At 49.0% G+C, this 142,116-nt stretch overlaps 3 protein-coding genes and 1 long non-coding RNA gene across 11 annotated transcripts; 2 read left to right on the top strand and 2 right to left on the bottom strand.

The window, feature by feature from the left end:
• Window positions 1-9,136: 9,136 nt before the first annotated feature.
• Window positions 9,137-47,784, bottom strand: UBE2V1 (ubiquitin conjugating enzyme E2 V1). 7 transcript variants are annotated; one of them, XM_033186716.1, is made up of 6 exons: window positions 44,981-45,017; window positions 39,249-39,306; window positions 36,819-36,933; window positions 25,825-25,973; window positions 11,892-12,017; window positions 9,137-10,686 (listed from the first exon to the last, which is right to left on the bottom strand). In XM_033186716.1, exons 3-6 carry the CDS (start codon window positions 36,835-36,837, stop codon window positions 10,540-10,542), a joined length of 441 nt encoding a protein of 146 aa, XP_033042607.1. In that variant the 5' UTR covers window positions 36,838-36,933; window positions 39,249-39,306; window positions 44,981-45,017; the 3' UTR covers window positions 9,137-10,539. The 7 variants fall into 7 exon arrangements, with proteins under 7 accessions (XP_033042607.1, XP_033042608.1, XP_033042610.1 ...); XM_033186717.1 differs by lacking the exon at window positions 44,981-45,017 and adding an exon at window positions 39,948-40,102; XM_033186719.1 differs by lacking the exons at window positions 36,819-36,933; window positions 39,249-39,306 and adding an exon at window positions 43,172-43,445 and having other exon boundaries at window positions 44,981-45,063.
• Window positions 47,785-51,579: 3,795 nt separating this feature from the next.
• Window positions 51,580-77,055, top strand: LOC117068912. The gene is made up of 2 exons (XR_004431291.1): window positions 51,580-51,643; window positions 76,962-77,055. It is a non-coding gene; the product is annotated as an uncharacterized LOC117068912 (long non-coding RNA).
• On the bottom strand, window positions 55,433-85,951 carry TMEM189 (transmembrane protein 189). Of its 2 annotated transcripts, XM_033186712.1 has the most exons (6): window positions 85,694-85,949; window positions 75,767-75,886; window positions 63,142-63,233; window positions 61,830-61,974; window positions 60,302-60,514; window positions 55,433-57,339 (listed from the first exon to the last, which is right to left on the bottom strand). In XM_033186712.1, the coding sequence occupies exons 1-6, from the start codon at window positions 85,812-85,814 to the stop codon at window positions 57,218-57,220; spliced, it is 813 nt and encodes a 270-aa protein (XP_033042603.1). In that variant the 5' UTR covers window positions 85,815-85,949; the 3' UTR covers window positions 55,433-57,217. The 2 variants fall into 2 exon arrangements, with proteins under 2 accessions (XP_033042603.1, XP_033042604.1); XM_033186713.1 differs by lacking the exon at window positions 75,767-75,886 and having other exon boundaries at window positions 85,694-85,951.
• A 30,950-nt stretch (window positions 85,952-116,901) lies between these two features.
• On the top strand, window positions 116,902-118,983 carry CEBPB (CCAAT enhancer binding protein beta). Its single transcript, XM_033186722.1, has one exon. It carries the CDS (start codon window positions 117,348-117,350, stop codon window positions 118,380-118,382), a length of 1,035 nt encoding a protein of 344 aa, XP_033042613.1. The 5' UTR covers window positions 116,902-117,347; the 3' UTR covers window positions 118,383-118,983.
• Window positions 118,984-142,116: the final 23,133 nt, after the last annotated feature.

Genomic DNA, 142,116 nt, shown 5'->3' on the forward strand with positions numbered 1-142,116 from the left:
TTCTGTCTCAAAAAACAAACAAACAAAAACACTGGGCAGAGGACTGGGGGCAGCTGCTTTGCATGACTCAGGGAGGGCCTCTCTCAGGAGGAGACACATGAGTGATAACAGAGGGGCTGGGAGGCAGCCACCTAGAGAGACGAGAGGAGCAGGAAGAGCATTCTGTGCTCAAGTGCAAAGGTCAAGGTAGGGTGAGGTTCCTGAGTTGAGCAGAATCCTCTGGCTGTGTGGCTGAGAGCCCAGGGCGGTGACAGTGACTTGGGGTTCGAAGGCAGCCGTATCCTGAGATCTGGCTTTGGACGCAGGAGTGTTCTAGGATGTAAGCCTGGAGAACCCACTTGCGGGCGCGAGGCTGGTGCTTTTCAAATCACTGCCCTGGGCTGGAGACAGCAGAAACGCACACCAAGCAGTGAAGATACGCTCTGGTCACCGGCAAGCTATGGGTGTGTCAGGCGGCCACCCTGCCAGCCTGCCAGCCTTCATTTTCAACACCTCTTCATCCACAAGACTCTGAAGGGCTGAGGCCACTTTCCTGCCTTTCGAGGGAGGAACTGAAAATGTCCCCAACTGACCACAGGGGAAGCTTCTGATCTGACTGCCCAAACTCACCCACCCACCTGTTCCACAAGCCACTTGGCAGCTGATGACGGTGGCTGCTGGTGGGCCAGTCCCACCAAGCCATGACAGAGACACTTGTTTATTCAATCAATGACAGTCTCAGACAGCGAGAACTCCTTTACATAAGGCAGTCTTACAGGTGAGTGAGAAAAAGTAACAAAGGCCAGGCACAGTGGCTCATGCCTGTAATACTAGCACTTTGGGTGACTGAGGCAGGAGGATCACTTGAGTCTAGGAGTTCAAGACCAGCCTGGGCAACGTAGTGAGACCCCCATCTTTACAAAAAATTAAAAAATTAGCTGAGTGTGGTGGCCCACACTTGCAATCCCAGCTACTTGGGAAGCTGAGGTGGGAGGATCACTTGAGCCAAGAAAGTCAAGGCCACAATGAACCGTGATCATGCACTCAGCCTGAGCAACAGAGCGAAACCTTGTCTCAAATTAAAAAAGAAAAGAAAAAATAACAAAGATGAGTGAATGACAGAGCTGGCTTTTCACCACAAGGAAGGACACGAAGCCTCGTCCTCATGAAAACCAGGCAGCACCATGTTCAGAGCAAAGACGAGCAGGCACGAATGTGTGCTCACACAGAAAGGGAGGGGACCAGGTGGGCCTGCAGTGTTGGTGGGAGAGAAAGGCCACCATTCTTTGTTGGGGACTTGAAAATGTCAAAATTTAAAACGCAGCCGGGCATGGTGGCTCATGTCTGTAATCCCAGTACTTTGGGAGGCCAAGGCAGGAGGATCAAGAGGTCAGGAGATCGAGACCATCTGGGTTAACACACTGAAACCCTGTCTCTACTAAAAATATAAAAAAATTAGCCTCCTGGCTAACACGGTGAAACCCCGTCTCTACTAAAAATTACAAAAAAAAAAAAAACTAGCCGGGCGAGGTGGCGGGCGCCTGTAGTCCCAGCTACTGGGGAGGCTGAGGCAGGAGAATGGCGGGAACCCGGGAGGCGGAGCTTGCAGTGAGCTGAGATCCGGCCACTGCACTCCAGCCTGGGCCACAGAGCGAGACTCCGTCTCAAAAAAAAAAAAAAAAACTAGCCGGGCGCGGTGGCGGGCGCCTGTAGTCCCAGCTACTCGGAGGCTGAGGCGGGAGAATGGCGGGAACCCGGGAGGCGGAGCTTGCAGTGAGCCGAGATCGCGCCACTGCACTCCAGCCTGGGCGACGCAGCGAGACTCCGTCTCAAAAAAAAAAAAAAAAAATTAGCCGGGTGTGGTGGCGGGGGCCTGTAGTCCCAGCTACTTGGGAGGCTGAGGCAGGAGAGGTGTGAACCCGGGAGGTGGAGCTTGTAGTGAGCTGAGATCGCGCCACTGCACTCCAGCCTGGGCGACAGTCTCAAAAAAAAAAAAAAAAAAAAATAGGCCTATATCTGGCTGGCTGTAGTGGCTCATTCCGGTAATCCCAGCACTTTGGGAGGCTGAGGCAGCTGGATCACCTGAGGTCAGGAGTTCAAGACTAGCCTGGCCAACATGGCGAAACCCTGTCTCTACTAAAAATACAAAAATTAGCTGGGCATGGTGGCAGGCACCTGTAATCCCAGCTACTCGGGAGGCTGAGGCAGGAGAATCGCTTGAACCTGGGAGCCGTAGGTTGCAGTGAGCCGGGATAGTGCTATTGCACTCCAGCCTGGGCGACCGAGTGAGACTCCGTCTCAAAAAATAAATAAATAAAATAAAATAAAATAATAAAATGTCTGTATCCTTGGATGAAGAAACCTGTTCCTAGAACTGTGTTCTACAGAGGTATGCAAATGCACACACATGCCCTGAGGCCAGCGGGCAGCAGAGCAGCGGAGACCACCTCAGGTCCAGCAGTCCAGGCCTGGCCACTGTAGTCGTGGCCCTTCGTGTGCTAGGTGTGTTGAGATTAACTAAGGAGCAGATCCCCAAGGCTGCTCTGCAGGGCGCTGGGAAGAATATCCCGGGGAGGAGTACAGTGGAGACCACATTCCCATTTGGTAAAAAAGTGGGGGAAAGTGCATGAGGGGAGGGGCAAGAATGCGGGGTGGTGCTGGCTGCACATGCATGCGCTCGTGTCCTGCCTGTGCCATCTCAGAGGCTCACACAGTGGTGCTTGCCTTGGGAGAACGGGGTCAGGGGTCAGAGGTGAGACTTCACCCTGCATTCTATTCCCTTTCTTTTTCTTTTCTTCCTTTTTTTTTTTGAGACAGAGTCTCACTGTCACCCAGGCTGGAGTGTGGTGGTGCAATCCCGGCTCACTGCAGCCTCCATCTCCCAGGTTCAAGCGATTCTCCTGCCTCAGCCTCTTGAGTAGCTGGAATTACAGGCATGTGTCACCACGCCCGGCTAATTTTTGTATTTTTAGTAGAGAGGGAGTTTCATCATGTTGGTCAGACTGGTCTCAAACTCCTGAACTCATGCGATCTGCCCACCTCAGCCTCCTAAAATGCTGGGATGACAGACATGAACTACTGAGCCCGGCCTCTTGTTTTTTCTTTCTTTCTTTTTTTTTCTTTAGATGGAATCTCACTCTGTCACCCAGGCTGGAGTGCAGTGGTGTCATCCCAGCTCACTGCACCCTCTGCCTCCCTGGTTCAGGCGATTCTTCTGCCTCAGCCTACCGAGTAGCTGGGATTACAGGCACGCACCACCACGCCCAGCTAATTTTTGCATTTTTTGTAGATGGGGTTTCACCATGTTGGCCAGTCTGGTCTCAAACTCCTGACCTCAAGTGATCCACCCGCCTTGGCCTCCCAAAGTGCTGGGATCACAGGCTTGAGCCACTTCGCCTGGCCATTCTATTCCTTTCTGCTGTTTGAAATCCCTTCTAGGATCATGTATTCTCTATTTAATAAAATAAAAATGGGCTCTTCAGCTCGGATTTCCCCCAATAGTGTAAGGGGCCGATTCATTTTGTCAGCAGGGTTTTGATGTGGTCTCTGGCCTTCACCGGCAGTGGCTCATTCCCTGTCACAACTGACAAACCCACTCCGCCTTCCCTTCCACCAACTCTAAAATGGACATCTTCACATTTCTGGAATTGGAATGTTTCTTACGGTTATAGTGTCTTACACTTATAATTTTCTTTTTTTTTTTTTTGAGATGGAGTCCCAAAGTGCTGGGATTACAGAGTGAGCCACCATGCCAAGCATTTTTTCTTGATCGTATATAAACTAATAGTGCATCTTGCAGCAGGTTCAGTTACTTGTGGGACTGGTTCCCATGGGTCTCCTAAAAACAGGTGCCGCCACCCAGGCTCAAGCATGTCCCTGGGCAGAGCTGCCAGAACCACAGACCTCCTAGAGGTTAAAGGAACATCACATTGACCTTCTTGGGAGGACCAGGGACAGCTGGTGACAGAGAGTCACATATAGTAGTCTCAACTGTGGCCTGTGCTGGGCACAGCTCATGGATGAGTTTATTTTGTTCTGCGTGGGATAGGAGAGGTTTTTGTTTTGTTTTGTTTTTTGAGACAGGGTCTCACTCAGTCGCCCAGGTTGGAGTGCAGTAGCATTATCATGACTCCCTGCAGCCTCGACCTCCTGGACTCAGGTGATCCTCCCTCCTCAGCCTCCCGAGTAGCTAGAACTACAGGCATGTGCCACCATGCCCGGCTAATTTTTAAATTTTTTGTAGAGACGGGGTTTCACCACATTGCCCAGCCTGATCTCAAACTTGTTGGCTGAATCGATCTGCCAGCCTTGGCCTCCGAAAGTGCTAAGATTATAGGCATGAGCCACTGCCCCGGCCAACTCTGTTAATTGACACATAAATGTGGGGAAACGTCATGTAAAAATCTGCCTTCACAGCTTCCTTGGAAAATCAGAAAAATCTGGCACTCAGCCCATGTGCCCAGTACTTAGTAATACCTTCACACTCACCTGTCCTCACTCAGCTGCATGACAACAGACACATGTCAGAACCACAAGGATGTGGCCAGTGTCGTCTTCTCACAGTGACAGGGCCACCAGCAGCAATGAGATGGCTCTAGCCTAAGGTCTCCTCTCTCCCAAGGTCACCTTGGCCCGTGTGTGACAGCTGACTGCATCTAGCAGGTGACCTTGCCCAGGTCTCACAAGGAAGTCTTTGAGGTTGATCTGTTATCATCTGGAGCTCAGAGCTCTGTACAATCCACCCACCCCAGCAGCTTGTTTCTTGCAAACTGGAAAGAATGAAGCTTTCGCAAGCTGCTTTTTTGTTTTGAGACAGAGTTTCACTCTTGTTGCCCAGACTGGAGTGCAATGGCGCGATCTCGGCTCACCACAACCTCCACCTCCCGGCTTCAAGATATTCTCCTGACTCAGCCTCCTGAGTAGCTGGGATTACAGGCATGTGCCACCACACCCAGCTAATTTTGTATTTTTAGTAGAGACGGGATTTCTCCATGTTGGTCAGGCTGGTCTCGAACTCCCGACCTCAGGTGATCTGCCTGCCTTGGCCTCCCAAAGTGCTGGGATTATAGGCGTGAGCCACCGCGCCCGGCCAAGCTGCCCCTTCTTAAAGGAATTTCCTCCTCTGCCAAGTAAGGAAGTCCCTAACGCTGTATCTTGAACTTTGTCATGAGGCTCCGTGATGAGGGAGTGACGTCAAGAAGGGATAGTCCAAGAGAGGGAATATGACTGTCCCTGGGCTCCCCAAGGTCCTCTGAGGGGAGGTGCAAGAGGCCAAGCAGGGCCGGGTGTGGTGGTTCAACACCTGTAATCCCAGAACTTTGGGAGGCTGAGGCGTGCAGATCACCTGAGGTTGGGAGTTCAAGACCAGCCTGATCAACATGGAGAAACCCCATCTCAACTAAAAATACAAAATTAGCCAGGCATGGTGGTGCATGCCTGTAATCCCAGCTACTCGGGAGGCTGAGGCAGGAGAATCACTTGAACCCAGGAGGCAGAGGTTGCAGTGAGCAGAGATCATGCCATTGTACTCCAGCATGGGCAACAAGATTGAGACTCCGTCTTAAAAAAAAAAAAAAGCCGGGCAGGGTGGAAAGGGGCACAGAGGTAGGGGCCGCTCCGTTTATGTGACTGCATCCACATCGTTATGCAACACCACAGCTAAAGGTGCAGTACAGCCAACAGTGCTTCCACCCGGAGGGCCAAGAACTTTCTCCAGTGGAGATGCAGCCCAAGGAACTGGCCTTTGCCCCAAGACCAGAGTCGGTCAGAGATCCGGGGCAGTGGGGCCCCATGGCTGGCTTGCTGTTGGTCAGCCAGAAGGGGTGCCTCCCCAACCTTTGTCAGATAATGACAGATGTCTCCCCACACCACAGGGTTCCACATAGTGAAAATTACCAGTGGACGCATCCCCTCTGGGACAGAAACCTGGCAGGGGCTGGAGACCAGAGGTGTGACCCAGGGAAACCACCTGGCAAAAGTAACATCTGGCTAGGCACGGTGGCTCATGGCACTTTGGGAGGCTGAGGTGGACAGGTCATCTGAGGTCAGGAGTTCAAGACCAGCCTGGCCAACATGGTGAAACCCTGTCTCTACTAAAAATACAAAAAATTAGTTTGGTGTGGTGGCGCACGCCTGTAGTTCCAGCTGCTAGGAAAGCTGAGGCAGAATTGCTTGAACCCGGGAGGCGGAGGTTGCAGTGAGCCAAGATCACTCCACTGCACTCCAACTTGGGCGATAAAGAGGATTCTGTCTTGGAAAAAAAAAAAAAAAAAAGGTGGCAACATCTGAACCTCAGACAAGCACTTCCTGTGTGCCCTCAATTTAGGCCTAAACTCTGTCCATAAACTTTGGACCATCTGTAAACCCACCACCAAGGAAGAGGAAATTACACAAACTTGGGACAATGCCCACAGATCACAGATCCAAACGGCTGTCTCAGACGGTTTTGAGTGTTGTTTCACAGGCCTTAAGTCCAGGTCCACCCAGCCCGCATCCCCTCTGGTATACAAACCTGGTAGGGGCTGGGACTGCAGGTGTGACCCAGGAAAGCCAGGTAAAGTGCACACTCTAGGATTTGAGACAGGATTTGTTTTCCTCCTGGGGGTCACTCAGCACAGAAGAGGCCAACTTTAGATTCCACGAATTTGTTCAGGGGTTTTCCAGCAGCATTTTATTTATTTTTCATTTATTTATTTTTGAGACGGAGTCTCACTGTCACCCAGGCTGGAGTGCAGTGGTGTAATCTCGGCTCACTGCAAGCTCCGCCTCCTGGGTTCATGCCATTCTCCTGCCTCAGCCTCCAGAGTAGCTGGGAGTGCCTGCCAACACGGCCGGCTAATTTTTTGTATTTTTAGTAGAGACGGGGTTTCACCATGTTAGCCAGGATAGTCTCGATCTCCTGACCTTGTGATCCGCCCGCCTCGGCCTCCCAAAGTGCTGGGATTACAGACGTGAGCCACTGTGCCTGGCCATTTTATTTTTTAAGAGACAGGGTTTCCCTCGTCGCCCAGGCTGGATGCAGTGGCACCATCACGACTCACTGCAGCCTCGACCTCTCAGATTCAAGTGATCCTCTCACCTCAGCCTCTCGACCAGCAGGGACTACAGGCGTGCACTACTACCCCAGCTAATTTTTTTTTTTTTGAGACAGAGTCTCGCTCTGTCGTCCAGGGTGGAGTGCAGTGGCGCAACCTCGGCTCACTGCAAGCTCTGCCTCCCGGGTTCAAGTCATTCTCCTGCCTCAGCCTCCCGAGTAGCTGGGACTACAGGCACCCGCCACCATGCCCGGCTAATCTTTTATACTGTTAGTAGAGACAGGTTTTCACCATGTGAGCCAAGATGGTCTCGATCTCTTAACCTCGTGATTCGTCCAACTTGGCCTCCCAGTGTGCTGGGATTACAGGCGTGAGCCACCGCACTCGCCTACACTGGCTAATTTTTTAACTTTTTATAGTGACAGGGGTCTCGCTATGTTGCTCAGGCTGGTCTCAAACTCCTGGGCTCAAGTGATCCTCCCACCTTGGCCTCCCAGTGTTAGGATTACAGGTGTGGGCCACCATGTCTAGCCCGAAATAATTTTGAAACCGCTCCTCTCCTCCCTTGGGAGGGCTGACTGAGGATGAAGAACCCATGGTTTTTTCCTGGCCCAATGTATGTACTTTCAGAACTGAAGGGCACCAGTCGGTGCAGAGGACTCCAAAGACCATCCACAGAAATCTGGGCAGGGCTTTCTGGAGGGTGGCCTGTTGGGAAGAACCTGGCCCTTTCCTAACAGCCAGCTCTTCTCACACCTGAGCTGGCCCCAACAGCCAGAGGGAACAGCCTGCTCCTGCCACAGGGCACCCAGGTCGTACCTGTGTGTAGTTGGGACTACAGCAGGAAGTTCAAGCTCTGGGTAAAAACTAGACACGTTCCCACTGCATATGCAGTAGATGGTAGACACATCATTAATCATCAGATCAAAAAAACTTTTTTAAACATCAGAGAAATACACGTGACAATCCTAAGATTTTTTTTTCTCTGAACAGACTACTAAGTCCGGCCAATAATTCGCTTCTAGTGGAGTCTTAATAGCTCAAGACCTATGAGGCTACTTAAACCAAAGGGAGAACCCTTTTTTAAACTACCATCTTGGGCTGGGCACGGTGGCTCATGCCTTTAATTCCAGCACTTTGGGAAGCCAAGGTGGGTGGATCACCTGAGGTCAGGAGTTCCAAACCAGCCTGGCAACCATGGTGACACCTCATCTCTACTAAAAATACAAAAAAATTACCTGGGTGTGGTGGCAGGCACCTCTAATCTCAGCTATTCGGGAGGCTAAAGCAGAAGAATCGCTTGAACCTGGGAGGCAGAGGTTGCAGTGAGCTATCATGCCATTGTACTCCAGTCTGGGCAACAAGAGCAAAACTCTGTCTCAACAAACAAACAAACAAACAAACAAACAAAAAAAGAAGCCTACCATCTTTAGGACAGGGGTTGGCAAACTATGATCCACGGGCCAAATCTAGCCCACTGCCTGATTCTGTATGGCTTCTAGCATGAAGAATATTTTTACAGATGAACATTTGCAAGAGGCTTGATGACAGGGAACACGAATGAATCCCAATTAAACAACATGTTATCTCCTAAAAGAACTCCAATCCTCATGTTAGTGGGCCAATAACATTATAAATAAACAGAACTCTACTTTGAATTTCACCAATTACAAATTTGGGAAATCTGTTTTCTCTCAGAATATAAGTACTCACACAATGTCCTCAGATTTTGCCTCTTGGCCTGCAAAGCCTATCTATTTACTAATTTAGGCCTTTTTAGAAAAAGTTTGCCGACCCCTGCTTTAGGATGTCAACAGAACCCCAAAGCATCTAAAACATTAAATTCTGTCCCTAATATGCCAAGAGGAAGAAGAGTACAGCCTGTTAAATATTAACGCACACTTTTTTTTTTATTATATTAAAATCAGGCAATGGTCTGACAATAAAAAGGCTGCTTATGGAATACTGTTACGTTAAACTTCACTTACAGGATGTTAAATCCTTAGAACTAAGGTTTTCCCCCCGGAAAAAGATTAATGGAAACATCAATTGCTTTTCAGACTTGATAGTTGTTGCTTCAAAAGGTGGTTTTACACAAATACTAAATTAAAAAAAAAAAAAACTTTAGTACACAATGAATTGCTTTTATTTCGGTATGCATCCATATTTCAGCATTTAGTGGTCCTGAACAGCAAGTGGAAAGACGCAGCAATTTGCTAGGAGGTCAAGCCCACCAATTTCGGGGATCTGCTGTGCACACCGGGTTCTTTCTTAATCCCTGCTGAGGATCTTGGGAAGCAGCAGCAGCACCAAAACCAAGGCATGCACCGGATTCAAGGTTCTTTTTGTTCCAGTTGTCAGATTCCAAACTAGACCCCAATGGATGGCAAGGATGACCAAATGAAGGCCCTGTTTAAAACTTCTTCAATTTTTAAAAGCAAAACAATGATAGGAAAGTAAAGCAATTCAGAGGGATCATGTGTGCTTCCAAGTGTCTTCGTGTGGCCTTTCTCCAAGTCCAGCCACCGAGGACCCCGAGAGCTGGCAGGTCTGAGTCACCCTGGTCACTATTCTTCTCACCTTATCAACACCGGAGCTAAAAACAATGCACCAGCCGACGACAGCAGCGGGTGCACGGCTGAGGACCCAATACTCATTTCCCAGGCTGGTGGGCAGTGAGTGAGTATGGTTCCGAAACTAAACAAGGGAGGTCAGAGACTCCTTCCAAGCTTACCTGATGGCTTCTGGCCAAAGCAAGGAAGTGTCATGGAAGGTGTTGAGTGGTGACGGTGCAAAAAGGAACTTGAGGAGGAGGGAGAAAAAGCAGCACCCCTCGATAAAGGTGGGGGAGAGAAGATATGGGGAAAGCCCTGAATTCCTCACCGAAGGCCAATCTCAGAGGGGAGCGGAGGGGTTACAATCTATGCTTCGGCCAAGGGTGGGGGTGGAGGAGCATGGGAATAGGATGATGGCTTGGAAGGGGCATCATTTAAGACTTAAAGAAACCAGGGGTGCAGGCGAAGCACCCCACACACCTAGCAGTAGTCCCACAGGCTGCGACCTGAAACCTTCACATCTACTCTAACAAGCCCCCCAGGCTAGAGGGCTGTTGTTGCAGGGAGGGTGGGAGGCGGGAGGGTAAGGGGAGAAGGCAGAGACCCCAGGCCGTGTAATCAGCAGCAAGGTGATTGTGTGATGTGTCTTTTCACAGTTGAGTTAGATGTGCCCCACCAGTTATGATGGGAATCAATTTAAATAGACTTTCTTGATCCCAGAAGTTCAACTACGTGGACAGTGGTGACACTTGACAGGATGATTTGTTATAGCACAACTTATATATTTCAAATGGACAAAAAATTAGTATCATTTACAGTATCTTAAGATAAATTTCCTTTGAATGGGAGCTTCCTTTCCAGTACTTTGAGGTCTACAAGACGTATCTAGAAAATTTACTACTGTGGAAAATGAAGACTGCTTAAATTGAATGGGGGGGGGAAGGGGAAGGGCCTGTGGTTTTTCTTTTTGATTAATTGCTGTAACACTGTCCTTCGGGCGGCTGAGGGAGTTTCATATTTTCTTTAGACATCATTAGGCGCCGAAGCTCTTGCAGGACAACTTTGATGCTATATGAATTCTGCCATTTTGCTAGCACTGATATGGCTCTTGGGTCCACCTACAACAAGGCAAACAAAAGCAAATTACTCTCAGACTCTCAAACAAAACAGCTATATGCTAGGGCTAAGCTAAGATGCAAACTGGAGTAAGATGTAGTTTTCAAGTTGAACCTGCTGCTAATCCTAATACCTTACATGAGGAATACCTACCTGCTGGAGTCCGTCCCTCCAGTCAGCCTGCCTTTCCCTTTTGTGTCCTGAACGCTTACTATCTGGGATAAGGAAACGGTGGTACTGACACTTGGTGAGACTCAACCCAGCCCTACTTGACTCCAAAATGGCCGCAGCTGGGCTGGCTGCTGCCGTGCCCAGGGCCTGTCCTCTTCACTGCGCCCAGGTAGGGGGGACAGATGTGCATGCAGGGCAATACGGACAGCCAAGGCAAAGGGTGGCCAGGACCCATGCTCTAGTGACAAGGGTCTGCCACAGAGCCAGTGCCTCTCAGATTAGGGCAGCATTTCCCAAAATAAATTCCCCAAAGCATGGGCTGAGTTCTGGGCTCAGGACTTTAGGTGGAACTCAGATTCAGGATTAAACACCAAACACACTGTAACGAAGCTCATCTCTTTTCAATTTTCCAGTCTTCTGAGTATCTCAAAGATGAAGGCTTGGTGTGATGTTAATGTGTAGCATCCCTTCAACACTTGCAGGACAGCAGGCCTCAAAGGCTCAAAGCCTTTGGGTAAACGACACATGGAGTCAAGATTTATTAACATTGCTCTGTTTTTGTAATATTTACTGTCGCCATTATTGCCCAGTTATGACAACTGAGACAGGTTTTCCATTTATGGTAGTAAAAATAAAAAAGCAAGGCAATTAAAGGAAAAAAATATTACGTGCCAGTGGTTCACAAATAAGGCCCAGGGGGTAAAGGTGTAGCCCTGGGCAAGATCTTCTATGTCTGTGCCTCAGTTTCCTCATCTCTACCTCATCGGGATGGCGTGAAAGAGCTGAGGACTGAAAGAGCTCATATCTCAAAGAGACCAGTACAGAACTAGCCCAGGGTAAGTGCTATATGAGTGATCGCCAGATATAATTGGGAAATAGGCCCCACCCCAAATCTGTGCTCCTAGGCACAGTGATACAGTTTATCAACAAATAACCAAAGAACATACGGAATTGGACCCAGTCTAAAAGCTCCTGATGTTAAGTACAAAGCAACTGTCAACCCCAAGGAACAAGTGGTGCAGAAAAAACAACTTACCACTCCATTAGAACTATTTACTCCATTCATATTAATTTTTGTTACAAATCTTACAAAGGGGGGTGCTTCTGGGTATTTAGGTCCACATTCTATTTTAAGGCTGTATATTCGGTTTTCATAAATTGTCTGGAAAAAAAGGGTACAGAGATGTCACGCAATTACAACAAAGCATTCAAAAAGGTAGAGCCTGTGAAACCCCATTTATCCCTGACTGTAGAACTGGTACATCTGCTTCCAGCATGGAGTCTACTTGTTCTGTGGTAGGCCAGCAGTTCTAAACTAGCTCCTATACTAGTTTATATGACTTCCGGGCCTTAGGGGAATAAAAAGAAGCTGAAGCATTTAAGCTAGTACCAGTGAAGTTTTAAGTTAAGTCTAATCAGAGGGACCTGTTTTTATGTTAACTTCTCTACTTTGCAGTCCTTCTCTGGGGAATGGTAAGAGGCACTCTCTACTCTAGGAAGCCAAGTTAAATGTCCACTCACCAGGATCATCAGTCAATCAGTTAAATACCACTATGTGGTATTAAAGCGCAGAGCAGGCCACTGCTTTAGAGAACCTCAAAATTAAGACAAGATGCGGGAGGGGTGCAGACCCAGAGCTGCTTCCCCCTTCTCCATCACTCCGGGATTAGGCACTGGGTAAGGGATTTCAATGGGAGTGTTCCACCCCTCCCTGAAGTCTTTTTTTTTTTTTTTTTTTGGTAGTCTGACCTGAGAGATTACTGGCATTCAGTGGGTGAAGTGGCACAGGGAAAAACAGTTTTGTTTTTTTTTGAGACGGAGTTTTGCTCTTGTTGCCCAGGCTGGAGTGCAGTGGTGCAATCTCGGCTCACCACGATCTCTGCCTCCCGGGTTCAAGCGATTCTCCTGCCTCCTGAGTAGCTGGGATTACAGGCATGTGCCACCATGGCTGTATAATTTTGTACTTTTAGTAGAGATGGGGTTTCTCCATGTTGGTCAGGCTGGTCTCGAACTCCTGATCTCAGTTGATCCGCCCACCTCGGCCTCCCAAAGTGCTGGGATTACAGGCGTGAGCCACCGCACCCAGCCAAAAACAGTCTTTCTTAAAAGGCTGACTGTGCTTTTGTTAAGCAACACTGAAAAGTCCAACCCCCTATGTCAATAATCTCTTCATTGTACCGTCTAACCCATGAGCAGTGAGACGTGCACTGCTGCCCGACTGCTCGTTTGGCTTGGAGCACCCTGCCCGCACCTGAAATGCCTTGCAACCCTGAAGACCCAGCTCAAACACCACCTAGTCCCTATCTTTCTGTCCCATATGAAGTCACACTGCTATCACATGTGTCTGAAGACCACACTGAAGGGTGATGTCTTCCAGTTAAGAGTAGCCCCCTCAAAGGCAGGGGCTCCCCTCTGCGGGTTCCCCTCTCAGGCATCAGTGCCCTCTCCTCAGTAAAGGTGTCTTGTACCGCGCAAGTCAATTGCTCCGGTGTAAATAGCGGCATCTAGTGGTCTTTGGGGAGAATAAATCAGAGTATGTGATTTAAACCCTTAATTCAGAAGGCATTCATAATATACCCATGGAAACTTTTCTTGTCCACAGGGATCCCTAACTATAACCAAACCAAAACTGTGAATTTCCACCTACCCTCAACCTGCCCTCTTCTTCCTCAGTAAGTGACATCAGCATCTACCCAGTTAGCTAAAGCAAAGATCTAGCAGGCAACCCAATTCCCCTTTCCCTGACCCTCTACCTGCCAGAGGTCAGAAGGTCCCACTGTTCTACCTCTGAAAGAGACCCTGTATCCATCCACTTTCCTCCACCACCGTCACCTCTTCTGAACTCCCCCAAGTCTTTCTCTCTTGCTGCCGGCACAGCAGCCAGAAGATGGACATCTTAAAAACAGGAAGCTGTCTCTGCTGGCTTAACCCTCTGACGGCTCCTAGTGACCTGAAGAGGAGGCCAAAGTTCCCAGACTGACCTGGGCAGCCGTAACTTCCTCTTCTTTTACTCTTCTCCCTCCCCTGCCCACCATTCCTCTTCAAGCTTGCCAAGTGCTCTCTACCTTGGGGCTCTCACCCCAGCTGCTTCCCCTTGGAGGTCCTCCCAATCCCCTCAGGCCCTCCCAACCCAGGCTCAATTAGGCATCAGACACCCTCACTAAACAAGGAAAAAGGAGGGTGGGGGCCTTGACAGGGGCCCTCAACTGAATTGGTACTTAAATGTTTGTTGAATGAATGTTTATTATCACACTTTTATGTTATAAAATAACACCTCATTGCAATTAAGGTGTTCCTCAAAGAAAAAAAAAATCCCCCAGTACACAGAATAAGTAGGAAGCAAACAAAGGCATGACTCACATACAGATTTATGGAAAGTATGAGAGCTCCATCTTCAGAACCTATCATAGTCTCCATCAACAACTACATACTCAGTGTCGACTGAATGGATCCTGAAAGGAGCAAAATTATACTCCTTGGTTTTGTCACACAATTCAAGGATGAAATTCCTTACAGTTTAAGGAATCAAATTTCCCACCACTGATGTTCATCTGGTAATTTCACTGGAACACAGTAAAAAAAAAAAAAAAAGCCTCAAGTCAAGTGATCCCAGACACATACCTGAAGGATCATTTAAAAGCCCCAAGCTAAGGCTGAGGGACCATTTAAAAGCCCCAAGCTAAGGCTGGGCGCGGTGGCTCATGCCTGTAATCCCAACACTTTGGGAGGCCGGGGCAGGCGGATCACGAGGTCAGGAGATGGAGACCATCCTGGCTAACACGGTGAAACCCTATCTCTACTAAAAATACAAAAAAATTAGCCGGGTGTGGTGGTGGGCACCTGTAGTCCCAGCTACTCGGGAGGCTGAGGCAGGAAAATGGCGTGAACCCGGGAGGCGGAGCTTGCAGTGAGCCGAGATTGCACCTGGGCGACAGAGTGAGACTCCGTCTCAAAAAAAAAAAAAGAAAAGAAAAGAAAAAGAAAAAAAAGCCCCAAGCTAAGGCTGGGGGCAGTGGCTCATGACTGTAATCCCATCACTTTGGGGGGGCCGAGGAGGGTGGTCAGGAGTTCGAGACCCACCTGGCCAACATGACGAAACCCTGTCTCTACTAAAAATACAAAAATTAGCCAGGCATAGTGACAGGTGCCTGTAGTCCCAGCTACCCGGGAGGCTGAGACAGGCGAACTGCTTGAACCTGGGAGGTGGAAGCTGCAGTGAGCCGAGATTGCACCACTGCACTCCAGCTTGACTGACAGAGCAACACTGTGTCTTAAGAAAAAAAAAAAAGCACCAAGCTAGACTTTAATAGAAAACAGGGTTACAGGGTTTCTGTTTTTTTTTCTTTTATTTTGTTCATGAGTGCTCCAGGGACCTGCTAAAACCGTTTCAGCAAAGGAAATGTGCCTGAAGAATTGCTGGAACATTCTGTGTCTGCGAGAAATACTGCTCTTAAGATTCATTATTTGGGCCGGGCGCGGTGGCTCAAGCCTGTAATCCCAGCACTTTGGGAGGCCAAGACGGGCGGATCACGAGGTCAGGAGATCGAGACCATCCTGGCTAACACGGTGAAACCCCGTCTCTACTAAAAATACAAAAACTAGCCGGGCGAGGTGGCGGGCGCCTGTAGTCCCAGCTACTCGGGAGGCTGAGGCAGGAGAATGGCGTAAACCCAGGAGGCGGAGCTTGCAGTGAGCTGAGATCCGGCCACTGCACTCCAGTCCGGGCGACAGAGCGAGACTCCGTCTCAAAAAAAAAAAAAAAAAAAAAAAAAAAAAAGATTCATTATTTGATCATGAAACGAACACTTTCCACTTTGTTGATATGGCTCATGCTTTGTGGAGCCATTTGGCAGTGCTCACCAACATGTGAAATGAGCATGCTCAGACCAGCAGGCCCCTTCCTAGCAATTTCCTTCAGAGAGAGGCATACTTGTGCACAAAATGTGAAGCACTGTCTGCAATAGCAAAAATAACTACAATCTACATGTCCACTTGCAAGGGACTATATGAACATGGCATATTCATATAACCCGGAGACTTCGTAGCCTTCTCAAAGGCCGAGGGACACTCCTTGGGTACACACACACTCACATGAAAGACTGGCAAAACACGGTACCGGGTATTGACAGTACATTGTAGGATATGTATAACATATAGAAGCAGGCCTACACTTTCTTCCAATTCTGGGTATATTTGTGTGCACACAGGTTACTTCATCCATTAGGCACTACAGGTCCAGAGCCTGGAGATTACAAATTTTTCCTGGGTCAAATATATATATATGAGGTAACCCCAGTCTAATCATTAAAAAAAAATAAAAAGTCAAATTCCAACAGAGAGACAGTCTACAAAATATCTGACCAGTACTCCTCAAAACAGCCAAGGGCATCAAAAATAAGAAAAACTTGAGAAATGTCATTGTCACGAGGAGCCAGAAATATGACGACTAAGTGTAATGTGGTACAAAAAACAGACATAAGTAAAAACTTAAGAACACCTGAATAAAGTATGGACTTTAGTTAATAATAATGTATTAACACTGGTTTATTCGTTGTGACAAAGGTACCATACTAACATAAGATGCTGGCAACAAGGAAAAGGTAGTACAGGAAGTACCACCTTTGCAACTTTTCTATAAGCCTGTAAGTATTGGAAAATAAAATTTGTTTTAAAAATGTATGAGCTAGGCTAGGCACAGTGACTCATGCCTGTAATCTCAGCACTTTGGGAGGCCAAGACAGGAGAACTGCATGAGCCCAGGAGTTCGAGACCAGCCTGGGCAACAAAGTGAGCCCTCGTTTCTACAAAAAGTAAAAAAAATTAGCCAGGCGTGGTGGTGCGCCTGTGGTCTTGGCTACTTGGGAGGCTGAGGCAGGAGGATTACTTGAGCCCAGGAGGTGAAGGCTGCAGTGAGCTGTGATTGTGTCACTGCACTCCAGCCTTGGTGACAGAATGAGACCCTACCTAAAAAAAAAAAAAAAAAAAAAAAAAAAAAAAAAAAAAAAGACATATGAGAAAAGGAATAAGGTATTAATTACAAAAATATGCAAAGAAAATTACAAAATCTAAACATACAAAAAGGAAACATTAGGTCAACTAGTCACCTGCTATTCAATTTGAATCTTACATAGTTATATACAAATTATGTTTAATGTACAATGTGGGTACATGCTATGTTAGAATGCAAATCACTGTTACTGCTGGAGAGAAGAGTAGGGATATGGCAGTTAGGGATAAGTCAGGAAAAAAGACTCCACACTAGGTTTTATTACAGAATTTAATATAAGACATTGGTTAAACAGGCGTCAGTAGACTGGAAATGCTAAAAGGGAATCTAAGCTAACACAGATGTAATAAACGAAATGAAGCAGGATGCAAACTCTTAAGGGAGTGGGGACTAAGCTGGAGTTTACCAGGGTTGGAGGCTAAGGAAGAGGTCTGCAGAGCTGAACTCAGATCTCTGAAGAGGGGGTGCTGCCTGGCTGCTGCTAGAACCTCCAAGGAGGGGGCCTGGTGGGATGTGATGAGGCTGGTTTTGTGACTGTCCCCAAAAAGCTGGAGGCTGAAACCCACTGCTGATGCCAGGATGAAGGGCTGTTACTAGGGTGGTACAGACAGAACAAACAGGCAAACAAGATACAGCAAATCCCTTTTCCCTTCCCCATGCCTTTCAGGCTCTCTCTTGTGTCCCTGACTGGTGGAACCTTAAGAGGAAGCCAGCTGACAAAGGAAAAGGGTAGTGTGCAGAGTCCCAGCCCCAGCATCCAAAGTAAAGTGGAGAGAAGCGGGCTTGGAGCTTCCTAACCAGCACCAGCAGGCACCTCTCTGCACAGCAATGAGACACAATTATCCTTTGTACACTCTCCCTCTTCCCACCACTCATGGTATCCTTCTGAGTAAGCACAGGGCCCATCTCTAGGCAATATTAAGTTTTCACTTCTCTAGTTAGGTTGTAGAATATGTGGGTGGTACTCAGACTTAAGGACTGAATGGTCAAATTAACCACGTGATCCTAATACAAAATAAAAAGGAGGAGGCATTTGCCCCTTCGTATTTGCTTGCTGTCCCTTTAGGTATCACCCCAGTATGAGCCCCTCACCTTGGCAGCAAGAGCTGCTTTTGGGCTTCAGTGTCTTTTGCACTCCCCCAACCAGCCTTGCCCTTGCCCCGTGGGTGCCAGCAACAGCAGAGGGGGCACCTTTTTCCCAAGTGCCAGGTTCTGACAGCCCAAGCTTCCTCTCCTGGCCTCCCAACCCCAGGGGGTGGTTACTGTTTCTGCAGCGGTATCTGTGTTCTCACAGTGTGCCTTCTTTGATTTTTTAGTCCAACATAAATTTGATCAACTTCCTATATTAAATTATCTCTGTTGCCTAGTATTGGGTATAGATCCAAAGGAAATTAAATCAGTATCTCAAAGAGATTATCTGCACTTCCACGCTCATTGCAGCTATTCACAATAGCCAATATATGGAAACAACTTAAATGTCCTAGAGAAAATATGGCATATATCACACAATGAAATATTATTCAGCCATAAACAAGAAATCCTGCCAGTTGGAGAATCACTTGAATCCGGGAGGCGGAGGCTGCAGTGAGCCGAGATGGCGCCACTGCACTCCAGCCCAGGCGACAGTGCGAGACTTCGTCTCAAAAAAAAAAAAAAAAAAAACAAAAAGAAATCTTGCCAGTCCCGACAACATGGATGAGCCTGAAGGACATTACGCTAAGTGAAATAAGCCAGACACAGAAAGACAAAAACTGTATGATCTCAATTATATGTGGAATCTAAAAGTAGAACTCACAGAAGCAGAGAACAGAACAGTGGTTGACAGGGACCAGGGTGTAAGGGGAGATACTGGTCAAAGGGCACAGACTTTCAGTTATGAGTAAGTTCTGGGAATCTAATGTAAAGCATGGTGACTACAGGTAATAATACTGGATTGTTTACTTGAAATTTGGTAAAAGAGTACATCTTAAGTGTCCTTACCACAGACACAGACAGACACACAAGGTAGCTACGTGTGGTGATGGATGTGTTGATTAATTTGGTTGTGGTAATCATTACACAATGTATATCAAATCATCACATTGTATACCTTGGATATATATAGTTTTTATCAATTATACCTTAATAAAGCTGAGGAAAAAGTTACCTTGTATGATTTCTCTTTTCCTGACTGACACAGAGTTAAAGCGGGACTAAGTTAACTTCTTATTCTATATTCTGTATTGTTGAAAAAAAAAATTTTTTTTTTGAGACAAGAGTCTTGCTCTGTCACCCAGGTTGGAGTGCAGTGGTATGATCTTGGCCCACTGAAACCTCTGCCTCCTGGGTTCAAGCAATTCTCCCTCCTCAGCCTCCCAAGTAGCTGGGACTACAGGCGCACGCCACTATGCCTGGCTAAGTTTTATATTTTTAGTAGAGATGGGGTTTCAACACGTTGGCCAGGCTGGTCTCAACTCCTGACCTCAAGTGATTCACCTGCCTCGGCCTCCCAAAGCACTGGGATTACAGGTGTGAATCACCACGCCTGGGCTTTTGTTGTTAAAAATATTTACAAGAATATATTCATTAATTAGTCATATAACTGAAGGCCTTTTTTTTTTTTTTTTTTTTTTAGACGGAGTCTTGGTCTTGTCACCCAGGCTGGAATGCTGTGGTGCAATCTTGGCTCACTGCAACCTCCACCTCCTGGGTTCAAGTGATTCTCCTGCCTCAGCCTCCTGAGTCAGGCACCTGCCACCACACCCAGCTAATTTTTATACTTTTTTAGTAGAGACAGGGTTTCACCCTATTGGCCAGGCTGGTCTTGAACTCCTGACCTCAGGTGATCTGCCCACCTCGGCCTCCTCAAGTGCTGGAATTACAGGCGTGAGCCACCAGGCCCGGCCTCAAAGCTTTTAAAGAAGAGATCAGTCAATAAGCACTGATATAGAAAGATGTCCACCATCTATTAGGTGAAAAAAATTAAGTTGTAAAACATTATGCATAGGAAGATCTCATTTTTCTTAAAAAGATATATATTTACGTTTGCACACCCACAGCAAAAATGGGTAGAAACACACCACAAACCAACTTAAGTTTCACTCAATGGTGAGCGTAATGAATCCGAGAAAGATCACTTTCTTTTTACTTCCTACACCCCTGTAATTATGTTCAGTTCCTCTGAAGCATGGGCACCAGTACTTCAGGGTAAGTATGTGTATAAACACACATCCAGGCTCTAACCCACACATAAAACACGATTTTGGCCGGGTGTCGTGGCTCACGCCTGTAATCCCAGCACTTTGGGAGACCAAGGTGGGCAGATCACCTGAGGTCAGGAGTTTGAGATCAGCCTGGCCAACACGGCAAAAACCTGTCTCTACTAAAAACACAAAAATTAGCCAGGCGTGGTGGTGTGTGCCTGTAATCTCAGCTACTAGGGAGGGTGAGGCAGAAGAATCACTCGAACCTAGGAGGCAGAGGTTGCAGTGAGCCGAGATCACGCTACTGCACTCCAGTCTGGGCAACAGATCAAGGTTCCATCTCAAAAAAAAGAAAAGAAAAAAAAAAGAAAAAAAAGAAAAAACACTATTTTGGAGAACCCCAGAGGCACAATAGTGCTTCTCAACGAGGGCAATTTTTGCCCCTCTGCTGGGAAGGGGAAGGGAGGATCAAGCACTGTCTAGACACATTTATGGTTGTTGCAATGGAGATGGAGTACTGCTGGCATCTAGTCAGTAGAGGCCAGGGATGCTGCTAAACAGCCTACAATGCACACACCTAGCACCCCCATGACAAAGAAAAGAACCAGCCTGATATGCCGAGGCTGAGAAACCCTGCTCTATATAACTTGACTATTGTTAGTACTTCTGTGATCAAAGTAGAAATACTCCATGTCTAATGCTATGGACAGCCAGACATTTGCCAGAATTATGCAAGGAGTAGTTGGCTCAGAAGCTTTGTTTTTAGGCTTGCAGGATTTGCTTTTCTTTAAATAAAAACAAACAAACAAACAAAAAGGTGGGGGCACTATTCAAACAGCACACATATATGACTAAAACATTCAAAGAGTACAGAAAGGTATATGGTAAAAAGTAAGTTTCCTTTCCACTCCAGCCCTAGCCAGCCAGCTCCCTTCTGAAGAAGACAATCACTGTCAGCAGCTTCTTTTCCATTCCTCCAGAGGTATTCTAAGCACACAGAAGCAGTGTATGCATGAGCTCTTCCTCTGCCCCCATGGCCCCCAACTCCAACTGGCAGCATACTCTGTCTCCTGCTTTATAATTTACTTTTTCACAATATCATGGAGATCATTCCATTTACTTTTTCACAATATCATGGAGATCATTCCATTTCAGCACACATAAATCTGTCTCATTGTTCAACAGCTAAACAGGAAATAATATGGTGTACTCAAAGACGATGTTGTTTCCAATATTTTGCAACTACTGACAATGCTGCATGAAATAATTTTGTACACTGCCTTTGGGCAATACATTGAAGAGAAACTGGAAAGTAAATTCCTAGAAGAATTCCTGGAACATATGGTACAAACCTTTGAAATTTTGATGGAAAACATTCTTTTGAGTAAAACAAAAACAAAAATATAATAGGGAGATGAGTTACTCAAGTGCTCTATTTAGATGCTGTAATAATTATGTGGATATTCGAGTTATATAGCAAACAGCTCATGTGTTAATCATAAAAGACTGGTCACAGGAAGCATCTACATGCAGATAGTTCCTTTTATGACTTAGTTTCTAACCTTGGGGAACCAGGATAATAAAAACTAAAGGGGTCAAAAGTAACAAGTACTGGTGAGAATGTTGAGAAATGGGAACTCTCAGGCATTGCTAGTAGGAATGTAAAATGGGTAAAATGGCGCAGTCGCTTTGGGAAACAGTTTGGCATTTCCTCCAAATGTTAAACACAGTTACCATATGATCCAGCAATTCCACTCCTAGGTATACACCCAGGGGAATTCAAAATCTGTATCTCCGGCAGGGCACGGTGGCTCACGCCTATAATCCTAGCACTTTGGGAGGACGAGGTAGGTGGATCATGAGGTCAGGAGTTCAAGACCAGCCTGGCTAAGATGGCGAAACACCGTCTCTACTAAAAATACAAAATTAACTGGGCGTGGTGGCAGGCACCTGTAATCCCTGCTACTCGGGAGGCTGAGGCAGAGAATTGCTTGAACCCAGGAGGCAGAGGTTGCAGTGAGCTGAGACTGTGCCACTGCACTCCAACCTGGGAGACAGAAGGAGACTCCAACTCAAAAAATATATATATTCATATATATAAAATATATATCATATATATTATGTTATATATAACATGTTATATAATATAGTGTGCTATATATATGTTATGGATAAGATATATTATATATACCATGTATTATATTATATGTTTTTTATATAATACAGGCGTGGAGGATTTTTCTTTAAATAATATATAATTATATTATATACAATTATAATATACATTTATATTATATACAATTATATATTTAACATATTTACATATGTGTAATTAATATATATGTAATATAATTGTATATAATATACATATATTAGATGTTATATAATATATGTTATAAGTTATAAATATATTATTATAAATTATATATGTTATATAATTATATAATTATATTATATATGTTATATAATAATGTATAACATATATAATATATATCCATCTTCAAAGGAGGAAAAATTAGGCAGTCAAAAACAAAAACTATGTCCATAATTATAATGTTATAAATTATAAATATATTATTATAAATTATATATGTTATATAATTATATAATTATATTATATATGTTATATAATTATAATATATAACATATATAATATATATCCATCTTCAAAGGAGGAAAAATTAGGCAGTCAAAAACAAAAACTATGTCCATAATTATAATGTTATAAATTATAAATATATTATTATAAATTATAAATATATAATTATATGTTATATAATTATAATATATAACATATATAATATATATCCATCTTCAAAGGAAGAAAAATTAGCTAGCCAAAAACAAAAACTATGTCCATCCATTCCAGCAGGTGTAGATAAAAAAAAAAAAAGAAACTATATGTCCACTTACAAACCTCTAATATAAACGTTCCTAGCAGCATGATTTATAATAGCCAAAAGGTAGAAACAACCCAAATGTTCATCAACAAATGAACAAAATATGGCATATCTGTACAATGGAATATTATCCAGCCATAAGAAGAATAAAAGTATTGATAGATGCTACAGTATGCTTGAACCTTGAAAAAATTATGCTAAGTAAATGAAGCCAGTCACAAAAGGCCACATACTGTAGAATTCCATTTATAATAGATATTCAGAAAAGGCAAATTCATTGAGCTAGAAAGTAGACTGATGATTGTCAAAGATGGGAAATGGGGCATGTGGGAGGGAGAATGGGGGGTACCTACTGATGGGTATGGGGTTCCTTTTTGAGGTGATGAAAATGTTTTGAAATTATTGACGGATGCACAACTCTGAATATAAGACCACTGAACTGTACATTTAAAAGGGTGAATTCTATCCCAATAAAGCTGTTACTAAAAACAAATACATGAGGCCTGGCGTGGTGGCTCACACCTGTAATCCCAGCACTTTGGGAGGCCGAGGTGGACGGATCACAAGGTCAAGAGATCGAGACCATCCTGGCAAACATGGTGAAACCCCGTCTCTACTAAAAAGTACAAAAACTACCTGGGCGTGGTGGCGCTCGCCTGTAGTCCCAGCTACTCGGGAGGCTGAGGCAGAAGAATTGCTTGAAGCCGGGAGGTAGAGGTTGCAGTGAGCCGAGATTGCGCCACTGCACTCCAGCCTGGCAACAGAGCAAGACTCCGTCTCAAAAAAAAAAAAAAAAAAAAAAAAAAAAAAAAAAATATATATATATATATATATATGGAGGACACCTAGCATACCATAGCTACTCATTACAACTTCCAAAGCCTCTTTTGGAAAGAGATAAACTGAAATTCAGGGTAGCCCAAGCTGTTTCAGGTGGATAGAATATTTTCAGCAGAACTTACTGATTCATTGTTTTGTGTGTTTTTTTGAAAGTGTACAATTCAGTGGTATTTAGTGTATCGCAATGTTGTATACTGGTTCAAGTCTCAGTATTTTAGAACCTGTAAATCATTAAGTTGATTAGCAAATCTACTGAGTACCCCATTTCTAGGTATTCTGGGAAGTAAGGAGGGAAGCACAGTTCTCATCCTCAACAAATCAAAATCATTCTTAGGAAGAGAAGACATGCAGTGAAGAAGACGTCAGCATATGATGGACCTTCAGAGACAGTAAAGAAAATGATCTCCATGGAGAAACAGGATTTCTAGATTGGGTTTTCCCCAGTATTTAGCAGACACAGAACATTCTAGTTTTTATAGAAAAAAAGGATAAAGAAGGGAGTAAAAACAGATCGAATGTATATATTTTTAAAACTCCACAAAACTATAGGGTCACAAAATGACTTAAGAAGCAATATTAAGCCGGGCGCGGTGGCTCAAGCCTGTAATCCCAGCACTTTGGGAGGCCGAGACGGGCGGATCACGAGGTCAGGGGATCGAGACCATCCTGGCTAACACTGTGAAACCCCGTCTCTAATAAAAAATACAAAAAACTAGCCGGGCGAGGTGGCGGGCGCCTGTAGTCCCAGCTACTTGGGAGGCTGAGGCAGGAGAATGGCGGGAACCCGGGAGGCGGAGCTTGCAGTGAGCTGAGATCCGGCCACTGCACTCCAGCCTGGGCGACAGAGCGAGACTCTGTCTCAAAAAAAAAAAAAAAAAAAGAAGCAATATTAAATGGTAAAGCCAATCATTCACCATGAGTGTTGATGACCATCTGAGATGAGCATTAGTGTCCTAACACTTAATGAACAGTCACTTGTCCCTCTTCCAGCTGGGGCCACACCCTGCATGTCTTTCTGCTCCCACAGTGCTAGTGCAAAGTCCTGTACACAATCAAACGAATGAATGTCGTCATCATCCTTAAACACAAGCAGACACAGGACAGGTCTTGCTACATTCAGGCAGAAGCTCTCACTGCTTGTCTGAAGTGTGTGTCACAGTATGGAAATCGATTTCTTGACTCCTACATCAAGTTACTACTTGATCAGTATCTTCTATAATGGTAACAGATGAAAACTCAAAATGTAAACAAAAGGGAGACACCAGGGCACAGTGGTTAAGAGCACAGGCTCTGGAGTCAGATCTGATTTGGGGGTTACCAGCTATGTGACTTTGGGCAAGAGACTTGACTCCTCTGAGTCTGTCTCCTCATCTGTAAAATGGAATGCAATTGTACCTAACAACAGGGTTTTGTGAGAGTTAAGAGACATTTCCTGAGGGTTTACTATGTGTCCTCGAAAAATGGTTGGCTGGCATTATGAAGACTGGGAACTCTCACAAATCAGGAAGTTCTGAAAGAGGCTACTTTTCCCCATCCTCATTGTCTTGGTCTTCTTTGCAAAGGCCTCTGGGTCTGGCAGTGCCTGGAATAGACCAGGAGCTGACAGGCTGGCATTAGGATACAGGTACATGGCAGACCTGGGAGACAGTGAAGAAAAACAACAACTGGGAAGGCTTCCCAGAGTTCATTTGGAGACTAGCTTCAGGAATGCTGGCTATACCTAGGGCCTAGTTATTTGGTTAGTCCAGAGATTGTTTGGAATGACATCTGAGGGTGCAATGACCTCATACCGCACTGTCTACATTGTCATATAAATTCACACTATGAGTCTAAACAGGTTTTTGCTTACCATTTAGAGGGGTTAAACAGCATCAGAGGAGGTTCAAATATATAAACTGAAACTGGTCAAAAAATAATAGCCACATTTCAGAAAATATACCATTGGTGAGCTTTTTTTTCCGTGATAAGGCTAGGATTTTTCTAAAAGGAGGCACAGTGAATTTAAGACATTGACATTTATAGCCGTAGCTCGACGCTTACTCTTGGAGGCCCAATTATCATCCCTGTCCATCTTGTAAGTGTCATGTCTTCGTCATCTTCTAGACCCCAGCTAACTGTGCCATCTCCTACTCCTTTCTGGCCTTCTTCGAGTTCTTCCAACAGTCGGAAATTGCGAGGGACTTTTACTCCTAAAATAAATGGAAAGAAATTCAAGATACCAGCAACTCCAGGGGAACTTGTAAGCCTAGAGCTAGCTGCTCATTATCGCTCCCTGGGAATAAAGATGCTAACATGCAAAAAATCATGGGAAGTTATCACACCTCAAACTTGCCACTTATAAAGCTATCAGTATCAACCAGCACAACCAGAGGGAAGGGGCACATGGTTCTCTGACAGGTGAAGTGACTAGGGCTAGATAACCAAACTTAGATACCCCACCCCCACCCCTCGGACAAACCTTATAAGGGGCTTACATGTCTAAACGTTGATGAATTGGGGTTAACTAGTGTGAGATGAAAACCATCAATATCAAGTGCTAACAAAAGTACCTTGGAAGACAAGAGGCTGAGACTATGCTTATTTGTTGGCATGACTCTCAAACAACCTTTAGGAGGAATAGTTGCCATGGATATGGCAAATAAAAATGGTGTCCTCTTAATCAACTAAGAGTCAACTGAAGGCACCAAGGATAAAATGTTCTATTGTTTTTCAATATTAAATGATAGTTTCTCTTTTAACTTACAAAAAAGCTAAAAGGGAATAGCTGGCTCTCTAATTTTTTCCCAAAAATCCCAAAGCCTGGCAAGTAGCTCTTGAAAGCAACACATGAAAACATCTCACAGGTTCAAGACGCAGTACCGGGTTCAGGCTGAGACTTGAGCCATTTCTAGGTGTCTTCCAGAATAGAACATTGGCCAGACTCTCAAGAGACAAATAGGACTAACCATGTGACTGTGAAGAGAGGCTCACTTGAGAGACCCCAAATTGTGGGAGGTGTTGCCAGTATATGCATTTCCCAAAGTGTAGGACACATGCCATTAATTTAATTGGAATAAATATTTGAGCACCTATTATACATCAGGCACTTTTCTAAGCACTGAAGAACAAGCAGTGAAGAAAACAAAAATGCCTGCAGCTTACATTCTAGTAGCAGACATATAATGGACAAAAATCAATACGTTAATTATACAGTATGACAGATTCTGCTGTTCTGGAGCAGGGAGTAATAGGGGAGGGGCAATACTTTCAAATGGAGGGATCGAGGAAAAGTGTTATTGCAATCAGGTGTCATAACTAAAGACCTGAAGAAGGTGACAGGGCATGATTTATGGATAGCTGAGGGGAAAGTCTTTGAGAAAGAGCAAACAAGTGCAAAAGCCCTAAAATAGAGGCTTGCTTAAGGTGTCAAAGGACAGTAAGGAGGCCAATTTAGCTTAAACCAAGTGAGGGATGAGAGAGCAAGAGGAGATTAAGGATGCCAACTGTTACTGCGTGACATGATCTATCCCTCAGACTGCTGTGTGAGGACGAGAGTGAAGGGAGCAAGAGCAGAAACAGCTAGGGGGATACTGCAATAGTCCTAGCAAAAGGTAATACCAGCTTGGACCACGGTGATAGCAGGAAAGTAGTGAGGAGCGGCGTAATTCTAGGCATGTGAGAGGTCTGAGCTGTGGAGATTTGCTACCAGGTTGCCTGTGAGGTGTGAGACAAGAGTCAACTACAGCTCCTGGGTTTTTGGTCCAAGCAACTGAAGGACGGAGTTGTAGTGGTACGTTAGAGGACTTTAGGTGGTATGTGATTGAACAATTAGTTTTACAGTCATGTATTTATGTTTAAGAATAATTTATTTAGGGTAAGTAATATACTAACTTCCCATCCATAACAATGGTTAAAAGTTTCCTTTAAAATAAATGTTAAGCAAAAGAGTCAGTTGATTACAAAAAAATGTTAAATAATACTACATATGGTATTTGAAAGGAAACAGCAAAACCTACAAGCATACTTGAACTGCTTGTTTGGAAAACACTGGCATTTTCATCTGCACAGCAGCCAACTGGATTATTCAGCTACAAAGGACTAAGTCTTCTTTAGCAAACATAAAACTGAAAGACAGTGGTGACATTACAGGCAAAAAGTCAGACAACACAACTGTTGTTCAGAAAGGGTTCAATCTAAATCTTTAATGATCCTAATTAGGCTAGGGGGGAAAAGTCACTGCCTTACTACTGGTTAATTTATAAGCCTACACTAACAAAAATGAAGATCAAAAGAACACAAAATCATATTGATAGGAAGGCTAATGACTGAGACTTGTTCACAGATGGTGTTACGGCTGAACTGTGTTTTCCTCAAATTTACGTACTGAAGTCCTAACTCCCAGTACCTCAGAATGTGACAAAACCTGCTGACACCTTGATCCTGGGCTTCTGGTCTCCAGAGCTGTGAGAAATTGGTTGTTTAAGCCCCACCCAGTCTATGGGATTTTGTTATGACAGCACTAGCAAACCCATACAGATGAGAAGTGACATCTTGTTTTTTTTTTTTTTTTTTTGAGGCGGAGTCTCGCTCTGTCGCCCAGGCTGGAGTGCAGTGGCGCGATCTCGGCTCACTGCAAGCTCCGCCTCCTGGGTTCACACCATTCTCCTGCCTCAGCCTCCCGAGTAGCTGGGACCACAGGCGCCCGCCACCATGCCCAGCTAATTTTTTTCTATTTTTTAGTAGAGACGGGGTTTCACCATGACAGCCAGGATGGTCTCGATCTCCTGATTTCATGATTCGCCCGCCTCGGCCTCCCAAAGTGCTAGGATTACAGGCGTGAGCCACCATGCCCGGCCGATAAGTGACATCTTAAGAAGCTTTATAGAGTTGGTAAGGATACAGAACAAGATGTTAACAGTTATCTCTGAGTAAAAGAATTATGGATGATTCCCCCTACTTTCTCTATTTCCTGATTTTTTACAACAATCCCATGTTATTTGCATAACAAAAAACCAATTAGGAACCATTTCAATCGTATCCCACACAAGAACCTACTCAGGGCCTGTGCGCCTGTCATTCCTGCTGTCCAGAAGGCTCCTTCCCCTAGGAATCCTATTAAGCCAAGCTCCCTCAGCTTCTTTAGGGCTTTGGTTGTCCAGCACTTCATCTCAATAAGGATCAAGCGTTCTTCTCTGAGGAGGAATCTCACCTAACAGCATTCCTTAAGTGACTAACTTTTAGTGGACAATGTTTTTAATGTTACTAAAACTTAGTCAGCTTGGTATGGTGGCTCACACCTGCAATCCCAGCACTTTGAGAAGCCAAGACAGTCGTCTGAGGCCAGGAGTTCAAGACCAGCCTAGGCAACATGGAGAACTCTCATCTCTACAAAAAAATACAAAAATTGGCTGGGCATGGTGGTGCCCACCTGTAGTCCTAGTTACTCAGGAGACTGAGGTGGGAGGGTCACTTGAGCCAGGGAGTCTGAGGTTGCAGTGAGGTGAGAAATTGCGCCACTGCACTCCAGCCTGGGCAACAGAATGAGACCCTGTCTCAAAAACAAATAAAAAATAATAAACAAATACATTAGCTGGGTGTGGTGGTGCACACCTGTAGTCTCAGCTGCTTGGGAGACTGAGACAGGAGGACTGCTTGGGCCTGGGAGGTCAAGTCTGCAGTGAGCTATGATCATGCCACTGCACTCCAGCCTGGGCAACAGAGCAAGAACCTGTCTCTTTAAAAAAAAAAAAAAAAAAAAAGATGGGGCACAGTGGCTCACGCCTGTAATTCCAGCACTTTGGGAGGCCGAGGTGGGCAGATCACAAGCTCAGGAGTTCAAGACCAGTCTGGCCAGTATGGTGAAACTCTCTCTCTACTAAAAATACAAAAATTAGCCAGGCGTGGTGGTGTGCACCTATAGTCCCAGCTACTTGGGAGGTTGAGGCAGAAAAATCACTTGAACCCTGGAGGCGGAGGTTTCAGTGAGCTGAGATCACACCACTGGACTCCTGCCTGGGTGACACAGCAAGACTTCCATCTCCAAAAACAAACAAACAAACAAACAAACAAATAAATAAAAGTGTTAAAACTGCCAAATAAATGGCCAAGTATAACAGCTTCTATAGCTGAGCCTTTCATTACTGAATGGAAGCTATATTATACATGTGACCTCCATTTTGAGTTGCTCTTTTTGGCAAGACAAAAAACTGTGTTAGTTTCTTATGTCAGGTATTTAAATGTCAGCTGGACTATTTATAGTAGGACTATTCCTCTTGTAAATTTAAGCAAAGAACATCTCTATGGCTGAAAGGTTACCTTTTCACCTAACAATCAGATCTGATTAGGAAATCCTAACATTCAAATATCATAAGCTTGTTGCTATTAGTTTCAAAACAGTGAATTCAAGTTATATTTTTCTGATATTTAATTTTTACATGTGAAGTAGGGCAAAATATATTAGTAATTAACCCTATACTTCCAATAGACATTTCCATTGGATTAGATATTCGATTACTTATAAACAAGCGTGCAAAGCCCACATATACAACTGAACCAAAGAAACAGGTCAATTTATTTTAGGCTAGTATTTGGAACAGGAATTGAGATCCACGGAGGGAAAGGTCAGCTTTCTTTTGTTCCTGCATTATAGGACAATTTGATTCTGACTCAAGATGTAAAGCCAGCACCAGAAACAGTTTAATAAATGAAAAACTTTGGACAAAGCCAGCACCACTAGAAACAGTTTAATAAATGAAAAACTTTGGACTGGCCGATATCTATCTGTATTCCAACTAGGAGTTGTGATACACATATAAATATCAGAATAACTGCTATCTACTGAACAATTACAATACACATTTATTTCATTTGAACAACAGTTTTCAAACATTTTGCTTTCAAGAACGCTTTATACTCTCAAAAATCACTGAAGACCTCAAAGAACTTTTTTTTGTTTGTTTGTTTTGAAACAATGTCTCACTCTTGTCACCTAGGCTGGAGTGCAATGGCTTGATCTCGGCTCACTGCAACCTCCGCCTCCTGGGTTCAAGCGATTCTCCTGCCTCAGCCTCCCAAGTAGCTGGGATTACAGTTATGCACCACCACGCCCAGATAATTTTTGTATTTTTAGTAGAGACAAGGTTTCACCATGTTGGCCAGGCTGGTCTTGAACTCCTGACCTCAGTTGATCTGTCTGCCTTGGCCTCCCAAGTGCTGGGTTACAGGTGTGAGCCACCGCGCCTGGTGAAGACCTCAAAGAACCTTTATGTGGGTGACACCTATTTATATTTGCCAAATTAGAAATTAAAACTGAGAAATCTTAAAATTATTTATTAACTCATTTAAAAGTAATCACAACAAACCACTATATGTTAAGACAAATAATAAATTTTATTAAATAACTATGTTTTCCAAAGAACAAAAGAAAATTAGTGAGAAGATGGCACGGTTTTGCAAATAACCTTGACGTCTGGTTTAAAACAACAGAGCATATGAAGAACTGAGGTGAGGGGAGAACACATGTGCTATCTAAAGGGGACAGTTACTCCTTAACTCTGGCCAAATGTCTATGGGCCAGATTCTGCTCATGGACCATCTTGAGCTCAGAGAATATTTAAAACTCTTTCTTTTGTCAGAAGGGTAAGTGAAGACTGGAAAACATTGTGCTATCTGGCATTGGGCAGTTAAGAACTCTGTAAACCTTTATTCAACTAAATCTTGAAGAATTTAAGCCCACAAACTAGAAAGCTCCTAAAGTAGATTGTTAATTTTTAATTCATACTTTAAAGCCATAAACTTTAATTTTCACTCAAACATTGATTAAGAGCAAAGTTTGGGGAAGAGCTAGTAGAAATAATGAATTACAAAAATTTACAAAATATGGGGTGTTCATTTATTCTTTCTTGACATTTACACAGAAGTGGCAAGTTGCCACCAAGTTAGTTGGTATACTGAATTATACTGTGCTAAGAGCATAAAGCTCTTGGTGAGGAAGCATTCTGGGGCTCGTGATGTTTGACGTGTATAGAACTGGACTCACTCCACATTTATAAGCAAAAAAAAAAAACAAAAAACAAAAAACAAAACAAACAAACAAAAAAAACTACACATTTCAGAACCACAATGAAAAAAGTTTGCTAGGCTTTTTACCTGCTTGTCAAAATTTCCCTATACATAAATTATCAGTAACATATATGCACACACACCTTCTCTCAGTGTGATAATTATCCAACACTTATCCAGCACTTTGCTAGACAATCTAGGGGCTATAAACAAAATACAAAACTGGGGTCTCCCTAACGCAGTCTAAGGTGTCAGTGTAGAAACAAGATATACACAAAGGGCAATGAAATAAAACCATATCAGAACATATGAGAAACAGAACCTACCAGAGGACAGTGTTACTTAGCTTTTGAGGGGTCATAGACTTCTCTGAAATTTGACAAAAGACGAAGAGGTTGGAGCCATGTTACTACTGCACTTTACCTTAAGGGTAATAGCGGGGAGCTGCAAAAGGCTCGGAGTAGGGCAAGAGATAAGGCACATCCAAGTCTCCTAGGTAATGATCAGCTTTGGGGTATGCTACTGCTACTGTCTCAGGATATAGAGCCAGAAGTATTTGCCTAGAGCAAATACTGTGACCGAACATGTGGCATCAAACTTCTCACAGGCCTGCAGGATGGAAGGTAGAAGAGATGTAGAAGATAGGGTAATTAATTCAGCAGCTCCCATTCATTTGTATGACTGTGGTGGTAGTTCGAAAAACAAAACAACAAAACAACAACAACAACAAAAACTGGCCTGTATGCAGTACTTCAGATAAATACTTGTTGAAAATTTTTAAAATTAAGCAAAAAAGGACAAAAGGTCGGCAAACCTCATTTTCTAAAAAACAAACACAAAAGTGACCTTTTATGTGTCCTTGTATGCTCATTGTACTCTCACCAATGATCCTGGGGTGTCATGACCCAGAATCACTAACATAAGGATGCCTGGTCTACCACTCTGTTTTTAAAAGGCATGTCAGGGTAATGGATATATGACCTCCCACAAGTAAGAATTCGAATATATTTTAGAGAAAATTCCATAATCTCTTAGCGGAGGATTAAGAGCACAGACCTAGGATCAAGTTCTGTCTCCACAACTTTCTAGCAATCTAGCTTTGTGCCTGAGCAAGGTAAAGCAGGGATCACGGCACGCCTGCTCCACAGGTGGCAAGGGAGAATACATGAGGTAAGGTCTGGAAAGCACTTTGTATAATACCTGGCACACAGTAAGCTTGCTGCTGAATCATCTCCATCAGCAGACTGTATTATCCATGACAAAACAAAAACCAAAAACCCTCACTTGACCCTATATCCCCCTCCAGCTACCATCAATTTCTTTGTTCCTTAGTAGCAAAAAAACTGAAAAACAGCTGTCTAGACTCCTGGTCTAGAGTCTTCACCTTACCTGCACCTATTCTAATCATGCTATTCCACTAGTCACTCAGGGGCACCAAGGAGCACCCTCTAAATCCCACAGCCAAATCCCATGGTCAGTTCTCAGCTCCCACCCTATAACTGGAGTTTTGGGCAGCATCTAATCACTCCCTCTTTTTTTCTTGCTTCTCTGAGCGCCGCTTCTCTTCTCACTGGCTGCTCTGCCTCACCTCCCGGACCTCCAGACTCTGGCTGCCAGGCCTCAGGGCACAGTCCACCTTTGAGGTCTTCTGTCTGCTCCATTCTTCCAAGCAATTTTACCCAAACCAAGGCTTCGAGTAAGCTGACAACTCTCCAATTTATATTCCCAATTAACTGTCTCTTAGACATCTCCATTTAGATGCCTAATAGGCCTCTCACACTTAAAACACCTCCAAAACAGAATTCCCATGCACTGTCCCTCAAAAAACAAAAACTACCCACTCCTTAAGCTCAGTATATGGCATAAATATTGCTCTGGCCAAAAATCTTGGAGTCATGACAACAAGTCTTTCTCTTATATCCCATATCTAACCCATTTCCAAAGCTATCCAACACCTGGTTATTTTCACCATCTCCACTGCGATCACTGTCATCCATGCCATCTCGGCCTCCTAACTGGCTTCTTTATCCACCAGGCTATACTGACAGTCTATTCTCCATGACGATCCTCTTTTTTTTTTTTTTTTTTTTTTTTTGAGACGGAGTCTCGCTCTAGCCCGGGCTGGAGTGCAGTGGCCGGATCTCAGCTCACTGCAAGCTCCGCCTCCCGGGTCTACGCATTCTCCTGCCTCAGCCTCCCAAGTAGCTGGGACTACAGGCGCCCGCCACCTCGCCCGGCTAGTTTTTTGTATTTTTAGTAGAGACGGGGTTTCACCGTGTTAGCCGGGATGGTCTCGATCTCCTGACCTCGTGATTCGCCCGTCTCGGCCTCCCAAAGTGCTGGGATTACAGGCTTGAGCCACCGCGCCCGGCCTCTTTTTTTTTTTTTTGAGACGGAATTTCACTCTTGTTGCCCAGGCTGGAGTGCAATGGCACGATCTTGGCTCACCAAAACTTCCACCTCCCGGGTTCAAGTGACTCTCCTGCCTCAGCCTCCCGAGTACAAAGCGGGTTCTCCTGCCTCAGCCTCCCAAGTAGCTGGGATTACAGGTATGCACCACCACACCTGACTAATTTTGTATTTTTAGGAGAGACGGGGTTTCTCCATGTTGGTCAGGCTGGTCTTGAACTTCCAACCTCTCAGGTGATCCGCCCACCTCAGCCTCCTAAAGTGCTAGGATTATAGGCTTGCTTGAGCCACCGTGCTTGGCTGACGATCCTCTTAAAGGTAAAATAGGTGCCCTCGTTCTCCTACCGGAAGCCTACTCTTGGCCTTCCGTTGTACCTGCAATCCAGCCAAACTTGTCACCTGGCCAACAGAGCCCCACCTGCTTCGCCAATTTGTGCCACTCCACCTGGCTCCCCCATCCTCCTCCAGCCACATCAGTCCTTTTCTAAGTTTCTGAAGAGGCGTCCTTACTTCCTGCCTTTGCATTTGTGAGTCCTTCACCCTGGAATTCTCTGTGCCAGAGCTGGGAATGGCTGACTGGTTCCCTCGTCCTCATCCAAGGGTCTAACTGTCCATTCCCTTATCTTGCCTTATTTTTCTTCATAGTACTCACTGCCACTCGACATTCAGTGTCAAATATATTCATTTCCACTTTATTGGTTGTTTCTTGTCTGTCTCCCATCTGAACTTAAGCTCCATGAGAGTACAACTTCGTCTGTTTTGTTCACTGCTGAATCTCCAATGTCTCAGGGTGCTTTGCCCTCTAGAGTAAGCACCCAAATACTTATTGAAAGAATTAATGAATGACTAGGTATTAGCTAGGAACAGTATTTCAGAATGAACAATGCTCAATGTCACAAAATTCTAATGCTGGTTTATTCTTGAAAATACAAGAGAGAAACATTCACAGTATCATTATCTGGGAGTCTAACATGATAAGGATTATCAAAGGGGCTTAGTATGAATTTTAAAGCCCAAGAACAGTCATATATTAAGAGGCAGAGTCTCACTCTGTCACCCAGATTGGAGTACAGTGGTGTGATTTTGGCTCACTGCAACCTCAGTCTCCTGGGTTGAAGTGTTTCTTGCACCTCAGCCTCCCAAGTAGCTGGGATTACAGGCACCCACCACCACAGCCAGCTAACGTTTGCATTTTCAGTAGAGATGGGGTTTTACCATGTTGGCTAGACTGGTCTCGAACTCCTGGCCTCAGGTTATCCATCAGCCTCGGCCTCCCAAGGTGCTAGGATTACAGGCATCAGCCATCATGCCCGGCCTGAATATAATAATTTTAAAAGCTATAAAGCTTAATTAGAAACCAGATGGTCAGGAGAGGCCCTCTCAGAGCCCCCAGTCCCATACACCTTTACTGCCACACAGGCCTGTGTGGTACTTTTTCTTTACATTTTCTTTTCTTCCTTTTTTATTGTCTGACTCACTCTCTAAGTTTCTCAAGTCAGAGCTGTGACTCATTCAATGCCACCTCCCCAGAATCTGGTATGCTGTCTGGCATTTAATGATACTCAATATCAATAAATGTTTTTTGCTTGAAGAAATGGCAGTATCAGGCCAGGTGTGGTGGCTCACGCCTGTAATCCCAGCACTTTGGGAGGCCGAGACGGGCGGATCACAAGGTCAGGAGATCATCCTGGCCAACATGGTGAAACTCTGTCTCTACTAAAAATACAAAAATTAGCTGGGTGTGGTAGTGGGCGCCTGTAATCCCAGCTACTCGAGAGGCTGAGGCAGGAGAATTGCTTGAACCTGGGAGACGGAGGTTACAGTGAGCTGAGATCATGCCACTGCACTCCAGCCTGGCAACAGGGCGAGACTCTGCCTCAAAAACAAAAAAAAACAAAAACAAAACAAAAAAAAAAACAAAAAAAGAAATGGCAGTATTTCCTACTGTAAACTCTAACCTACTGGGTCCAAAATATTGGACAATGTTGCCATATAATTGACATTGGTTTTTTATTTTGAGAGAAGTAAAACTTGGTAACTATTTTTATTTTTATTTATTTTTACAGATGGAGTCTTGCTCTGTCACCCAGGTTGGAGTATAATGGCGTGATCTCAGCTCACTTCAACCTCCACCTTCCTGGTTCAAGTGATTCTCTTGCCTCAACCTCCCAAGTAGCTGGGATTATAGACACGCACCACCATGCCCAGCTAATTCTCATATGTTTAGTAGAGACGGGGTTTCACCATGTTGGCCAGGCTGGTCTCAAACTCCTGACCTCAAGTGATCCACCTGCCTCAGCCTCCCAAAGTGCTGGGATTACAGGCGTGATCCACCTTGCCCCGCCTAGTTTTATTTTTAATGAATGAGAATTTTAGGGAAACTTACATTTTTAAATGAGGGAAAACTGGTTTCTCACCCAAACCACACAAGTGAAAGAATTCTTCACTATAAAATGAACTTTGTTTCATAAAATGTATATGAAAGCAAGTTACTAATATTTCAAACCATTTAAAAACTGCATACAAATACATCAATATTTTCTACAAAACAAAAGAGCATTTAATTCCAAATGGCCTAACCATACCATAGGTACAGAACTTCATGGTCTACTCCAGGGACATAAGTCCAAATATTGTTGGAATTCAGAGATCCTGCAGACTTCAGGATGTATCAGTGACAAGTGAAAAGCTTATCCTATTCTAAATAGAGAGTTTAAATTAAAAATCATGGTACATTAAACAAAACATTTTAGTGAATATATTAAAAAATTAAACCTACATATGCCAAAGAACAGAAGCATAACAGATGAGAAAACCCAAGAATACTCTAACATATGTTTTGGTCCTCTAGCACTTTAATCAATTGAATCAACATAAATTTTAAGATTCCCAATATTTCTCTGTGAATCTGACACCAAAAAGGCAGCTGGAGAAACAGCATCAAGTGACTATATGGAAGATTAAAAAAATGGACTCTTATAGGCCAGATGCGGTGGCTCACACCTGTAATCTCAGCACTTTGAGAGGCCGAGGTGGGTGGATCACCTGAGGTCAGGAGTTTGAGACCAATCTGGCCAACATGGTGAAACCCCAGCTCTATTAAAAATACAAAAATTAGCCAGTTGTGGTGGCACATGCCTGTAATCCCAGCTATTTGGGAGACTGAGGCAAGAGAATTAATTGAACCCGGGAGGTGGAGGTTTCAGTGAGCTGAGATCATGCCACTGTACTCCAGCCTGGGCAACAGAGACTCGTCAAAAAAAAAAAAAAAAAAAGGACTCTTATAATCTTGCAAAACCAAGAGAACTACAGGCTCTATAATAGCTAGGAGGTACACTAGGAAAATCTATAGCTAATGATAAAGTATAATCAAATAGACTGTGACTATTAAAAAGTGAACTATGAAAATGTTAAGAAAACTTCACCAAGGTGCTAAAATATCATAGTAATCCAAGACTTTTTGAAGAAAATATTTGTTCCTATTATTTCAGAAGTATTCTTTCCAGAAGGCTTTTTCCTGGATCTGTGTCAGTATCAAAAGTCAGCCGGTTATTCTCTTAGCAAAATATAAACTTAAAAGTCAGCAGTTGCAGGATATTGCAAAGAAAATATGGCAACCAGGTTTAAAAAGCATGAATAGTTGATAGAGCTTTATACCATGTCACAGTAAAACATTTAATGTAGTAATCTGAAACACAGCAACATACTAAAATATTTGTGGCACAAAAAGGATTCTGAAGTTCTTTAAAACATCTTTTGGGAAAATCATGGCCACCAAGGAGCAGCTATCCCAGCATGTCAATCTTGGAAAACCCTGGCCTAGGTCTTGAATTAAAATGGTAGAACTGGCTGGGCGTGGTGGCTCACACCTGTAACCCCAACACTTTGGGAGGCCGAGGTGGGTGGATTACCTGAGGCCAGGAGTTGGAGAATAGCCTGACCAACATGAAGAAATCCTGTCTCTACTAAAAATACAAAATTATGCAGGTGTGCGGGCGCATGTCTGTAATCCCAACCACTCGGGAGGCTGAGGCAGGAAAATCGCTTGAACCTAGGAGGGAGAGGTTGCGGTGAGCCAAGATTGCACCATTGCGCTCCAGCCTGGGCAAGAAGAGCAAAACTCTGTCTCAAAACAAAAAAAAAAAAGTAGAACCTCAGAGGTTTTTCCTGAAAAGAAAGCTGCTAGATAAAAATGGTTTCGTTGCCCATTCAGGGAAGACAGTGAACTGAGCTAGGAATCTGATACTGCTCCCACTTCAGAAAATGAGGAGGTATAGAAGGTGATGCACTGGGATTCAACGTCCCTGAAAACTGGACATAAAGCCAAAATCAAGTAACTTTTATTTCTGAGCAACCGACCAAGTGTAGTCTGGCTGTCTAGTTAGCCTGCCCAGGAGATCTTTTTTTCTCCTTCTCTAGAGCAATGGTTCTCCAAGTTAGTCCTCAGACCTGCAGCCTGGACCTCATCTGCGAATTTGCTAGAAATGTACATTCTCAGGCCCCCAGCCCAGAATTCCTGAATCTGAAACTCCAAGCGTGGGCCTAAGAATTTGACAAGCCCTCCAGGTGACTCTGAGGTATACTAGTTTGGGACGCATTGCTCTAGGGGAATTCTAGGGGAAGAATTAGTAGCAATGTGTCATTCTTTACAGTCCAACGATGTGACAACAGCTGGTGACAGAATATAAAACCTTGTGCTCTTCTGCTGCTAGGGTCAGTGACCAAGGCCAAGCATCGGATTTTCTTTGACAAGGGGGGAAACAAGATGTGGGAAACGAGTCAGGACAACTGGAGAAGGGGAGGAGGACGGTTAATTCTATGATCAAGTACCTCTATAAATACCACCAAACAAGAATAAGAGGTTCAGTTTTTTGAAAGGCTGAATAGCCACTTTTGCTTCTGCCCTATCAGATACATTGTTTCTCCGCAAATTGTCAAATGTATCCATTTGGCTACATCAAAGAGATCCTGAATTAACTCACTGCAACATTCACAGATATTTACTGAGTACTTACTATTTGGTCCAGAACTGTGCTCGTGCTAGGGACACAGCAGATGGGACAGAATCTTGCCCTAGTGAAAAGGCATAGAAAATATGCAACAAAACAACACTTCAGGTAAGGTTAAGTGCTTTAGAGAAACAGAGCAAAACAAGAAGCTGTGACAATGACTAAAAAACTATACTGAATGGAGTGCTCAGGGATGGCCTTTCTGGGTAGCTGTAACCTGAAGAACAACAGTCAGACGCATGAAGATCTGGGGACACAGCAAGATCAGAGGTGTACATGATATCACATGAAGTCACGGCGGCAGGGCCTTGTGGGCCATGGAAAAGGGATGGGTTATTCAGTAATAAGAGCAGTGGGAAGGGCTTCCTGAAGGGGAGTGGCAGTTTCTGTTTTATGTCTGTGAAAGATCATTCTGTCTCCTGTATAGAAAGTGGAAAGGCCAAGATTGAAAGCAAGAGGCTTTTTCCATCTTCCAGGCAAGAGAAAGATGGTTCTGGTTAGACTAGGATGACAAGAGTGGAGACAGAAAGGAGGATTTGGCATTTAGTTTGGGGTTATACCTACTGGACTTGTGACAGGGTGGATGTGAAGATGAGGAAAGACTACAACTTGAGAGGCCATTGCTAGCTACCCACGAATAAGCTAAACAGCCAAGGCAGAAACAACAACAGACATGCCAATGGCTGAAGATGCTTGCAGGCCTACCTCAGAGAATAGGAAATGGGGGCTGGAAGAACGATCATCCTGGCCAAGAGCACGTGTCCTGAAGCAACACCGTCCCAGAGCACCCAGGCTCTGCATCTCAGGCTAGTCACTCCTCTCCTGGCCTGTTTCCTCACCTTCACAATCGATACAGCCCTTCACAATGGTCCGCTGTGACAAGTGAGATAATGTAGTTAATACAGTGTCTAGCAGTTAGTTAACCCTAGGAGTGCAACTTAAAAAGAAGTTTGATGGCTTGCATGTAAATAAGGATGAGGAACTATTTTGTACATGCCATGATGGGGCTCCAAGCCCAAGAGGTGTACGTTATTCAGTATAAAATATAAGCAACAGCTTCCTTAAAAAAGGACCTCACTCTCCTTGGATAGCACATAACCCAGAAGAGGACAAACAGTGGCCAGAGATGCTATAAAAAGAGTTCCTGAAATGGGTAGCAGCAGACATTTCTTACTAAAGCCCTTTCTCTCTCCAAGAGTAAACATTCCAAGACCTAGAAAGAACATATCCCTACATCCATGCCTTTTTCTTTTCCTTCCTAAGGTACTGGAGCAGGCTGGGGAGGTAACGGGAGATAAAAATGCCTGGGCTGTAGTCTGAGCATCACTAGTCTCCCTTGGCTTTTGGCTCCTCCCTCAGTAATGTGGATGGATACTGCCTCTGGCTGGTGACCAGGCTGTGGAGAGTTAGATGAGACAACAGCACAGGTGAGTCAAAGTCCATGGGACACTCTAAAGCACTATCAACAATATAACAGTAATAATATTCAAATATTTACTTTGCCAAATGTGCTGCTCTGAACTTCTTTGTGCCCCTTCAAAATTAAGCAGAGGATTCCTGACTTCGTATTTTGTATTCTACTTTTATCAAATTTCTGCAGAGCTACAATTTGGGGGGAGGTGGGAGGGACAGAGATATGAAGAGAAAAGAGAATGTGGTGGTGGAAATAGAGTGGTTTTAAGTTAATGTGAAGGAGGAAAATCATGATCATCAAAATTAACCTTGGTAATCTCTTAAGAAAATAATAGCTGGCGGCCCGGCGTGGTGGCTTATGCCTGTAATCCCAGCACTTTGGGAGGCTGAGGAGGGCAGATCATGAGGTCAGGAGTTCGAGACCAGCCTGACCAACATGGAGAAACCCCAACTCTACTAAAAATACAAAAATTAGCTGGGCGTGGTGGCATGTGCCTGTGATCCCAGCTACTCAGGAGGCTGAGGCAGGAGAATTGCTTTAACCTGGGAAGCTGAGGTTGCAGTGAGCCAAGATTGCACCACTGCACTCCAGCTAGGTGACAGGGCGAAACTCCACCACACACACACACACAAGCTTGCACTAGCCCAACAAAGCCAGTTTCCCCTCTATCACTGGGGCAGGCTACTATTTCTTTGGCTGAGCACAATATGAGGCTGTTCTTTGAATATAGGGCCCATGTCGTAAAAAAGGCACTTAATTACAATTGGCATAAGATGCTCACACAGTGAGACACACAGGAACTGAGAACAACTAAGGGACTGTGTGTTTTCATCCATTTCCAGCTCTCTCTGGGGAAGACCCTTGAATGGAAGGGAAGACTAATCTCTGCTGCCCACATGGTTAAGTTTTTTTTTGTTTTTTGTTTTTGAGACGGAGTCTCGCTCTGTTGCCCAGGCTGAAGTGCAGTGGCGCGATCTTGGCTCACTGCAAGCTCCGCCTCCCGGGTTCACGCCATTCTCCTGCCTCAGCCTCCTGAGTAGCTGGGACCACAGGCGCCCGCCACCACACTTGGCTAATTTTTTGTATTTTTAGTAGAGATGGGGTTTCACCGTGTTAGCCAGGATGGTCTCGATCTCCTGACCTTGTGATCCACCCGCCTCGGCCTCCCAAAGTGCTGGGATTACAGGCGTGAGCCACCGCGCCCAGCCTTATGGTTAAGTTTTTATAAGCTGAATGTGCATATGAGGCCACTCCGATGTATGCAAATTTAAAATCATGCCCCACCAAGGCTTACTACTCTGGCACTTACTTTCTGATTAAATGTCAGGGAAGCCCGTGGGCTGCTAAGTGAGAGGAAGGGCCTGGTAACCAAGGGTCACTATTTGATGTGCTGCAATCCTGGCCAAGGCAGGAGGAAGTCACCTGTCATAACATGGGGATTCTGAGGATCTGTGGTGGGCTTTTCACAGTTCCACCCTCTAAAACATATGTAGATATCACACATTGCAGAATCAAAGGAAGTGGGAAGGCGGTGTAACCAAATGCTGAAAGCAGTGACCATAAAAAACTAAGTTCAGCCCTTACAGGAACTCAAAGGCTTCACAGCTGTTTCCTGGCAACCAGAAGCACAGATTAATCAAGAGCCTCACTCTAAACCTGACTAAGGAAGGCCTCAGGGCCCTGACCACACCTGGAAGACTTCTCAGGGTTAGAAAGCAGAGAGGCCTGTACACTCATTTTAGTTTAACCCAAGTAAGGTCTGCTTAGCACCCTGCACTCTTTTCACTGCCTAGGGACTCTTAGCACCCTGCACTCTTTTCACTGCCTAGGGACGAAGGTCAGATCTTGCCATACTCCTCTTTTTAAGACTCTTATTTATTCATTCAACAAATATTTACTGAATGCCTACTTCATACCAGATACTTGTTGGATGGCCTCCCCTCACACCAAGTCAACTCCAAAGCCATGTCTCTTCAACTCATCTCTTTAACAAGCCTTGCTTGCACACTAAGGCCTTTTATCCTGTTCTTTCAACATGCCAAGCTCAGTCCCACCACAAGGCCTTTGCACTCACAGTCCACCCTCTCTCCTGCCTGTGACACTGTAGGGTTGGCTCTTTCCATTATTTCCCTCAGTTGAAATGTCACTTTCTCAGAGAAGCCTTCCCTGACCACCTCTCCAGACACTCTTTATCATATCACACAATTTCCTCCATAGCACTTACTGCTATCTGAAATTGTCTTATTTACCCCTTAACAGCCTTCTCTCCCTGACTCGAATGGAAGCTCCCAAAGGACACAGACTATGTCCGTTTTGTTTGCTATCCACAATGGGACATAATAGGCCGTCAGTAAATATCTGTTAAATAAACAGACAAAAAGAATTTTGGGAAGTCCATTTTAGGGCACCTCAAAGCCTGTTCTATGTTATCTAAACCATGCCAAATGCTCTTGTATTCCACTAGAGAGCAGCTGACATTTTATCTGATCACCATAGCCATTTACGAAGCACTCACTTTTTAACTGTCAGGGTCTCCAGAAGTTAGAATCGGGCAGCTGTTAACTCAGATTGTAGGTAGCCAACCCAGTGACTGCAAGCAGGGCTGAGCTGCAACAGCACCTTATTGCTGGCTACCGCCAGCACACTGGGCCCCTTGGTTCATTACGACCTGGTACGAGTGTTATTCTGGTGAGAAGTTTCCCCCAGCAGTCTGGCCTGACTCAGAATCTCTCTTCTGGGAGTGCCTGGGGCAGCGTCTTGGCAAACGAATTGACTCAGCACTGTTCCAGCTGAAACCAAAATCGAGTAAAAGGATTCATGGTCTCCGCTATGCTGCAAGAAGACCCCACTGTTTTAAATGCAAAAGGCAGCAGCTTCCGGTGGGTCACTTCAGTCAGATCCCCCATTTTCAATTTCTTTTATTGATGGTTGGTGGGAACCCCAACCATCAGACAAGTATGGCTCCTTGAGACGGCAGAGGAGCAACACTGTAAAGAATTTCCCTCACCCTGTTTCTCATGGATCACCAATTCCTTCCCAACACTGCCCCTGCTGTGGCCTTAAATACCCCAATGACTGCCGTACTCAGGTTGGTGTCCCTGCAGCCCCACAGTGGGGAACACTGTGGTCCTGTTTGCTTCCTCCATCAGAGGTAACCCATCTTCACCCCATCTGAGAGAACCTCTTTGGCCAACTTCACTGCCAGGCACCCAAGGGTGCAGCCTCACCCAAGAGTTTCCATTTTATCTATTCACCTCCCTACTCCCATCTGCCAGTGGGGAACTTCTAAGCTGAACCCACATATCTGTCCCAGTTATCAAAGGAGTGGATGAGAGTGAGTGTCTCCACAGAAGAGACACTTCTAGGATATACTTCCCTCACTCAATTCAAAAAGAGGAGACTTTTCTCGTTTACAAGAAACATCTCTAGAACCCGACCTTTTCCACTCACTCAGTTCAGGGGCTTCCCTCAGTTGAATCCCCACTCCCAAAGAGACATCCTCGGGGTTCCCAATTCACCTGTTCTTCCTCATTCAATATCAGAGGCTTCCACCAACTGCCCCAGTCGGACCTTGTCCCCTGAAACCGAAATTGGAGCAATCCATCTGTATCCTCGAATAGGAGACTGGTAATGATGGGGTCATTTCACTATCACTGCAATCAAGTCCCTCTGGCATCTGAATCCTTTCCCCCCTGCTCTCACTTACAATGCGGAGATTCCCTTAATTCTCCCCAAAAGCAGCCGCTCCAAGGCTCCTCCTTTCTAGTCAACACAGCTATTTCCTCGGCTAACCCCATCTCTAAAACTAACGCCGGAGCCGTCCCCTCAACCAATAGGGGATCCTCTCGAGTCACCCCCTCAGGATCCCGCTTCTTCCTTCCATCCAGCTTGAGGGGCTCCTCTGATGTCCCCTCCAGACCGACGGCCCCCCCTCAGCCGCACCCCTGGCACCCAGTATGGGACTTCCATTCGCTGTGGGGCGCCTCCTCCTCTAGGGAACCCCTTGATCGCCCCTTAAGAGTCGCCAGCCCCGGTCTCCTCAGGATTGCCTCGGAGCTCGCTCCTCGCCCACTCCGGCTACCCCAGGTAGCGCAGCGGGGCCCTCACGTCTCCCGGGGGAGCCTTAGGGCCTCGCCGCGCCGCCCACAGGCCCCTCAGCCCCCCGCCCGTGCTTCCGGCCACCGCCTGCCGGTGGCTGCCGCGGAGCCCACCGGATACAGGCGGCGCGGGGACCCTGGCCCCCCTGCAGGAGTCTTTGACAGTCCCCAGCCCCCGGCCCAAGCCCATGCCCCTTCGGCCGGCCGGGCCCGGCGCCCCCGCTCACCCGAGCCCGTGGTGGCTGCCATCTTGCGTCGCTGTTGCTTGAAGACCGGCCCCTTCTTCACCCCCCACCCGTACCCTGGCCCTGATGCGCAGGCGCGCGCGCACGCACAGTCGCCGCCGCTGACGCCCGCTCCGGAGACCTGCGCGACCCGTGGCCGGGGAGGCTCTTTTCCTTCCCTTTTAGAGAAAGGAAATATCTGCGTGCTCGAGGGCTCAGCAACCTGCAAGTCCCCCCACATCGGGTGCGAGGGAGGTTGTGACGTGCTTAGTGAGAAGGGCAGGGGTGACTAGGCTTGGGAAGGCGCGATTGTGAAAGAAAAAGAAAAGATAGCTTCAAACAAAAGCGCCGAATTCACTTGGGGCTTTTTCCTGTCTAGTTCCTATCTAGATCCTCACCACCTCTCCACAAGGTCAGAATTAATGTGAAAAATGCAGCCGAGAGAGATTAAACGATTTATCTAAACTCAGCTGTTAAGTGGCAGAGACAGACAGAATTTTAACCTCCAGGTTCAAATTTGAATTTGAATCGTCACCCTCCAGGTCAGATGATCTGGCTTCTAGGATTGATGCTCCCCGGCCAGAGAAGGCTTGAAGTGGATGCAGCTAAATGATTTGGGGGCAATAAGGTGGCAGGGAAAACATTTGCTAACCATCTGCCCAATTCATTCATTCATTCATTCGTTCATTCATTCATCCAACCGAACAAACATTAAGCACCTACTATGTACCAGACACTGTGCTAGGAGCTGGGGATGGATAGACATCTCTGAAGAAGCAAATCCCTGCTTTCAGGGGCTTACATTCTAGTCATAGACAGCAAGTAAATAAACAGGAAACTACAATTCTGATAGGCTAGAGATTAACCAAGAAAAGGGCAGTGGAGGATGGTCAGGAAGGGCCTCCTAAGGTGGTCGTATTTCAACAGAGACCCTAACAATGAGGAGGTAGAGGGAACAGCTTGTGCAAAGGCCCTCAGGAAATATTTTTGCAAATAAACCCAAGAAGTTACTCCTCCTATATTATAAATTGTCTGAGAAGCCCTTATATGGATGTAGACCCTGAAGCTGAGAGAGGTGAAGGGACTGGCTTAAGGTCACAGAGCAAAATACTGGCAGAAGGACCAGGACTCTAAACATAGAGGGGCAAGGAAGCTGGAAGCCCTCACCCAGCACATCCAATTCATCACCTTTGTCTGACAACAATGCCTACTCTGCATCTCTCCCGCTCCATTCACTTCTCCACTCAGGACAAGCTGCCTTTATCTCCTACTTGGAAGACCCCAGCAGCTTCCATTCTCTTCCCCCATGGTCCATTCTCTATATGAACCAACATCTGCTCAAAACACCCTCCAGCTAAAGCCTTCAGTGGCTCTCCATTCCCTCTGGATAAAATACAAACTCTACAAGTTGAGTGACCATAGATTATCACCTAATGAGGACGAGGACCTATTATAATCTCACCATGGCAAGTGGAAACCAGGGCTCTCCAGGGCAAACCAGGATGCCTGGACACCCTGTGTACAAGGCTTTGCACCCAGGGCTGGGACGAGGATGGGGCCATCAGATTTAACGGGGCTTTCACTCAGGTCCTGACTCTGCACTTGTACTGCCCTGCAGGTGAGTGACTCCTTAAAATCTGCACCCTAGGGCAGGGTGCAGTGGCTCATGCCTGTAATCCCAGCACTTTTGGAGGCAGAGGTGGGCGGATCACCTGAGGTCAGGAGATCCAGACCAGCCTGGTCAACATGATGAAACCTTGTCTCTACTAAAAATACAAAAATTAGCGGGGCGTGGTGGCAGGCGCCCATAATCCCAGCTACTCGGTAGGCTGAAGCAGGAGAATCGCTTGAACCAGGGAGGCAGAGGTTGCAGTGAGCCGAGATCGCGCCATTGCATTCCATCCTGGGCAACAGAGAGAGACTCTCTCAAAAAAAAAAAAAAAAAAAAAAAATCTGCACCCTAGGTCCCCCACTTGCCTCATCATAGCCTTGGCACAGCCTGCGCCTCTGAGAGTTTCTGTACCTCTGCAGCGACACTGGCCCTTTGCAAGCCCCCTGGAACGCAAGGCCTCTCTCCCACTTCAGGGGCTTTGCCTGTGCTGTCTCCACTCTTCAGTTCTCAGATCCAGCACCACCCCCTCAGGGAAGTCTTCCTCGATTCCTTCAACCACGTCAAATTCAGCTGTAATTAGCTCTCAAAGTGCCAGCACTAGCTACAGGTGAAGCAACTTGAGTTTTCGTGTATCACGTGATACAAGTTTGATTTGGGGAGCACAGAAAATACTTGCCCTGGACTTGGGGTCACTGTAAAGCATCAGTAGCAGGTGGAAGCATTTGGGTTCCTAAGGTGGACTCACTTTTGCAGTTAAATTTTCTAGGTTCAAGTCTTCCTTCATCACTTAGTGTGCTTTGTGACTTCAGGTAAGACGCTTGAACCTCTCCTGGTATCAGTTTCCCCTTCTATGAGGATAGCAGTATCAACCTCATAGGATTGCTGTGGAGATAAAATGCTTTCCTAAAACCCCTTGGCACAGGGAGGAGGAAGGGACACTAGAAGCGCTGATATTTACCAAGCCATTACATCCAGCTTTTAATCCTCACAACTCGATGCAGCAACTCCTGTGACTCCCCGTTTTAGAGATGAGAAAACTGAGACTCAGAGCTAACAGGTGGAGGATGAGGATTAAAACACAAGCCTTTTATCCATGATGCCCGTGAATGTCTACTCGCATGGATTCCTTGGCTCTTGTAGGAAACTTCTTGCAAGTAAAATTGACAATAATAATTACCGTGCAGAGCTCATCGCAGGAAGAGGTTAAGCGGGACAGCCCGGGGCATGCTGGTTATTGTAGGCTGGCGTTGGCGCGGTGCCTGGTGGGAGTTGTAGTACGTCCCGCGCACACCCTCCCTCGAAGAGGCGCTGCCCCATTCCTGGACGTCACAACCGGTCCCCAGAGCGGGATTCCTCCCGGGGCCTGCGCCTGGTCGCCGCTGTGCGCTTGAGCTGATAAACTCAGCTGATGGGGCTAAGAGTCTTGTTTTATTGGATTTTGGGGAAGATTAAAATGGTTAATAAAACTAGAGATTTTAGAAAAGCGCTTGGCACTAAGTGCAATATAAGTATTAGCTGCTATTATTACTTAATCCTCAATGACCCTTGCAAAGTAGCTGTTACCATTTCCATTTGTGAGATGAGAAAACTGAGGCTTAGAGGAGTTAGATGGCTTTTCCAAGGTCACACAACAAGGAAGGAGTAAAATCAGTTTTGGAATCCAGTTCTCTTTATCCTGTGTCACCTGCTGACTCTCCTGTGATGAGGGAGGTGGAGCCTGGGAGGTTTTGAGCAAAATGTAGGCAGGTTTGCCTTTCTGCAAAGTGCATCGTGCTGCCATGAGGAGACAGGGTGAGGACACCCAACTGGGCAGCAGCAATATTGGTGGCAGGGAACCCAGAGAGGTGTGTTGGGCACTGTTTACTGCCAGTCCAGTTGCCATGTCCCCACATGGCGGGGTGGGTGTTTGGAAACTTTGCCTCCCCTCATAAAAGCTGAAGAGAAGGTTGGGCGCCCTGGCTCATGCCTGTAATCCCAACACTTTGGGAGGCCGAGGCGGGCGGATCACCTGAGGTCAGGAGTTCGAGACCAGCCTGGCCAACGTGGCAAAACCCCGTCTCTACTGCAAATACAAAAATTAGCTGAGAGTGGTGGCTCATGCCTTTAATCCCAGCTACCTGGGAGGCTGAGGCACGAGAATCGCTTGAACCTGGGAGGCAGAGGTTGCAGTGAGCCAAGATCGCACCATTGCACTCCAGTCTGAGCGATAGAGTGAGACTCCATCTCAAACGAACAAAAAAGCTGAAGAAAAAGCCTATTTTTGTCCCCTTTCCTCCTTCCTACCATATGAGGTTGTAATGATTAGAACCAGAATCCTGCGTGATATCGCTGAGCTACTGAAGGAATCGCGGGGCTGCCCACCTGCAGACTTCTGAAGACGTGAGGTAATGTGCCTGTTGCTTAAGTTGTTCTTAAAGGTAGGTTTTTGTTACCTACCACCAAAAAGCATACCTAATCGATACAGGAAGCTGATGCAGTGGTTCAGTTGAGAGGCATATAGACCTGACTGTTCTGCAGTGTTCATTCATGAACTCTGTTCTCAAGTAAGAAAATACTAGGGCTGGTTTGGAATCTCTGGGATGTGAAAGGCATGAGTAGTTTGAAAAAGTATATTCGAAAGGTGGAAAATCAAAAATTATATAATGTTATCCACAACCTTCATATTTCCTATTTATAGTTAAGGAAAACCCCCAACCTCTTGCTATAGTTTTTATAACATAAGCTACAGAAAGTAAAGCTGACAAACTGTTGACAGGAAGGGCTGTGGACTTGCAGAAGACAGAGAGGATAATCCCTGGGAAGGGATGTGTAGTTAACAGGGTGTGTGATGAAGCCAGGCATGGTGGCTCACACCTGTAATCCTAGCACTTAGGGAGGCTGAGGCGGGTGGACCACCTGAGGTCAGGAATTCGAAACCAGCCTGGCCAACATGGTGAAACCCCGTCTCTACTGAAAATACAAAAATTAGCCGAGCGTGGTGGCTCATGCCTGTAATCCAGCTACTGGGGAGGCTGAGGCAGGAGAATCACTTGAACCTGGGAGGCAGAGGTTGCCGCAGCATTGCACTCCGGGCTGGGCAACAGAGCGAAACTCCATCTAAAACAAACAAACAAACAAACAAAAAAACCCCAACAGGATGTGTGATGCATTTGCTAGTGAAATTCTATGGCATATATGTGGAGTCATGGTTCCCTGAGATGTGTCTAGCCATAGCACTGAGACATCTTATTTAATGTCTGATGTAGTTTTGAAATATACAGTCAAAAAGAGGTGGGAGTGGGTGGGCAGGGATCCTTGGTGCACTTCATTAACTCACTCTATCAATGGACATCTCAGTTGTTTCCATTGGCTTCTTCTGATACAATTTTTATAATGTCTGAATTTTGTATTATATGTTACTTTTGTGGTCAGGGAAAAAGGAATGAAAACCAGGGGTCTGAGGCGGGGAGACAGGGGAATAAAAAGGATGTTTCCTTAATTTATAAACAGCCCTTGCAACTCATTAAGAAAAAATAACTCAAAGATGACAGTTATAGCAAATATTTATTGAGCATTTGCCATATTCCAGGAACATGGTATTTTGCATATAATAATGTATTTAATCTTCACACCTATCCTATAAGGTAGGTACCATTATTATCCCCATTTTGCAGACGAGGAAACTGAGACACAGAACGGTTAAGTAACTTGCCCAAAGTCACAAGCTTGTAAGTGGCAGAACTGGGATTGGAATCCTACACTCTTAACCACTACTACCCTGCCTTCCAAGAAAAATAAGAAAAGGGCATGAACAGATGAGGAAATGCAAATGCATTTTAAACTCACAGTAAGATGCCCAATCTCACACAACATATTGTATTTCAGTGATTTGAATATACACGTTTTTACTTTTTTTTTTTTTTGAGACAGAGTCTCACTGTGTCGCCCAGGCTGGAGTGCAGTCGCACGATCTCAGCTCACTGCAACCTCCACCTCTCGGGTTCAAGCAATTCTCCTGCCTCAGCCTCCCAAGTAGCTGGGACTACAGGTGCCTGCCACCACGCCCAGCTAATTATTATTATTATTATTATTATTGTATTTTTAGTAGAGATGTGTTTCGTTATGTTGGCCAGGCTGGTCTTGAATTCCTGATCTCGTGATCTGCCCGCCTTGGCCTCCCAAAGTGCTGGGATTATAGGCGTGAGCCATCACACCCAGCCACATTTTTACATGTGAACATCTCTGAAATCAGGATGCATCTTAGAATCAGTGACATCTTAGAATCAATGAAATACAGTAAGAGAAATGCAAATTAAAACCACCTATCAGATTGGCAAAGAACAAAACATTTGATAACATGCTGTGTTGGCAAGGGTGTGAGGAAACAGGGACTCTGAAAACTTGTGAACTTAAACTGGCATGGCCTCTGGAAGACAATTTGGTATGCACTATCAAAATTTAAAACACACTCATGGGTCAAGCCTGTAATCCCAGCACTTTGGGAGGTTGACGCACGAGGATTGCTAGAGCACAGGAGTTTGAGACCAGCCTAGGCAACAAAGCAAGACCCTCGTCACTAAAAATAATAAAAAAGATTAGCCCAGCATGGTGGCATCCACCTGTAATCCCAACTACTTGGGATGGGAGGCTGAGGGAAGATAGCTTGAGCCCAGGAGGCAGAGGCTGCAGTGAGCTGGGATTGCACCACTGCACTCTAGCCCAGGTAATAGAGCAAGACCTTGTCTCAAAAAAAAAAAAAAAAAAAAAAAGGCCAGTTGCAGTGGTTCATGCCTGTAATCCCAGTACTTTGGGAGGCCGAGGCGGGCAGATCATGAGGTCAGGAGATCAGGACCATCCTGGCTAACATGGCGAAACCCCGTCTCTACTAAAAAATACAAAAAATTAGCCGGGCGTGGTGGCGGGCGCCTGTAGTCCCAGCTACTTGGGAGGCTGAGGCAGGAGAATGGCGCGAACCCGGGAGGTGGAGCTTGCAGTGAGTCGAGATCGTGCCACTGCACTCCAGCCTAGGTGACAGAGCAAGACTCTGTCTCAGGAAAAAAAAAAAAAAAAAAAAAGTCAGATCCATTCCATCCTGAAGTTGGAACACTATACAGCTGTAAACAATAATAACATTTTGTGAGCACTTGATGATAACACTATCTCCAAAATATATTAAGTGAAAAAAGGCAAGGTGCAGAACTGTGTGCATAATATCCTACATATTGTGTGAAAAGGAGTGGGGCAGACATACCCCTCTGCCTACATAAGGCATTGCAAGTGTCTTGTCAAAGTGATGGCCTCTAGGGAGGGGAACTGAGTACCTGAGGGAACATGAATGGGGAGCAATTTACTCTTCATTCTAGACCAGAGAGAGGTTGGTAACTTTTCTCTGTAAAGGGCCAGATTGTAAATATTTTAGGCTGTGTGGACCATGTGGTCTCCGATGCAACTATTCAACTCTGCTGCTGCAGTGCAAAAGCAGCCTTGGACAATGTGTAAATGAGGGGCATGGCTGTGTGCCAATTCAGGTTTACAAACTGGAATTTGAATTTTCTGTGTTAGGAAATATTGTTCCCCCTCCCTCAGCCATTTAAAAAATGCTCATGGCTGACATAGTGGCTCACACCTGTAATCCCAGTGCTTCGGGAGGTTGAGGTGGGAGGATCACTTGAGGGCAGGAGTTTGAGACCACCCTGGGCAACATAGCAAGACCCCATCTCTTAAAAAAAAAAAAAATTAGCTGGATGTGGTGGTGTCCATCTGTAGTCCTAGCTACTCAGGAGGCTGAGGTGGGAGGATCTCTTGAGCCCAGGAGTTTAAGGTTACAGTGAACTGTGAATGTGCCACTGCATTCCAGCCTGGACAACAGAGCAAGACCCTGTCTCTAAAATACAAACAACCCACAAAAGCTTCTGAGCTATAGAAAAGCAAGTGGGCTGGATTTGGCCCACTGTCCAGGGTCAGCTGATCCATACTCTAGCCCCTTTTATATTATTTGATATGAGCCACTGCGCCTGGCATGATCTTATTCTTTACCTATGCAAGCATTACCTATTGCAAAAAAAAAAAAAAAAAGGGTATATACATACATATATGTGTATATATGGGTAGCTTGAAAATATTTTTGGTTGATCAAAAGGGGGGTTGGCTGGTCGCAGTGGTTCATGCCTGTAATCCCAGCACTTAGGAAGGCCGAGGTGGGCAGATCGCTTGAGCTCAGGAGTTCGAGACCAGTCTGGGCAACATGGTGAAACCCTGTCTCTACAAAAAATACAAAAAGAAACTAGCTGGGGGTGGTGGCACATGTCTGTCATCCCCACTATTCGAGAGGCTGAGGTGGGAGGATTGCTTGAGCCTGGGAGGTTGAGGCTGCAGTGAGTGCAGATCATGCCACTGTGCTCCAGCCTGGGTGACAGAGCGAGACCCCGTCTCAGGGAAAAAAAAAAGGGGGCGGTGACGGAGTTGAAGTTGGGGGCAGGTGCCCTAAGGTGTGTGCCCAAGCCGCCTCTAAAGAACAGTAAGCACAGAGGGCTATTCAAGTTCACTACAGCTCCCCTGGAGCTGGAAACCCATCTGTTAGCCCTGCATGCCACTACCCTGTGCCACCACCAGATAGCAGCACATGCCCACCTAAAACCAAGCCATCCTGCAGCAGCTGGGAGGAAGGCTGCAGGCATTTGGCCCATGCACCCATTTTGTTTTGCCCACAGTACGTTTTAAACACGGAGCCAGCATTTTTAAAGTTTAGATTTCTGGCTCCTGTTTAACCAACTGCTGTGAGTAGCAGCTGCCCTTTGGGCCTGATGTCTCCAGGTCATCCCAGTCCCCAGCGTCAGCGGCCCTTTTCTCAGGCATGCTGCATTGCCTCATAGTGGACACATTTCTCACCTGCCACCTGCCTTACCTCCCTCTCCACAATGGGAGCTTTAAAGCACAGGGGCTTTGGGTCAGACGCTGGCTCAAATCCTGATTCTGCCATCTACCAGCTCTGTGACCTTGGGCATATTACATGACCTCTGTGCCTCAGTTTCCCCATCTGCAAATGGTGCAAAGAGTACTCACTTCTCAGAGTGGCAGGGACTGCTTGACAGGACCGGTGCCAGAGCTCTCTGTACAGTCTGACGCAAAGTTAAGTGCTCAGTAATATTAAGTAGCAGTTTTCCCTGTCTGGCCCTCATAGGCACTTGTTTGCAAGTCCCTGATCTCACAAGTGGCCCCAACACTCTCAGACCCAATGCAGCACACCTTCTGGTTTTGAGAAGGACTTTTTTTCCAGCCCCCAGGATGCAGAAGTGAAATGGTCTGAGTCTGAGGCCTGCTCTACCCTTACTACCTGTGGGACCTTGGGGGAGTCACTTTACCTCTCTGGACTCAGGCTGAGGGGTTTTGTCGGCTCCAGGGGAACTGACATAGATTGGTGGGGCCTGGAAACCAACACCACAGTCACGAGGCTACTCCTCTGGCCTCTAAAAGAATTTAGCTGCCTGTCCCATCCACCATTGACTTCTTTTTGTAGCAGTGCCTTAGGAAGTGGTGAGCACAACCCTGCAAATCCAGATGGACATTTTTCAGCCCTGGGCAACCAAAGCGTTTCACCCCACTGGCCAACGTGATTGGTTCATGGGTGGGCACATGACCCAGTCCAGACCAATGAGAGCCTGCCTTGGGACTTCCACTGCAACTATTGGGAAAGCACTTTCAACTGAGATTGCTGAGCTGGTCTAGCAAGTCTCAACTCAGAAAAACAGAGCTTAGGGAGACTACGTTTTGATGAATCATGTGAGCCCCTGGGTCCTGCCAAACCTTAAGTAAGAACACCTGTGGACTTTTCCGTTTCATGAGCTGATACAATTATTTTAGCTGTTTGCTTTAATTTTCTGTCATTTATGAATTGTCGAATTCTAATACCCTTCCTTGTGTGGTGCCCTCAGGCACAGTCACAAAAGTCTAGTGGTGGGCAAAGGAAAATGGCATTATGGATCACATTTTAAAAAATAAATGTCATGGCTGGGCATGGTGGCTCATGCCTGTAATCCCAACACTTTGGGAGGCCAAGGTGGGTGGATCACCTAGGGTCAGGAGTTCAAGACCAGCCTGGCCAACATGCTGAAACCGCATCTCTACTAAAAACACAAAAATTAGCTGGGCGTGGTGGCGGGCGCCTGTAATCCCAGCTACTCAGAAATGTCATTGTCTGTGACTGCTCTGGAGTCCTTTAGGCATTTCCCTGTCCCCAACAGGCTTTCTTTTTTCTGGCTAATATTGCAGAAACTAGCTAGCCTAGACTAGCTATTGACTATGTCTGTAGTGTTCACTACAGAATCACAGTACCTAGTTCATAGGAGATGCCTTATAATTACTTATTCAACGAATAACAAGTTACTAATTTGTCTACAATGTCCTGACCAGGTGCAGTGGCTCATATCCCAGTACTTTGGAAGGCCAAGGTGGGAGGACCACTTGAGGCCAGGAGTTCAAGACCAACCTGGACAACATAGTGAGATCCCATTTCTTAAAAAAAAAAAAAATATATATATATACCTAAGCCAGGTGTGGTGGCACGTGCTAGTCCCAGCCACTCAGGAGGATCATTTGTGTCCAGGAGTTCAAGGTTGCAGTAAGCAATTATACCTCTGCACTGTAGCCTGGGTGACAGAGCATGACCCTGTCTCTAAAAAAATAGTAATAAATACAAATAAATAAAATGACCAGCAGCTCCCCACTCACCTTAGCCTATAAGTCTCTGTATAACAAAGTCCACGTTTTCCCAACCTTGTCTTCCATTTTTTCTTAGCTCATTCTAGTCCAGCCACAGTGGCTACCTCACCGTCTCTTAAAATCTCAAGCTTGTTTTTTGTTTTTTGTTTTTTTCTGAGCGAAGTCTCGCTCTTATCCCCCATGTTTGAGTGCAATGGCTCGATCTTGGCTCACTGCAACCTTCGCCTCCTGGGTTCAAGCGATTCTCCTGCCTCTGCCTCCCAAGTGGCTGGGATTAAGTCGTCTGCCACCATGCCTGGCTAATTTTTGTATATTTTAGTAGAGATGGGGTTTCACCACGTTGGCCAGGCTGGTCTCGAACCCCTGACCTCAGGTGATCCGCCCACCTCAGCCTCCCTGCTGGGATCACAGGTGTGAGCCATTGCGCCCGGCCCCAAGCTTGTTCTTGCCTCAGGGCCTGTGTACTTGCTGTCCCATAAAGAGGCCTCTTCCCTCACTTCTTTCCTGTCTGGCCTCCTCTCCTCCTCCAGGTCTCAGCTCAGAGGCTCTTCATGACCACTCTGCCAAAGCAGCACTGACCCTGCTTTTCCAACGTGGTTCTGTCCTGTTTGATTTTCTTCACAAACCACCACCTGAATTTCCATGTGCATTTATTTGTTTATTGACTCTTTCCCCAGGAGGTCAGCCCCACCAGGACAGGTCTTTGTTGGTTCTTTCACCGCTGTACCTGTGTACAAGAGAGAGCCTGGCACACACCAGGTACCAGTGAATATTTGCAGACGGAAGTCACAAACAGGGATCAGCCATCATTACTTTATCATCATGATCAATAAGAAAGACCACTGTCCTCACCCAATCCCCTCCAAAAGGCTTTGGAGCAGATGTCAACATTAATTCACTGTCTTAGGTGACAGGTCTCATCCTGAGGCCCGGGTTAGGGGGAGCTTGGAATGGAGTGTCGGGCCTCACGTCTCAGGCTCCTTGATAACCCCCCCACCCCACCCAGCCAGGAAACACCACGAGGCAGCCAAGGTTAAGTAGACTCTTGCTGCTTTGTTATAAATATATTATGTACATCCAAAACATGACATTAAAATATTACTCCGTGTTACAGAAAAGATATTAAGGCTTTCTATTATTTACATTAAACAAGCAAGCACCTTTAAAAAAAAAAAACAAAAACAGAAACAAAAAAGCCCTACTCTTCCTTCTCTGACGTACTCTGGCCAGAGGGGATACTGTGTCCTCTTCCAAATAACCAAGACCCTCTGCAGGGGCTGTGCCCTGTGAAGATATCCTGGTATTGGAAACATCAGCTCTGGCAGGGTGGGGGCAGCAGAGAAGTAGGGGTCTAGACGTGGGCAGGAGGTGCCAGCCTCTTCTGGCCGGCTACCCTCAGACCCCTGCTGAGCTTCGCCATCGTTGGGGGACAGGCTAGGCTGAAGGTGGTGGCTGGGGCTGTCCAGCCTTCCGGGGTCAGTATGCAGGGCCGTGGCAGAATAATGCTCCGCGACGCTTAGGTGTGCCTGGGGGCTCCCCAGACCACTGGGGCCAGACAAGGAGGGAAAGATAGAGGCAACTCAGTGGCCCCAACGCCAGCCACACTGAAGGGCTGCCCAGCAGGGCAGGGGCGGCAGGCGTGCAGGGAGTGGATAAGCCTCCTCTCTACCAAGGGAGGCTGGCAGAGTCAGGCTTATAGACAGAGCAGCTCAGGTGGCTGAGGAGGGGCCGAGGAAAAAAAACAAAAAAAGGAAATTAAAAATCAGTGGCTCAAGTATTCTGTCATGAGGGGTGGGCTGGGGGTACCCAGGCCCAGCCCAGGAGATGTCCTCTCCATCTGGAGGGGCCAGCTCAAAGAGGCTGGAATTTGGCAGATGGCTTCGGTTTGGGGGCTAGGGAAGGTTGGCAACCAGGTAGCAGGCTCAGAGAAGTTATTTGATCTTCTGGGCCCATTTCATGTCATCTGCCCGAGGCTTCTCGCCCGTCAGGCCCTGGATGAGGTCCTCCAGGCGTCGCCAGAAGCCTATCTTCTCCAGAGGGTAGTTGAGCCAGCCTGCAGTAGAAATGGCAGCGGGAGACTGAATGGGAGAGAGTCAAGGGGACATTGGGAGAGAGCTGACCTTCACTGGGCTGGAGGGGCCCAATGAGGAGTGAGTCAGTACAGGATAGGACACAGGGCCAGCCAAGGAAGTGGAAGTAGGGGCCTCCTAACAATGGGCCGGGGGCTACTCAGGCCTCCAACCCCCATATTCATCTGCTTTCTTACTATATACCAGGCACTTACTTATATTTGAGTACTTACTATATACCAGGCACTGTGGTGGCCTTATCACTCAGCTCAAATGCTACCTCTGCCAGGAATCCTTCCCTGAGCACCCACTCAAGCAGCACCCCAGGTTTCTCACATTACCCTTTCTTTTTTTATTTTGAGACAGAGTCTCACTCTGTCGCCAGGCTGGAATGCAGTGGCGTGATCTCAGCTCACTGCAACATCCACCTCCCAGGTTCAAGCAACTCTCCTGCCTCAGCTTCCCGAGTAGCTGGGACTACAGGCATGCACGACCACGCCCAGCTAATTTTTGTATTTTTAGTAGAGATGGGGGCTTCATCATGTTGGCCAGGATGGTCTCGATCTTTTGACCTGGTGATCCGCCCACCTCAGCCTCCCAAAGTGCTGGCATTACAGGCGTGAGCCACTGCACCCGGCTCTATTTCTTTTCTTTTTTTTTTTTTTTTTTTTTTTTTTGAAACGGAGTCTCGCTCTGTCGCCAGGCTGGAGTGCTGTGGCCGGATCTCAGCTCACTGCAAGCTCCGCCTCCCGGGTTCCCGCCATTCTCCTGCCTCAGCCTCCCGAGTAGCTGGGACTACAGGCGCCCGCCACCGCGCCCGGCTAGTTTTTTGTATTTTTTTAGTAGAGACGGGGTTTCACCGTATTAGCCAGGATGGTCTCGATCTCTTGACCTCGTGATCCGCCCGTCTCGGCCTCCAAAGTGCTGGGATTACAGGCTTGAGCCACCGCGCCCGGCCTTTCTTTTTTTTTTTTTTAAATACAGATGGGTCTTGTTTTATACAGGCTGGTCTTGAACTCCCGGGCTCAAGCAATCATCTCGCCTTGACTTCCGAAAGTGCTGGGATTACAGGCGTGAACCACCATGACAGGCCACCCTCTTTCATTTCTTTATAGCCTTTATGATAACCTGTAACCATCTTCGTTAATTCTCTATTTTCCTGTTCTGTGTTTGTTTACCCCCCAATCCCCAAATGGAACATCATCCCCAAAATGCAAAACACCATTCCTTTCACTGCTGATCCTCAGTGCTTAGAATACAGCCAGGCGCAGAGTAAGTGCTCTATAAATACTGCTCACAATCTTACAGCCTTCCAGCTCACCATGAGGTAGATACTAGTATCAGTCCCATTTTCCAAATGAGCACACTGAGGCTTAGAGAAGAGTTTCCCAGTTAGCAGGTGGCCAAACCAGGATTGGAACCCAGGCCTGCCTAAGTAGTTAATCCATCTCTTAAATAGCCTAAATTCTAATCCCTCCACCTGCCCTTCGAGGAGCACAAGTTGAGAACATGAAAAAGAATTTTTTTTTGTGGTTCTCAATTCTGTTTCCAGAAAGACTTCAAGAAAAATAGTAGCTATAATTTATCAAGTACCTACTACACACCAAACACTGCATTTGCCATTCCCACTATGGCCCTAAGAAGGTGATATATGAAGGAGGGGGCTGCAGTCCTCCTTTGTGAGGAGAAAAGCAGTCCCCAGGGAGGTTTATGAGTTTCCTAAAGGCCCAGTTTCCTAGAAGCTGGGAGTTAGGCCTGAGGTGGCCCGACCTGATACCTTGAAAGCAGCCCAGCTGGCCCCAGAGAAACCCCCCGTTCACCTCACCGCTTTCACACTGGCCGCTAACTGAACATGGCATGTGGGCCTGCTTTCCCTTCCTCCACTGCACCGGGCATGTTCCTGCTTCTGGCCTGCGTGCTTCCTGTTTCCTTTGCTCTAATCTGTGCCCATCTATCTGCAGGGCCCTCCCACACTTCTCTCCTCCCTCTTCCATTGCTCTGCCCCCAACTCCACTCCAGTCAGGAGCCTCTGCCATTCCGGAAACACACCAAGCAAGCACAGGCCAGCCTCAGGGCCTTTGCACCTACTGTTCCTGCTGCCTAGGGTGCCTCCCACAGAGGTCTGCACAGCTTTGTCCCTCAGCTCCTCAGGGTCTTTGTTCAAGTGTCACCTTCCCTGACCACCCCATTTAAGAGGTAAAGTCCCCCAATTCCTTCTCCCAGCCCCTGCTTTATTTTCCTTCATAGCAGTTAGCACCATTAGCTGCATTACATATTTTATTAATTCGTTCCAGCTCCCTCACTAGATGGTGAGTGCCACAAGGGCAAGGATCTGTGCTTTTTTTTTTTTTCGAGACAGTCTCGCTCTGTCACCCAGACTGAAGTGCAGTGGTGTGATTTCAGCTTACTGCAACCTCTGCCACCCAGGTTCAAGCAATTATCTTGCCTCAGCCTCCTGACTAGCTGGGAGTACAGGTGCCTTTTTGTTTTGTATTTTTAGTAGAGACAGGGTTTCACCATGTTGGCCAGGCTGGTCTCCAACTCCTGAGCTCAAGTGATCCACCCGCCTTGGCCTCCCAAAGTGCTGGGATTACAGGTGTGAGCCACTGCACCCGGCTGATTCATGCTATTTTGTTTGCTGCAGGAGCCTAAGCCCAGAGCACTGTGGCATGTGGTAGGTACTTAATAAATACGGGATGATGAGTGGCTGGAATCACAACGCCATGAAGTCGGGGGACAGGGCTTTGTCTGTCTTATTTACTGTGTCCTCAGCACCTAGAATAGTGCCTGGCACACAGCAGGTGCTCAATAAATGCACGATCTGAGAAACTGTTCCAGAGGGCAAGGACTGTGTGACCTCCCGCTGTGATCTCTGCCCCTCTGACCCTGAAGATGGTGCAGTGGTTGGGGTGGGGAAAGCCCATTCCACGCCACTGGTGGCCGCACCTGTGGTGATGCAGAAGTAGGTCTCGTGGGGTGAGACGTGGTGGATGCGATGGTGTTTACGTGGCAGGATGACATGCCAGTCCTGCAGGAGAGTGACCCAGCGTGGCAGCCCAAAGTATGTGTGTGACCACTTGTGGATCTGGTTGGTGAAAGTGCCGAAGATGATCAGGCAGAAGACGAAGCACTCCCAGGGGTATAGCTGCTCCAGGGCTTCTGCAGGTTGGGGAGAGGGGGGCTGGCACAGCTGTCACTCGGGATGGGGAACCCACCCCAACAGGCCCTTACCACCTGCCCCTGGGCGGCTCCTGCGCTGGGCAAGCACCCAGGATTCTCTCCCACCCCCTGCAGGGTCACAGGAGAGCTCAGGTGCAGCCCTGGGCTTCAGACTTTCCTCCTGCTCAGGAAGCAGGCATAATGGCGTAATAGGACAATGGCGTAAGCACGGCAATGGCTAGGAATGTGGACTGCAGTCAGCTGGAGCTGGGTTCCGACCCCTGCCGACATTTCTTGGTGGTATGAGCTAGGGTCGGTGACTCCACCTCTTAGAGGCTTAGTTTCCCCATCAGGAAAATGGGAATGATGACTTCACCCAGGTTCCCTAGAGCGGAGCCTGAAACAGGTTCTTGTATATGTGATTTATCAAGGGAGCCTCCAGGAAAAAACCTCAAAGGGAAGGAGGGAAGCAATATATGGCAGGGGAAGAGCAGCGCGAAGATGGGGTGGGCATCCTATCTCAGCCTGTTCCTGCAAGGAACTCTGAGGCTCTTTAGAATTAGACCCACTCAGAGGCAAAAGGACTGCTTCGGAGGCATTTTAGTCACTGGCTCCAGCCTTATCCCAAGGGGAGAGGTGGCACCTCCCCTCCATCCCTGGAGAAGCTGGGAGCTGTCAGCAGCCACCTCTCACAGAAGCAGGGGATGGGTGCACCCCCAGGGAAGGGGATGGGCAGGGTGCCACAGCACCCACTACATGGCACTACACATCCTCAGCACCTCTACCCATGGGAGGCTGCCTGAAGAACCAATGGGTGTTAAGGTGCCGGAAAAGGACCAGGCCCCACTCTACCTCCATCTGACAGATAAGGCAACTGAGGCTCAGAGTGGTGAAATCACTTACTTTGGGATAAGTCTCTCTAAAAATAGGCAGGCCCTGTTTTCACAGCCTAGACGTTTTCCACTAGGCCACAGTAGTAAAACCCCAGAAGCCCTGCCAGGCAGGTAACACAAATGAATATGGGGACGTTGGTAAACTAGAAAGACGCGTCCTGTTAAAGGCAGTGGCTGCAGCTCAGCTCCCACCCAGTGAGGCCAGGTGGGAACATGGACCCAGAGGGGCCAGAGCAGATTGTGCAAGAGAAGCTGGAAACCCCAATCTTTATGTCAGCTTTCCTGATTTTACATGAAGACAACGAATGAAAACTCTTTTAAAACACCGTAAGGAGCCAAACACATAAGCCCCAGAAGGCTCCTGGGGGTGGGCCTCTGCCCCCAAGACCCCCTCCTAGCCCACCACTAGTTGGGCGTCTCACCAGGGCTGTGGGTGCGGAATTTGTAGGCCATGTTTAGCAGCGGCAGCAGTGTCACCAGGCAGTTGTCCCCATTGGTTTCGATGAAGTCGTGCCGTGTGATAGCTGTCGGGTCAATGTGGTGCTCCCGGAAGGGTCGGATGAAAGCCTGGAGTTGAGGGGGACACAGCTCCAGCAGTCAGCCTAAGGTGGTTAGCTGCTCTCCACGGCCCCCTAAACCCACTCACCTTGGGCTCACCTCCCACCTTTGCTCCTAAGTTCCCTCCACCCAGGATGCCTGAACATTCCCGCCCCACCCACTGCTGGACACAGACCCCATCCAGCCTTTGGGGAGATGAGCCGAAATGACCCTGGAGGGACTCTGGGTTGGCATTGTTTGCCTCTGGGTCTCAGTCTCCCTACCTGTGCTGTGAGGGGGCTTGGAGACAACCTCTGCCTTTACTCCTCAACCCAAGGCAGTTGAGGAGGTCCCTCCAAGTAACAGGTGGGACCCTCCGGACACCTTGCACCTCCTGGGGTAACAGCCTCCCCTCCTTAGTCCAAGCTCTTCAGACAGGGCTGACCCCGCCCCCTGGCTGAGAAAGAACATGTGACCAGGCCCGGCCAATCACAGCATCTCCTCCCTCTGGCCAGTGACTGCCTGATGGCCCAGCAGGTGACCCAATCTGGGCCAATGGGAGTGAGCCATGGGACTTCAGTTGTCAGAAACTACGGGAAGGAGAAATGCTGTTGTTCTCCCGGGAGGACAATTCTCTTTTCCTGGAAGCTGGAAGGATGGGTCTCTGGGCGGTGAGAAACCACACACACTGGCCACCTCATGAGGGTAAAGTAGAGACAGAGATGGAGGAAGACAGAGCCTGAAGACTGTGGTCTCTTTGTCCTACTGGATGCAGCCATACCTTAATTTGGCCCTAACCCTGAAATCTTCAGTTACATGAATCAGTACTCTTGTTTGCCTAAGCCAGTTTAGATTTTCTGTCAAAACCAAAAAAGTGTGACTAATACAGGATAAAATGAAGTTAAAACAGCAAGGAGCAGCAGGGGAGACAACGGAAAAGCAAGACACCCCCAAATTCAGGGGTTCTGGTGAGGCAGGCACATATCTAAAATCTTGGACCATTGCAAGCCTGACGCTTTTGCTTCCAAAATCCCAAGGACTCCTGTTCTAGTCTTGCAGGACAGGGGTAAGGGACAGGCTGGAATGATGGTTCCCATCTTTCAGATAGGGAAATAGTCTCAGAGAAGAAAGAAGACTCACCCAAGGCCATACAGCCCAACCTCCTTCTTGAGGACATGGTTAGGTCAACATACTCACCTTCCCCACAATGGGCAGCTCCACGGAGCCCCATGTGTCAGCACCCCAGTGTACCAGGCCAGACAAGAAGTCAGCAATGAGAGCCCCTGCAACTGTGGACAAGAAGAGGGTGAGGACATCCCTGCACCCCCCCAATCAGAATCACTCGTTCATTGACTCACTTGCCTGCTCATTCGTTTGTTAGGAGGGGAAGGTGTCCCTTCTTCTCTAGTTGGGATGTTTTCTTCCCTGAACATGGAACCTCAGGCGTAACACTCCTGCCTGTCACTTGCTGTGCCCCAGGGGAGATGCCAAGACTCATGTGCCTGGAGAGTCTGGAGAGCATAAACTGGGCATGCCAAGATCAGTCCAACCTTTCCCTATTAGGAGCTGGCTGTGCCCTTCTCTCTGCCCCACATAGGGAAGCCTGCTCTGCACCAGTGCTGCCTGGAACTGGAGCAATGTCCTTCTGGGTTTGGTGTTAGAAAGAAAGTACCTTGGCCAGGTGCGGTGCCTTACACTTGTAATCCCAGCGCTTTGAGAGGCTGAGGCAGGCAGATCACTTGAGGTCAGGAGTTTGACACTAGCCTGACCAATATAGTGAAAATCCGTCTCTACTAAAATTACAAAAATTAGCCAGGCGTGCTGGCATGCGCCGGTAGTCCCAGCTACTCGGGAGGCTGAGGCAGTTGAATCACTTGAACCTGGGAGGCGGAAGTTGCAGTGAGCTGAGATCACCACTGTACTCCAGCCTGGGCGACAGAGTGAGATCCCGTCTCAAAAAAAAAGAAAGAATGTACCTTACCTGCAGATAGAAGCCTCGCTGCTCCACCCCCACCCCTCCAGCTTTTATCAGCAATAAACATGATTATTTGGTCTCCAGCAGCCTTTTCCTTGTTTCTGTTCTCAATCTGTTCGGAACTTGAGTAGGGTGCCCTCAAGAGACTCCAACACCATTCACTCACTTGAGGGTTCAGTAGATATGGACTCAAATTCCAGTTCTGGCACTCACTAGCTGTGACGTTGCATATGTTATTTAGCCTCTCTGTGCCCAGCTTCCTCTTGTAAAATGGGAATGACGTGACTGGGCGCGGTGGCTCACTCCTGTAATCCCAGCACTTTGGGAGGCCGAGGCAGGCAGATCACCTGAGGTCAGGAGTTCGAGACTAGCCTGGCCAACATGGGGAAACCCCGTCTCTACCAAAAATACAAAAATTAGCCAGGTGTGGTGGCACACGCCTATAATCCCAGCTACTCAGGAGGATGAAGCAGGAGAATTGCTTGAGCAGGAGATGGAGGTTGCAGTGAGTCAAGATTGTGCCACTGCACTCCTTCCTGGCCAACAGAGTGAGACTCTGTCTTGAAAAAAAAATAAAATAAAAGGGAATGATGCTAACATTTATGAGCACTTTCTCAATGCCAAGCACAAGTGCTTTACAGGCTACATGAATTCTCACCATTTGTTGGAAATTGGAAGCATTTTTATTCCCACTTTATAGAGGTGGAAACTGAGGCTTCCACCCCATGCCACCTCCCATCACTCTCCTCTTTCACTGCAGCCCAGGCCTACTTTATCACCTTTCCCTTGTATGCCTCTGTGTCTTTGCATTTGCTGTTCCCTCTGCCTGGAACATTCTTTCCTAAGATGCAACACAGCTTACTTCCTCACCTCCTTCAGATGTTTACTCAAATGTCCTCCCTGGACACCTGATGGAAAATTGTAACCATCTCATCTTCCAGCATTTCCAATCTCCTATGTATATTGTTCTCCAAGCACTCAGCACCTCTGACTGCTCTTTTGCTGGTGTATTTTCTCCCCCAACAAGGAGGTCGGCTCCACCATGGCCAGGGCTTTAGTCTCTTGTTTGTGGCTGCATCCCAGCTCCTGGCACCTATTCAGAACTCAGTAGAGCACTACTAAGTGCAGTGTTTGGCACACAGTAAGCCCTCAGGCCATATTATTGTTGCTGTCATTTAGTCAATCAACTAAGCAATACTCCACAAAGGCCTACTGTGTGATAAGCTCTAGGGACAGAAACATGTCAGACACTAAACTCATGTCTATGGGAACACTGTAAAATCCAGCAGAGGATGAAGGCGGCTGTGAGTGATGACACGTGCAGCCCGCTGGCTCATGGGGCTTCAGATAAACCCCTCCCCAGACTCAGTTTGTCTGTGTCAACTGGTTGTCCGAGGTTCTGAGTTCTGCTGGTGCCCTCAGCCCCCTGGTGACAGGGGACCAGGGTCTTGGGGTACTGTAGAGACTGCAGAAAAGCCCCTGGATGCCTCCTGGGTGAGACTTGTGGTTGAAGGGACAAAAGTAAGCACGCAAGTCACTGTGAATGTGCAATCCTGACGTCCGGGCCCGGGGTGAGGGGCAGCCGCTGGGCGCAGACTTTCCAGAGGCCCTGTGGTATCCATCACAGGTGCCAAGCACAGGAGGGGTGGTGGGGGTGGGGGCAGCACAGCTTCACGCAGGCACCTGCAAGTTCCTGGTGATAAGGGTGGGAGGGCAGGTGGGGACAGGTGGCAGCTATACCTCCTGGCACACAGACGCCTCAGGACAGGCTGAAGGGTGTCACTGCATAGTGGCTGGGCTGAGGTAAAGGGGCTGGGACTCAGCAAGGCCCCAGAGCCTGTGCACCCAGTGGCCCTGCTCTGGTCTGGGCAGTCTCTGCTCCTTGGTGATGGGGAGGGTGGACCCAGGCCAGGGGCAGGGGAGGGGGTGTCGAAGGCGAGGAAGGTGGAAGCCCGAGAAGGGCTTCTGGATTTTCTGTTCCTCTACCCAGCACCCCACCCCCACTCCAGATCCCCTGTGCTGGCTCCTCCTCAGCCTTCTTGCGCAGAGCGAAGGTCAGCCAACCCTTCTGGCTAAAGCCATCCTTCCGGGCAGCTGCTCTCGCTCACATCTCCCTGCTTCATTTATTTCATGGCACTTGTCATACCCTGAGATGGCCTCATTTGTCATCCCTTCTTGGATGAAGAAAGAGGCCTGGAGAAGTTGAACCACTGCCTCCCAGTCAAGTGGCCTGGAAGTGGCAGTTATGGGATGGGAAGGGGCCTGTCAACCTGCCTCCAAAACCAGCACCCTTTTGTGTCCTTAAACTGCACTGCAGCAGGTCCATGGCATTATTACAGCCCCTACTGCATACTCTGGGATGTGTATGCACTGCCTCTGTGTATGCACTGCCTCTGTCTACCAGCAGGGACAAAAGGCCATGTGGCCAAGAGGTATGACAGAGCCAGATCAAGTGTTGGGGGCCTCAGCATCTTTACTTGCTTAATGAGGTCAACTGAGGTATCTTGAGGTCCTGTCCCCATAGCTCGGCCTAATGACATCTCTAAATGCTGCCTTCAGGTCGGGCTGGAGTGCAGTGCAGAGTTGCAGAGCTCGCACCTCCCAGCACTTTGGGATGCCAAGGTGGGCGGATCACCTGAGGTAGGGAGTTCAAGACTAGCCTGGCCCACATGGTGAAATCTTGTCTCTACTAAAAATACTAAAAAATTAGCCAGGGATGGTGGTGGGCACCTGTAATCCCAGCTACTCGGAAGGCTGAGGCACGAGAATGGCTTGAACCTGGGAGGCGGAGGTTGCGGTGAGCTGAGATTGCGCCACTGCACTCCAGCCTGGGTAATAAGAGCAAAACTCTGTCTCAAAAATGAATGAATGAATGAATGAATTCTGTCTTCATGAAAGAAATAGCTACAGAGGAGAAGTGACTAGATGTCATAAGGGTAGGGCCTTACAAGGGATTCAGAGTTCAGGTTCCTTGTTCCCCGAGTTCTGGGCTCCTGATGAGATGGGGACAAGCCCCTTCCCCTCCCTAAACCTTGGCTCATTTTACGTTATAATTGAATATAACCTATAAACAGTAAAGGCCATAGGCCTTACACAGCTCACAGCCTTTTTACGCATAGACACACCTGTCTGACCACCCCCCAGGTTAAGATAGAGATTCTATACCTACATAGAATATAAGGGGTTGGCAAACTTTCTTTAAAGGGTCAGGCAGGCCGGGCGCAGTGGCTCACACCTGTAATCCCAGCACTTTGGGAGGCTGAGGCAGGAGGATCACTTGAGGTCAGGAGTTTGAGACCAGTCTGGCCAACATGGTGAAACCCCGTCTCTACTAAAAACACAAAAAATCAGCTAGGTGTGGTGTCGCGGACCTATAGTCCCAGCTACTCAGGAGGCCGAGGCAGGAGAATCACTTGAACCTGGGAGGCACAGGCACAGTGAGCAGACCTCGTGCCACTGCACTCCAGCCTGGGCAACAGATGGAGACTCCATCTCAGAAATAAATAAACAAATGGACAGTAAATATTTTGGGCTTTGCAGGCCAGGCAGTCTCCACTGCAGCTCCTCGACTCTGCAGCTGTAGTGTGAAGGCAGACATCAACAGCATTCCCAGAATACTTGTTTACAAGTATTTTTGGTCCTCAGGCCATAGTGTGCTGACCCCTGATAGAAAGCATTTCCAGGCCAGGTGCGGTGGCTCACGCCTGGAATTCCAGCACTTTGGGAGGCCGAGGCGAGTGGATCACCTGAGGTCGGGAGTTCGAGACCAGCCTGACCAACGTGGAGAAACCCCATCTCTACTAAAAATGCAAAATTAGCCAGGCATGGTGGCGCACAGCTGTAATCCCAGCTACTCAGGAGGCTGAGGCAGGAGAATCGCTCGAACCCAGGAAGCGGAGGCTGTGGTGAGCTGAGATCATGCCATTGCACTCCAGCCTGGACATCAAAAGCAAAACTCCATCTCAAAAAAAAAAAAAAAAAAGAAAGCATTTCCAGCTCCACAGCTGGCTCTCCTGTCCCCCTAAGCTCCCTTCCGACCCTGTTCCATGCAACCATAGAGCTGCCTCCTTCCAGCAGGGGCCGATTTTGCCTATTCTAGAACTTTATGTAAACGAATTCATATGGTAGGTGCTCTTTAGAGCCTGGCTTCTTTTACTAGTGTAATGCTTCTAGCGTGAGCCATGCAGTCGTGCGGATCAGCAGTGGTTCATCATTTTTAGGGCTGAGTATCCCATTATCTGGATGTACAATGATGCATTGATCCACCTGGCCATGGTTGGCCATTTGGGCTGTTTCCAGTTTGGGGTTATTTTGAATCTGCTGCAGTGAATACTGGTGTACAAGTCTATGGGTAGACATCCACTCTCGTTTACTTTGGGTTAAGATGTCAACTACTTTTTTTAAAAAAAAAACAAACCAGGTATTTATTGAGTCCTTATAACTACCAGGCTCTGTGCCAACGCCTTAAATGTTTTATCTCCTTTAATCCCTGAATGGCACCAAGGCCTTGCTTAGGCCACATCTTATCTCTTTACTGATTCTAAACACTTAATCCTCACAGATAATGAGAAAGATGAGAATAATAAAAATGATACAGATGAGAAAACAGTACTTGGGTTAACACTGTGTACTGGGGCTTTGTGAAGTGTTAAAAAGTGCATCACTGAGAGCATAACTTGCCATTCCTTAAGTGTGGGCTGTGTACAGCGACCTCCTTCCAAAGAGAGCACAGTATGAAAAAGGAGGGAGGCCGGGCATGGGGCTCACACCTGGAATCCCAGCACTTTGGGAGGCCGAGGCAGGTGGATCACTTCAGGTCAGGAGTTCGAGACCAGTGTAGCCAACATGGTGAAACCCCATCTCTACTAAAAATACAAAAATTAGCCAGCCATGATGGTGTAGGCCTGTAATCTCAGCTATTTGGGAGGCTGAGGCAGGAGAATCACTTGAACTTGGGAGGAGGAGGTAGCAGTGAGCCAAGATCGTGCCACTACACTCCAGCCTGGGTGACAGAGTGAGACTCTGTCTCAAAAAAAAAAAAAAAAAAAAAAAAGAAATGGGAGGAAGGCTGGGTGCATTGGCTCACGCTATAATACCAGCACTTTGGGAGGCCAAGGTGGGAGGATTGCTTGAGTCCCGGAGTTCAGTACCAGCCTGAGCAACATAGGGAAACCCTGTCTGTATATAAAATAACAAAATTAGACAGGTGTGGTGGCACGTGCCTGTGGTCCTAGCTGGAGGCTGAAGTGGGGAGATGGCTTGAGCCTGGGAGGTTGAGGTTGCAGTGAGTTGTGATCGAGTCACTGCACTCCAGCCTGGGTGACAGAGGAAGATTTCATCTCAAAAAAAAAGGTGGGGCAGGGGGAGCAGAGTAACTTTTGTTTGTTGTTTTTCTGAGATAGACTCTCCCACTGTGGCCCAGACTGGAGAGCGGTGGTGCCATTCACAGCTCACTACAGCCTTGAGCTCCCATGCTCAAGCGATTCTCCCACCTCAGACTCTCGAGGAGCTGGGACTACAGGCATGCGCCACCACACCCTGCTGATTTTAAAATTTTTTTGTAGAGACAAGGGTCTCACTATGTTGCCCAGGCTGACCAGTGAACTCCTGAGCTCAAGCAACCCACCCACAAATCCTAAAGTGCCTCCCAAAGTGCTGGGATTACAGGCGTGAGCCACCGCGCTCAGCCGAGACTTGACTGTGGGGAACTCTGGCATCTGCTACCTTAGCCAGGGGATCAAAGTCATCACAGTGATAAATCATGTTGACTGTACTTTTGCTATGATGTGATGAAAATGGCACTTCACCTCTGAACTCTTCCTCCTCATAACCCGTAACCCCAGTCCAATCATGAGAAAAGCATCAGACAGGTACCAACAGAGGGGCAGCCTACAACACACCTGACTAGCACTCCTCAAAACCGCTAAGGCCAGCCAGGCGCGGGAGCTCACGCCTGTAATCCCAGCACTTTGGGAGGCTGAGGCGGGTGGATCACGAGGTCTGGAGATTGAGACCATCCTGGCCAACATGGTGAAATTCCATCTCCACTAAAAATGCAAAAATTAGCTGGGCGTGCTGGTGCGTGCCCGTAGTCCCAGCTACTCGGAAGGCTGAGGCAGGAGAATCGCTTGAACCCGGGAGGCAGAGGTTGTGGTGAGGAAGATTGCGCAATTGCACTCCAGCCTGGCAACAGAGCGAGACTCTGGCTCAAAAAAAAAAAAAAAACCGGACAAGAGGATCCTAGAGGGGACATGACAACTAAAGGCCATGTGATACCCTGGATGGGATCCAGGTACAGAAGAAGGACATTAGGGAAGAACTAAGGCAATCTGAATAAGCCGTGGACTCCAGCTCATGATAATGTATCAACACTGGCACACACTGTAACAAATGTGCCCCACTAATGTAAAATGTAAGATGTGAATAACAGAGCAAACTGTGTGCCCCAGGCATATGGGGACTCCGTACTATCTGCCCCATCTTTCTGTAAATTGAAAACTTGTTCTAAAAAATAAAGTCTACTTTTCAAAAGGTGCACAATCTCACTTCATGTCCATGGTCACAAGCCCACCCCATACTGACCTTCCAGAGGAGGGTAAGGACTCCCCGAGGTCACAGGGTGGCAGGAGCAAGGCAGGGCTGCTGGTGAGTAACCAGAGCCTCACTAGAGTCATTCAGGATGATGCAACCTTAGGGTTAGGGTTAGGGAGCCTTCGCACCCAGGTATGGAGAATGGAGACATTTACCTTCCTTAACTATGAGAAGTTACTAAACTGGGCCGCTGGGTAAAGAGCCCAGTGCGTCCCACAACACAGCAAGTATTCCCCACAACGCAGCTCCTGTGAGCTCTCTGCTGAGCCTCAGTCTTGCCATCGGTCCAACGGCCAAGCGCTGGCACCCACAGGCTGCCCAGCAGGGAGGGATGTGTGCTTTGGACAGAAGGCAGTAATTATTTTAGAAGACGAGGAGCCCTCCCCCCGGCTCTGTGATCTTGCGGCCTCTGCCGGTGGCAGTGACTCCAGGCTGCTGTCTGAGGCTGCTTCAATGGGGGCAGGGGTGGCAGACAGGCACACAGAAGCCTCTTTGTCCCAGCTCTGGGGTGGTGGCGGTTGGGAGCCGGCTCCCCTGGGGGCAGCTTCGGCTTGGTTACCACCCCTCCCTGCAGAACACTGGGACAAGGAGAGGGATGGGAGACGGCTCTCCCCAGGCTCCCCTGATTCACGGGGGACCTTGAGGTAGTCTCTGGGCCTGCGGGGGCTTCCATTTTCCCAGAGGCCACCCAGCTGGGACTTCCTCACCCCTCTCTGCCCACCTCAAAGGCCTGGCATGGAGACGGAAGGCGTGGCTGAGGGGCCAAGTGAACGCACTGAGGGCAAATCCATGGGCTTTGGCCCTGGGTCCCAGTCCTGTCTTCCCTGCCTTCCAGCTCAGCCAAATCCAGACTCCACTTCCACATACAGGGCGGGCCACGACCTGAGCCTGGGACTTCTCCGACCTCATCCCTGACCTCTGGACTCACTGTGCCCTCTGCCCGGAGGGCCCTCTCCCAAGGTCCATGGAGCACTCTGACTGCTCCTTTAAGGGCCAACTCATAACCCAGACACTTCCTCCTCCTTCTCCACGTGGAACAAAAGCTCAGGGCTCCCACCGCCTTCACTTGTTCACCCACTGACTCATGACAATGATGTCCTTGTCAAAGTGGCTGACCTCCACGTGGCTAAATCCGAAGGTCCCTTTACTGCCCACCTTGCTGGTCCACTCGGTGGTTGTTCCCAGTTGACCCCCAAGACTCCTGGAAACACATTCTCCTCTTGGCCCCTGCAAGCCCTTCCTGGTACTCCCCCGACCTCCCTGGTTCTCCCCCGACCTCCTTGGCAGCGTCATCCCAGCCTCCCTTGCTGGCTCTTCCTCCTCCCCAGCCTGGAAACAGGGGAGACTCAGCCCCTGGGGGTGCTCAGCCAGCCTAGGAGATAAGGAGCTCCATCTCGATACAGATGACCCCGGATTTCTTTCTCTTTCTTTTTTTTTTTTCCAGAGGGAGTATCACTCTGTTGCCCAGGCTGGAGTGCAATGGTGCGATCTTGGCTCACTGCAACCTCCGCCTCCCTGGTTCAAGCGCTTCTCCTGTCTCAGCCTCCCTAGTAGTTGGGATTATAAGCACGTGCCACCACACCCAGCAAATTTTTGTATTTTTAGTGGAGACAGGGTTTCGCCGTCCCAAAGTGCTGGGATTAAAGGTGCGAACCACCATGCCCGGCCAGACCCCCAGATTGCTATTTTCAGCTGCCTCTCCCTGCCTCCAGACCTGGATTTCCAGTTTCCTGCTCGACACCTCTCCTTAGCTCACCAGTGGCCATCTCAAGCATCTCCCTCAGGCCTGCTCTGCCGACCTCTCTCCATGTCTGTGAATGACAGCTTCATCCCTTCCATCTCTCAAGAGAGCAACCTTAGAGTCAGGCTAATTCTTCCCCCTCTCACCTCCACAGCCAACCTGGAAGCACATTCTGGCAGCTCACCTTTCACAGCTCCTCCAGAATTTGACAACTCATCACCATCTCCACTGCTCCACCCAGGTCTGGGCCGCCCTTGGGTCTAGGCTGCCATCTTCACGTGGATGGACCATGGCAGGTGCCTCCTCCCTGGGTGTCCCCACCCCCAGCCATCTTCCCTGCAGCATCAGATGATGTCAGCTCCCTGTGGGAAACTCACCAATGGCTTCTCATGACCCCACATCCAGACCACGGCCCTCAAGGCCCCACAACATCTGCTTCCAGTGCCTCACTGGGCTGCCACAATTTTCCTTTGATCAATTTCCTCCAGCCACAATGGCCTTGCTCTGTTCCCCAAACACACCAAGCATGTACCAACCTCGGGGCCTTTGCATTTGCTCTTCCCTGTGCCTTGGATGCCCCTCCCCAAGATCTCTGCACGGTCCCTCCCTCACCTCCTTCAGGTGTCTGTGCGAACGTCACCTTTTCAGAGAGGCCTTTCCCGCCTACCCTCTTAGCTTGGTTTTGCTTCCCAGTGCTGCGTCATGTGTGTCTGTGTTTATTGACTTGACACCTTTCCGTGCTTCTGCCTTCCTTGATTTCTGGGGCCTGCCTGGGACAATGGAAGCTCTGGGGGAGATACTGAGGGGTAGGGGGCAGGCTTTGCAGGCTGGCATGGTGCCCTTACTACCTGCATGTTAACACAGAAATCAGGGTGGATATTTAAATCGATTAGGGACTGTGCAAATACCATTATCAGGCGATTGTCTGCTCTTATCAGCCCAGAGGCAAAGGTGTGGGATGGGAAAGCTGGTGCTGTGCAGCCTGGAAAGCCAGAGATTTCCTGGGCTGTGGCTGGAAGCTCAGGTCCCAACCAGGGAAGGGAGACAGTGACCTGCCTGGGACATCCACCCTCCCAGCCTGCATAGCACACACCTGGGCTCTGATCCAGCCCATCTTTTACCCCTGTAGAGGCCTGGAACGGCCTGGCCTCCCAATGTTAACTGGAGGCTACACAGGCCCTGGTGGGGAAGTCCTCATTTGAAAGCCAGGCAGGTCTGGATTTGCGATCTCAGACTCTGCTGCTGCCTGAGTGAGGACCAACATGCGACTTACGCAGCCTCTCAGATGGTGATGGGAACCTCCTCACCAGGGTGGCACAAAGAGTGAAAAGTGCCCAGCATGGGGCTTGGCACATAGTAAGTGCTCACAAATCATCCGCCATTAAACTGACCAGTGAGCTGAGGTGCAAGCCTTGATCAGTAGTCTGGCAGGTACTGTCCCCTCCCCGCTCCTGCTTAGTCACTGGTTTTCTCAGCACCTAGGCACACCTGCATTTTGCCTTCACAACAGCCCTAGGAGGCAGGTACTGCCAGCAGCCTCATTTACACTGTGGAAAATGAGGCTCAGAGATGCAATAACACTTGCCCAAGACCACAGAGCCAGAAGGTGGTGGAACTGGGACTTGAACCCAGGTCTGTAGAGGCCTGCTCGTAACCATCCCCAGACGAGGCTGCAAAGCTCAGACTGTCTATATTCCTGCCCTTGAATATGGGGCTTGAAGCAGAGAGGCTTGGGGTGCAGGTCTCTCCCATCCCTGGGGGCAGGGGACACGCCTGGCTCCTGCCTGGGCTTCCCAGCAATGGACGGGTTCATCTGTCTCCCCTCCAGCTGGTCCGGCTCCTATCCTCAGCATATTCCAACCCCATCCCAAACCCAGATGGTTCAATTAGCTGGCCTGAGCACTATTGGCTTAGGCGGCTAGAATGCTTTTAATGAGATTGTGGGAGTTGAACCCTTAGGGATGGCCAGGCAGGACCAAGGGCACAGCTGCCCCATTCAGTCTGGAAGTCGGGGACTGGGAGGGGACAGGTGGTGCATGGAGAGGAAGGAAACTGAGTCACTCAGGGCCTGGGAGTGCAGATAGTGTATTAACAATTATGTTGTGCTCTGCCTCGAAGTGTGACTCTGGACTGGTCCCTTCTCTGAGCCTGTTTCCTCATCTGGAAAATGATGACAACCTTAGCGTAAGAAGTGACCGATGGAAAACACCCAGGAGGTACTAATAAACAACAGCTCTCTCATTCATTCATTCATCGACTCAAAAAATACTGAGCACCGGCTGTGTGCCAGGTCTGAGGCTTGAGCTAGGGACACAGCAGTGAATGAAACAGACAAAAATCTCTGCTCTCAGGGAGCTGGCATTTGAGTTGGGAGAGATAAGACGATAAACAAAGACACTGTGGACACAGTGTAACAACAGAAAAGGGGGACGGTGTGTGACAGGACTGCTATTTTGAGACAGAGTCTCGTTCTGCTGCCCAGGCTGAAGTGCTGTGGTGTGATCTTGGCTCACTGCAGCCTCCGCCTCCTGGGTTTAAGTGATTCTCCTGCCCGAGCCTCTCAAGTAGCTGGGACAACAGGTGCCTGCTACCACGGCCAGCTAATTTTTGTATTTTTAGTAGAGGCAGGGTTTCACCATGTTGGACAGGCTGGTCTCGAACTCCTGACCTCAAGTGATCCGCCCCCCTCGGCCTCCCACAGTGCTGGGATTACAGGCATGAGCCACCACACCTGGCCGGGGCTGCTATTTTTTGTGGGGCAATCACACCTCCTCTGCTGAGAGGAGGTGACCTCTCAGCAGAGACCTGGAGTGAGCCATGTAGGTGTCTACTGTCAGAGTTCTAGTCAGCGAATGGCACATGTAAAAGCCCTGAGTAGGAATGTATCTGAGAGTAGGCGCCAGAGGCATAGTCAGGGGGCCAGCATGGCAGGTGCAGGGTGACCTAGCATGAGGGTGGAGAGAGGAAGCTGGGGCAGGTACACTGAGGAGCGTGTGTGCTATACGGCTGCAGGTGTATGCAGGTAAGAGTGGGGGAGTGGCATGATCTGCCTGGGGCTCTAGCAGATCCAGCTACCCGTGTGGAGACTGGACAGTGCAGGGCAAAGGTGAAGGCAGGGAGACCAGGAAGGAGGCTCCTGAAACAGTCCAGGCGGGAGGATGGTAGCTGGACCAGCGTGGGGACCATGGAGGTACAGAGCCATGGCTGTACTCCTCATGCAGTTTGAAAGTAGAGTTAACAGCGTTTGCTGATGGTTTGGATGTGTAATGCAAGAGGAAGGGGGAGGAACCGAGGATCATGTTTAGGTTTTAGGCCTAAGTGTCAGGCTGCAGGGAGGTGCTGCTGACTGCGATAGGGAGGTGCTGCTGACTGCAATAGGGAGGCAGGGTACCCAAGGCACATACTGGACTCGAGCACACACATCTGCACATGTGGACACGCGCACGCGCCAGTTACCCGGTGGGTCCCTGGCCCCTAGGGAAGCTGAGGCAGGCAGCAGTGCTTCGGGCACTCACCAACACCGACTATGACGAGGGGCGTGTGCTCCCAGCGGGCCAGCAGCAGGAGGTGGACCAGGTTGTGGGCGATGAGGCTGAAGCACAGGATCACAGAGCACCACTCCTGGAGGCGCTTGCCTGCAGGGAGCAGAGGTGAGAGGTAAAGGCTGGAGGGTCAAGGCCAGGCAGAGTGTGGCCCCATGGGAACTTTTCTTTTCTTTTTTTTTTTTCTGAGACAGAGTCTCACTCTATCACCCAGGCTGGAGTGCAGTGGTGCCATCTCGGCTCACTGCAACCTCCACCTCCTGGGTTCAAGTGATTCTCCTGCCTCAGCCTCCCGAGTAGCTGGGGTTATAGGCGCCTGCCACCACATCTGGCTAATTTTTGTATTTTTAGTAGAGAGGGGGGTTTCACCATATTGGCCAGGCTGGTCTTGAACTCCTAACCATGTGATCTGCCCGCCTCGGCCTCCCAAAGTGCTGGGATTACAGGTGTGAGCCACCGCATCTGGCCAGGAGCTTTTCAACTGTGTTCAATGCGTCTATATTGCCAAACACAAGCTGAGCTTACAGACTCCCACAAAGGATTCTGTACCCATTTCACAGATGATGTCACTGAGGCCCTGGCCAAGGTCAAACAGTCAGGGCTGGATGAATTAAACCAAGGAAGGGGACCTTCAGAGAGTGGCCCAATTCTTTTGACAGACAGGACCAGAACTCTGGTCTCCTGGGCCCCTCTGGGCTCTCTCTGGAGACGCCTAAGGGAACTTTAATGAGCTTCTTTTTCTTTTTTTAAACTAGAATCTTTGTAGCTTCACTTGTCCCCTTTTGCAGGTAATTATTTGGAGGCAGAGGCTACAAACAACCTTTAATCCTGGTGGCTCACACCCTGCCCAGCCTCCCTCAAGCAGGCTCCAGACAACGAGTCAGGAATTCATGGACAAATAGGGCTATGGGGACAGTGGGGCTTCTCAAAGTACGGCAGGTGGGCCAGGGAGGCAGAGCTTCTGATTCCCAAGAGGAGTTAGAAGTCAGGCTTTGCGTGTGCAATCTGTTTAAGTGTTGCCACATAGTTTTCATAGACACACAAGTTTAGACAAGCTGATTCACTCACTGCAGCTTTGTTTGTGGTGTCAAAACTTGGGAAATAACCTAAGTGGCCGTTGCCTGGGGATTGGCCAAATGAATTCAGTCCACATCATCTCTGCAGCCAGGAAAACGCCTGGGCAGTTGTCTGTAAGTGGACGTGGAGAGACGCCCAGGACATCTAGGTAAAAAAAGCAAAGCACCAAATAGCAACCATTTATGTTAAAAAAAAAAAAATCTATATAGTTAGGACTGGCTTTTCCCTTATTCCCTTTTAAAGTACTAGCATAATACATTGTTTTCTTTTAATCGTAAATTTAAAAAAAAAAAAAAAAGGGGGCCATGTGCGGTGGCTCACACCTGTAATCCCAGCACTTTGGGAGGCCGAGGCAGGAGGATCATTTGAGACTAGGAGTTCGAGATGAGCCTGGCCAACATGGTGAAACCCCATCTCTACTAAAAATACAAAAATTAGCCGGGCATGGTGGTGGGTGCCTGTAATCCCAACTATTCGGGAGGCCAAGGCAGGAGAATCACTTGAATCTGGGAGGTGGAGACTGCAGTGAGCTAAGATGGCACCACTGCACTCCAGCCTGGGCAGCAGAGTGAGACTCCATCTCAAAAAATAAAAACTAAAATAAAAATAAAATAAATAAAAGGGGTTAGGCCCAGTGGCGTACTCCTGTAATCCACTCTGGGAAGCTGAGGCCAGAGGACTGCTTGAGCCCAGGAGTCCAAGACCAGCTTGGGCAACAGAGCAAGACCCTGTCTCTATTAATAAACAAAACAAAACAAAAAATTTTAAAAATTAAAGGAAATATGGCTGGACGCAGTGTTTCATGCCTGTAATCCCAGCACTTTGGGAGGCCGAGGCGGGCAGATCGCCTGAGGTCAGGAGTTTGAGACCAGCTTGGCCAATGTGGCAAAACCCTGTCTCTACTAAAAATACAAAAACTAGCCAGATGTGGTGGCAGGCACCTGGAGTCCCAGCTACTTGGGAGGCTGAGGCAGGAGAATTGCTTGAACCCAGGAGGCGGAGGTTACAGTGAGCTGAGATCACGCCACTGCACTCCAGCCTGGGTGACAAGAGCGAAACTCTATCTCAAAAAAAAAAAAAAAAAGGCCAGGCGCGGTGGCTCGCGCCTGTAATCCCAACACTTTGGGAGGCCGAGGTGGGCAGATCACAAGGTCAGGAGATCGAAACCATCCTGGTTAACACGGTGAAACACTATCTCTACCAAAAATACAAAAAAATTAGCTGGGCATGGTGGCGGGCGCCTGTAGTCCCAGCTACTGGGGAGGCTGACGCAGAAGAATGGCATGAACCTGGGAGGTGGAGCTTGCAGTGAGCCGAGATTGTGCCACTGCATTCCAGCCTGGGTGACACTGTGAGACTCCATCTTGAAAAAAAAAAAAAAAATTAAAGGTAATAAAAACACCATGTGGGTGACACAGAACATGTGACTAGGGTATACCCCAGGCAGCTGCTCCATAAGGCAGAGAAGACCTTTAATGACAATAATTTGATCATGGGTGTTTAAAATATACTGACAAGTTACTACATGTCAGGCGCCTGCTGAAGTGATGTCCTTTTGCAGATGAGAAAACTGACCACTAGAGTGGTCAAGGAAGTAGCCCAAAGCCACCCAACTAGTCAGCAGAGACCAGAATTCCATGGCCAGAGGTCTGGCTCCTAAGATCCTGCTCTCGCCCCGCTCCATCCTGTTCCTGCTGCCCCTGGTCCCTCCCTCTATTCCCCATCACCCTATCACCTTGATGACATTCTGGGTCAGGAGTCCAGGCCCCCTTAAGCAGCGAGGCCAGGCAGGTCCCTGTGAAGGGGTCAGGGCCAGAGCAGGTGAGAAGGGCTCCTCCCGCGTCCATCCTCTCTTCTTTTTAGGGCTCTGTGCATGCTGTTCCCTTCACTCCCTGTGCACCTGACACTGCTCCTGCCGATCTCACCCTGGAAACCTCCATCTCCAGGAAGCCATCCATGATGTGTCCTCTGACCCCACACTCCCCCAACACGAGGCCCATCGCTCATGCCTGTGGCCTTGTCTACGTTTGTCTTCCCCTACCTAAATGTGAAGTCGGGAGGCCCAGAACCACGTCTGGCTCACTCACCAGGGCCCTGACACTCAGTAAATGCTTGCAGAATGAGCATTTGGGAATGAAATTCCCAACCACAATCCTAACGAACAACTCCACAGCTTTGTGTCTGGGTGCCACTCACCGACATACCTTGGGAAGGAAGTACTGGGTTCCCCATTTGTCATGATAGGTAAACTGAGGCTCAGGGAGGGAGAGGGCCTTGTCCAGGTCACACAACAGCAAGCTGCTCCTGACCTACCCCGAACCAGAATCAGGACAGCTGCCCTCCCCTGGCCCATGAAAAGACCAAGGCTCAGAAGGGGAAGGGGAGACACCAGGGTTACATCCCTTTGGTCTCTTTTGTACAGAAGAGGACACTGAAGCCCAAGAAGGCAAAGGACCTCAACAGAGGTCACATAGCAGAGGTCACAGGGGCCTAGATCTCCTGGTTTCCCAATTCTCAGGCAAGGGCTGTTTCCCTTAAGCCACGCAGCACCCCCACTGCCCGGCAGCTGCCCCAGCCTGGGGATCACTATGATCAGGCCTAGCAGGGCCTTCCCCTTTCTGGTTCTTGTTTGTAGCCAAGGCCCAGGGCTCAGAAGCAGAAAGCCCCGAGCGGCTGAGGTGGGAGGACATGGAGAGGCGGCGAGAAGGAAAGAACAAGTGAACCCTCCCGATGGACCTGCCTGCCTGCCCCACAGCACACTGGGACAGGAAGTGGGCAGAGCCAACTGCAACACAATCAAATAAGTTACCCTAACAATGGCTGACACCCACTGAAGCCTGTCATGTGCTGGGGTGTGGCCCATATCGGAGACGTTGCAAACTGGCTCCCTCTGACATTTTGCCCTCAGTTTTAAAAAGTGAACTAAATTTGAAAATCATGTAAAATTCCTAGTTTCCTGCTTCCCTCAATAACACAGGATTCTGGCCACCCTAGGCCTGAACAGTAATAGCTGCCCCCATCCGATGGGATATGAGCTCCAGGTTCACCCTGGTCCTCTCCCTTCCCTGGGGTCTCACACTGGGTGGCCAGATTTCGTGGTGGCCCTGGCTGGGCCCCTGTAGTCATCTGAGTTTTTGAGCCCGAGGCACAGTCTCTCATTCAAATATCAGCCCCTCAAGGAAGGAACTGAGTGATCTCATTTCCTAGACAAGGAGACAGGTTCAGAGCTGGGTTTGGATCCCAGACTCATCAATGAGACATGTTAGCCTGGACGTTAAGGGCTGTCCTGAAACCAAAGATGATCCAGCTCTCTCCCCACGCCATGGAGAATGTCCTTGAAATCTGAATATTTTTCCATCTAAACTCCATCTCTCTTTGGCCTCTGGAAGCTGGATCCTTCTGCGGACCAAATACCTTAATTCTGATCCATAAAAAATGCATACACAATGGCCAGGTGTGGTGGCTCATGCCTGTAATCCCAGCACTTTGGGGGGCTGAGGCGGGCAGATCATGAGGTCAAGAGTTAGAGATCAGCTAACATGAACATGGTGAAACCCCGTCTTGACTAAGAATACAAAAATTACCCAGGCGTGGTGGTGTGCACCTGTAATCCTAGCTACTCTGGAGGCTGAGGCAGGAGAATCGTGTGAACCCCAGAGGCAGAGGTTGCAGTGAGCCAAGATTGCACCACTGCACTCCAGCCTGGGTGACAGAGTGAGATTCCATCTCTGGGAGGGGAGGTAAAAACATACACAACCTAAGTAGCTTTCACTGAGGAACTAGAACATGCCAGGTACAGGGCTAAGGTGACCTCAGCACCCCTCATCACCTCCTGGGGCTAGGGACCCTCTGTCCCATCCTTCAGAGAGAGAAGCTGGGCCTGGAGAGGTGAAGGCACTTGTCCAAAGTCACTTGAGGGTTGCCAAAGTCACAGCATGGACCATCAGCCTGGTAGGGCCTGTGGGATCAACTGGCCTAAACTGTGTCACTTAACAGATGGGCAGACTGAAGCGGGGTCGGGGAGTGTGGCTGCTCAGGACACAGGAGGCCTGGGCTGTCCTGGGGCTGTAGTGCTGAGGTCCTGCTTCTAGAGCCAGCCCCTGGCTTGGCAGGGGTTGAAGATCTGAGCCAATAGTAGTGGCCACTTGTTGGCCAGAGGAAGGGCTGGCCTCGTGTGGTAGGTATGGAGGGCTAGGAAGAGCAGGGGAGGGCTGGGATCATGCCTTTGTCATCCTGCTTTCCAAGTGACAGGCTGCAGTAAAAGGCTGGGCGGGACCAACTCTTCTGGTTCCAGGTAGAGACAAGCCCCAAATAAGCTGAACTTCGGAGGGCCCCTGGCCTCCAGCAGACCCTCAGCCTCAGGGAGATGGGGTACAAGAGGTAAAGAGAAGGCGGGGATGAGAGACGGACAGAGGGACAAATATGAGATGAGAGACAAATAAGGAATCAGAGCCACGGGAAGATGAGAAACAGTCTGAGTGTCGCGCCTCATGCCTGTAATCCCAGTGCTTTAGGAGGCCAAGGTAGGAGGATCACTTGAGGCCAGGAGTTGGAGACCAGCCTGGGCAACACAACCAGATCCTGTCTCTACAAAAATAAAAATAAAAATTAGCTGGGCGTGGTGGCTTACACCTGCAATCTCGGCACTCTGGAGCCCGAAGCGGGAGGATAATTTGAGCTCAGAAGTTTCGGGTTGCAGTGAGCTACAATCGCTCCACCGCACTCCAGCCTGGGTAACAGAGCAAAACCTTGTCTCAAAAACAAACCAAAAAAATGAAAGAAACAAAGATGAGAAACAGACAAAATGAGCCAAAAACAGAAGGCCCATCTGGGGGACTGTGAACCCCTGGGCTCAGCTTCGGGAATACAGGCCAGGACTCTCACCCAGTACTCCTGACACCCTCCACCCTTTCCCTCCCCCGGTGCCAAGAGCCTCTGTAATCCCCAGGGCAGGGGGCACCAACAGTCAGCCTGGGTTGGGGACAGGTGGATCAAGGACCCTTCAGGCTGCACCCTTGAAACCTGGGGCACCTGAGAAGCAGCACACACACGGCCAGATTTCAGCTGGGACCTTTTGGGAAGTTGGACACCCGCCTTACCCTCCGGCCTGCCAAGCTGGCCAGGCCCTTCACAAATCCTGACATCTGGCATGAGGTGGGCTGCTGCTGCGAAACTCAAGCTTAGAACAGGACCCTTCATGGCTCCCAGGTCCCACAGGACCAGGGCTCAACCTCTAGGCCAGACAGTTGGGGCCTGCAGAATCAGGCTGCGGCTGCCTCCCTGCTGCACCTGTCACCACTCCCTCAGCCCCATGCTGCTCTGGTACAACTACTCACAGTTCCCTACACACAGAGGCCCATTCTCTGCCACCTGCCCTGCACACATGCTGTTCTGATGATCTGGAATACTCGCCCCCGCCTCCCACACATTCACCCCTGGCTGGCTGACTTCCATAGTGAAGAGTAAGAACATAGGACCTAGGGCATCCACTCCCTCCCCAGTCCCGGGTTCCAGGCCTAGGCCCGCTGCTGCCGGGTGCCCCGCCCTACGACCTCAGGCAGTCTCTCCCATTTTCTAAGCCTCAGGAAACGTTCCGACAAAAGTGGACTGGGTGCTCGTGAGGGGCCAAGCACTTCAAGCAAACCAAATAGGTTCAGTCCCTGTCCTGCTGGCCTTCCCATCAGGCGAGGGCAGATGTGGGCCTAACCCCAATCAGGGTGAGCTTTAGGAAGAGCGTGCATGGGGTGGGGATTGGGAGGGGTTGCAGCCTCCTCCTCTGTGAATGGGGTTAATATCAGGGTACAGCTCACACAGTTGCAGTAGGGATGCACTGAGAGCAGATGAGGAACATGCCAGCACAGTGAGGGCTCAATCACTTGGCTATGTTGATTGCTATGATTATGACTGTCAACTGTCACAGTGCCAAACCACCTCCGGCCCCAGTAATCTCCAACATTCCGCTCCTAGAACCCAGGAACTTCTCCCACTCTTCCCTCCAGCCTACGTGTGTCCTCCATGTTCCCTAAATATGACTGGCAAGCTCCCACCTCAAGGTCTTTGCATTTATTGTTTCCCTGGTCTGGACCAACCCTTCTCCAAATATCCTCAGGGCTCCCTCCCTCGGCCCTTCCTCCCTTCAGGCCTCCCTTCGAATGTCACCTGCTCAGGGAGGCCTTCACGCCCCCTCCCTAAAATGTCATCCCGTCCCCAACATTTCAGGTCCCCCTCTCCTGCTATATATTTGCTCCACAGCGCTTGCCACCACTGGGCATGTGAGACAGTTATTTGTCAAGTTTATTGCCTGGCTATCTACTAAAATGCCAGCTCCGTTTTTTTCTTTTTCTTTTTTTTGAGACAGAGTCTCGCTCTGTCATCCAGGCTGGAATGCAGTGGCGCAGTCTTGGCTCACTGCAACCTCCGCCTCCTGGGTTCAAGAGATTATCCTGCTTCAGCCTCCCGAGTAGCTGGGATTACAGGAGCCTGCCACCATGCCCAGCTAATTTCTGTATTTTTAGTAGAGTTGGGGTTTCTCCATGTTGGCCAGGCTGGTCTCGAACTCCTGACCTCAAGTGATCCACCCAACTCGGCCTCCCAAAGTGCTAGGATTATAGGTGTGAGCCACCGTGCCCGGCCAGCTCCATTTTTTTCTGTCTTGTTCACCACTCTGCCCCCAGAGCCTAGAACACGGGCTAGAAGATAGGTGTTCAATATGCATTGAGCCTGGTCTCTCATTTTATCAGGCCCAGAGGGGTCAAGTACTTCCCCAAGATCACACAGTGAGCGGATAGAAGCAGAGAGGCCAGTGGAAAGGAAGTTGGAGAAACCAGTTTGGCAAGTCTCCTCCCCTACCTCCAGGTCTGGAGGAGATAAGAGGCCTTGACTGCAGATTTGGGGCACCAGGCTGTCTGCAGACTGTGATTCAGGCATGGCTGTTCTTCAGAGAGTGAAGCCCACTTGGGGAAACCAGAAATGGACAAATACGCAATTGATCGCGGTGGGGTGAGGAGACAGCAATCCCTGGGGAGGCTCAGAATGCCTGGGAATGATTTGGGCTGTCTGAAAGTAGGTAGGGTTCACAGGAGCAGGCAGAGCTGGACACTAAAGAGAGAGGCCCTTGAATCCTTATCCCCAGTTCCCAGGTGGGAAGTTTGAGGACCAGAGAAATGAGGTGGATCCCCCACAGCAAAGGTCAGACTACTGTGAACAACAGGGAGTGCCTACTGAATGCCAGGCGCTGCACCACAGTGGACCATCTCATTTCCACTTCCTAACACAAAGGGGCAGATAAACTTTAACTTGCAAGGAAACCAAGGGGAAACAGAGACGGAAAATGGCTTGGACCAGGTCATACAGCTGAGTAATAGAGTCAGGATGTTAACCCTGGCCTACCTCCAGAAGAGCAGGAGGTTGTAAGTCCGTAGGCTGGGTGCCTTGGGTACAGGCCTGAAGAAACCATAGTGGCATGGACCAGGTGCCCAAGTCAGGAGTAAAAAAATCACATACAGAGAATGGAGTGGTCTAGGACCCAATGAGGAATCGCAAATGGCCCATGGCCATGCCGCCTTTAAAGGAAGAGACAGCATGGAACCCGGGCCAGTGAGGGTGGAAAGCTAAGGTGCTAGTGACCCAGGCCCACTCCAGGCAAGGGCTGCGTGTGGTGCTTGGTGGCTGCCCCACAGCAAAAGGAAGAATGTTTGACAAACAAAGCTGATGCGATGGTGACACCTAGGCAGAGGTGCCTCCCAGTAACCTGAATCTGGAGTTCTCAAAGACGCTTCCTTAACCCCTGGGGACACAGGGCCCTTCTGAAGCCAAACAATAAAACTCCTAAGGCTCAACATAGGAGTCAGAGAAGGTGGGGGTGCCCCAGCATGCTTGCTAGAGCATATACAGTGAGCAAAGCAGGAAGAAGCTAGGGAGAAACCGTGGCCCAAGGGAAAGGGGCAGAGGGAGAGGTGAACTCCAACTTGTGATGTGGTCTGGGGAATATGGGGGTTCCAGTCCCAAGTCCTAAGGAAGGGGCGAATACAAGGACGTGAGGAAAGGTCAAGAGCTGGAGTTGGGGCTTATGTACAGGGGAGCTTACACTGGGGTACGTTCAGTCCCTTCACTGCCTGGGATCCAGGAATATGGGTTAAGGACTGATGCTCCCCATTGGAGGGTTGAGGAGAGGATATCGGTCTGTAGCCACTGAAGCTATCACTAGGATGGGGTTTTGGGGGAAGGGTGTGGGGGTACCGTGCAGCTGGAAGCCCCTGAGTTAGGGTTCCCTGGGCAGAAGGGCTGACATTCCCAGGTTAGGGAAGTGAGGTCATTGTCTGCAGCCCAGGGCCTGGGCTAGGGCACAGAGGAGGCACTAGGGTGTAGATTCCAGATCTGGGGAACCTGGGATGAGGTGTGACTTTTAGGGGCCTGAAGGCAGTGCTTATAGCTGAAGGGCAGCTTTGGGCTTGGACTGGGTCCTGCAGGGATGAGGGGGTGGGGTTCTAAGTCTAGGAGCACTCTTCGCAACCAAGAATGCCCCGGGGCTAGGATTCCGTATCTGCGGGTCCGATGGGAGCTCCATTTGTCGCCCAGGAAGCTCCTGGTAGTTTCTTGAACTGGGGAGTGTCTTTGCAGCCAGGAAACCCCCGGGCCAAGGTTCTGGCTTGGGTTTGGAAAGGACGCTGGGGTGGGGTCCCCGAACTTAGGGGCGCTATTTGCAAGTTAGACACCCAGGCTGGAGTTCCGCATCTGGGCCCGAGGTTGGGGCTCCAATCTGGGGTCGCTGTCCACAGCGGGGGCTGGTGACCGCAGGCCTGGAGGGGGGCCCGGAGGTCTTACCTGGCGAGTAGAGCGCAGCCAGCTCGCGGGCCCCAGCGTGCTGCGCGCCCCAGCGGCAACAGGACGCCTCGTCCTCGTCCAGCTCCAGCTGCTGGCCCGGCCCATCCTCGGCGCCCGCCATGGCCACTCGCCCGACCGGCCCGCTGCACTCTGCTAGCGGCGGCGGCGGCGGCGGCGGCGGCGGCGGCAGGGCCGCGGAACCGCGGCGAGATCACGCCGCCCAATGACCGCCCAGCGCCGGGCGCGGCGGCGCCGCGGGCGGGGTCCTCGCCGGGCCGCGCGTCACAACCAATCGGGGCTCGCGCTGGAGCCGCGCAGGCCAATCGGATGCCTCTGAGCCGCAGCCAACCGCCGCGAGCCGGAGGATGGGTCGCAGCTGGACGCAGCTGGGCGCGGAAGCGTGGGGCGGAGGCGCGTGCCCGCCTGACCCGCTCAGCCGCGGCCGGGTTCCCGGCTCCAGCCCACCCGGAGCTCGCGGCGCGTCGCCGCCCACCTAGGCTTCGGTTCACAGGCCCTTGCAGTGGGCCGAGGCTGGGACCAGAAATGGGCACTTCTTGAGCCCGCAGCGTTAAGCGCCCACGGTGTGCAAGGAACGCGAAGGGACGGCGCTGGGCCGGGGCGGAAGCCAGGAAGCATTTGGCGGGTGCTTTGTACAATGCTCCCTAGCGAGGCCCATGGACAGTAGGCTGGTTTATCAAGCCCTACTGTGTGCAGAGGTTTCGGGGGCCGTGCGTCCATCAGCTGTGTGCCAGCTCTGTGCTAGCTCTGTGCTGTGCGCCCAAAGAGGAGAAACCTCGAGCCTGTCCCGCATCTTCCCCAGCTCATGTTCTCCCGTGGAGAGGACAGTCAACTAATGAAAATGACAGCTAGAGTCACTATGAGATTTGCTGAGCGCTTAATATCTGTCAGGCGCTGGACCAAGAGCTAGACGAGCAACATTTATTTGACTCTTAAACACCAACGGTATTGCCTCCTCAGAGAGCCCCACCACCACCACCCTGCTCAAAGGTGCCCCCTCCTCCAGTCACTGTGACATCACCCTGTTTTGTCTTCACAGCGCTTGTGGTGGGGATTGAGCTTGCAGTCCCTGTCTCTCCTATCAGAGAGCAAGCTCCTGAGGGCAGAGAACAGCTTTGTTCACAGCGGAGCCCCCGTGCCAAGATTGGGGCTGGCACATGGTAGAAGCTCAATAAATGCCTGATGAATGAATTAAGGCTCAGCCAGATGCGTTTAATACTTCAGCAGATAAATGACAGCAGCAGGGATTTACCCCAGGTCTAACCGACAACAAAGTATGCAATAATTGCTCATAGAAATTTCATACAGGCTGGATGCGGTGGCTCACGCCTGTAATCCTAGCACTTTGGGAGGCCGAGACCGGTGGATCACCTGAGGCCAGGAGTTTGAGACCAGCCTGGTCAACATGGTGAAACCCTGTCTCTACTAAAAATACAAAAATTAGCCAGGTTACTTATCCCAGCTACTCGGGAGGCTGAGGCAGGAGAATCACTTGAACCTGGGAGGTGGAGGTTGCAGTGAGCCGAGATGGTGCCATTGCATTCCAACCTGGGTGACAAGAGTGAGACTCGGTCTCAAAAAAAAAAAAAAAGAAAAAAAATTCCATACAGTGAGATCACATAGGAGCCTCCCTAGAGGCTGTGGAAAGTCCTGAGAGGTGCTAGGGGGAGCAGAGAGGTGAGGTAAGATCCTTTTCCAGAATCCAGTTTCTCCGAGGGTTTAAGTCCTGGATTCCTGCACTCCAGTCACCCCAGGGCTGTTTCCTGAGTATTCCTGCCATAGAGAGCCAGTGTTCCCCACCAGGCCTATGCTCCCTCTGTTTCTTTCCCACACCTCCTCCTAGGAAGGAAAAGCCACCTTTCGGTGGCAGGGACGGGTTGCAACCCAAGTCCTGGTGAATTCTGGTGAAGCTGGCTGGTTTTGCACCATGTATTAACAGCACAGTTAATCCAACAGTTGGATTTTTTAACCCAGGAGCCTAAGGCTGGGGCGCAGGAGTGGGGGTTGGTGGCTTTGGTGGGGGCTGGTTGTCAGATTTCAGGTAAACACCTTCTAAAGCTCTCTACTCGCATCCCACAGCCTCCAAACAGGGTAGGGTGGCTGGTTACTGCTGGTGTCCAGAGACCCTCACAGTGGCCAGCACCGGATGGTTGATGGACAGACTGCCTGAGATAACTCATTCCTTCATTCTTTCACTGAACACATTTATTAAGGATCAACCTGACCCAGGGAAACAGCAGGGAGCATGGCAGAATCCCTGCTTTCTTGGGAGGTGGGGGTGAAGGTTAGGGAAGTCCTGTTTAAGAAGATGACATTGGATCCAAGACCTAAAGGGCACGGGGGAGCCGGTTACTTAAAATGAACTGGCAGGTCCCTTCCCTGTGGGGTTTTGAGTAGAGGAATGACATGATGATATGATCTGACTTACTTTTTCTTTTTCTTTTTCTTTTTTTTTTGAGATGGAGTCTCAAGCTCTATCACCCAGGTTGGAGTGCAGTGGTGTGATCTCGGCTCACTGCAACGTTTGCCTTCTGGTTTCAAGCAATTCTCCTGCCTCAGCTTCCCGAGTAGGTGAAATTACAGGTGCCCGCGATGCCTGGCTAATTTTGGTATTTTTAGTAGTGATGGGGTTTTACCATGTTGGCCAGGCTGGTCTCGAACTCCTGACCTTGTGATCTGCCCGCCTTGGCCTCCCAAAGTGCTGGGATTACAGGCATGAGCCACCATGCCCAGCCAAGAGATATAAATTTCATACCTTTTAAAGTATAAAGTGAACCCTATTAAATTCCGTGGTTTTTAGTATATTCACACAGTTGTGTAATCATCATGACTATCTAGTTCCAGAACATTTTCAGTACACCCAAAAGAAACCCCATATCCATTAGCAGCTACTCCCTCACTTCCCTCTTTCCCCAGCTCCTAGTAACCATTAATCTACTTTCTACTTCTAAGGACTTGCTTCTACTGGACATTTCAATATAATAGGATCATATAATTATATGAAGACTTTTGTGTCAGGCTTCTTTCACTTAGCATAATGTTTTCAAGGTTCATCCATGTTGTAGCACATGTCAGAACTGCCCTTTTTTTTTTTTTTTCGGTAGCTAGAATTACAGGCATGCACCATCAGGCCTGGCTAATTTTTTTGTAGAGACAGAGTTTCACCATGTTAGTCAGGCTGGTTGTGAACTCCTGACCTCAGGTGATACACCTGCCTCGGCCTCCCAAAGTGCTGGGATTACAGGCATGCACCACCGTGCCCAGCAGAGGTTACAGTGAACCGAGATCGCGCTACTAATCTCCAGCCTGGGTGACAGAGCAAGACTCCGTCTCAAAAAACAAAACAAAACAAAAGATAAGGTAGGGAAGTTGGGCAGTGGGTATGGCAAGAGTAAAGGCCAGGAGGTGTGACTGTACCTGATGTGCATGCAGGGAATGGGAGTCATTAGGAATCCAGAGGAATTAGCGGGCAATAAAAGGCCAGGAGGCCACGAAGGGTGGGGCCGAGCTCAATCCATGTTGGTGGTGGTTGAAGCTATCTTTGTGTTATGGCCACAACTGCGGTTCCCTTGCATCGATCTTCTTATCTGTGAGGGCGACATAGAGGTGCATTTGTTTGGATTAGATTTGACTATAAGCCACAGATATGCCAAAGTTATAGTGGCTTAAACATGGCAGACACACACACACACACACACATTACACAGAAACACACAAACATGGCAGACACACACTACACAGACACACACACAAACTTGGCAGACACACACACACTACACAGACGCACACACAAACTTGGCAGACACACACACACTACACAGACACACACACAAACTTGGCAGACACACACACACTACACAGACGCACATGCACAAACATGGCAGACATTTCTTTTCCTTTCACGTAGATATAGGGGACCAGAGGTAGTGTGGCAGAATCCACAATCACCAGGCCCCTTCTATCTGGTCACTCCACCATCTGGTCAGTCAACCAACAGGTGGCTTCCACCTCAGGGCCCAAGAAGGTCGCTCATGCTCCAGCCATTGTGTCATATTCCAGCCAGCAGGAAGTGGTAAAGAAGGCAACATTTCCCTGCTTTGATCCCACTGGTTAGAACTTGGTCTTAGTCACATGGCACTCTCTGCTGTACAGGAGGCTAGAGAACGTAGTTGTCCTCTGTGGAGACCAACTAAAAAGCTGGGGTTCTATTAATAATAAGAAAGGAAAATATTATTAATAGTTGATACTCGGAAGCTTCTGCCGCACACATGGCAGGCACGAGTCCTTCTTTTTGGCCTCCAGTGTCCAAACTGCTTTCCTAGGCTCTCTAGCCATCCTGGTGTTCCTGAGAGTTCCCCAATTATTTCCCTAGTAAATTACTTGTTTCTTGCCTGTCATCACGAGCCCTCATAGTGAATGGCATAGGGGACGAGATCGGAAATGCATGATCAACAATAATGGTGAACATTTATTGAGCACTTACTGCATGCCAGGCCATGTTATAACCTTACCTCAGCCTCCCGAGTAGCTGGGATTACAGGCATGCACCACCATGCCTGGCTAATTTTGTATTTTCAGTAGAGACGGGGTTTCTCCATGTTGGTCAGGCTGGTCTCGAACTCCCAACCTCAGGTGATCTGCCAGCCTCGGCCTCCCAAAGTGCTGGGATTATAGGCATGAGCCACCGCACCTAGCCGGGCCTGGTTCATTTTAAAATTGTTGTCTTAATCTTAGTTGCTTAAGAACACTGAGTTGTTACTGCTTGCAATTCTATGTGTTGGCTGGTGGTTCCTCTGTGGGTTTCACCTGGGCTTGTGCATGTGGCTGCTTCTGGCTTTCAGCTGTGCTGGCCAGGCCAAGGTGGTCTCATTCATGGTGACATGGGATTCAGATGGGATTCAGATAGCTGGTTGTTGGCTGCGGCATCTCAGTGCTGCATCTGGGCTCTTATCATCCAGAAGGTTAGACCAGCTTCTGTCCGCGGTGTTTTCAGCACAGCATCTAGGAGCCCTAGGCCCAGATGTCCCATAAAGTCTCTTTCTCCCATTTATTCTATCTCAGAGCAAGTCAAACATCAGCCCAGGGCTTCCAGGAAACTGCTCCTTGCTCCTTGTTGGCCCACAGACTTCATTTGTACTCACTAGCAGAGGGATAAGATTACCCTTTGACTTATCCAGCCCTCCAAGGTGGGGCAGGGAATGGGGTCACTTCCCTGAGGCACCTGGGCTGCCTGGGGAAGGGGTAGACCTTTGAACAAAACTGGGGAGGGGCAGGTGCAGGGAGAGGGTGGTTACAGAGCGGAGACTATTAGACAACAGGACCATGACCACCCACTGTTAATGTTTGGTGGAATTTCTTTCCAGGCATTTTACAAATACTCAAGAGATATTCCTGCCTGCCACACTTATATTGAGAACCTGTTTCTGGAAGCCTCTTGGGACTGTGCCCTGATTGTGCCTAGATCCTGAGCACAATCATACAATGATGTGTTTCCTTTTCCTGGGAGCAGGTGGGAATGACAGATTAAAACTATGCTGTAAAAACTAGAACAAAACATAGGTGAGTTTCTAAAAAATGCCTTTAAAAAATAATTCAATTTTTTTTCAAATGTACAGAAAAGTTGCAAGAACAGTACAATAAACTCTCAATACCCTAATTATCAACATTTTGCTACACGTGATTTATCCTTCTGTTTCTCTGTGTGTACTATTTTTCGGAACCATTGGAGAGTCAGTTACAGACATCATAATGCCTTTTTAGCCTAAATTCTTCAGTGTGTATTTCTTTTTTTTTTTTTTGAGACGGAGTATAGCTCTGTCGCCCAGGCTGGAGTGCAGTGGCCGGTTCTCAGCTCACTGCAAGCTCCGCCTCCCGGGTTTATGCCATTCTCCTGCCTCAGCCTCCCGAGTAGCTGGGACTACAGGCGCCCGCCACCTTGCCCGGCTAGTTTTTTGTATTTTTTAGTAGAGATGGGGTTTCACCGTGTTAGCCAGGATGGTCTCGATCTCCTGACCTCGTGATCCGCCCGTCTCGGCCTCCCAAAGTGCTGGGATTACAGGCTTGAGTCACCGCGCCCGGCCACAAAGACATTCTCTTACAGGAACTCTGTATAGTTTTTAAGATCAGAAAATGTCACATTGGTGCAATGTTATAATTTAATTCCTTTCCTTTCTCCTTTCTCCTTTCCTTTCCTTTCCTATGGAGTTTGGCTCTTATTGCCCATGCTGGAGTGCAATGGCGTGATCTTGGCTCACCGCTACTTCCGCCTCCCAGGTTCAAGCGATTCTCCTGCCTCAGCCTCCCGAGTAGCTGGGACTACAGGCGCACGCCACCACACCCAGCTAATTTTTGTAATTTTTTTTAGTAGAGATGGGGTTTCACCATGTTGGCCAGGATGGTCTTGATCTCCTGACCTCGTGATCTGCCTGCCTCGGCCTCCCAAAGTGGTGGGATTAGAGGCGTGAGCCATTGTGCCTGGCCTATAACTTAATTTCTATTGTTCAGATTCAAATCTTATTATTTATCCCAATTAGGACCTGAGACCCCTTTTTTTTTCTCTGAGTCTGCTTGCAAGGGACATCTCGTATTCTTAAACTAGTGACTATCAATGTCATTGCACCCCTTCTAAAGAGGTAAAATGTCCTTCTGCCCAAAGAGAAGAAAGTCAATAACACATAAAATCTGTTTAAAGAATCTGTGCTTAGAAATCCTCCTTATAGGCTCGGTAGTTACCGCAGTGGTTCTCAGTCTGGGGTGATTTTGACTCCCAGGGGACATTTGGCAATGTCTGGAGAAATTTTTGGTTGTCACAACTGGGGGTGGTGATTTACTGGCATCTAGTGGGTAGAAGCCACAGATGCTGCTAAACATCCTACAGAGGACAGTCCCCCCACAGCCAAACAATAAAGAATGACCCAGTCCAGGATGTCAGTGGGGCCAAGGTTAGAAATCTTGACCTGGGCTGGGCGTGGTGGCTCAAGCCTGTAATCCCAGCACTTTGGGAGGCCGAGACGGGCGGATCACGAGGTCAGGAGATTGAGACCATCCTGGCTAACACGGTGAAACCCCGTCTCTACTAAAAAAAATACAAAAAATTAGCCGGGCGAGGTGGCGGGCGCCTGTAGTCCCAGCTACTCCGGAGGCTGAGGCAGAATGGCGTAAACCCGGGAGGCGGAGCTTGCAGTGAGCTGAGATCCGGCCACTGCACTCCAGCCTGGGCGGCAGAGCGAGACTCCGTCTCAAAAAAAAAAAAAAAAAAGAAATCTTGACCTGTAAGTAAACTGAAGAGGCATGCCTTTTTCTGTTGCAATGGAGCTCCCGTGGATGTACAATTCGTCCTAGCAGTTCCATTTCCCCCAACCTATGTTGCAAAATCCCACCTCTGTAGGCACCGGGAGGTCCAGCCAAGTGTGTTTAGGATCGCTGGAAACTGGAACCAACCTGTATGCTCATTAGGAAGAGACAGATCAAGCACGTAGTCACGCTGTGCTGTGTTGCTTCCCTCTGCTTCTTTTGCTCCTGGGTAACTAGGGCGGGGGAGGTGGGATTGGAAGGATGCCAGGAATCTTGGGCCCAGCTGCTGCTTTATGACTTAGGGATACAACTGCTTGACTCATGCGTGATTGGCTCTTTGTGATTATGTGCTGAGACACGTCAGCAGGAGGCTGCCCCGGAATGTCTCCCTATGCGAATTGAGGGTGGGGCCGCTGCTGAGTCACTTCTGTTTCCTAGAAGCCTGGCTCAGGGTCAGCTCATTTTAAAAGCAGCCGACCTTTCTTCTTCTCTTCCCTTCTCTCCTCTTCTCTCTTTTCTTCTCTCTCTCTCTCTCTCTCTCTCATTCACGTTATAGCTTGAGTCAGAACTTCCTTTTTAAGGTTGAAGGACCACATTTTGCTTGTTTGTTCATTTGTGATCAATGATGATGGACACTCAGGTCGTGTCCACTTTTTAGCTATCGTAAATACTGTTGCTAATGATTATGGGTGTACAAATATTTCTTCAAGGTCTTGCTTTCAGCTCTTTTGGGTATATACTCAGAAGTGGAACTGCTGGATCATATGGTAATTTCTGTGTTTAATTTGTTGAAGAACCGCCATATTGTTTTCCACTCTGGATGTTCCATTTTTAAATTTTATTTATTTATTTGTTTGTTTTTTTGAGACAGAGTTTCCCTTTTGCTGCCCAGGCTGGAGTGCAGTGGTGTGATCTCGGCTCACTGCAACCTCTGCCTCCCAGGTTCAAGCCATTCTCCTGACTCAGCTACCTGAGTAGCTGGGATTACAGGTATGTGCCACCATGCCCAGCTAATTTTCGCATTTTAGTAGAGACAGGTTTCACCATGTTGGCCAGGCTGGTCTTGAACTCCTGACCTCAAGTGATCCAACTGCCTTGGCCTCCCAAAGTCTTAGGATTATAGGCATGAGCTACCATGTCCGGCCTGGCTGTTCCATTTTATATTCCAACAGTGCACAAGGGTTCCAATTTCTCTACACCAACACTAATTATTATTATTATTATTTAGGAGATGGAATTTTGCTCTGTCACCCAGGCTGGAGTGCAGTGGCATGATCTCGGTTCATTGCAACCTCCGCCTCCCAGGTTCAAGTGAATCCCCTGCCTCAGCCTCCCAAGTAGCTGGGACTACAGGTGAGTGCCACCACGCCTGGCTAATTTTTTGTATTTTTAGCAGAGGCGGGGTTTCATCTTGTTGGCCAGGCTGGTATTGAACTCCTGATCTCAGGTGATCCGCCCACCTTGGCCTCTCAAAGTGCTGGGATTACGGGCAGGAGCCACCAAGCCTGGCCTGTTTTGTAGTTTTCATTGTAAAAGTTTTTCACTTTTTGGATTAATTCCTAAGGATTTTCTTCTTTTTGATGCTATTGTAAATGAAATTGTTTTTATAATTTTTGTTTCAGATCACTGTCAGTGTAGAGAAAAGTAACTGATTTTTGTGCTGACTTTGTATCTTGCTACTTTGCTCAATTTATTTATTAATTCTTTTTTTTTTTGTTTTTTTGTTTTTTTGTTTTTTTGTTTTGAGGTGGAGTCTCGCTCTGTCGCCCGGACTGGAGTGCAGTGGCCAGATCTCAGCTCACTGCAAGCTCCGCCTCCCGGGTTTTTGCCATTCTCCTGCCTCAGCCTCCGGAGTAGCTGGGACTACAGGCGCCCGCCACCTCGCCAGGCTAGTTTTTGTATTTTTAGTAGAGACGGGGTTTCACCGTGTTAGCCAGGATGGTCTTGATCTCCTGACCTCGTGATCCGCCCGTCTCGGCCTCCCAAAGCGCTGGGATTACAGGCTTGAGCCACCGCGCCCGGCCAATTTATTTATTAATTCTAACAGTTTTTTCTTAGTTTGTGAAATTTTTAGGGTTTCTACATATAAGATTGTATCATTGGAGAGCAGAGATTATTTTACTACTTCTTTTCAGTTTGGATGGCTTTGATTTCTTTTTCACTCCTAATTGCTCTAGCTAGAACTATCAGTATTACGTTGACTAGCTAGAACTACCAGTACTATGTTGACTAGAAGTTAAAACATAGGTTTTTTTTTCTGAGGCAGGGTCTCACTCTGTCACCCAGGCTGGAGTGCAGTGGTGTGATCACGGCTCACTGCAGCCTTGACCTCTTGGGCTCTAGCAGTCCTCCCACCTCAGTCTCCTGAGTAACTGGAACTGCAGATGTGTGCCACCACATCTGCAGTTCCAGTTATATATATAATAATATATATAATTACATATAATATAATATATGATAAATAAAATATCATATATCAATCATATATATGGTATATATGTATAATATATAAATACATATATAAATAAAATATATAATATGTATTTATTTTATTAAAATAAAATAAAATATATAATATGTATTTATTTTATTAAAATAAAATAAAATATATAAATACATACATATATTACATATATATGTATGTATTTTTTATAGAGACATGGTCTCACTATGTTGCCCAGGCTGATCTCAAACTCCAGGACTCAAGTGATCTGCCCACCTTGGTCTCCAAAAGTGCTAGGATTACAGGTGTGTACTACCATGCCTGGCTGACTTTTTTTCTGTACCTTTTTAGAGACAAAGTCTCACTCTACCACGTTGGTCTCAAACTCTTAGGCTCAAGTGATTTGCCCATCTTGGCCTTCCAAAGTGCTGGGATTACAGGTGTGAGCCACTGCGCCTGGCCCAGAGGAGCTAGTGCTACTGGTTCTAAATCTGGCCTTTCCACTAACTAGCTGTGTGCCCGTGAGTCACCCATGTCCCCTCTCTGGGTCTCATATTTCTCAGTTGTAAACCAGGCTTAGCAAATCTTTTTTTTTTTTTTTTTTTTTTTGAGACGGAGTCTCGCTCTCCCGGGCTGGAGTGCAGTGGCCGGATCTCAGCTCACTGCAAGCTGCGCCTCCGGGTTTACGCCATTCTCCTGCCTCAGCCTCCCGAGTAGCTGGGACTACAGGCGCCCGCCACCTCGCCGGCTAGATTTTTGTATTATTTTAGTAGAGACGGGGTTTCACTGTGTTAGCCAGATGGTCTCGATCTCCTGACCTCGTGATCCGCCCGTCTCGGCCTCCCAAAGTGCTGGGATTACAGGCTTGAGCCACCGCGCCCGGCCAGCAAATCTTTAAATCTATGCAATTTAAAGCTTTTTTTTTGCTCTTTTGCAATTGCATTTCGAGGAATCCATTCCCAGGGAAATTCTCACCGCATAGCACATGAACACAGGTGCCAGGATGCAGTTGCACCTTCCTTTGTGGAGCAAAAACTTGGAAATATCCTTAAAAGTGATTAAGTAAATGAGAGTTTTATCTGTGCTCTGGAGTGCAAGACCGCGGACTATGGCTTTCAGGATTCTCTGGTGACACCTGCTGGCACAAAGGGATACTGCAGTCCAACTTGGCTACGTATTGGGAATTTCTAGAATAAGAGAGGTTCGGGGCAATTGTGTGAGGGTGGTTTGGGAAGGCACAGAGCAGGGAGAGATTTGGAAGGAAGGTCAAGGCAAGGAGGTGGCCTGAGTGTGGAGGTTGCAAGCATAGACTTGAGTTCCAATTCTGGCTTCACTATTTACTAGCTGGGTGAGCCTGGGTGGATTTGGGACTTTCTCTGAGCCTCACTTTCTTCTTCTGTAAAACAAGGGTCCTAGACCAGGTGCAGTGGCTCATGCCTGTAATTCCAGAACTTTGGGAGGCTGAGGCGGGCAGATCACGAGGTCAAGAGTTCAAGACCAGCCTGGCCAATATGGTGAAACCCTGTCTCTACTAAGAATACAAAAATTAGCTGGGCATGGTGGCGTGTGCCTGTAATCCTAGCTACTCGGGAGGCTGAGGCAGGAGAATCGCTTGAACCTGGGAGGCAGAGGTTGCAGTGAGCTGAGATCATGCCACTGTACTCCAGCCTGGGTGACAGAGCAAGACTCCATCTCAAAAATATAAAATAAAATAAAGATCCTAAGGCCTGTGTTACAGATTATTGGTGAGGGCTGGGTGAAAGGATTATTTAAAATTTATTGAAACAACATTGAGCACCTAAGATGTCAGTAATTGACAGTCTCAAATAGGTGCCAGGGATACAGCAGGGGATGAGGCCTGGGTCCTTCCCTCCTGGAGCTTACAGTCTAGTGCAGAGAACACAACAAACTAATAAGTATGCATATGACATAATTTCAGGTATTATTTTTATGTATTTATTTATTTTTGAGACAGAGTCTCACTCTGTCACCCAGGTTGGAGTGCAGTGGTGCCATCTTGGTCACTGCAGCCTCCGCCTACTGGGTTCCAGCGGTTCTCATGCCTCAGCCTGCGAAGTAACTGGGACTCCAGGTACACACCACCACGTTGGCTAATTTTTGTATTTTAGTAGAGGTGGGATTTTGCCATGTTGCCCAGACTGGTCTCGAACTCCTGTCCTCAAGTAATTCACCCACCTCGGCCTCCCAAAGTGCTGGGATTACAGGCATCAATTTCAGGTATTGATGACACTACAAAGGAAAATAAAGCAGGAGGCGTGTTGGTGTGGATCGAGGCATTGTTGCAAGTGGGGTGTGTGGGGAGGGTGTCTCTGAGGAGGCTTGAGCAGAGCCAGAGGAGCCGTGTCCTGTGTGCATATGAAATGCATAAGAAATGCTAGCAGAAGAGCCTCATATGTAGGAAAGGGCCAATAAATGGTGGGTCATCATCTTATTACACACAGCAGAGCGAAAGGAAGGGAGGGATTGGAATCCATTTCCCAGGGTCTGTGGCAGTCACAGAGAGTGACAGAAGATTCCCTGGGCTGGCAGGTGGAGCGGCAGCCCTGCTCATGGTGTAGGGAGTGGGGAGCCCTGGACCTGAGGAGACCCAGCTCTGCGTGGCCTTGAGCGAGCCACTGTCTGGGCCTCAGTTTCCTCATTTGGAAAACAGGGCCGATAATGCCCACTTTGTGAAACTGGGGGGTGCCATAGGCTGAATGATGACCCCTCCAAATCATTATGTTGAGATTCTAACCCCCAGTACCTCCGACTGTTACTGTATTTGGAAATAAGGCCTTTAAAGGGGTAATTAAGTGGCTAGGCACAATGGTTCACACCTGTAATCCCAGCACTTTGGGAGGTCGAGGAGGGCAGATTACTTGAGGTCAGGAGTTTGAGACCAGCCTGGCCAACATGGTGAAACCCTATCTCTAAGAAAAATACAAAAAGTAGCCGGGCATGGTGGTGCACATCTGTAATCCTAGCTACCCGGGAGGCTGGGGCAGGAGAATTGCTGAAAACCAGGAGGCAGGGGTTGCAGTGAGCTGAGATCGCGCCACTGCACTCCAGCCTGGCCCACAAAGTGAAGCTCCCTCTTCGAAAAAAAAAAAAAAAAAAAGAGGTAATTAAGTAAAAATGAGATCATTAGGGTGGACCCTAATCCAATATAATGGTTGTCTTCATAGGAAGAGGAAATTTGGACACAGACACAAACACAGGGAGGGTCATGTGAGCCCAGAGCAAGAAGACGGCCATCTACAAGCCTCGGAGAGAGGCTGTGGGAGAAACCAGCCCCACTCACACCTTGACAACAATCTCTGTTGTTCAAACCACACAGTCTGTAGTCCTCTGTTACGGCGAGCCCTGCACACTGAGATGGGGTTGATGTGGAAATACAGCTGGGCACACAGGAGACCCTCAGTGGAGGCTGATTTCTTTGGCCCAGTGCCACATGGAGCCCGACCATTGGCTGAGCTGCAGGCCTGATTGTGACCACTCAACCTCTCTGTAAAGCTCGGGGTCTGCCTTGAGATTCTGCACTTACCACGGAGTGGCCCTGCCTTGGGGACCCATCTCACCTCATTTCTGCCCTCCTTTCTGGTTCATGACTCAGCCATCCACTAACGTCTCATGGTAGCACTGTGGCCACTCTGTAAACGACAGCACCACTGGTGTCTCACTGGGGGCCAGTCTGGAAGGGGGAGACCACCTAGGCATTTCAGACAGAAGGAATGGGATATAGGCATTGCTTACACAGATGACGGATAAGCCGAGACGCAGAAAGGCCAGGTGAGGCATTGGCCACAGCTGGAGGCGCTCCGCCCTAGGCCAGCGGGACAGAAGAAAGCTGGGTCCGAGAAGCCAGGGCTGGAGCCACAGTGGGGGCTGCCTGGTAGGAGCTGACCAGGGAGGGAGGGTCTGTCGGGCGGGGGCAGGCGCTCTTTGCTTTCCGATCCAAGCCCCGCCCTCTGCAGCTCTGTTCTGTCTGCCCCAGAGCTGACCCTGCGGCGCCTTTCCCAGGCTCCGGTCAGATGAGTTCCTATTGGCCAACGGGAGGCCCCAGTCGGAAAGCGCCCCGGGACAGGCCCCTGTGCCTCCGGCTTTGCGGAGTGACGCAGGCCCTGGGCTGCAGCAACCCTACCAGCCCTTCCAGCTTAGAGGTGGCAATGGCTCTTTGCAGCTGCGCTTTCCTTCTCGGAGCGTCCTCCACATCCCGTTCGGCCTCTGCCTCCACCGTCGTCTCTGTAACCCGTTCCCTGTGGGAGAGTCCCTGTTGCAGCGTTCAGGGGTTTCGGTTTTCTGGGTGAACTTAACGCGAGGGAAGGCGCTGACGGCAAGGTGGCAGGTGACCAGCCCAGCAGGCCGCCCAGCCCTCCCCTTCCTACAGACAGAAGCGCCGAGGCCTGCGGAGGGGAGAGGCAAGTGGGTGTGGGGGATCGGGGGCAGCCCTGGAGTCAAGACAGGCCTTGTTTTGTCCCAGGAAGAAAATTCCAACACAGACCACAACACCGATGGGCCTGGAAAACACTGTGCTCAGTGAGAGAAGTCAGACACACAAGGACAATGTTGTATGAGGTACCTGGGGTGGGTAGATTCTGAGAGATGGAAAATAGAGGTTACCTGGAGAGAGGGGGGAATTGTTGAATGAGGACAGAGTTTGTGTCGAGGATGATAGAAAAGTTTTGGATACAGAGAGTGATGACAAGTATACAGCATTGTGATTTTTCTTTCTTTTCTTTTTTTTTTTTTTGTGACAAGGTCTTACTCTGTTGCCCAGGCTGGACTGCAGTGGTGCAATCCTAGCTCGCTGCAGCTTTGACCTCCCGTGCCCAAGTGATTCTCCCACCTCAGTCTCCTGAGTAGTTAGGACTACAGGTGCATGCCACCACGCCTGGCTGATTTTTCTTGTTTTTTTTTTTTTTTTTTGGTAGAGATGGGGGTATCGCTATGTTGCCCAGGCTGGTCTTGAACACTTGGGCTCAAGTAATTCTCCCGCCTTGGCCTCCCAAAGTGCTGGGATTACAGGTGTGAGGGTGTGAGCCACTGTGCCTGGTGTGAATGTATTTAATGCCACTGAATTTTACACTTAATGGTAAAAATGATAAATATTCTGTTAAATATTTTACCACAATAAAAAAAATCTGTGACAGTTGTCAGAATGAAAACCATGAAGAGGGGAGTCTCATGCTTATATGCCTGATAAAGAAAGACTGTAAGAACTACAACCCTTGGTTGGGCGCAGTGGCTCACGTTTGTAATCCGAGCACTCTGGGAGGCCAAGGCAGGTGGAACACCTGGGGTCATGAGTTTGAGACCAGCCTGGCCAACATGGTGAAACACTGTCTCTATTAAAGATACAAAAAAAAATTAGCCAGGCGTGATAGTGGGCGCCTGTAATTCCAGCTACTCAGGAGACTAAGTCAGGAGAATAGCTTGAACCTGGGAGGCAGAGGTTGCAGTGAGCTGAGGTAGCACCACTGCACTCCAGCCTGGGTGACAGAGTGAGACTCTGTCTCAAAAATTAAAAAAAAAAAAAGAAGCCAGGCACAGTGGCTCACACCTGTAATCCCAGCACTTTGGGAGGCTGAGGCGGATGGATTACCCGAGGTCGGGAGTTTGAGACCAGCCTGGCCAACATGGAGAAACCCCATCTCTACTAAAAATACAAAATTAGCCAGGTGTGGTGGTGCATGCCTGTAATCCCAGCTACTTGGGAGGCTGAGACAGGAGAATCGCTTGAGTCCAGGAGACCGAGGTTGCGGTGAGCCGAGATAGTGCCATTGCAGTACAGCCTGGACATCAAGTGCAAAACTTTGTCTCAAAAAATATATATATATATTTATTTTTAGAGACAAGGTCTTGCTCTGTTGCCTAGGCTGGAGTGCAGTCATGGCTCACTGGAACCTTGAACTCCTGGGCTCAAACAATCCTCCTGCCTCAGCCTCCCAACTATCTGAGACTACAGGCAGGCACCACTATGTCCAGTTCATTTTTAAATTTTTTCATAGAGGTGGGGTCTCACTGTGTTGCACAGGCTGGTCTAGAAAATTTTAAATTAAATATGTAACTCACATTTACAGTTCACATTATTTATTTATTTATTTATTTATGTATTTATTGACACAGAGTCTTGCTGTGTTGCCCAGGCTGGAGTGCAGTGGCATGATCTCGGCTCACTGCAACCTCTGCCTCCACCACCACCACCCAGTTAATTTTTGTATTTTTAGTAGAGTCAGGGTTTCACTATGTTGGCCAGGCTGGTCTCGAACTCCTGGCCTCATGATCCACCCGCCTTGGCCTCCCAAAGTGCTGGGATTACAGGCATGAGCCACCATGCCCAACTGCAGACATCTTTTTGTTTTGTTTTTTCTTTGGAGATGGCATCTCGCTCTGTCACCCAGGAGGGAGTACAGTGGCATGATACCTGCTCACTGCAGCCTCAACCTCCTGGATTCAAGCGATCCTCCCACCTCAGCCTCCTGAGTAGCTGGGGCTACAGGTGTGCAACACCACGCCTGGCTAATTAAAAAGGTGACAGAGAGACCCTGTCTCAAAAAGCAAACAAAAAACCACATGTGTGCACGTGTGTGTGTGTGTGTGTGTGTGGGGAGAGAGAGAGAAAGAGAGAAGGAGGATGTGATACATCAAATGTAGTAAAATGAAAACATTTGGGGAATATTTGAAGTATTTGTGACTTTAAGTCTAAAAGTATTTCAAAATTAAAAAAAAAAAAAATAACGTAAAAGGTAAATAGTGCCAGGTGTGGTGGTGCACACCTGAAATCCCAGCACTTTGGGAGGCCAAGGCAGGTAGATCACCTGAGGTCAGGAGTTTGAGACCAGCCTGGTCAACATGGTGAAACCTCATTTCTACTAATTAGCCAGGCATAGTGGTGGGCACTTGTAGTCCCAGCTACTTGGGAGGCTGAGGCAGGAGAATCGCTTGAATCTAGGATGTGGAGGTTGCAGTGAGCTGAGATTGCACCACTGCACTCCAGCCTAGGTGACAGAGCAAGACTCTGTCTCCAAAAAAAAAAAAAAAGAAAAGAAAAGAAAAGAGAAAGGTGAATAGTACCAAGTGGTGCTGGAAGATACGGGATAGAAAACCCCTGAGCACAGCTGGTGCGAGTGGAGAGGGGACAGCCTTTCTGTAGAGCATCTGGTACTTTGTCAGATTAGTCCCCCCATCCCCTACAACCCATTCCCAAGCCAAAGTCCCAGAGACATCCTCACGCCAGCCCTGGAGGGTGCAGGGAGGCGGCAGCTCACCTTATCTGTGGTGGGGCAAGTTGGGGGTCACTTGGGTGTCTACCCCAGGGACTGGGCGGCTGAGACTGGGGACTGCTCACAGAAAGAACCGTGGATGAGCCACAGCCACAAAACCCTTAACACAAGTGTTCATGCACAAAGTAGCCACGTGTGTTTTGCAGGGACATATTCCAGCAAAAAGACACAAAGTGACGGAATGGCTGCCTTTGAGTGGGGGTGAGAAGAGGTGGATGGCAGGTACCAGAAGAGAAGGGAATAAATATATGAAGAAAAACGACCCCCTCGGGCAATGCCTGGCACAGCATAAGTGCCAGGAAACAGAGGCCCAGCTGCTCACGTTCTGGGCAGCAGGGCTGGGACCAGCGCCGGCTTCCTGGTTAAGGAGGCCACCCTTTCCTCTTGAGGGGTCTGAGTATGCATGTCAGCACCTGGTGGGCACGCAGCACCCAGCTGACCAGGGGCCTTTACCTCTGTGGCTAACACCAGCCTGGCCCTGAGAACTGGATGAAAGCTGGAATAATTCTTCCTGTAATAAAGCAAACGCGACCATGTTCAACCTTTCCCTTCATTTCAGAGGCTTCCCGCACCCGATGCCTCCCACAGCCTCAGGCTGAGTCCCCAGGTGCTCCAGTGGGGGTGGTAATGCTGAGCACTGAGTTGGTTTCCATAGTTTTCATCATTAAAATGTTTAAATGACTAGGCTGGGCACGATTGCTCAGGCGTGTAATCCCAGCACTTTGGGAAGCCGAGGTAGGTGGATCACTCGAGCCCAGGAGTTTGAGACCAGCCTGGGCAACATGGCAAAATCCTGTCTCTACAAAATGCAAAAAAATTAGCTGGGTGTGGTGGCACCACAGGTGCCTGTAGTCCCAGCTACTTGGGAGGCTGAGATGTGAGGATTGCTTGAGCCTAGGGAGGTTGAGGTTGCAGTGAGCTGTGATTGTGCCACTGCACTCTAGCCTGGGTGACAGTGACACACCTTGTCTCCAAATAAGTAAATAAATAAACATAAAATTAGCCTGGCATGGTGGCACGTGCCTGTGGTCCCAGCTACTTGGGAGGCTGAGATGTGAGGATTGCTTGAGCCTGGGGAGGTTGAGGTTGCAGTGAGCTGTGATTGTGCCACTGCACTCTAGCCTGGGTGACAGTGACAGACCCTGTCTCCAAATAAATAAATAAAATTAGCTTGGCATGGTGGCACGTGCCTGTGGTCCCAGCTACTTGGGAGGCAGAGGGGGGAAGGGCATCTGAGTTTGGGGGGTTGAGGCTGCAGTGAGCTGTGATGGTGCCAATGTACTTGAGCCTAGGCTACAGAGATCTTATCTAAGAAAAGCCTAAATGAAAGTGTGGCGAGGAGCAGGCTTGAATTATATTCATGCTGAGCTCTTCAGGATAGATTCTCAAAAAAAGTGGCATTGGTGGGGCTCTCCCTCTGTTTATTCACTAATCTGTTTTATTTTTTATATTTATTATTTTTTTATCTACTTTTTTTGAGATGGAGTTTCAACTCTGTCACCCAGGCTGGAGTGCAGTGGCACGATCTTGGCTCACTGCAACATCCATCTCCTGGGTTCAAGCGATTCTCCCACCTCGGCCTCCAAGTAACTGGGATTACAGGCATGCGCTACCACGTTCAGCTAATTTTTAGTAGAGACAGAGTTTCACCATGTTGGCCAGCTGGTCTTGAACTCCTGACCTCAAGTGATCCACCCGCTTTGGCCTCCCAAAGTGCTGGGATTACAGGTGAGAATCACCACGACCCGCCCATTTTATTTTTAACATTTAACTGGGTAAGCTGCAGATACCCCTCAAGATGTCAGTGTGCATGTCATTAACTAGAGTCCAATACTTGTTTCTCTGTCTGTAAAGCTTACATTTGGTGAATTGCACAACTCTTAGGTGTACTTTTGATTACTTTTTTTTTTTGAGATGGAGTTTTGCTCTGCCACCAAGACTAGAGTACAGTGGTGTGATCTCTGCTCACTGAAACCTCTGTCTCCCGGGTTCAAGTGATTCTTCTGCCTCAGCCTCCTGAGCAGATGGGATTACAGGTGCCCACCACCGTGCCTGGCTAATTTTTGTATTTTTAGTAGAGATGGGGTTTCACCATGTTGGCCAGGCTGGTCTTGAACTCCTGACCTCAAGTGATCCACCCGCCTCAGCCTCCCAAAGTACTGGGATTACAAGTGTGAGCCACCGTGCCCAGCCACTTTTGATTACTTTTGACAAATGCATCTAGCTGCACTGCCCAGACTCCCTCCAAGATATTAAACATGCAGTGGGTTGAATTGTGTCCCCCAAGAAAATATGTTCAAGTCCCAACCCCTGGGACCTGTGAATGTGACCTTATTTGGAAATAGGGGCTTGCAGATGTAACCCAACTTAAGATGAGCTCATTCTGGAGTAGGGTGGGCTCTAAATCCAATGACTGGTGTTTACATAAGAGAAAGGAGAGGGAGATTTGGAGGTGAACACACACAGAGGGAAGGCGGCACTGGAAGAAGGCTGTTGGAAGATGAAGGCAGAGATTGGGGTAATGCAGCTAGAGCCAAGGAGCATGGTGAATGGCAGGCAAGCATTATGGACGAAGCAAGGAGGGATTCTTCCCCAGAACCTCCAGAGGGAGCAGGGCCCTGGTTTCAAGGGAGAATAAATTTCTGTTGTTTTGAGTTTGTGGTATCTTATCATGGTGGCCCTGGGAAACTCACACGAAACACGTACCATCACCCCAACGAGCACCCTTGTCCCCTCCCCAGTTGTGCTCTCCCGCAACTGGCAACCACCGTTCTGGTATTTTCCTCATGGGTGCGTTCTGCCTGTTCTAGAGCTCTATACAGATGGGATCACGCAGGAGGGTCTTGGTGTCTGGCATCTTTCACTCACCCAAGATCGGAGATTTACTGTTGCAGCTATCAGTGCTGGCACGCCTATAATTAAAGTCCATTTACTTGAAGAGGAAGTAAATTTTGAAGTTGAGGAGGAGGGAGTAGGCAGTAAGCTTTCTCCTTTTTTGAGACGGAGTTTCACTCTTGTTGCCCAGGCTGGAGTGCAATGGCGTGATCTTGGCTCACCGCAACCTCCACCTCCCGGATTCAAGCGATTCTCCTGCCTCAGCCTCCCGAGTAGCTCGGATTACAGGCAGGCACCACCACGCCCGGCTAAGTTTTGTATTTTTAGTAGAGACGGGGTTTCGCCATATTGGTCAGGCTGGTCTTGAACTCCCCACCTCAGGTGATCCGCCCGCCTCGGCCTCCCAAACTGCTGGGATTACAGGCGTGAGCCACCGCTCCCGGCCTGTAAGCTTTCTCTTTAAAGCTGGGCTTGAGGCCCCCTCTTCCCGGGGGTCTCTGGCCCTCAGGCGCCCCGACCTGAAGCTGTTTCCCAGTTCAGACAGAGGTTGCAGAGATCGGAGGCAGGCTTCCGCGCCACCTTGTGGCCATTCTAGGCAGCGCAACCCATGATGCCTGTGGTGGGGCGTGGGCGTGGGCGTGGGGGTGGGGCTGGGGTGGGCAAATGTGTATTTTCCTGGGGTGGGCCCTCAAGTCACTGAGCACCTACTCAGTGCTTGCATGATTCCACTGTATGTGTGTGTGGTGGGGGGCAGAGATGACCTAGATTGGGCAGACCCTAGAGGGGTTCCCAGGAGAGGGAGATTGCACAACACTAACTCCAGTAGGGTGGATGGAGTGAGGCCCAGAGGCCTGAAGTCCAGCTAAAGCCTGGAGGAGGGGACAGTAATGGACTTGGGCATTCAGGGAACATTTCCTTGGGCATCTCTACAGCTGGGGATGGAAAGGAAGGGTGTTAAAGGCAAGGGAACAGCACAGCCAAGGTGTGGAAACAGGACCCGGCAACATTCTGCACCCAACCAATCATAAGGTAATACGTGTCCATGGTGAACATTTTTTTTTCTTTTTAGAGACAGGGTCTTGCTCTGTCACCCAGGCTGGAGTGCAGTGACACAATCATGGCTCACCGCAGCCTTGACCTCTTGGGCCCAAGAGATCCTCTTGCCTCAATCTCCTGAATATCTGGGACTGCAGATGCATACCACCATGCCTGGCTAGTTTTGGACTTTTTTTAATAGATGGGGCTCTCGCTATATTGACTGGCTTGTCTTAAACTCCTGGCCTCAACTGATCCTCCTGCTTTGGCCTCTCAAAGTGCTGGGATTATAGGCGTGAGCCACCACGCTCGGCCCCATGGTGAACTGTTTTTTTTTTTTCTTTTTTGAGACAGGATCTTGTTCTGTTGCCCAGGCTGCAGTGCAGTGGCGTGATCTCGACTCACTGCAGCCTCCGCTTCCCGGGCTCAAGTGATTATCCTGCCTCAGCCCTCCGAGTAGTTGGGATTACAGGGTCGTACCACCATGCCTGGCTAATTTTTGTATTTTTAGTAGAGATGGGGTTTCACCATGTTGGCCAGTATGGTCATGAACTCCTGACCTCAAATGATCCACCCGCCTCGGCCTCCCAAAGTGCTGGGATTACAGGTGTGAGCCACCACGCCCGGCTGGCTTAAGTCTTAAGCAGCAGCTTCCACTTTTGTGTTCTGGGGGAGGCCAGCAGCTATATAAGAAGTCTGTGCTGGTTGCAAAAAGTGCAAGTTTTTTTTTTTTTTTTTTTTTTTTTTTGAGACGGAGTCTCGCTCTGTCACCCAGGCTAGAGTGCAGTGGCCGGATCTCAACTCACTGCAAGATCCGCCTCCCGGGTTCACGCCTTTCTCCTGCCTCAGCCTCCTGAGTAGCTGGGACTACAGGCGCCCGCCACCTCGCCTGGCTAGTTTTTTGTATTTTTTTTTAGTAGAGACGGGGTTTCACCGTGTTAGCCAGGATGGTCTCGATCTCCTGATCTCGTGATCCGCCCGTCTCGGCCTCCCAAAGTGCTGGGATTATAGGCTTGAGCCACCGCGCCCGGCCAAAAAAGTGCAAGGTTTAAAAAAAAAAAAAAAAGGACTGTGCTGAGGAGACCACATGGAAAGGCCACCGGCAAGAGAGGCCAGGAGGAGAGGCTGCTTGAAAGGACAACTTGCAGCATGTGCAGAGGCCACATGGGAAGTAAGAAACTGCCAGAGGGAGCACTGAGGAACTAAGGCAGCAGGCACATGATCCCACCAGCCATCCGCGACTCGGGCCAGCCGAGCTGAGGTGCCACACATGCAGCACAGAAGCCACTGTGGACCCTTGGAGCAGAGACAAGCTGTCCCCTCATGCTCTGTCCTAATTCCTCACCCACAGGATTGTGAGCAAATACATTGGTGGTTATTTCAAGCCCTTAAAAAACAATTACTGGCAGGGCGCGGCAGCTCACACCTGTAATCCCAACACTTTGGGAGGCCGAGGTGGGTGGATCACTTGAGGTCAGGAGATTGAGACTAGCCTGGCCTACATGGCGAAACCCTGTCTCTACTAAAAATACAAAAATTTTTTTTATTTTGTATTTTTAGGGCGTGGTGGCAAACATCTGTAATCCAGCTATTTGGGAGGCTGAGGCACAAGAGCTGCTTGGACCTGGGAAGTGGAATTTGCAGTGAGCTGAAATCTGAGATCACGCCACTGCACTTCAGCCTGGGCAACAAAGTGAGACTCCGTCTCAAAAAAAAAAAAAAAAAAAAAAAAAATTACTGTATAATCCAGTAGCCACCACTGGGTATATATCCCATGGAAATGAATCTAGTATGGTGAAGAAATATCTGCGTTCGCACGTTTATTGCAGCATTATTCACTAAGTTTTGAGGTGTGTCGTTACATGGTGGCAGCCAGAACCCCCGGCCCTTGGCTACTACTGTTGCTGGTTTCTTATGACCCTTCCAGCACGAACCTCTGCATCTTCAAATACACGAAGCTGGGCACGGTGGCACACGCCTGCAGTCCCAGCTACTCAGGAGGCTGAGGTGGGAGGATCGCCAGAGCCCAGGAGTTTGAGGATGGGGTGTGTATGATCTCACTGTGAACAGCCACTGCACTCCAGTCTGGGTGATACAGTGAGACCATTTCTAAACAGACAAACAAACCAAAAAGAATACGTACATTCCCACTCCTCCCCTCATTTATGTGGGGTTCACACACCACACATCTGGCCTGCTCTTGGCTTTTTTTTTTTCCAGTTAATGATAGATCTTGGAGATTGTTCTAGGTGTGTACTGTTCAATATAGTAGTCACTAGTCCAGGAGGTGATTTAAATTTATTTTAAAAAATTAAGTTTTATGTATTTTTAAAAATAGAGCAATCCTCCTGCCTCAGCCTCCCAAGTATCTGGGACTACAGGCACACACCACCATGCCTGGCTTATTTTTTTTTGAGACGGAGTCTCACTCTGTTGCCCAGGCTGCAGTGCAGTGGCACAATCTCGGCTCACTGCAACCTCTGCCACCTGGGTTCAAGTGATTCTCCTGCCTCAGCCTCCTGAGTAGCTGGGATTATGGGCACCTGCCACTGTGCCTAGCTAATTTTTTGTGGGTTTTTAGTAGAGACGGGGTTTGACCATCTTGGCCAGGCTGGTCTTGAACTCCTGACCTCATGATCCACTCGCCTCAGCCTCCCAAAGTGCCGGGATTAAGGGTGTGAGCCACTGCACCTGGCCTTAACTTAAATACAATTCAATAAAATTAAAAATTCAGTTCCTCAAGTACACTAGCCACATTTCAGGAATTCAACAAACACACATGGCTGATAGCTGCCATATCAACCCAGATAGAGAACATGTCCATCATTCTAGAAGGTTCTGTTAGACAGTGCTGGTCTAAATCCTCTCCCATGGAGCTGCCTCATTCTTCTTAGTGTTCTTTGGTAATGACAGCCACTGACGTTACCTCACAAGCTTTGCTATTGTAAAGCATTTGCCATTGTCCATTTGTCTTTAAGCAAGTGTGAGTGTCTTGGTGGCATAAATGCCTTGCATTTCTGGGGCCAGTGACATTTCCCATTTTGATGGGCATGGCCAGATTGGAACTGAAGGTTATAGCACTTTGCACAGCTACTGAAACTCTAAGAGTGCCTGTTTGTCCACACCTTCATCAGCACTGTGTCATTCACATTTTAAAAATATTTTAGCTAACGGCAAACGTTTTCCAGACAAACATGGCTTTACCAGGCCCCTGCCCTGCCTGTTGCCTCTCAAGTCACAATGCCAGTGGGCACCTTTCCACAGGTGAAGATCCATCTTTTGTTTGTTTGTTAGAAATGAGATCTTACTGTATTGCCCAGGCTGGTTTCGAACTCCTGGGCTCAAGGGAACGTCCTGCCTCAGCCTCCCAAAGTGCTGGGATTACAGGTGTGAACCACTGTGCCTGGCCCACGTTGGCCTTTTTTTTTCAAATTGCGGTAAAATATGCAGAACATAAAACTTACCGTATTAACCATTTTAAGTGCACAGTTCAGTGCCATTAAGGACATTCACGCTGTTGGGTAATCATTACCACCACCCATCTCCAGAGCCCTTTCCATCTTCCAAAACAGTAACTCTATATCCATTAAACAAGAACTTCCTCCCACCTCAGCTTCTGGCAACCACTGTTCTATTTTCTGTCTTTATGAATCTGACTACTCAAGGTACTTCATGCAAGTGGTATCATGCAGTATTTGTCCTTTTGTGACTGGCTTATTTCACTTAGCACAATATCCTTAAGGTTCATCCGTGTTGTAGCCTGTGTCAGAATCTTCTTCCTTCTTAAGGCTAAATAACATTCTATTGTACAGACACACTGCATTTTGTCCATTCATCCATCGATGGACACGAGTTGCTTCCACTTCTTTTTTTTTTTTAGACGGAGTCTTGCTCTGGACTCACCCAGGCTGGAGTGCAGTGGTGTGATCTTGGCTCACTGCAACCTCCGCCTCCAGGGTTCAAGCGATTCTCCTGTCTCAGCCTCCTGAGTAGCTGGGATTACAGGTGCCCACCACCACACCCGGCTAATTGCTTCCACCTTTTGGCTATTGTGAAGAAGGCTGCTATCAACGTGGTGTACAAATGTCTCCTCGAGATCTTGCTTTCAATTTGTTTGGGTACACACCCAGAAATAACATTGCTGGGTCATTTGGTAATTCTATTTTTAATTTTTTGAGGAACCACCATACTATTTCCCACAGTAGCTACACAAGCGTTCCAATTTCTACACATCCTCCCCAATGGAGCAGCCATCCTAAGGGGCGTAAGGTGGTAGCTCACTGTGTTTTATTCCTTTTTAGTTGACACATAATAATTGTACATGTTTATGGGATACAGAACGATATCTCAATACATGTATACAACATGTAATGATCAAATCTGGGTAATTAGGATATCCATGACCTCAAGCATTTATCATTTCTTTGTGTCGGGAACATTCAAAATCCTCTCTTCTCATTGCGGTTTTTTTTGTTTGGTTGTTTTGTTTTGTTTTTTTTTTGAGACGGAGTCTCATTCTGTCGCCCAGGCTGGAGTGCAGCAGCGCAATCTTGGCTCGCTGCAACCTCCGCCTACCAGGTTCAAGCGATTCTCCTGCCTCAGCCTCCCAAGTAGCTGAGACTACTGGCACGTACCACCACGCCCAGCTAATTTTTGTATTTTTAGTAGAGACGGGATTTCACCATGTTGGCCAGGCTGGTCTCGAACTCCTGACCTCAGGTGATCCACCAAAGTGTTGGCGTGAGCTACCGCACCTGGCCTTATTGCAATTTTGGTTTGTATTTCTTTAATGGTTAGTGATGTTGAGTATCTTATCATGTGATTATTAGCCATTCACAGTTTTCTTTGGAGAAATGTTTATTCAAGTCCTTTGCTCATTTTTAATTGAGTTGTTTTTATTGCTGTTGAGTTGTAAAAGTTCTTTATGTATTCTGGATATGAACCCCTTATCAGATATATGATTGGCAAATATTTTCTCCCATTCCATGTTACATTTATTTTTTGGAAGGCAGAGTCTTGCTCTTGCTCTGTCACCCAGGTTGGAGTGCAGAGGCACAATTTCGGCTCACTGCAACCTCCGCCTCCAGGGTTCAAGCGATTCTCCTGCCTCAGCCTCCTGAGTAGCTGGGATTACAGATGTGCGCCACCATGCCTGGCCATTTTTTTTTTTTTTTTTTTTTAAATTTTTAGTAGAGATGGGGTTTCACCATGTTGGCCAGACTGGTCTCAATCTCCTGACCTCAAGTAATCCACCCACCTCGGCCTCCCAAAGTGCTAGGATTATAGGCATGAGCCGCCATGCCTGGCTGACCCCCACTATTTCTATGACACAAATTCCTGCTACTCTCTGTCATCACCGCAACTACGTGCTCCTACTTCAGGGCCTTTGCACTTGCTGTTCCCTCTGTGTGGTCTGAGGTCCCCGCAGATACCTGCCTCACCACATTCAGGTTTTTGCTTAAATGTCACCTCAGTGAGGCCTTCCCTGACTACTCTAACATCAAGTTAAAATGAACTCCCCTAGCTTGGGCAATATAATGAGACCTGATCTCTACAAAACATTAAAAAAAATCTGCTGGGCATGGTGGCATGTCCCTGTGGTCCCAGCTACTTGGGAGGTTGAGGGGGGAGGATCACTTGAGCCCAGGAAGCAGAGGTTACAGTGGGCAGAGATGGTGCCACCACACTCCAGCAGTGAGGCCCTGTCTCAACAAACAAACAAAGAAAAAAACCCAGAAAACAATCAATCAAATCTTTGAGAACTCCTGCTCTGCTCCCCTGCTGTATTTTCCTCCGTAGTGCTGACCAGAATTGAACACAATCTATACTTTAATCATTTATCTTGTTTAGTGCTTGTCTTCCCCCAGGACAATTTCAGCTCCATGAGAACAGAAATTGCTTGTCTTGTCCATGAATGTGTCTTTAGGGCCAGAATTACATGATGTGCCAAGGAACATCTGATGAAAGACTACATGAAGGTTGAGCACTATTTTCTGTTCGTGGGACACTCTGGTTCCTCTCGGCAGCCTGCTGATGCCCTGTGTGCATCTGTCACATCCATGGCACTGACCTCCCCTGATCCCAGAGCAAGGGTGCCCAGCGGGTCTTCACGCATGTGAATGGCTCCTGCAGTCCCAGAACCTGCCACCTGGGGGCAGTATATACTCAGGCAAGTTTCATTACCAGGCCTGAGCACCTCCCGTCTCCAAAATCCTGGATCCCAGAACCTCGGAGCCTGGCAGTCCTCGGGGATCTATCTTTGCCAGCCCCATCTGGCAGATGGGGGAATCGAGGCCTCAGAGAGGAGGCATGATGGGGAAAATCTCAAACATTGGAATCAGGGAATCTGACTTTTAAGTCTGGCTCTTGTACCCATTCACAAGGGTACAAGGGGGATTTGGAGGGGGAGGTATGAAGTACTAACTCTCTTTGGGCCTCAGTTGCCCCATTTGCCTGCTTTGTGGGGTGAAAGGGACATCTGATTCCCTCTGATGTGTCGGGGAAGGCCAGCAGTGAGGGGGAACAGCAGGCCCAGAACCCCAGATAGAAGATTGTCACCCCATTTTATATATCAGGGAATGAGGCCCAGAGGGGACATCGGACATGGCCGGAGAGCCACAGCATGGAAAGCACAGGGCAGGACGAAAGGCCAACCCCTGCCATCCCCCTGCCCCATACCCACTAGAGACATCCCCCGTTCATGTTCTGATGGTTCACCTTTTTGCCCTATCTTCCCACCTGCTAGCTGATTTCAAATCCCCTTTGCAGAACACTCTGTCAAAGCAGCCACGTGGGTCTCCCCTTGGCGAGTCGCCTCAGTTTTCTCCTCTTGAAAATGGGATAGGGAAAAGCTGCAGAGATGGGGAGGAGGAATTGTGAAAGCAGTTTGGGGGCAGAGGAGGACGTGTGTCCCAGGTAGGAAAGTGCCTGTTCCCTCCCCGCCCCCGCCTGCCTTCTGCCCACCACCATGTGGCCACGTGGGCCCAGCCCACAGCTTCAGGTTTTAAAAGAGGAGCTGGAAATTTGAATTCTGATGTGAAATCTCCTGATTTTTAAATGTTGGCAATAAATTCACTTAAACATACATACATCAAGCAAAACGCTATGGGGTCAAACTGAACACATCTGTGGTCTCGATTTGGCCACTGGCTGCCAGTTTGAGACTCTTTCCGGCTCTAGGTTCTGAGGGCAGGTCACTGGGAGAGGTGGTGCCAGGGGGATCCTGGTTTCCTGGGCCCACACAGCCACTCACGTGCTCTGGGCCTCTGGGCCGTGGTGGTTCAAGCCCCCACCATCCCCGCTCCTTGGGGAAAGGCTGAACAGTACTGGGGTGGGGGTGGGGGAGCAGCAGGCGGGGCCTGTTGAGCAAGAGCCTTGTAAAAACAAGGGCTTACGTCACCCTAGCTTGCAGCTTCCCTGCAGGACACCTGGCTTGGCACCAGGGTGGGACCTGCTCTGAGAAGGGATGGGTCATCCCCGGCAGGGGGTGGAGGGCAGGGAAGGGTGGCAAGCATGTTCCACCCCAGAGGCCAGAGGGCCTAGACCCCTGCTGGGGCTGAGTCTTTGGGGACTGGCCTGCAAGGTCTGAGTGACACCTTAGCGCACTGCGTGCCCCCAGGTCTACCCTCCTCTCGGCCTCAGTTCTTCTATCCAGAAGATGGGATTCACGTTGCCAGGCCTGTTATGACAGACCCAAGGGGGTAAGTCTGGCTGGAAAGATGTTATTCCTTCTCATCCTTTCATGTGGCCTGGAGCAGACGCATTTAGCTCTTTTGGGCCTCAGTTTCCTCATCTGTAAAGTGGAGATAATTATAAGACTTTGGCCAGGTGCAGTGGCTCACGCCTGTCACCTCAGCACTTTGGGAGGCTGAGGCAAGAGGGCCACTTGAGGCCAGGCGTTCGAGAAAAGCCTGAGCAACACAGTGAGATATCCATCTCCACAAAACATTGAAAAATATGAAAAAAGAAGAAAAAAAGACCTGCCTCCTACAAATTATCAGTAGGATTAAATGAGTTATTACCTGCAAAGAGCTTGGAATGTGGTTCAGGGAGGTGGAAGGTTGGCCTGAGGACAAACAGCAAACCCGCCAATTAGCTTCACTCCCCCAAATCTCCCCGCATCTCTTCAGAATCCAGAAGGGGGCCATGCGCGAGTGCCGTGGCTCAGAGAGGGGAGCCATTTTGCCTAAGGTCACCAGTCCAGCTAATGAGGAACCTCTCCTTCTTCTCAGCCTCCTCCATTTATTCACTCACCATTCATTGAGCACCTTCTGTGTACCAGGCTCTGTTCTAGGCACCAGGGACACAGTAGTGAAGGCCGTGGGGACAGACAGCAAGACAGGCAGGCAAGGTAATTCTGATTACAATGAGAACGGTGACGGAAATGAAGCAGGGGTGTGAGAGGAGTGACTGAGGGCCTAGACTTCCCATGCGGAGGTCAGGGAGGGTTTCCCGGAGGAGACAGCTTTTGGGCTGAGACCTGAGGAGCTGCCTTGGGCAGAGGTGAGGGGACAGTGTTCTTGTTGCAGAGGGAACGGCAAATGCATTCATTCACTGGTAAATGTTGAGCGTGCTGTGCTCAGGAGTCCCTCGTGGGCCAGCCCTCCCTAAGTGGCAGCCTAGAGGGAGACTGAGGTAGACAGCTAGGATAATGGTGGCTGGCGACAGGGAAGGAAATTCACTAGCAGGTAGGACAGGGAAGGCCTCTCAGAAGCTGTGGCCTCTAGCTCAGCCCTGAGTGTCCCATTTTGCAGTGAGGAAGGCCTGGCTGGGTGGCCCTGGGGAAGCTGCCGCACCCCTCTGGGCCTTGATCCCTCCCTAGCCCAGAGGCTGCTGGGAAGGCCCAGAAAGCCAGCAGGCTGGGCCAGTGTTTTATCCCCTCCCTCCCTGCCTCCTACCCACCAAGGGTGCCCAGAGATGTCATTTCTCCAGCCCTTGGGGGCGGAGGTCACCCCAGCTCAGCAGATAACACCAAAGGTTGAGCAATGTCCGCCTGCCCACTGAGGCCAGGGCTGGGGTCAGTGGGCCAGGGGTCAGCCCTGGGCAGGCTGGGAGCTCCTGCCGGGGCAGTCTGGGCTAGGAGTGGCAGAGAGGTGGGCCCAGGGAGCTGCCCCAATGGCCTAGGAATGGGTCCGGAAGGGCAAAGCAAAGGGCCCTCTAACCTGAGCCTAGGGAGCAGAGGTGGGCCGGTGGTCAGAGGGCCTTGGGTCTGTGTTCAAGTCCAGGCAGGCCGTTGTCACTTTCCCGTCTGTGAAACGGCAGCAGCAAAAGCATCTTCCTGGTGGAGTGAAAAAGAATCTCGGGGTCCAGGCCCACCCTGAGCACAGGGCAGGGACTTGGTAAAAACTTCTCTTTCTCTTTCCTTCTCTGTTTCCTGCATGCCACCCCCCTCCCGTGAGGCCTGGCTTAAGCCCCTCCCCAGCAGCTTCAGAAACAGAAGCTTTTTGGCCTCTGGGGCTGGCAATAGGTCTTAGGGCCCAGATGAGGGCATTTCGTTTGGGATGAATGGGGGACATGCGGCCATGCGACCTTGGTATGCCATGCCATGCTTCCTCTGGGCCTCCACTGGCACAATCCATGGGGGTCCCTTTCTCTCTGATGTGCAGCCCACAGCGTAAGCCTTAGGTTTGGGAGTCTGGTGGGAACAATGCCACCACCGCTGACAGTAGCGACACCCTTCATGGACTGCAGCTGGGAGAAGTGACTCACCCAAGGTCACACAGTGTGGCAGGGCCGAGCACCCCGCCGCCCCTGCACCATCCCAGGGCCCAGGTCGGATGGCGCGGCGCGGGGCAGGAGAAGACCCGGGTGTGTACAAGCCGCGAGCAGGCGGCAGGTGCGGTGGGCGGGGCTAGGGGCGGGGCGCCGTGGACCAGGGTCCAGCCCCCAGCGCAGCGCGATCCTGCTCTGTGCCCCCGACCCCCGGGGTCCTCATATTGGCGGTGGCTTAAGAGGAGAGTTGTCACAGGCGTGGAGTATCCTCCTTTCTAGAGCCGGGGACCTGGGGAGGAGGTGGGGATTTAGGGGAGGAAGGGCCACAGAGATGGGTCGCTTCTCCTGGAGCTAGAGTTGCGGGCTGGGGTCTCCAGGGTTCGGCCCGGGGAGCGGCCCCTGGTCCGCCGTCGGGGCTCTGCTCGGTCCTCCTGAAACCTCCGCCTCCTCCAGCAGGGGGCGGGCCGGGGCCGCATCTCCGGGGGAAGGCGATCAGGTCGCCCCCTCCTCCGATCCCCCGCCTTCCAGGACAGCCTCCAGCCCAGAGGGGCGGTCTGGGGGCGGGGTCGCACCGCCCCCTCTCGCTCCCAATCCCGGGGCGGCCGGGCGGGGGTGGGCAGGGGGCGTGAGGCCGCCCCCTGCGGCCCGGGGACCCCCCCCGAAAACGCGCTCCGGGTGCCCGGTCCCTCCGCTGCGCCTTGCCGCCGTCCTCCCGGGGGTCTCGGGCGGCCGCGGCCGTGTCCTTCGCGTCCCGGCGGCGCGGCGGGAGGGGCCGGTGTGACGCAGCGGTTGCTACGGGCCGCCCTTATAAATAACCGGGCTCAGGAGAAACTTTAGCGAGTCAGAGCCGCGCACGGGACTGGGAAGGGGACCCACCCGAGGGTTCAGCCACCAGCCCCCGCACTAATAGCGGCCACCCCGGCAGCGGCAGCAGCAGCAGCGACGCAGCGGCGACAGCTCAGAGCAGGGAGGCCGCGCCACCTGCGGGCCGGCCGGAGCGGGCAGCCCCAGGCCCCCTCCCCGGGCACCCGCGTTCATGCAACGCCTGGTGGCCTGGGACCCAGCATGTCTCCCCCTGCCGCCGCCGCCTGCCTTTAAATCCATGGAAGTGGCCAACTTCTACTACGAGGCGGACTGCTTGGCTGCTGCGTACGGCGGCAAGGCGGCCCCCGCGGCGCCCCCCGCGGCCAGACCCGGGCCGCGCCCCCCCGCCGGCGAGCTGGGCAGCATCGGCGACCACGAGCGCGCCATCGACTTCAGCCCGTACCTGGAGCCGTTGGGCGCGCCGCAGGCCCCGGCGCCCGCCACGGCCACGGACACCTTCGAGGCGGCTCCGCCCGCGCCCGCCCCCGCGCCCGCCTCCTCCGGGCAGCACCACGACTTCCTCTCCGACCTCTTCTCCGACGACTACGGGGGCAAGAACTGCAAGAAGCCGGCCGAGTACGGCTACGTGAGCCTGGGGCGCCTGGGGGCCGCCAAGGGCGCGCTGCACCCCGGCTGCTTCGCGCCCCTGCACCCGCCACCCCCGCCGCCGCCGCCGCCCGCCGAGCTCAAGGCGGAGCCGGGCTTCGAGCCCGCGGACTGCAAGCGGAAGGAGGAGGCCGGGGCGCCGGGCGGCGGCGCAGGCATGGCGGCGGGCTTCCCGTACGCGCTGCGCGCTTACCTCGGCTACCAGGCAGTGCCGAGCGGCAGCAGCGGGAGCCTCTCCACGTCCTCGTCGTCCAGCCCGCCCGGCACGCCAAGCCCCGCCGACGCCAAGGCGCCCCCGGCCGCCTGCTATGCGGGGGCCGCGCCGCCGCCCTCGCAGGTCAAGAGCAAGGCCAAGAAGACAGTGGACAAGCACAGCGACGAGTACAAGATCCGGCGCGAGCGCAACAACATCGCCGTGCGCAAGAGCCGCGACAAGGCCAAGATGCGCAACCTGGAGACGCAGCACAAGGTCCTGGAGCTCACCGCCGAGAACGAGCGGCTGCAGAAGAAGGTGGAGCAGCTGTCGCGCGAGCTCAGCACCCTGCGGAACTTGTTCAAGCAGCTGCCCGAGCCCCTGCTCGCCTCCTCCGGCCACTGCTAGCGCGGCCCCCGCGCGCGTCCCCCTGCCGGCCGGGGCCGAGACTCCGGGGAGCGCCCGCGCCCGCGCCCCCGCCTCCGCCCCCGGCGGCGCCGGCAAAACTTTGGCACTGGGGCACTTGGCAGCGCGGGGAGCCCGTCGGTAATTTTAATATTTTATTATATATATATATCTATATTTTTGTCCAAACCAACCGCACATGCAGATGGGGCGCCCGCCCGTGGTGTTATTTAAAGAAGAAACGTCTATGTGTACAGATGAATGATAAACTCTCTGCCTCTCCCTCTGCCCCTCTCCAGGCGCCGGCGGGCGGGCCGGTTTCGAAGTTGATGCAATCGGTTTAAACATGGCTGAACGCGTGTGTACACGGGACTGACGCAACCCACGTGTAACTGTCAGCCGGGCCCTGAGTAATCGCTTAAAGATGTTCCTACGGGCTTGTTGCTGTTGATGTTTTGTTTTGTTTTGTTTTTTGGTCTTTTTTTGTATTATAAAAAATAATCTATTTCTATGAGAAAAGAGGCGTCTGTATATTTTGGGAATCTTCCGTTTCAAGCATTAAGTAAGAACACTTTTAATAAACTTTTTTTTGAGAATGGTTACAGAGCCTTTTGGGGGCAGTAATTGGCTTTTTTTTTTTTTTTTTTTGCTTTATTTTGGATTTGTAGGATTTTGTTTTTGCGTTTCTGGTGTGTAGTGGGTTGTGTGTGGGGGGCTGCTGTTATTTTTGAAGGTTTTGGTGGTTGGTGGGAGTGTTGCAGCTGGTTTTTCTGCCTCCTCTGCTACACCCTCCCCCCACCCACAGGGTCTGCTTGGAGATGGGATTCCAGCTCTGGGGGAAAGGGGAGAAGAGTAATGGGTCAGGCTTTCAGGCTGACTCAGAGCTCCTGGGCGCCGGGACCGGTGGCTGGGAACCGTGCTTGAGAAGAGATTCCGGGGCCTCTGACTGGTCCCGAGTGTCAGGCTTGGGTTTGGAAGGGCTGGGAGGTCTGTGACCCCTGCCCTGTGTTTGGGGACTAGGTGGGCAGGCCTGTGACTGTAGGAGGAGGGGGTTCAGGTCTTGGTCCTGCTGAGCCCGAGTCAAGGCAGATGCTTTTGGTAAGTGTAGTTGGGTGGGTTGTTTAAAACACAGTTTGTGTATACATGTGCATTTTAAATAGGGGATCCTGGGTGCGTGGGCGAGTCTGTTTGTGTGTCCCTGGCCAGCAGGAGGGGAGAGGCCAGGCCGGGTGGAGGGAGGTGAGAGAGGGGTTCCCACACTTTGATTCCCTTTCCTGGGGATGAGAGGCTCATCACTTGCCCTCTTTGCCCAGACGTGGACACTGAGCCCACCTCACCTGCCCGCTCAAGGTGGCTGAGCCCAGGCACAAACTTGGGGCTGCTAGCCCTGATTCCCTGGGACAGGCTCCTCTTCCCCGCCCCCTGATCCCTTTGCCCCTTCCAGCTTCTCACTGCACCCCCTACTCCTATCCAGCCCTGGATGGCATTCCTGAGAGTTGAGGATGTAGATGGATGTGAGTGGATCCATGTACAGCGGCCCACAGTGCCTGGCACGCAAGAGGTGTTATATAAGCGCTTGCTCTTGTTGTTATTTTCCCTGGGAAGCTGCTGGCATTTGGCTCCCCAGTCTCCAGTGCAGCGCCAGTGTGGCCAGTACTTGCCAGGGGCTGGCATCTGGTAAACACTGGACCTGCCCCATCCCATTTAGACCTCACAACAACCTTTGGGAAGGTGGGGACTGTGGTGACACTTGTTTTTAGAGATGGGGAGCAGCTTTGGGCTGTCCGATCCCTATGGGCAAGACACTGGTTGGGGGTTGCCCTGCCCTGAGGAATTTAGGGGCAGCAGGCGTCGTAGACTGGCTTGTCAAGGACATGGAGCGATCTGGGATCTCAGGAGCAGCTGCTGATACCGTGGTTGAGGAACGGGAAATGCTTTGCCCCTCCTTTTCCTTTTGGGGGCCTGGTTGTGCTTTCCCTGTGGGAGCCTGGGGTGTGGGGAGCAGACAGCAACACTCATCCCCTACCGTCACAGAGCCGAGGATTCCTATAAGCTCCACCTCCCTAACGCGAGTGTCTCCTGATGGTGGCTCGAGGGCTATGCAGCTTGCTGGACACAGATAACCTCACTTCAACCTGAAACCTGCAGTATGGCCGTGACCACATCTCCTCCCAGCCCTGGGCAACTGGGCGACTGGCCAGGCACGCCTTCGAAGCCTTGAAGTCAGTCCAGTCCTAGGCCCCACTGGTCTTGATGGTTTCTGTCAGTAGCGGCAACAGCAGCGTGGGCTCGACCTGGAGGATTTACTTGCTGAAGACAGAGGCTTGGGGGGCTGAACCTAGGGAAGATGGGCAGTGGGGAGGGTCGAAATTTAGGAACAAATCTCAAATCCCTGCTCCTTCCTTTGTCACCGAGAGTTGGCTGGCGGCCACTGCTCACCCAAATGAGGTGAGAGGGAAGCAGCCTGGTCAGACGGTGCCCCCCTTCTGTCCCCGTCTACCCCACAGCTTCTGTTCCCCAGCGCTGTCCTGGAACCAGCGTCGAGTCAGTTTTTCACACACACACACATCTTGCTCTCATCCACATAAGCACCCCACAGAAGGTAATACACCCATTTCTAAAAGCGCACGTTGAGGTCCACAGAAGTGAGGTTTGTGCTCAAGGTGGGCTGGGTGGAGCAGGTTACAAAACCATCCGACTCCCAGGTCTGTGGGCAAAGTCTGGGGCTGGGAGCCTGGCTTGTAATCCTGGTTTCTGTTTCAAATCCCAGGCCCTTCTTGGAGGGCTCCTTACCTGGCCTCAAGTTCAGGCACTCCAAGCCCCAGAACTGCAAACATCAGTTTCACAGTGTGGAAGCAACAGAAAGTAAATTTGAACCTGAGCCTCTCAGGCTGCCTCTAAAGAGGGCTGGGAAGAGGAGTTTACAGGTTGACGGCTTTGACGGTGGCCTGGTGTGGAAGCACTGTGGATGGAGCTGTGCCCAAAGGACTTGGGGAGATGTTATAGTTGGGGTGACACCCACCCCATGGTTCACCAAACTGCAAGGGTGGAGGGCTTGCAGGGAGGAACCAGTCCATTCAGACATCCAGAAACAGGAGGGAGTGGGATTGGGTGAGGGGATCCCAGGAGGCCAGGGATGAGCCTCGAGGAATCATGATAATAGTGGGTGCGAGACAAGTGCTGAGATGTGCAAAGCACCACTCCAAGCCCTTGGCACAGATGGAGTTGCTGGATCCTTAGGTATGTGGGAGAAAGCCAGTCATGTTAACTAACCACAGACCCATTTAGTGTGTTTGACCACTGAGGCCAGCTGGGAGATGGGAGCCTGGAACCCCAACTAATGTTTGCTCAGGACAAGAGAGTTCACTAAACAAGACACATTCACACCTCATAATCTTATGCAATTGTCCCACGGCCTGGTGGTTTTAGCGAGGAGATAAGGGGATGTCAGAAATGCACGCTGGAGACAGTGCTGGGTGCTGGCCGGCGCTGACACTGTGCTCCTTGGTTTAATCAGCTCAACAGCCTTTTGGAGGCTGTAGCTTTTGTTACCAACATTTTCCTGCCGAGCAAACCAGCTTAGAGAAGTGAACTGACCTGTCTAAGGTTGCACAGCTAAGAATGGCAGAAGCTGGAGTAGGAGTGAGAAGGGGAACTGCTCCTTCTGAACACCTGAAGAATATTCCCCTGCAGGCCGGCACGGTGGCTCACGCCTGTAATTCCAACACTTTGGGAAGCTGAGGAGGGCAGATCATTTGAGGTCAGGAGTTTGAGACCAGCCTGGTCAAAATGGTGAAACCCTGTCTCTGCTAAAAAAAATATATAAAAGTTAGCCTAGTGTGGTGGGTGCCTGTAGTCCCAGCTACTCGGGAGGCTGAGACATGAGAATCACTTGAATCACGGAGGTGGAGGTTGCAGTGAACCAAGATCGCACCACTGCACTCCAGCCTGGGTTCCAGAGTGTGCCTCTGTCTCAAAAAAAAAAAAAAAAAAGAATATTCCCCTGCCTTCCAAGTTTTGTCCAGACCTCTCTGAAACTGTTTTGTCCTAGTTTCTGAGTCGTTTTTTTGCCCAGTTATATTTTTTATTTATTTGACAAACATTTATTGAGCACCTGCTGTGTGCTAGGCCACTTACTGGGTGTTGGGAACATGTGGTGGCCAAGATGGAGGTGATTATTTTCAGGGAGACACAGATGCTAAGTACCCAGTGTCTGGAACAAGATAATGGCAGGTGGAGTCAAGGGCTCTCCAGGAAGGAAAGTGGGGCAGAGGTGAGTGGGAGAGGGCCTGTGAGGCTCCTCCTAGGAAGTGGCATCTGAGCAGAGATCCCTGAGCCCGGGGAGTCAAGAGTACGGTGGGCTGCAGTTTATTGGCAGCTCATTTTGCACCAGCTGCTGTCCTGCATGCATTATTCTTAAAATCCCAATGATGTGGGTGCTACTTTTTTTTTTTTTTTGAGAGGCGTCTTACTCTGTCACCCATGCTGTAGTGCAGTGGCATGATCCCAGCTCACTGCAAGCTCCGCCTCCTGGATTCAAGCACTTCTCCTGCTTCAGCCTCCCAAGTAGCTGGCATTACAGGCTTGCTCCACCATGCCCGGCTAATTTTTGTATTTTTCATAAAGATGGTGTTTCACCATGTTGGCCAGGCTGATCTTGAACTCCTGACCTTAAGTGATCTGCCTACCTCGGTCTCCCAAAATGCTGGGATTACAGGCCTAAGCTACCACACCCAGCCGTGGGTACTACTTATTACTCCCCTTCCCCAGATGGGGAAAATGAGGCACAGAAAGGTGAAGTCACCAACCCCAGAGCTGGTGAGTGGCCAATGTGAGGTTTGAATTCTCGCCTTGCATTTGAATCTGAGAGACCTTCTCTGCCTGTTTTCCCCCATGGCCCTGAGCCTCTCCTTTGCTGTTTTCCTGTCCTACCCTTCCACCCCCACCCGCGTTCTTTCTCAGCTTGGCCAGTCTCCTGCATGGCCTGTGATGGTGTCCCAGCAGTTCCCGCTTCTTGCGGGATTTTTGACTGTGCATTGGCCGGGGCAGGGTAGTGAGGGAGGCCTGGGCTGGGCAGACCCAGGAGAGGCTGGGGAGTGGGCTGGGGAAGCCAGGGGCTTACTGGGCTGCTGGTGTGAGCCCTTCCCAGATGTCTTCCGAGACAGGAAAGAGTTTCATTTTACAGAGAGGAGACCAGAGGCTCTGAGAGGGGATAGTTCCCGTCCCAAGAGCAGCAAAGTTGGGATTTGAATCCAGGCCTGCCTGAGCCCCAAGCTCAGCCACTTTTCTGTCTAGTTGGCTGCTCTGGGGAAGAGACATGGGCAGAACACAATCAGACACCTCTGAGGGCAGGATGCTTGAGCAAAAAAGCTCTGGGCCTTGTCCTTTGCTTGCAGAGTGACCTTGGGTGAGGCACTTAGCCTTGCTGAACCTGGGCTTCCTCACCTGTGGGCACGGAGTACAGGTATATCAGCCAGTGTCGAGCGAGCGCCCACTGTAAGCCCAAGACGGTCCCTGACCCCCCGAGCTGTCATTCTGGTGGAGGAGACGATATGCGGCTAGCAAATTGGCAAGCTTATTGCAGACTGTGACAAGGGCCCTGAAGAAAATAAAGTAGGGGAAGTGGAGGAGGGTGACTGGGGAGGAACGCTTAGGGAGCCTACCAGGCCGGGGGAACAGCACATGGAAGGGCCCTGAGGCAGGACCCAGCTCCAGGCGTGAGGAGAAGAGCCTGGAGCCAGCATGGCTGGAGCGGAGGCAGCAAGGGGAGGAGTGGGGAAGAAGAGGACGGGGCGGGGGGTAGGTAGGGGCACAGGACTCCTCATACAGGGGTGGACTGGGGGAGGGGAGGATGGGAGCACAGGGCTCCTCAGGCAGGGGTGGAGTGGGGGAGGGGAGGATGGGGGCACAGGGCTACTCATGCAGGGGTAGAGTGGGGAAGGGGAGGATAGGGCGGGGAGGGGGCACAGGGTTCCTCATGCAGGAGAGGGGAGGATGGGGAAGGGGAGCTGGGTAGGCCATATCTTTCATGCAGGGCATTGGAGGCTGGGTAGGCTGTGAGGTGACTTTGAGGATGAGAGAGTGGGTGTCCCTGCCAGGTGTGGCACCCAGAAAGGCCTTGACAAGCCTGTGGAAGGAATGAAATAGGCCCCTGGGCCTTTGGGACGAGGTAAAGTGCAGTGGGTAAAGGGCACAGGGAGGCCTGCCTGGGCCCAGGAGACCTCGTAGGCGAGGAGCCTGTGACCCAGGGCCTGGAGCCACGGGGAGCAGTTCATCGGGCAGGAATGAGGGGAGGGCTCACCAGGAGGGGCGCCTGAGGAGCCAGGGCCAGGAGCCAAGAGAGGGAGAGTTCTTTGGGAAGCCCTGACTGCAGGGGAGAGGGCACGAACCCGTGTGGGGAAAGAGGCAAGGCTGAAGAGGGAGGGGTCTTCAGGGTGGGATTGGTGAGGGACGGGGGACAGGCAGAAGACAGGACCTCTGCAGAGGTGTTTGCTTTTTATTTGATTTCTCAAGTAATGCATGATTGTGATGGGAGGATCAGAGACTGCAGAGTATCAATAAAAGAAGAAAATAAAGAGTACTACTCAGAAATAAACCCATTAACACTTGCTGTGTGGTCTTGGGCACGTTACTTCGCCTCTCTGTGCCTCCGTTTTCTTGTTTATTAAATGGGATAATTAATAGTACCTGCCTCATAAGTTTGTTGTGAAACTTAAGTGAGATAACACAACAAATTTAAAGCAGTGCCACACACAGTAGGTATTAACTGTCATCATTATTCATATCATCATTACCATTTTGCTGGGTTAGGAGCTTAGATGCTAGAATTAGAATGCTGGTGTTCTGAATCCAACATTTTCTTTTCTTTTTTTTTTTTTTTCCCCTCGAGACGAAGTCTTGCTCTGTTATCCAGGCTGGAGTGCAGTGGCATGATCTTGGTTCACTGCAACCTCTGTCTCCTGGGTTTAAGCAATTCTCCCGCCTCAACCTCCCAAGTAGCTGGGATTACAGGTGCCCGCCACCACACCTGGCTAATTTTTGTATTTTTAGTAGAGACTGGGTTTCACCATGTTGTACAGGCTGGTGTTGAACTGACCTTGTGATCTGCCTGCCTCAGGCTCCCAAAGTGCTGGGATTATAGGCGTGAGCCACTGTGCCTGGCCTGAATCCACCATTTTCTAGCTCTGTAATTTGAGGCAAGTGAATGCGTCTTCCTGGACCTTAGGTCCCCCATCACATATGCAGGCTGGGGCTACAAAATGCGGAGTTCATTGAGGTCAGCAGAGAAATTTTTGTCCATTTCAAGAGCTTGGTTCAAGCCTGAGCTGAGGCACAATGACATAAGAAGATAATAAAATTCCTCATAATGTTTTGCAAAGATTTGACAGGTTAACTCACGCAGGGTGAGTTGTTAACTTCCAGAATTTTCATGCCATCTGTATTTTTCCTCATTGTGGCTAAAGTGGTCAATCCAATACTCATTCCCCTCCCTCTTCCTTACCAATGAGATCCTTCTATTTTGTGGGGGCAAGTACCCTACTAAGAGACTACGGTTTCGAGCTTCTCTTGCAGCTAGGGATGACCAGTGAGATTAAATAGAAGTGGTAGGTGGGGCTTCTGGGAAAGCTCTTTAAAGGGGATTGACTTGGCTGTGAGGCACATTCCCTTTTGTGTTCCTTCTCTGCCACACCCCAGCCCCTGCTTCTTTCTACTTCCTGCCTGGAACTCAGATGTGATGGCCAGAGCTCCAGGGGCCATCCTGAATCATGAGACAAACTCTGAAGCATGGAAACCACATGCTGAGGTTGGTGAATCTGAAAGACAAAAGGCACTGGGGTTCTTGATGGTGGTGGAATAGCCATACCAGTCTTTACCTGCTTTGCTCTGGGCTTGTTTACATGAGAGAAAAAGAAATCTCTGCTTACTGAGGTCTCTGCCATTTGGGCTTCCTGTTACTGGCCACCGAATCTATTTCTAACTGATACATTTGCCAGAACGGAATCAACTTGTGTGAGCTGTTTCATGACCTGCATTTTTTAGTGATGGACCAGTGCTTCCTTGTTACAGACACTGTTGTACATGAGTGCAGAAATATACACTTTGCTCAGGAAAAATAATTTCCATCAGATGTGGTGGAAGAATTTCTTTTTATTCATTTTAATTACAGAAGTAATGCACAAAGACCTCCTGTCATGAAAATATCTTGCCTGTTCTCAAGTGTCTCTCTTGTGACTCTGAAATGTCATTGTGCCTCAGCTCAGGCTTGAACCAAGCCCTTGAAATGGACAAAAATTTCTCTGCTGACCTCAATGAACTCCGCATTTTGTAGCCCCAGCCTGCATATGTGATCCACTGAGGGACTCCTCCATTTGGAAACAGAGAGGGTCAGGCCCTGCTGCAGCTCACAGAGCCTGTTGGCAACTGCGTTGGGACCAGATGCCCCATGCCACCCTGAATAACCCTTCTGACCCACGCTGCCCGCCACCACCTGCTCCGCTGAGGCCTTGGCCTGCCAGGGCTGGGAGGCACCTTTGCCAGCCTTCCTGGGGCCAGCCCAGCTGAGATCTCTGCGAGGTGAGTCTGGAGGCCAGGGAGCTAGGCTGGGTGAACTTTTATTTTTATAGCTGTCATCAGATCCCTGCCCCAGCCCTGGAGCCCTGGCAGGGACAGGGGTGGCCAAGGAGATGGAAGACTCCTCAGAGAGGCTGGTGGGTGGGAGTCAGCAGGCTGTGGAGGAGAGAGAACTGGGGTGGGGGTCAGGGCAGCCTGGTGCACCTGACTCCAGCCAGGCCTCAGTCCTCTCATGCCACATGGCACCAGTCATCAAGCTCACTCCTCTTGTGGGGTGGTGAGGGACAAAGGGACAACAGGGACGCTTTCCTGCCTTTATTCTTGCAGGTCAGGTGCAGAGCTAATTATGCTTTCCAGTTCTTTTTTTTTTTTTTTTTTTTTTTTTTTTTTTTTTTTGAGGCGGAGTCTCGCTCTGTCGCCCGGACTGGAGTGCAGTGGCCGGATCTCAGCTCACTGCAAGCTCCGCCTCCCGGGTTCACGCCATTCTCCTGCCTCAGTCTCCCGAGTAGCTGGGACTACAGGCGCCCGCCACTTCGCCCGGCTAGTTTTTGTATTTTTAGTAGAGATGGGGTTTCACCGTGTTAGCCAGGATGGTCTCGATCTCCTGACCTCGTGATCCGCCCGTCTCGGCCTCCCAAAGTGCTGGGATTACAGGCTTGAGCCACCGCGCCCGGCCCGCTTTCCAGTTCTTAGGACATAATTGTCATCAGTCCTTGCAAAGCCTGCATTGCACTTTGGTCTGTTTTCCCGTGCATCATGTTTTTTTCTGTCTTTCCTAGTGAAATATACACACACAGCAATGTGCACATAACACAGATATACAGCTCTGTGAATCTTGCTGCTGTTGACCCACCAATGTCCAGATCAAGAAGATATCACTCCAGCACCCCTGAAGCCTTTTGTATCCCTTCTAGCCACCCCTCTTCCACACCTAAGGGTAATCATTATTCTGATTTCTAACAGGAAGCATTAATTTGGCCTGTTTCTATGCTTTTGTAGAAATGAAATCACACAATAGATACTGTTTATGTCTGGCTTCTTTTATTCAGTATTGTAACTAACATTCATTCAAGTTATTGTGTGTATCAGTATTTATGCCTTTTTATTACTGAGCAAAATGACATTACATGGACACACCACAATAGAGTTACCCAATCGATCCCTCATGGACATTCAGGTTGTTGCCAGTTTTGAGCTCTTTAGAAATGGGCTGAGATGAATATTTGAGGGGACATGTCTTTTTTTTTTTTTTTTCTTGAGGCAGAGTTGTGCTGTCACCCAGGCTGGAGTGCAGTGGTGCAATATTGGCTCACTGCAACCTCTGCCTCCCAGGTTCATGCTCAGCCTCCCGAGTAGCTGGGATTACAGGTGCCCACCACCACACCGGCTAATTTTTTTGTAATTTTAGTAGAGATGGGCTTCCATCATGTTTGCCAGGCTGGTCTTGAATTGCTGACTTTAGGTCATCCACTCGCCTTGACCTCCCAAACTGTTGGGATTACAGGTGTGAGTCACCGTGCCCGGCGAGGGGACATGTCTTTTGATGAACATATTCACATATTTCACTTAGAAGTGGCTTGCTAAGCCATCAGAAATCTAAAAGTATGTGTTTTAATTCCTGTTAATAGTATTCAAACTTAGCTCTCATTCTGTTTTTTACTATTTTACTGTGTATTTTAAAAAATTTTTTAGTTTGAGAAATATCTCAAATTGGTAGAGAAGTTATAAATACAATACAAAGAACATTTTCTCTTGAATTATTTGAGAATAAATTGCTGACCTATTGCCCTATCACCCCTTAACGTTTTGATACATAGTTTCTATAAACCAGGGCATTTTCCTAGATAGCTACAATATAACCATCATAATCAGGAAATTAGCAGGATACACCGTGACTGCCTACCAAGACCCCTTCAGGTTTCAGCAGTTTCCCTGATAACATCCCAAACCCAGTTGGGGATCATACTTTGTGTTTATTTTTACTTTAATTTTATTTTGAGACAGGGTCTCACTCTGTCACCCAGGCTGGAGTGCAGTGGTATGATCACAGTTCACTGCGGCCTCAACCACCTGGGCTCAAGTGATCCTCCCACTTCAGCCTCCTGAATAGCTAGGACTACAGACATGTGCCACCCTGCCCAGCAAATTTTTGTATTTTTTGTAGATACGGGGTTTCACTATATTGCCCAGGCTGGTCTGGAACTCCTGGGCTCAATCAGTTCTCCCACCTTGGCTTCCTAGAGTGTTGGGATTACAGGCATGAGCCACCGCACCTGGCCTACCTGTTGTGTTTAGTTGCCACATCTCTTTTTTTTTTTTTTTTTTTTTTTTGAGACGGAGTCTCGCTCTGTCGCCCAGGCTGGAGTGCAGTGGCCGGATCCCAGCTCACTGCAAGCTCCGCCTCCCAGGTTTACGCCATTCTCTAGCCTCAGCCTCCCGAGTAGCTGGGACTACAGGCGCCCGCCATCTCGCCCGGCTAATTTTTTGTATTTTTTTAGTAGAGACGGGGTTTCACCGTGTTAGCCAGGATGGTCTCGATCTCCTGACCTCGTGATCCGCCCGTCTCGGCCTCCCAAAGTGCTGGGATTACAGGCTTGAGCCACCGCGCCCGGCCTCCACATCTCTTTAGTTGCCTTGATGGTAGAACAGTTCCTTAGTCTTTCCTTGACCTTCATGACCTTGACACTTTTGAAGATACAGGGCAGCTGTTGTACAGCATTACAGCATGTCTTTCCCTGTGGGTTTGTCTGATGCTTCATTGTGGTAAGATTCAGGTTCTGCAACTGAGGCAGAAAAATCAAAGAAACGATGTTATGTTCTTCTCTTTGTCCCATCGCGGATGGTGCACTCTTTGATGACTTGATTGAGGAGATATCTGCCAGACTTCACATCTGTAGGGTTACTTTCCCTGCTCTTTGTAGTTAATAAGCATTTGAGAGGAGGCACGTTGAAACAGTGTAAATATCTTGAATGTCATCAAACTTTCAAATATTCATTTATTTCTATTAGTATAGATTCATAGTTTTCTATTCAGTGGGTTGTGATATATCATCATCATCATCATCATCATTGTTAACTTATTTATATGCTTAAATTGTCCCAGATTTGGCTCCTGGGAGCCACTTTTAACTAGCTTCTGTGTCACCATCATTCTTTGAGCATTTCCTTACTTTCTGGCACAGTGAGATATCATAAGCTTATCGGGTATTTTTTCTGCCCCAGCTCTGGAATCAGCCACTTCTCCAAGGAGCCCTGGTTCCTTTTAGTAGAGAACGGAATTTAGAAACCAAAATCTCAGGACAAAGTGCTCATTGCTGCTGGGGTGTCTGTACTCCCTGACTGTCTTGGTGGACAGAGTTAAGGACTGTATATATGTATATATAGAGACACATATTTACATCTGTGTTATGTATGTATCTAACTATTATCTGTCTATAATCTATCATCTATTTGGAAAAATATGTGTGTACACTAATAACTGCAATTCCCATTCAGTATCACACAGTTTATTCTAATTTTCTCTCTTTCCATATTTGAAACTCTCTTTTCCATCAGTGAGAAAATTGGCCTCCATTATTCTTAATATATTTGTTTATTTGACCCATCCCCTATATGTAACCAGTTTGCTGTCACTGCCCCGCCCACCTCTGTTCCATGATTGGTCACCCTCTTCATCCTGTTCAGTCTCTGGCCTCACACTATGCCACCCTTCTTATGGATGACCTCAGATCAACTCCATCATGGCCTCTATACATTTTTTCATTTCAATTTGAATACATAATATGTGCTCATTGTTCAAAATTCAATGTGAATGGATGTGCAATGAAAAGTCTGTCTCCCTTCCACTCCTGCCCTCACATTCCCAGGTCCCTCTCCCAGAGGTTACTGAAGTTTCCAGCAGCTTTTTCTTATTTCTTTCTTTTTTTTTAAATTATACTTTAGCTTTTTGTTATTTCAAATGGTCTATGTGAGTGCACCCAAACACACACAAAACACAATATTTATGCACATTGTAGCACATTTTTTACACTGACCTGTGCTTTGCTTTTCTCACTCAACAGTATATCTTGGAGCTTGTTCATATCAGTACCATAGAGCTACCACATTCCTTTTAATAGTTGTGTAATATTCCATTACATGGATGTACCATAATTATTTAATCAGTCTCTTTCTGATGGACATTTAGGTTGTTTCCAGTCTTTTTCTATTTCACACAATGCTGCAACAATCGTATCTAATAGGTCACATTTTACATGAGTGCAGCGTATATTCCTGGAAGAATATGCTTTAGAGATGCCTCCAGGTTGCTCTGTGTCCCTATAATTCATTGCTTTCTATGCTGATGCATAACATTCCTCTGTATGTATCTGCCACATTTTAAGGAACCACTGCCCTTGTGGTGGACAATGATGTTGCTGTAAGTCCCCACAGCCTTAAACATTGTTCTGACAAGCATTGTTGAATGTACCTCTGTCACAGGGTAGGTTGTGGGTTGTGTGGATACTGAAATGGAGTTTGGGGTGCAAGATGTTTGTGGGGAGTCAACACCTGAGAAATGGAGGGGGTGCAAGCAGGACTGGGCAGATGAAGTCATCCAGCAGTGATGCAGGCCTGCAGAGCCCTGAGCAGTCTTGGGAGCACTGGAGAGGGTCTTGCTTGTTGGGTGCCCTGCGTTGGGGCAAATGGCCAGACTTTTATACCCTGCCTTGGTCTGTCTGGCTTTTGGGCTGCCCTGGGAATGATGGTTGGGCCAAGATGGCTCTCTGTAGCTGGAGCAGCTGTTGGTGGCTAGAGGTCATCACCTCCTCATACTCCCTGCAGCTGATCCTCCCCTGAAGGAGACCAAGGTGGCATGTCTTTGTGTTCATCAGCCCCCTAATGGTCTTCTCAGAGTGCCTCTGGTGTATTTACCCAGGAGCGGGATTGCAGGGTCTTAATGTCACTGATAGGGCCAGATATCTCTGGTCTCAGCCACCCCACAAGGATCAAAGAGTTGCATTTTTGAGGTAGTGAGATTGTGATCAAGGAATGAACTGAGGCTGACTTCCTAAGGCCCCCTGCCCTATGCCAGGCAGTTCCTCCTCATCGCCCCTCATTCCTTCATGATCTCCCTATAGGGCTCATGAGCTGGATGGGTGTGAGTCCAGATCTCAGCTTTGTCACTTAGATGTTTGACCTGGAGTTAGTGACCTCTTCTTTCCGAGCCTCAGTTTCCTCAACTATGCAATAGGTCTTGTCACATCCTTGACTTTTGTGCGTTGTGGGTCTTGGTGGAAAGTAAGCCCTCGGTACGTGACAGACCATGTATCAGGAACACAATGTCGCCTCTGCTGTATCCCTGCAAATATATATCAGATGCAGAGACTGAATCTAATCACAGGAAACATCCGAGAGATCTAAAGTGAGGAGCACTTTGGGAGGCCAAGGTGGGTGGATCAGAATGTTAAGAAATCAAGACTTGGCCAACATGGCGAAACCGTCTCTACTAAAAATACAAAAAATAGCTGGGTGTGGTGGTGGGCGCCTGTAGTCTCAGCTTCTTGGGAGGCTGAGGCAGGAGAATTGCTTGAACCCGGGAGACGGAGGTTGCAGTGAGCCGAGATTGCACCACAGCACTCCAGCCTGGCAACAGAGCGAGACTCTGTCTCAAAAAAAAAAAAAAAAAATAGCTGGCCTGCATCCTCGAACATGTTAAGGTCATGTGGGTCAAGGAGAGACTGAGGAAGGAACTGTTTCAGGCTAAAAGAGCCTATATACAACAAAAGGAAGCTGCATGTGATCCTGGGACATGATAGGATCCCCATCACATTAGAGTCCCCAGGTTTTTTGTGTTTCTAAGGCTGGAGCTCGGGCTACCTCAGGCTCAGGATTGGGGACAGTTCCCCTTAAGCAATGAGAAGGAGAGAGGCTGACTTGGAGAGAACAGGGAGTCAGGGAGCTTGGGCTGGGGTGTTATTTCCCAAGAAGAGTTGCAACTGGACTTTCGCTTCAGTAATGTTTAAAAGAAAAATGCTAATCTAGATGGAGACTGCCATTCATTCATTCATTCATTCATTATTTATTTATTTGTGTTCCTCTTAACAACTTGTGACCTTGGGCATGTGGCTTAGCTTCTCTGTTCCTCAGTTTCCTTTTTACAAAATAATGATGGTAATGATAGTACCTATCTCACAGGATGTGGAGAGGATGAAAGGAGATGATATCTGCAAAGTGCTCAGAATAGTGCCTGGCATATAGTAAATGCTCAATAAATATCAATTATCATCACAAGGAATTTATCCCACAAATCATTTACTGAGAATGTGCAACATGCCATAGTTAGTTGTCACTCCCCACCTGGAACTAGAACCACAGAAAACCTTAGAGTCCATAAAACCAGAGCCTAGCAAAGATGACAGGATCTTGGGGTGTCACCACCCTGCCCATCAATCTGGCTGCCAATGATGGTTTAAGATCCCACGCCCCCTACAATTTGAGCACAAGGCCTCCTAACAGCCCTGAGAGTGCCCCACGCCTCAGTTCTCCAGATGTTGTGACAGCCTCAAACCCTCTCCAATGGCACTGATTTGAACCCTTGTGAACTCAGAAAAAAAACAAGACTTCAGCGGCAGTACCCCATTTGTGCAATGTGGACTCCCTTCCTCAAGTCCTGGGAGGTGCTGAAGGCTCTGAATCTGCCTTTCCTTTGCAGCCTATTGTGCCCTGGTAGAAAGTGGCAGCTGGGCCAGGGGCGGTGGCTCACGCCTGGAATCCCAGCACTTTGAGAGGCCAAGGTGGGTGGATCACTAGAGGTCAGGAGTTTGAAACCAGCCTGGCCAACATGGTGAAACCCCGTCTCTACTAAAAATACAAAAATTAGCTGGGTGTGGTGGTGCGCACCTGTAATCCCAGCTACTCGGGAGGCTGAGGCAGGAGAATGGCTTAAACCCAGGAGGTGGAGGTTGCATGAGCCGAGATCACACCACTGCACTCCAACCCGGGCGACAGAGCAGGACTCTGTCTCAAAAAAAACAAAAAACAAAAAACAAAAACCTTCAGGATATCTTCCAGCTATATTGTTTATATTTTGCCCCAGTTTGTCTTTTCCCCCATTTATATCTTTTTCTTTTGCCTGAATTATTTGAGAGGCAGATGTAGACATGACATCACTTTATCCCTAAACCCTCCAGGCGTGAGCCACCGTGCCCAGCCCATGCACACTATAGATTAATGTTAAAAGCATTATGCTGAGAGAAAGAAACCAGACACAAAAGACGACTTTCTGTGTGATTCCTCTGATATGAAGTTCAAGAACAGGCAAGATGAATCTAGAAGGCACAAAAGTGGTTCCTTCTGTGGGGTAGAGGAGTCATTGCCTGCAGTGGGGCATGAGGAAGACGTCTGCGATCTGCAGAATTCCTATGTCTTGTCCCAGGTGGTAGTTCCACGAATTTATCCACATATAAGAATTCAGGCCAGGAACAGTGGCCCACACCTATAATCCCAGCACTTTGGGAGGCCAAGGTAGGAGCATCACTTGAGCCCAGGAGCTCCAGACCAGCCTGGGAAATGTAGGCAGACACAGTCTCTACAAAAAATAAAGAATATTAGCTAGATACAGTGGCGTACGCCTGTAGTCCCAGTTACTCAGGAGGCTGAGGTGGGAGGATCGCTTGAACCCAAGAAGTCGAGGCTGTAGTGAGCCATGGTTGTGCCACTGCACTCCAGCCTGAGTGACAGAGCAAGACCCTATCTCAACAACAACAACAAAGAGTTCATTGAGCTGTCTGTTTATGCACTTTACTGTACATATGTTAAACACCAGCATCAAAGTAGAAACCTAAAATCAGTGAACTAATCCTACACATTGAAGAGTCAGGTGGGCAGGGAGTAGGGATTGGGGTGAAAGGGCATAAATAAATATAACCAGAGGGCAGCCTGTGTGGACAATCATGATAACACGTTGTGAATTGAGGCATCAGATAACTTCACCCTGGACACCTGAGGTTCAAAAAGAAAAGCCAAAAAAGACCTGGAGCTCAGAGGGGGAGGGTACCTTGCCTGAGGTCACACAGCTGGTGGGTGGCAGAGGCAGGATTTGAACTTGGGTCTGAGGAACCCCAGAGTGTGCTCCTTACCCAGTGCTCTGGCCTGTACTCTCCGGGCTGGACAGCTCTGCTGTGCTCCTAGAGGCTCCCTAGGGCCTGGCAGGGGATGGCGAAACCACTGCTTGGCAAAGACCATTGCAGCCCAGAGCTCACAGCTCCAAGTCAGGAGGGGAGTCAGTGGAACAAAGGGTGGCTCCCATCCCTGGAGCCTTCCCTCCCGGCCTGGGGTGGCTCTGCCACCCTCCGTGCACCTCCCACTAACCTTTGCCTTCCTTCCTGGGCCAGCGTGTAGACTCTGGAGCCCTGCAGGGTTGGGTGTGAATCCCAGTTCTGCTTCTTTCTGGCTCTGCAACCTGGGGCGAGTGGCCCATTTTGTACCTCCGTATCCACTTCCAGAGCCTGCCCATGACAGCATTTACCTAATAGCATTGGTGAGCAGAGTCGAGGAGTCAAAGGTATGCTGAACTCAACACCATGCCGGCATGTGCTAATTGTCCAATAACGATAGCTGCTATTGCTGTGGTTGATGTTATTGCTCCTTGGGAGAGGGGAGCCCCTGTTGCTCTAAGGCCTTATAAACACCAACATGTGAAAACAACTGGCATGGAATGGAAAGTTCTGGAGAAAGGAGCTTTCTGACTGCCTGAAGGTTATCAGAAAACTTTCTCTGCTGGTTTTTGTGGAAGCTCTTGGTAAGCTGGGGTAGCACCAGGGTGGCTTCATGGGAATACCATCTAGGCAATTCCACTTGTTCAGCCACTTGTTCAGAAGGGCCCCCACTTGGTTTACAGGTCTGCTGTTGTCATCTTGAAATTCTCTCTCTCTCTCTTTTTTTAGATAGGGTCTTGTTCTGTTGTCCAGGCTGGAGTGCAGTGGTGTGATCATGACTCACTGCAGCCTCAACCTCCCAGGCTCAAGTGATCCTCCCACCTCAGCCTCCTGATTATCTGGGATTACATGCACATGCCACCATGCCCGGGTAATTTGTATTTATTTTTATTTTTTGAGACAGAGTCTTGCTCTGTTGCCCAGGCTGGAGTGCAGTGGTGCCATCTCTGCTCACTGCAACCTCCACTTCCTGGTCTCAAGCAATTCTCTTGCTTCCTGAGTAGCTGGGATTTCAGGCACCCACCACCATGCCCGGCTAATTATATATACATATATATTATACATATAGTATATTATGTATTATATACATATATATTATACATATAGTATATTATGTATTATATACATATAATATACATGTATATATCTGTGTATATATATCTGTATATAATATATACTTTTGTTTGAGACAGAGTCTCACTCTGTCACCAGGCAGGAGTGCAGTGGCAAGATCTCAGCTCACTGCAACCTCCACCTCCTGGGTTCTAAGTGATTCTCCTGCCTCAGCCTCCCGAATAACTGGGACTACAGGTGAGCGCCACCACACCATTAATTTTTGTATTTTTAGTAGAGACAGGGTTTCACCATGTTGGCCAGGATGGTCTCAATCTCTTGACCTCGTGATCCACCCGCCTTGTCCTCCCAAAGTGCTGGAATTATAGGCGTGAGCCGCTGCGCCTGGCCAATTTTTATATTTTTAGTATAGATGGGGTTTTACCATGTTGGCCAGGCTGGGTCTTGAACTCCTGACCTCAAATAATCTGCCCACCTTGGCCTCCCAAAGTGTTGGGTTATAGGCATGAGCCACTGTGCATGGCAATTTTTATTTTTATTTATATTTATTTATTTTGAGATGGAGTTTTGTTCTTCTTTTCCAGGCTGGAGTGCAATGGTACGGTCTTGGCTCACTGCAACCTCTGCCTCCCAGGTTCAAGTGATTCTCCTGTCTCAGCCTCCCGAGTAGCTGGGATTACAGGCACCTGCCACCATGCCTGGCTAAATTTTTATGTTTTTAGTAGAGATGAGGTTTCACCATGTTGGCCAGGCTGGTCTTGAACTCCTGACCTCAGGCAGTCCACCTGCCTCAGCTTCCCAAAGCTCTGGGGTGGGAGGCATGAGCCACTGCACCCGGCCCCAGCAATTTTTAAAATTTTATTTTTTGCAGAGATTGGTGGGGGCGGGGGAGTCTCTCTATGTTGCTCTGGCTGGTCTTGAACTCTTGGGCTCAAACAGCCCTCCTGCCTCAGTCTCCCACAGTGTTGGCATTACAAGCACGAGCTGCTGCACCTGGCCTTGACTTCTTAATGATTGAGAACGAGGGCCCTGCATCTTGATGTGGCCAGTCCTGGGCAGTACTGTGGCATCTGGCATGGTCACCCAGCACTTTCACCTGGGTTGTCTCCTGGAGTGTTCAGGAACATTCTTTGAGGGCAGGTGTCCCCATCGTTAATCTCACTGACTTCAGTTTCCTTACCTGGGAAATGGGAGGAAGTGCATTGCGCCAGGTCACAGAGAAACAATGGGTGAACCTTGGTCTTCTGGCTCTCAGATTCTATCAGTGGGAAACTTGGGCAAATAAGGGCTAGGCATGCTTATGTGTGTGCCCCTGGAGCACACAGTAGGTTCTCAGTAGATACAACTTGCTCTTTGATTCCCTGGCTGGCCTCTCTTTTTGCCCTAATTTTTTTTTTTATTAAAAAATTTTTTTAAGAGACAGGGAGACAGGGCATTAGAGGAAAGAGCTAATACACGCTGGGCTTAATACCCAGCTGATGGATTGATGGGTACAGCAAACCACCATGGCACATGGTTACCTATGTAACAAACCTGCACATCCTGCACATGTACCCCGGAACTTAATAAATAGATAAATAGGCCGGGCGCGGTGGCTCAAGCCTGTAATCCCAGCACTTTGGGAGGCCGAGACGGGCGGATCACGAGGTCAGGAGATCGAGACCATCCTGGCTAACACGGTGAAACCCCGTCTCTACTAAAAATACAAAAAAACTAGCTGGGCGAGGTGGCGGGCGCCTGTAGTCCCAGCTACTCGGGAGGCTGAGGCAGGAGAATGGCGGGAACCCGAGAGGCGGAGCTTGCAGTGAGCTGAGATCTGGCCACTGCACTCCAGTCCGGGCGACAGAGCGAGACTCCGCCTCAAAAAAAAATAAAAATAAAAATAAAAATAAATAGATAAATAAATAAATGAATAAAGAGACTGAGTCTTGCTATGTTGCCCAGGCTGGAGTACAGTGGCACAATCATAGCTCTTTGTAGCCTCAAACTCCTGGGCTCAAGTGATCCTCCTGCTTGATCTCAAAGTGCTGGGATTATAGGCATGAACCACCGTGGCTGGCTGTCTTTTTGCCTTTTTACTAAGAAATTTTGATTTAAATTGATAATAGTAATACATGCATCCATTCTCTTAACACATGATAACATTTCCATTCAAGCTGAGGTTGGTTCTGGACCACCTGCCCAGGGCTGGCTCCTTTTCACCCTGTCAGTGTGGTTTTCTAATTTTGGGGTTTGAACTTCCAGATCTTTGTGTATGCATTTCTTTCATCTCTGTGTCAATGTGTCTTTCCCTTCCTTCCTTTCTTTCTGTTGTACCTTTTAAAATGTGAACTTTTGCAGAAGTATGAGCGGGGTACAGAAGATATATTTTCACCACCCGAACACACCAGTGTGAGCAGCACTTGGATAAAAAAGCAGAACTTTTTTTTTTCTTTTTTTGAGACAGGGTCTCACTCTGTCGCCGCAGACTGGAGTGCAGTGGCGAGATCTCAGCTCACCACAACCTCTGCCTCCCAGGCTCAAGCAATTCTCCTGCCTCAGCCTCCTGAGTAGCTGGGATTACAGGCGTGCACCACTACTGCCCAGCTAATTTTTGTATTTTTAGTCGAGACGGGGTTTCACCATGTTGGCCAGGCTGGTCTTGAACTCCTAACTTCAGATGATCCACCTGCCTTGGCCTCCCAAAGTGCTGGAATTACAGGCATGAACTACCACGCCTGACCTGAAACAGAACATTTTTAATCACCGAAAAATCTTTGTCTAGGACAACTGCTCTCCTGACTTCTAACAGACTACAATGTTTTGCCTGTTCTACAACTTCATATCAATGGAATCATTCAGAGTATTTGCTTTTGTGTCTGGCTTCTTTTGCTCGGCTAAACTTTTAAGGTTCCTCTATGCAGTGCTGTACAGCTTCATTCTCACTACTGTGTTGTGTTCCACTGTGTGACTGCACCACAGCCCAGTTTACTGTTGGTAGACACTTGGGTTATTTCAAGGTTTTGCTTGTTGTGAATAAAGCTGCCATGGACATTCTTGTTTGTGTCTTTTTTTCTCTTTTTTCTTTCTTTCTTTCTTTTTTTTTTTAATGAGATGGGGTTCTGCTCTGTTGCCCAGGCTGGAGTGCAGTGGTGCTATCACAGCTGGCTGTAGCCTCGAACTCCTGGGCCCAAGTGATCCTCTCATCTCAGCCTCCCGAGTAGCTGAGATGCAGTGAGCCACTGCACCCAGCTCTTGTTTGTGTCTTTTGGTGGATGCCAGCTCTCATTTCTATCAAGTTCATACCTGGGGCATCATCACTGGACACAGCATTCACGTGTGTTGAGCTTCCGCATATTTCCAAACAGTTTCCAAGGTATTTCACTCCTGTCCTCCATATTTCCGGCCCATCTCTCTCCTTTTTTTTTTTTTTTTTTTAGATGGAGTCTCACTCTGTTGCTCAGGCTGGAGTGAGATGGCGTCATCTCAGCTCACTGCAACCTCTGCCTCCTGGGTTCAAGCCAAGTGCTGTGCTAAGGCCAGATGCAAGCGATTCTCCTGCCTGAGTATCTGGGACCTACAGGTGTGTGTCACCGCACCCGGCTAATTTTTTTTTTTTTTTTTTTTGTATTTTTAGTAGAGATGGGGTTTTGCTATGGTATCCAGGCTGGTCTCTAACTCCTGACTTCAAGTGATCTGCCCGCCTCGGCCTCCCAAAGTGCTGGGATTACAGGCACGAGCCACCATGCCTGGCCCTATCTCTCTCCTTGATTCTGAGTACACCTAGAAAGGTCAGTCTTTTTAATATGAGCTATTTGGGCAGTAATATCTCTTTGTGGTTTCATTTGCATTTCTGGATGATGGTTCTTTTTAACGCCTTGGTGACCTCACACCAGCCATCTCACTGGGACTTGTTCCTGTCCTTCCGTGACGTTCTTGAGAGCTGTCCACATGGTGCATTTGCCAGTTTCCTCCTTTGGAAGGTGGCGAGGTCTTCCCACTTGAGGAGGATGTCTCCTGTGACTTTGCCTCTGCCCCATATTTCTAGTCCATCTGTCCCCTTGAGTCTGAGTCCTTTCTGTAAGTGGGGACTCCTTGATATCCACATACTTGGTGCCTGGTAAATAAACAGCTAGTAAATGGACTAATGGGAGCAAAAAGGAAGAAAAACAAGAAAAACCTCCTCCCCACAAACCACAATTTGGTTAATTGAGGAGTTCCATTGGGGTGATTTTTGGTCAATTGGAGTTTGCTTGTGAAACCTATAAAAGCATGGACAATCAAACATAAGGTAGCAACACGCACTGAGCCCAGCACTTTCCAGAGAATTATCACACTGTAGATGTCACAGGGATGTTGGGAGGGTCTAGCTGGCCACTGGGATCAGCTGCCCCTCAGGCCTGTGATATTTTCCTGAGATTCCACAACCGGGAAGCGGCTGAGTGAGGTCCTAGACCAAGGGCCTCTGATCCTACTTGCCACGATGTTTCCATCTTGTTCTGTGCTGTGTCTGCATCTCACAGCCTGGCACACAAAAGACTCTCAAAGATGTGCTCCAGGAAATGACGTCGATGAGCACGCACCACATGCCAGGTGCTGTACTAAGCCTGGGGATACAAAAGAAAATAAGGCGGCATCAAGCCCTGTCTTCATGGCGGGTCCATTATTGGGGTGGGGGATACAGGTGGTCTGATGATGAGTGCTAGGGAGGAAAATAAAGAAAGGGAGGGAGAGAAGGAGAGAGAGTGTGTGTGTGTGTGTCTGTGTGTGTGTATGCATGCAAGAGGGAGAGAATCAGAGAGAGTGTGTGAGTGTGAGGAAGAGAAAGATGTTTAATTTAACTGCAGAGGTCAGGGAACGCCTGGCTGAGGGAAGGTGCTATTGGGTGGGGTGGAGCTGGGGAGCCATGAGGTCTCTGGGGAAAGAGGGAATGCCATGGCAAGAACAAAGGCTCTGAGATGGGACCATGCTGTCTATGTTCAAGGGACCGCAAGGAGGCCAGTAGGGGAGGGGCTGTTGTGAGTGATGAGGAGAGAAGTAGGATGGGAGCTGGGAGGTGGTGTGTGTATGTGGCAGGGGTGGGTGGGGTTCTGAGCAGGGCAGGGATATGACCTGACTTATTCGTCCTGGGGTTACAGGGTGGGTGATGTCGGCCAAGGGGAGGAGAGAACGAAATGAAACAATTGGTGGAAAGTATGCAGCCTGTGGTCTGGTACACAGTAAGCACTCAATAAGTAGCAGAGTATTTTTTTTTTTTTTTGTCACAGGGCCTTGCTCTGTTGCTTAGGGTGGAGTGCAGAGGCACAATCATGGCACATTGAAGCCTCTACCTCCTGGGCTCAAGTGATCCTCCTGCCTTGACCTCCCAAAATGCTGGGATTACAGATATGAGCCACTGCACCTGGCTGGCGTGACTTGCTAAGTTTTAATGGGATTCCTGGTGGGTTGGGTGATACCCAAGGGGATCTGTCTACTTGGTACTCACCCCGTGGAGGGCTCAGTGACCCCAGATGAGCTGGAGGTGGGGAGGTGGAGACCCCCTGCAGTGGGGCAGGGTGGGCAGGTGAGTGGGAGGAGGAACTGGTTGGTGGCAGGCACACAGTGTCCCGACCAGGAGGGCAGGCCTTTCCAGGCTCCCCACCAGCTCCCCTCAATCCCTGTGTGTGGTCCACAGGCAGGACCCCCATTTGGGCTCTGTTTATGTGTGATTACAATCTGTGGTCTGTCTCTCCCATAGGCGCTAAGTTCCCTGGATGGGAACCCACCTGTTGTAAGGATGTGTCCTCAGCTCTTAGAATGGCACTGGGCACACAGCAGGTGCCCAGTGACTACTGGATGGAGGGTGAAGGGTGGGTGACTTTGTCTATGAGTGGAGAGATGGGTAGACAGACGGATGGATGGTTGGATGGCTGGGTGGT

The sequence above is a fragment of the Trachypithecus francoisi genome, unplaced genomic scaffold (assembly GCF_009764315.1).
Source record: "Trachypithecus francoisi isolate TF-2019V2 unplaced genomic scaffold, Tfra_2.0 Lachesis_group21, whole genome shotgun sequence".
Taxonomy (NCBI): Eukaryota; Metazoa; Chordata; class Mammalia; order Primates; family Cercopithecidae; genus Trachypithecus; species Trachypithecus francoisi.

What these genes read in the sequence shown, in the direction of transcription:
- UBE2V1 (XM_033186715.1), bottom strand. Translation starts at nt 45,002, where the DNA reads ATGGCAGCCACCACGGGCTCGG. An exon ending in GGCAGCCACCACGGGCTCGG is followed by an intron (nt 25,974 to 44,980) that starts GTGAGCGGGGGC and finishes CATTTATTTTAG; the next exon opens with GAGTAAAAGTCCCTCGCAAT. An exon ending in TGATAATTGGGCCTCCAAGA is followed by an intron (nt 12,018 to 25,824) that starts GTAAGCGTCGAG and finishes CTTTTTTTCCAG; the next exon opens with ACAATTTATGAAAACCGAAT.
- TMEM189 (XM_033186712.1), bottom strand. Translation starts at nt 85,814, where the DNA reads ATGGCGGGCGCCGAGGATGGGCCGGGCCAGCAGCTGGAGCTGGACGAG. An exon ending in GGCTGCGCTCTACTCGCCAG is followed by an intron (nt 75,887 to 85,693) that starts GTAAGACCTCCG and finishes TGCTCCCTGCAG; the next exon opens with GCAAGCGCCTCCAGGAGTGG. An exon ending in ATTCCGCACCCACAGCCCTG is followed by an intron (nt 60,515 to 61,829) that starts GTGAGACGCCCA and finishes CCCAACCTGCAG; the next exon opens with AAGCCCTGGAGCAGCTATAC.
- CEBPB (XM_033186722.1), top strand. Translation starts at nt 117,348, where the DNA reads ATGCAACGCCTGGTGGCCTGGGACCCAGCATGTCTCCCCCTGCCGCCG.